The 144,179-nt window shown below is 44.9% G+C and overlaps 2 protein-coding genes, 1 long non-coding RNA gene and 1 pseudogene across 17 annotated transcripts; all 4 read right to left on the bottom strand.

The window, feature by feature from the left end:
- Window positions 1–13,387: 13,387 nt before the first annotated feature.
- LOC122456009 lies at window positions 13,388–41,114 on the bottom strand. Its single transcript, XR_006274606.1, has 3 exons — window positions 39,202–41,114; window positions 16,568–16,666; window positions 13,388–14,946 (listed from the first exon to the last, which is right to left on the bottom strand). It is a non-coding gene; the product is annotated as an uncharacterized LOC122456009 (long non-coding RNA).
- Window positions 41,115–49,280: 8,166 nt separating this feature from the next.
- PPCDC (phosphopantothenoylcysteine decarboxylase) lies at window positions 49,281–105,899 on the bottom strand. 15 transcript variants are annotated; one of them, XM_043493394.1, is made up of 8 exons: window positions 105,773–105,819; window positions 89,031–89,266; window positions 87,213–87,389; window positions 71,510–71,605; window positions 67,956–68,018; window positions 60,788–60,916; window positions 57,539–57,707; window positions 49,281–52,349 (listed from the first exon to the last, which is right to left on the bottom strand). In XM_043493394.1, exons 3-8 carry the CDS (start codon window positions 87,363–87,365, stop codon window positions 52,264–52,266), a joined length of 696 nt encoding a protein of 231 aa, XP_043349329.1. In that variant the 5' UTR covers window positions 87,366–87,389; window positions 89,031–89,266; window positions 105,773–105,819; the 3' UTR covers window positions 49,281–52,263. The 15 variants fall into 15 exon arrangements, with proteins under 15 accessions (XP_043349329.1, XP_043349330.1, XP_043349328.1 ...); XM_043493395.1 differs by lacking the exon at window positions 89,031–89,266 and adding an exon at window positions 104,856–104,889 and having other exon boundaries at window positions 105,773–105,797; XM_043493393.1 differs by lacking the exons at window positions 89,031–89,266; window positions 105,773–105,819 and adding exons at window positions 87,916–88,023; window positions 94,880–94,906.
- Window positions 105,900–109,398: 3,499 nt separating this feature from the next.
- LOC122456010 lies at window positions 109,399–111,024 on the bottom strand (annotated as a pseudogene).
- Window positions 111,025–112,114: 1,090 nt separating this feature from the next.
- On the bottom strand, window positions 112,115–134,230 carry SCAMP5 (secretory carrier membrane protein 5). Its single transcript, XM_038418121.2, has 7 exons — window positions 134,067–134,230; window positions 127,217–127,283; window positions 126,629–126,757; window positions 122,389–122,545; window positions 119,313–119,414; window positions 118,484–118,601; window positions 112,115–117,054 (listed from the first exon to the last, which is right to left on the bottom strand). Exons 2-7 carry the CDS (start codon window positions 127,221–127,223, stop codon window positions 116,860–116,862), a joined length of 708 nt encoding a protein of 235 aa, XP_038274049.1. The 5' UTR covers window positions 127,224–127,283; window positions 134,067–134,230; the 3' UTR covers window positions 112,115–116,859.
- Between the last annotated feature and the right edge of the window lie 9,949 nt (window positions 134,231–144,179).

The raw sequence follows: 144,179 nt of genomic DNA, 5'->3' as shown, positions 1-144,179 counted from the left end.
AGTTGTTTTCCCTTCTGATGAAGCGACCTGAGGGGGGAATTCTTTTGGGAGAACAATGGCATGTTCACAAGGCTGGGTGGTTCGCCAACTCTCCAGGCTTAATTGTCACCATGTCCCTGCCAGACAGCGTGTGTATGTGTAATTACAGGGCTGACACATGACCAGGCTGCAAATAATTCCCTGAAACAGCTGGGAACAATCATTAGCTTCTGAGCCGATGTGAGCCATTCCAAGGCATCTAGTGGCTTCATGGCGCAAGGAGAGTGAGGCAAACATGAGAGTGGTATCCACGGTCCAAAACCCACATCTGGTTTCTGGCCCAAGCAGTGCTGTTATTTTCAAGCACGCAGGGGCAGATCATTAAACTGGCACTTAGAAAAAGATTAGGCCAAATAAGTCCCAACGCCATCACAAACACACTACCCTAGACTGTAAATTAAGACTGGGTGTCTGTCTAGCTCAATTAGAAGTCATAGGCTTGATGCAGAAATTACTGGGTGAGGTTCCCTGACCTGTGTTATGTAGGAGGTCAGACAAATGATCATAATGGTCCCTTCTAAAGTGGACAATAGTTGGCAGGTTCAATGGAGAAGCCAAAGAAAAACCAAATCCTCCCCTCACACCCAAGAGATGGTTCCTTCCAGATCAAGGCTGGAAACTGACGGGTTGTAGGGGGAAGCCTGTATTGCTTCCACCTGAGCTATATTCTCTCTCTGTGGCTGTCAGTCTAGCACCCCTCATTAGCATTAAGAGCTTAAGCTGATGCCCATTGATGTCAGTGGAAAGGCTCCCAGTGATTTCAACAGACATTGGATCTGACACTACATTCACTCAAAAGATGGTCAGTTACTCTATGTGCCAGAACGTAAACCAGGGGACAAACTCATCTCTGGTGTAACTACACTGACTTCAGTGCAGTTACACAAGGGATGAATCTGTCCCATGCACTGGGTTCTAGAAGAAGTTAAAGGTTATTCCCCCAGAGTAGTTCCTTGTCCCATTCGTTATAATTACTCATTTTCCTAGTTGGTCTGACAGAGCCTGACTTTGTCATCAGCTTCACAGGATGTTGCATGAGCTCTCTGCTGGCTCAGGACCCAGTTCAGCAAAGCATGCACTTAATCCCATCCATATTCAGAAAAGCACTTAAGCACATGCTTAAACAAAGCATATACTTAAATCCCATAGAAACGAATGGGTTTATGTCATGTTGTTAGTACCGGTTAGGAAGTATAAACCCTTTTGGTCATTTTCTTTCTGTATATTTGACTCATTTATGTATTAACTATATTCTTTAGAATCTTTATGAAATTAACAAAGAGAATGTTTAAATTCTAAGGCCCAGAATACTAACCTTTAACCGACAAGTAACCCTATTCAGGAATTCTATGTGTTAGACTGTATCTAATAATCCTTGGTGCCTCCATGTCTATAAAATTCCAGATGTTCATGGAAACCATCCCCTTTATATATATAATGTTTCCTATTGGGGAATCAACAGAGAAGAATGAGTATGGAGAAAAGAGGACACACTGAAAGATATTAAATGTAATCAGAGCATATGGTTCTGGGAGAGTACTTTTGACAAAGAGGGGTCTCTGTCTAAAAACCCTATATAATGACAGAAGTTTTGGAACTTAGTTGGGTAATGAAACTGTGCATCCCACCAGTTACTGTGAAGAAGAGAAACAGAGCCAGCTCTTTACCTTACATCCAGGGTGGTAATGTATCTATTCTTTCTGTATTCTGTACAGTGCTGTACTAATCTCTGATTGATAATCCTTGATTAAATAATTCCAGTTGAGCCTGTTATTCAATAATCTTGAATCATCATTCACTTCAGACACACAGCGAGGTGCTTAAATGCTTAGCTGAATAGGGACGGACCACTCAGGCCTTTGTTGCAAGGGGAAGGTGGACTGGCTGGGATGAGTTTCATTTCAAAGAGAAGATTAAAGGGTGACTTGATTACCGTCTATAAGTACCTACATGGGAATGAATATTTAATAATGGTTCTGCAATCTGGCAGAGAAAGGTAGAACACGATCCAATGGCTGGAAGTTAGAGCTAGATAAATTCAGCTTGGAAATAAGGCATACATTTTTAATAGTGAAAGTAATTAACCATTGGAACAACTTATTCAGCTTCATGGTGGATTTTCCATCACTGACAATTTTTAAATCAAGAGTGGATGTTTTTCAAAAAGCTCTGCTCTAGGAAATATTTTGGGCTAAATTATATGCTGTTGTAAATGGGTGAAACTCCATTGAAGTCAATGGAGTGGCACCCATTTACACTCATGGAGAATGTGCCTGCTTACCTCTTGTTATGTATCCTTTCCAAACTCACAGCACTTATTCTGTGAGCATAGAATGATTTTTCTGGAGAATTTACAAGTAAATCCATTAATTAGTTTGAGAGATCATTTTTAATTGGGCCCTTTAAGAAATTTTCTTTATGAATCTAAGGACTCATTAGAAACTTTCTCAGATGTGAACTGGGAGTTCTGAATTTTTAATGGACTGGCTGTAGTGTTTAATCTTTAACAAAGATAGCACTTATTTAGCTGAAACGCCTAGCTCAAAAGCTAACACAAAAACAAGCAAGAGTTTTCAACAAACTGGCTAAAAATCCTTTTCTCTTTTAGTTAGTCAGATTTTCCTGGCTTGGGATCTCTGGTGTCAGAATCTTACCAACTCTCCAGTTGCCCGTAGAGTTTTTCATGAAAAATGGGAGACAAGATCTGAATTTCTGGTTTAAAAAAAGAACAGGAGTTCTTGTGGCACTTAGAGACTTAGCCCTGGTCTACACTAGGAGTTGAGGTCGAATTTAGCAGCGTTAAATCGATTTAACCCTGCACCCATTCACACGATAAAGCCCTTTTTTTCGACTTAAAGGGCTCTTAAAATTGATTTCCTTACTCCACCCCCAACAAGGGGATTAGCACTGAAATCGGTCTTGCTCGGTCAAATTTGGGGTATTGTGGATGCAATTAGATGGTATTGGCCTCCGGGAACTATCCCAGAGTGCTCCATTGTGACCGCTCTGGACAGCACTCTCAACTCAGATGCACTGACCAGGTAGACAGGAAAAGGCCCGTGAACTTTTGAATTTCAATTTCCTGTTTGGCCAGTGTGGCAAGCTGCAGGTGAGTGCAGAGCTCACCAGCAGAGGTGACCATGATGGAGTCCCAGAATTGCAAAAGAGCTCCAGCATGGACCGAACAGGAGGTACGGGATCTGATTGCTGTATGGGGAGAGGAATCCGTGCTATCAGAACTACGTTCCAGTTTTCTAAATGCCAAAACATTTATCAAAATCTCCCAGGGCATGAAGGACAGAGGCCATAACAGGGACCCAAAGCAGTGCCGCGTGAAACTTAAGGAGCTGAGGCAAGCCTACCAGAAAGTCAGAGAGGCAAACGGCCGCTCCGGGTCAGAGCCCCAAACATGCCGCTTCTATTATGAGCTGCATGCCATTTTAGGGGGTTCAGCCACCACTACCCCAGCCATGTTGTTTGACTCCTTCAATGGAGATGGAGGCAACACGGAATCAGGTTTTGGGGACGAGGAAGATGGTGATGATGAAGTTGTAGATAGCTCACAGCAAGCAAGTGGAGAAACCGGTTTTCTCGACCGCCAGGAACTGTTTCTCACCCTGGACCTGGAGCCAGTATCCTCTGAACCCACCCAAGGCTGCCTCCTGGACCCGCCAGGCGGAGAAGGGACCTCTGGTGAATGTACCTTTTAAAATACTATACATGGTTTAAAAGCAAGCATGTTTAATGATTAATTTGCCCTGGCATTTGCGGCTCTCCTGGATGTACTCCCAAAGCCTTTGCAAAAGGTTTCTAGGGAGGGCAATCTTATTCCGTCCACCATGGTAGGACACTTTACCACTCCAGGCCAGTAGCACATACTCGGGAATCATTGTAGAACAAAGCATTGCAGTGTATGTTTGCTGGCATTCAAACAACATCCATTCTTTATCTCTCTGTGTTATCCTCAGGAGCGTGATATCATTCATGGTCACCTGGTTGAAATAGGGTGCTTTTCTTAAGGGGAAATTCAGAGGTGCCCGTTCCTGCTGGGCTGTTTGCCTGTGGCTAAACAGAAATGTTCCCCGCTGTTATCCACGGGGAGGAGGGAGGGGTGAGGGGCTAGCCACGTGATGGGGGGAGGCAAAATGCGACATTGGAATGAAAGCACATGTGCTATGTAAGTAATGTTAATAGCAAGGTTTACCGTGAAAGAGTGTACCCATTGTTCTATAAAATGTGTCTTTTTAAATACCACTGTCCCTTTTTTTTTCTCCACCATGTGTTTCAAGGATCACAGGATCTTCTCCTTCCCAGAGGCTAGTGAAGATTAGAAGGTGAAAAAAACACATTCGTGATGAAATGTTCTCTGAGCTCATGCTGTCCTCCCACACTGACAGAGCACAGACGAATGCATGGAGGCAGACAATGTCAGAGTGCAGCTAAGCACAAAATGACCGGGAGGAGAGGTGGCGGGCTGAGGAGAGTAAGTGGCGGGCTGAATCATAGAATCATAGAATCATAGAATATCAGGGTTGGAAGGGACCCCAGAAGGTCATCTAGTCCAACCCCCTGCTCAAAGCAGGACCAAGTCCCAGTTAAATCATCCTAGCCAGGGCTTTGTCAAGCCTGACCTTAAAAACCTCTAAGGAAGGAGATTCTACCACCTCCCTAGGTAACGCATTCCAGTGTTTCACCACCCTCTTAGTGAAAAAGTTTTTCCTAATATCCAATCTAAACCTCCCCCATTGCAACTTGAGACCATTACTCCTCGTTCTGTCATCTGCTACCATTGAGAACAGTCTAGAGCCATCCTCTTTGAAACCCCCTTTCAGGTAGTTGAAAGCAGCTATCAAATCCCCCCTCATTCTTCTCTTCTGGAGACTAAACAATCCCAGCTCCCTCAGCCTCTCCTCATAAGTCATGTGCTCTAGACCCCTAATCATTTTTGTTGCCCTTCGCTGTACTCTTTCCAATTTATCCACATCCTTCTTGTAGTGTGGGGCCCAAAACTGGACACAGTACTCCAGATGAGGCCTCACCAGTGTCGAATAGAGGGGAACGATCACGTCCCTCGATCTGCTCGCTATGCCCCTACTTATACATCCCAAAATGCCATTGGCCTTCTTGGCAACAAGGGCACACTGCTGACTCATATCCAGCTTCTCGTCCACTGTCACCCCTAGGTCCTTTTCCGCAGAACTGCTGCCGAGCCATTCGGTCCCTAGTCTGTAGCGGTGCATTGAATTCTTCCATCCTAAGTGCAGGACCCTGCACTTATCCTTATTGAACCTCATTAGATTTCTTTTGGCCCAATCTTCCAATTTGAAGAGAGGGCTGAAGCTGAAAGGTGGGGGCAGCATGATGAGAGGAGGCAGGATTCAATGCTGAGGCTACTGGAGGATCAAACTAATACACTCCAGCATATGGTTGAGCTGCAGGAAAGGCAGCAGGAGCACAGACTGCCACTACAGCCCCTGTGTAACCAACCACCTTCCTCCCCAAGTTCCATAGCCTCCTCACTCAGACGCCCAAGAACCGCGGTGTGGGGGCCTCTGGCCACCCAGCCACTCCACCCCAGAGGATTGCCCAAGCAACAGAAGGCTGGCATTCAATAAGTTTTAAAGTTTTAAACTTTTAAAGTGCTGTGTGGCCTTGTCCTTCCCTCCTCCACCACCCCTCCTGGGCTACCTTGGCAGTTATCCCCCTATTTGTATGATGAATTAATAAAGAATGCATGAATGTGAAGCAACAATGACTTTATTGCCTCTGCAAGCAGTGATCGAAGGGAGGAGGGGAGAGTGGTTAGCTTACAGGGAAGTAGAGTGAACCAAGGGGTGGGGGGTTTCATCAAGGAGAAAGAAACAGAACTTTCACACCATAGCCTGGCCAGTCATGAAACTGGTTTTCAAAGCTTCTCTGATGTGCACCGCGCCCTCCTGTGCTCTTCTAACCGCCCTGGAGTCTGGCTGCATGTAACTAGCGGCCAGGCGATTTGCCTCAACCTCCCACCATAAACGTCTCCCCCTTACTCCCACAGATATTGTGGAGCGCACAGCAAGCAGTAATAACAGTGGGAATATTGGTTTTGCTGAGGTCTAACCGACTCAGTAAACTGCGCCAGTGCGCTTTTAAACGTCCAAATGCACATTCTATCACCATTCTGCACTTGCTCAGCCTGTAGCTGAATAGTTCCTGACTACTGTCCAGGCTGCCTGTGTACGGTTTCATGAGCCAGGGCATTAAGGGATAGGCTGGGTCCCCAAGGATAACTATAGGCATTTCAACATCCCCAACGGTTATTTTCTGGTCTGGGAATAAAGTCCCTTCCTGCAGCTTTTGAAACAGACCAGAGTTCCTGAAGATGTGAGCGTCATGTACTTTTCCCGGCCATCTCACGTTGATATTGATGAAATGTCCCTAGTGATCCACCAGTGCTTGCAGCATTATTGAAAAGTATCCCTTGCAGTTTGTGTAGTCGCCGGCTTGGTGCTCCAGTGCCAAGATAGGGATATGGGTTCCGTCTATGTTAGGGAATCCCATTGCAGCAAAGCCATCCACTATGACCTGCACATTTCCCAGGGTCACTACCCTTGATATCAGCAGATCTTTGATTGCGTTGGCTACTTGCATCACAGCAGCCCTCACAGTAGATTTGCCCACTCCAAATTGATTCCTGACTGACCGGTAGCTGTCTGGCATTGCAAGCTTCCACAGGGCTATTGCCACTCACTTCTCAACTGTGAGGGCTGCTCTCATCTTGGTATTCATGCACTTCAGGGCAGGGGAAAGCAAGTCACAAAGTTCCATGAAAGTGCCCTCACGCATGCGAAAGTTTTGCAGCCACTGGGAATCATCCCAGACCTGCAACACTACGCGGTCCCACCAGTCTTTGCTTGTTTCCTGGGCCCAGAATCAGCGTTCCACCGCATGAACCTGCCCCATTAGCACCATGATGCCTGCATTGCCAGGGCCCGTGCTTTGAGAGAAGTCTGTGTCCATGTCCTCATCACTCTTGTCACCGCGCTGACGTCGCCTACTCGGCCGGTTTCGCTTTGCCAGGTTCTGGTGCTGCATATACTGCTAGATAATGCGTGTGGTGTTTAATGTGCTCCTAATTGCCAAAGTGAGCTGAGCGGGTTCAGTGCTCGCTGTGGTATGGTGTCTGCACAGAAAAAAGGCGCAGAATGATTGTCTGCCATTGCTCTGATGGAGGGAGGGGCAACTGACGACATGGCTTACAGGGAATTAAAATCAACAAAGGGGGTGGCTTTATATCAAGGAGAAACAAAAACAACTGTCACACTGAATGGCCCCCTCAAGGATTGAACTTAAACCCCTGGGTTTAGCAGGCCAATGCTCAACCCACTAAGCTATCCCTCCCTCTGGTAGTTCAGGCACGACTTCATGGAGGGAGGGAGGGAGGGGGGAGCAAATGAATAAAAACAAATCTGGTCTATTTCTTGTTTTGATCCACTCCATCTATCTTTTACATCTTTGGCTGGCAGAAGACGGTGCAATAGGACTGCAAGCCATCCTCATCTCCTGCCTGCTCGCCATAAGACGGTACAATAGGACTACCGGCAGGACTAAAGAGAATGACCTGGTCGAGTCACTCCTAATTTAGTCCCTGCACCCATATCTGCCCAGGCGCTCCTGACCGACCTTACCAAGGTGGCCAGGAGCATCTCGGACATGATGAGAATGGTTTTCAGGCCTAAGGTACCATCTGCTGCCACAAGGCAATGGGTTGCTGCTGCTGTGTAGCAATGCAGTACCGTGTCTGCCAGCACCCAGGAGACATACGGTGACAGTGAGCTGAGCAGGATCCATGCTTGCCATGGTATGGCGTCTGCACAGGTAACTCGGAAAAAAGGCGCAAAATGATTGTCTGCCTTTGCTTTCACAGAGGGAGGGAGGGAGGGCTTGATGACATGTACCGAGAACCACCCGCGACAATGTTTTTTGCCCCATCAGGCATTGGGATCTCAACCCAGAATTCCAATGGGTAGCGGAGACTGCGGGAACTGTGGGATAGCTACCCACAGTGCAACACTCCGGAAGTCGATGCTAGCCTCGGTACTGTGGAAGCACTCCGCCGAGTTAATGTACTTAGAGCATTTTGTGTAGGGACACACAATCGACTATATAAAAATGATTTCTAAAAAAACGACTTCTATAAATTCAACCTAATTTTGTAGTGTAGACATACCCTAACAGATTTATTTGAGCATAAGCTTTGGTGGGCTAAAACCCACTTCATCAGATGATAGAATGGACCATATAGTAAGATGATGTATATACATACAGAGAAGATGAAAAGGTGGAAGTTGCCATACCAACTCTAAGAGGCTAATTAATTAAGATGAGCTATTATCAGAAGAAGCTAAAAAGTGATAAAGAAACCCTTCTGGCCTTCTTTAGAGATTAAAAAAGCAATAATAAATAAAATAATAATAATAAATAAATAATAGGTCTGTCAAGCAATTAAAAAAATTAATTGCAATTAATTGCGTTGTTAAACAATAATAGAATACCATTTATTTAAATATTTTTGGATGTCTTCTACATTTTCAAATATATTGATTTCAATTACAACACAGAATACTAAGTGTACAGTGCTCACTTTATATTTATTTTTTATTACAAATATTTGCACTGTAAAAAAATAGTATTTTTCAATTCAACTAATACAAATACTATAGTGCAATCTCTTTATCATGAAAGTTGAACTTACAAATGTAGAATTATGTACAAAAATTACTGCATTCAAAACCAAAACAATGTAAAACTGTAGAGCCTACAAGTCCTCTCAGTCCTACTTCTTGTTCAGCCAATAGCTCAGACAAACAAGTTTTTTTACATTTGCAGGAGATAATGCTGCCCACTTCTTGTTTACAATGTCACCTGAAAGTGAGAACAGGTGTTTGCATGGCATTGTTGTAGCCGACGTCACAAGATATTTATGTGCCAGATGCACTAAAGATTATATGTCCCTTCATGCTTCAATCACCATTCCAGAGGACATGCTGATGACAGGTTCTGCTCAATAATGATCCAAAGCAGTGCAGACTGACGCATGTTCATTTTCATTGTCTGAGTCAGATGCCACCAGCAGAAGGTTGATTTTCTTTTTTGGTGGTTCGGGTTCTGTAGTTTCCTCATCAGAGTGTTGCTCTTTTAAGACTTCTGAAAGCATGCTCTACACCTCGTCCCTCTCAGATTTTGGAAGGCACTTCAGATTCTTAAACCTTGGGTTGAGTACTGTAGCTATCTTTATAAATCTGATATTGGAACCTTCTTTGTGTTTTGTGAAATCTATAGTGAAAGTGTTCTTAAATCAAACAACATATGCTGGGTCATCATGCGAGACTACCATAACACAAAATATATGGTAGAATGTGAGAAAAACCATGGAGCAGGAGACATACAATTCTCCTCCAAGGAGTTCAGTCACTAATTTAATTAATGCATTTTTTTAACAAGCATCATCAACATGGAAACATGTCCTCTGGAATAGTGGCTGAAGCATAAAGAGGCATATGAATGTTTAGCGTATCTGGTGCACAAATACTTTGCAATGCCGGATACAAAAGTGCCATGAGAATGCCTGTTCTCATTGTCAGGTGGTGTTGTAAATAAGAAGCGGGCAGCATTATCTCCCATAAATGTAAACAAACTTGCTTGTCTTAGCGATTGGCTGAACAAGAAGTAAAACTGAGTGGACTTGTTTTACATTGTTTTGTTATGGAGTACAGTTATGTAACAAAAAAAATCTACATTTGTAAGTTTCACTTTCACGATAAAGAGATTGCCCTACAGTACTTGTATGAGGTGAATTGAAAAATACTATTTATTTTGTCTGTCATTTTTACAGTGCAAATATTTATAATCAAAAGTAATATAAAGTGAGCACTGTACACTTTGTATTCTGTGTTGTAATTGAAATCAATATATTTGAAAATGTAGAAAAACATCCAAAAATATTTAATACATTTTAATTGGTATTCTATTGTTGAACAGTGTGATTAAAACTGCAATTAATTGTGATTAATTTTTCTTTAGTTAATCATGGAGATTAATCGATAGCCCTAATAAATAAGTAAAAAGGGACCATACTTAAAAATTCCTGTGCTTTACAGGTCACCATTAAGAAGCAATTGCATGGCATATGCACAGATGCCCTCACACAGGATGAGATCTGCAGAAATAGACATTGGCCCTCATTCTCAGTTACGTTTAGGCCACTTTGACAGTGTAAAGATGGCTTAAATGTGCATAAATAGCCCCCTGAAAATATCCCTAATGCAGGGGACCTCCCCGCTGGGTGTACAGCTGGCGTAAGGGCTCTACATGAGCTCTACTCCTAATCCAGTCCCAAGCATAGACTGCATCAGCAGCCTGGCCAACATACACTGCACTATGGGTATTCTCTGCTTCCCAAGGCATCAGGGGGTCCTGGGAAACAAAGTGTAAATTAGAGCTACTTCTGGGCTGCTCTAACTTACACCTGAGGCAAGGTAGGGCCTTACACAGCCCCAGAATAATACTACCTATACCTCAACCTGTCTCTGCCACAAGGGCAGGGACGGAGTAACTGAGAATTGAGCCCATCTGAGCACAGGGGAAGGCCAAGCTTTAATAAGGCAGCACCACCAAGCAGATCATTCCCCTTTTAAAGTGCAATTACAAGTCCACTGTAAAAGGAGCAGAAGAAAGGTAATTTATGCAAAGCAAATTAGCAGCCAAAAAAAAAATGCAGTGAGCGCAGAAACAAGCAAACAACCAACATCAACAGGTTGGCTTGGCACAAATTTTCTCACAGCGCCAAAAAACAAAAGACCTCAAACTTTCCTCTTCAGAGCGGCATTCTCTGTTCGTAAAATGTTTGGTGATTGCTGAGGTCTGACTCACAAGCAGAGCCTGGCACCTTCTCTTTTATACCGTGCCAAGTGAAGAAAACCCAACATGCCCACTCCACACTCAGGTAAAATGAAGATTTAACCCTGTCCTTAATTAGGAGCAAAACCTAGCCGCTCAGCAAGAAAGGATGTTGCCAGAGAGGCTGCGTGGGGAAGGGAAAGAGAGTTTTCCCACACATCATCAGAGACAGGTGAAGGGTCCAATTGGGAAAGTTTCTAGAATCTGTCAGCAAAAAGGACCAGTGGGAAAGTGAAATAACCAACAACAGGCGTGTGCTTTGGAATTTTTGATGGTTCCAATGAGGTATTGCTTATTATTTAATAGCCTTGCAAGAATATGCTTGGGTAGAACTATCTGGCCAAACAAGCCACAGCCGCATGGAATATCCCAACTCTCCTGCTGGGGCAGCTCAATTCAGCATCTTTAAAAAGCAAGTGCTATTTTCCGCCCCTCCAAGCACCCCCTTCCCCACACCAAATTTGCCTAGAGATTGTCATGCCTGGAACAGCACTGAGGGTCACCTCTGAGTACCTTAACAAAAAACCCGAAAGATAAACCACCAGCGCATGCCCAGATACATCCCAGAGTGGGAAGGAAATGTTCAGTGCCCAACATCACACTCCATACAACAGACTCAGACCACCACCTACAACTGCATTTGAAATAATGCTGGCCCTGGAAGATGCTATTGAACGTATACTGATGGGGAGGAGAATTCCAGAGCCCAGGGGCTTGGCAGAGAAGAGCCTTCCCTTCCTACCCCAGCCAGCCCTCTCAAGGTTTTAGACTGGCCAGGTTAGTGGTGCCAATCTGGTGGTGGAATTCGCTTCCTCATTTCCAGAAGTGGACCATACCCCTCCAAGCCTCTTGCAGGCTCCACATTTAGAGGGAGTAAGATACACCGACATCAACGGCCCAGCCCAGGGCAGGAAAGAATTTGTAGCTAAGGCTGCAGGAAAGGGTCAGAACCAAGAAAACCTGCCCAGACAGTGAAGTGAAAGAAACACAAATAGCCCTCCCACGGTTTCACATCACTGCTTTTAGTAATCACAGCTGTTTTCACTTCTCCCTAGAGACTACTATTGTTCCTCTGAGGGTCAGTTTTGGTTCCTCTTACCTTCCACTGTTCCCTATTTCAAGACTGGCCTAGTCTTCAAACCACCTCAGCTTTTACTTCCAGCTTCTAACCACAGAAATCCCACCAGTTCCCATGTACTGCACTGATCAATCTTTAAGCCCCTGCAAAATCTGCAGAGGGATAGGAAGTCCCAGTGAAAGCATCCCCAGCTGTCAGGTTTTGGCACTGGCCAAGGAATGAATCATCTTGCCCGCAACAACTGGAAATATAGACAAAGATGGGAAGAACCAAGATTCACCGATGCCCCAACTCTCTCGCCCTGAGATGTATGTAATACACCAACTTGAGTCTTATCGGTGAGCATGAGCCCGGCTCAGTACTCCACAGGAAGGTGAACCTCCCCCACAGCTTGCTGTCACTGTGATCTAGGAAAATGCCTTCCTGACCCTAAAGAAAACACAGAGAAATAAAGTGGAAGAGGAGGATGGGAAATCATAACCAAAAATGGTCAGGGGATATCCCCTTGCTACCTTGACATTCTAGGGCAGAAGCTTCCTGGCCTGGAGCAGGACAAAGTGAGGGCACAGGAAAGAAAAGGTTTCTTTAGGATTTCTAGGCCCACAATAACCAGTCCAGGCCAGATTCATTCCTGGTGTAAACTCCACTGATGAGCCCTGAGTTTAGTCCTACAAATAATTCTCTGAATTTCAGATACAGAACACATACTCAGTGAATGCAAGATTCAGCTGGCACTGCAAGTCTGGGAAGTCATTTGACAAATTCGCAAAAAAGAAAAGGAGTACTTGCGGCACCTTAGAGACTAACAAATTTATTTGAGCATAAGCTTTCGTGAGCTACAGCTCACTTCATTGGATGAGCTGTAGCTCACGAAAGCTTATGCTCAAATAAATTTGTTAGTCTCTAAGATGCCACAAGTACTCCTTTTCTTTTTGCGAATACAGACTAACACGGCTGCTACTCTGAAACCTGTTATTTGACAAATTGACATCCTTTATCACATTACTTATCTTTTACCAATATCAATATTGTCTCAAACCAGACATAAATGATGCCAGGCTGTGACTTGTCTGTGCAAGTCCACAAAAGCTCCATATAAGTGAAAGGCATCTTGCGACTTCACCTTCTTTCTTAGAATCACTTCTTCGGCTCCTGACCCAGTTTTTCCACATGTTGGATGAATCAGAGAGATTTTTAAAAGTCACTTAGCCCACTACCGAGATGATAATGCTTTGATGGGCTCCAAACCGATGAGCATGTGTTTCCCACATAGATTCATAGGCTTTTCACAAGGAGAGGAGGAAGCGACTGGAATAGATAAAAACACAGATACATGCGAAACCACTTCAAGGAATTTAACCCTCAAGGTCAGCATCCCTCCTGGTCTGACATGCAGTTTTCCCTTGGCTAGTGTCAGCTTTTCTGGCTAGTGTTGGAAAATCTGACCATGTGATTCAGCTCTGAACCAAGCTGTGCCCAACAAAATCAGTGGAACAAGGCAACTACTTTGTTCTGCTTTCGTTTATTTTAATACCAATAAATGCAAATGATTAAGAAGAATAAATATTAACTTCCACTGAAGTAAGCTTCAGGGTTCATTGACCACAGGGGAAAAGACTGGACCTTCTGCTGAGGGTCAGTGACTACCTAGAGCAGTGATCTCCAAACTGGGGTACGCACACCCTCGAGATGATCCCAGGGGGTGCGTGGCAGCAGGAGCACTGCCAGATGGCACTCTGCCATTTTTTTTCTTCAGCAGCAGCTCTGCATGTCCACGGCTGGTGTTCCCCTCCGGCAGCGCGTCTGTGGCAGGTCTTCCGGTCTTCACCCTGGGGGTGCGCAAGCCAAAAAGTTTGGAGACCACTGATCTAGAGAGACCATAAATCTTGATACTCATCAAAATATAAAGTCAATGGACCAGATCCTGGAGCTTGACCCTTCTGTACACAGTGCTTTCAGGAGAGAGTAGTTAACAGAGGATTTAAACCACCCCAATCCTTAAATTGCCAGTCTGGTCCAAAGGCACATCTTAGAGTACTCTTGGGGCTGCTCTACATTGTGTTGGCTGCCCAAAGTCAATAGGGACAGCTCCAGCAGCCAGGGTTCAGCTGGATGCAATGGCACCCAGCCATGCCACCTATGTCAGGGGGCAGAGAGGGGCGAGGAGTCAGAGCCACTATACCAGCAATAAGCCATCTAGGGACTTCCCCACACTGATGGAATATTCAGGCAGCCAGACCAGACGGCTTCCTGGTACCTTGAGCTTGTGGACTGGTGCAAAGTGGCTGCAGTGGAGGACAGGAACTGACGGAATACATTTTGCTACATACATCCCAGTAGCAATATTTTCAACAGAAACCTCTAAATCTGAGCCCACGATTTTGTGTACATGCAAAAAGCCCATGTTTGCACTAGCAAATTATGTTTTGCTATGCAAATCTGGCAGACTGACAACTACCTTCTAGTGTGTGTGCGAAAATACAAGGTGCTGGCTCGCACAGCTTTGACCCCTCCAATTCAGAAAGCCATTTGAGGCCTCCAGGAAAACATGGCTCTGAACTTCGTTTATCAGAAATCTCTGGATGATAAAGTTCTTGAGCATCAAAATAAAAAAAATTTCACTGTCATTTTAAAGAGTAGAGAAGGCTGAGGTTCAGAAAAAAGCTTTGATGAGGCCATTAGAGAGCAGGAATTTGCATATGACGTCCAATTGTCTTATCAGTGGTGAATAATCATTTTCATTCAGCTGTAAAACAATCGTGATTCATTCGCTGATGAGAAGCAGTGTGGTTGTGCACTGGACTGGGACTCAGGAGACCTGGGTTCTTTCTTACCTCTGCCACTGGCCATTAGGCATCTCCGTTCATCTTTCTGTGCCTCAGTTACCCCATCTGGAAATCAGGGGTAAAATGCTTTGAGATCTACAGATGAGACATGCTAGGTATTATTATTTAAATTTTGCAACCTTATAGGTTAACAAAGCTCCAGCTCTCAGCACCATCAACCCCTGTAGAAATAAATAATTGCAATGACCTGACTTGACACAAGACTGTCATCAGCCAGGCATAAGACACAATTTTCTTTTTAGTGTAACCATGATACAGCAATTACTTCATGTTTATTCAGCACCTTTCACACAAAAGAATTGGACTCCAACATGTTTCTACACTCATATACCAGAGGTTCTCTTTGCTCATTACTGAAATAGAAACCTCCTCTGGGGTGGGATGCAGCTTGTGAGTTACCAGCTCCAGGGACACTGCATAACATTTGTGATGATCCAGTTAAAACAACAGGGAAAATTTAGGACTATTTTGGAGGTAGCATTTTGTCAGAAAACCAAAGAAAAGGTGTCAGAAAACTTTTTATTGAAAGTGTCATGGGATTGTTAGTGCCATCAGAGGCAGTGTTGACTAGCAGTTACAACACCAGACTGGGAACGAGGAATTCCTGGATTCTATTCCTGATATGGCCACCTCTGGGTAGCTTTGAGCAAAATTTTCTGAGGTGCTGAGCATACACAATGCCAAACGAGTCATGGGAACATAGGAATTACCAGAATGGATCAGATTTATCACTCAAGAAAGTCCTGTATTGTGTATCACAATGCTGGCCAGCACTAGAAGCTTCAGAGGAAGGTACACAAATCCCACAACAGGCAAATGTGGGAGAATCTTCCCCGCAAAAGGGCCCATCCCACTCTCTAACTCCATTCCAATACTCTTATTTTATCCTTAATTATTACAACTCTGGATATTCTTGTTGTCCATACAAATGTCTAATCCATCTTTGAAGTTTACCAAGTTCTTGGCCTAAACAACATCCTGTGGCAATGAGTTCCACAGTCTAACAATGCGTTATGTGAAAAGGAATTGCCTTTGATCAGTTTTTAACTTGTCCCCTTTCAATTTAATTGAAGGCAGTGGCTGCTGCAGGTGCTTAGCAGTTGTGAATCAGGCCTTTCTGTCTCAGTTTCCCACCCGTACAATGGGAGCCTGTACAATATTCCCCTATTCCATGAAATAGGTGGGGTGCTATAGGAATTAATGAATTTGTGTTAGTAAAAAAACACTAATTACTCCTTTTAATTAAAGACTGTATGGACGTGAGAGGATATTATTTGCCATCAATGCCACCTAAAGCACGATGCACCTTCCTATTGCTTTCTCCGAGTAATTTTCCTCTTCTAGATGATGTTCACCTGGGGAACCAGAGTGAAGAGCTGCTCAATTCTGTACAGGTGTTTAGTGAGCCAGTAAAACTGAAGAGCAACCTCCGGGCAGGGGTAAAGTTCTCCACCAGTACAGTGAGCATGCTAATATTTTGGATCAAGTTTTCAGAGGAGCTTCAACCTGGTTTCCATTTGTGCTACTTTGCACATGCTACCATATGTATTTTTAAATACCATCACCTGTGCACAGTTGCTCAAAAATGTGTGTCGAAGTGTTCACACACACATACACACAAAATGGAGGCTACATTTGAATATTCATGGGTAAAAGCCACAGTGACTTGTCATATGTGGGTGGGCTGGGAATTTCCTTAGTTCAGCTTCCCTTAGTTAAGCGTCCACTGCAAACCCCACTGGGATATCTTAGACAAAAACCTCTCCTAAACAAACAATAAAACATTTGTCTAAAACCTATTCCACCACTGGACCTCAACCCTGTTCTGAAAGGGCCACCTCTAGGAGTGAAAGGGGAACCTCTAGGAGGATGGAGCTCAGAGTGTGTGGCTCAATTCATCTTTATTATTATTATCACTATTGATTTGTATTGTGGTAGAGCCGAGAAGCCACAGTCATGGATGGGGACCCCATTGTGCTAAGGGCTGTACAAACACCGAATAAAAAGATGATCCATGCCCCCTAAAGCTTACAATCTAAGTAGATATTTGGCTTCTCTGCTGAGCTTTCCAGTGAAGGGACCAATTTTTTTTTTTTAATGAAGCAGAGGAAACAGGCTGAGATCCACCAAGCTCATTTCACACAGACCACTCAACAAAATCCAGATGGTTGCAATTTACAGACACTACTGACCTGGACCAAATTCAAAGAGACTAAAGGCAAAAGGCTCCATATTGCCTGAGCCACCCAATTCCTGGTACGTAGAGTTTTTTAGCCTTTAGATATAATATATATATATCATATATAATATATATATATCATAGCCGTAGCAGGGAAAGGAAAATAAAATAGTGCAAAGCCCACAAACTGCTCCTCAGTACATCTGGGCAAACAGGCCAATGTGATGTTGAAGGCCTGTGCAATATGCAAAGCCCAAAAGCCCAGATGGTGACTCAGCAACATTATCTGCTTGGTCTACCCTTTGATCCCTGGAAAACACACGCTAAACCCACTCACATTTTATAAAGGCTTAGAATAAACAGTAACAAATTTGCAAGGCCAGTTTGCAAATGATTTGTATGTGGTATTGACATTTGCAAACACAGTCTTCACCTTCCTCTGAGCTTTGGACCATGTCTTTCCACAGAGCCTATAAAATCCCCCACCTTCATAGCTCCACAAAAGATCAATCTCTTAGCAGCAACAGGCTGGAGAGGCTAAAATGCCGTGAGAAAGGAAACGGCAAAATTCCCTCCCCTTTTCTTTGAGTGGGGGAGATGTCTTCGGGTTTCTCACCCTCTTTGTCAGTCATTTCTGCTCTGTGTTATTGAGCACCCAGCACCATAAATGTGCATGGTATTTTCTCTATCCAGCCAGGGAAGACCCCACCTTTGTCCAACCCAAGTCTTGCAAAATTCCTCTGCCCATGGGCAAGCATATGCATTCCCATCCAATGTCACCACCATGCTAATTATCAAACCTACACATTAGGCCCTGGTGAATAACCTATTCAAATAATATTCAAATTCTGGGAGTTGCAGAAGTCAGTTGTTATTCAGCCCTTCAAACAACCCAGAGGAATCTTGAAGCCCTTGGCCCCATCAAGCACTCCCCAGGTCTCTCCTTTGTCCCCACAAGAAGAGGAGAGAAGTGGGTACCAGCTCCCTTCAATTCAGGAAGTGAGAACTTGTTCCTCCATCAAGCAAAGAAAAAGGAGAAGCTCCTATCAGGCATCTGGTGTATGTATTCTATGTATCTAATGTCCTGCACAATCATAGAATCATAGAACTGGAAGGGACCTTGAGAGGTCATCTAGACCAATCGCCTGCACTTAAAACAGGACTAAGTATTATCTAGACCATCCCTGACAGGTGTTTGTCCAGCCTGCTCTTAAAAATCCCCAGTGATAGAGATTCCACCATTGCCTAGGCAATTTATTCCAGTGCTTAACCACTCTGACAGTTAGGGAGTTTTTCCTAATGTCCAACCTAAACCACACTTGCTGCAATTTAAGACCATTGCTTCTTGTCCTGTCCTCAGAGGTTAAGAAGAACAATTTTTCTCCCTTCTCCTTGTAACAACCTTTTATGTACTTGAAAACTATTATCATGTCCCCTCTCAGTCTTCTCTTCTCCAGACTAAACAAACCCATTTTTTTCAATCTTCCCTCATAGGTCATGTTTTCTAGACCTTTAATCATTTTTGTTGCTCTTCTCTGGACTTTCTCCAATTTGTCCACATCTTTTCTCAAATGTGGCACCCAGAACTGGACACAATACTCCAGTTGAGGCCTAATCAGCATGGAGTAGAGTGGAAGAATGACTTCTTGTGTTTTGCTTACAATACTTCTGCTAAAACATCCCAGAATGATGTTTGCTTTTTTTGCAGCAGCGTTACACTGTTGACTCATATTTAGCTTGTCATCCACTATGACCCGCAGATCCTTTTCCAAAGTACTCCTTACTAGGCACTCATTTCCCATTTTGTATGTGTGCAACTGATTGTTCCTTCCTAAGTGGAGTACTTTGCATTTGTCCTTATTGAATTTTACCCTATTTGCTTCAGACCATTTCTCCAGTTTGTCCAGATCATTTTGAATTTTAATCCTATCTTCCAAAGCACTTGCAACCCCTCCCAGCGTGGTATTGTTCGCAAACTTTATAAGTGTACTCTCTATGCCATTATCTAAATCATTGATGAAGATATTGAACAGAACTGGACCCAGAACAGATCCCTGCGGGACCCCATTCGTTATGCCCTTCCCACTGATAACTACTCTCTGGGAACGATTTTGCAACCAGTTATGCACCCACCTTATAGTAGGTCCATGTAGGTTGTATTTCCCTAATTTGTTTATGAGAAGGTAATGCGAGACAGTATCAAAAGCCTTACTAAAGTCAAGATATACCACATCTACCACTTCCCCCCATCCACAAGGCTTGTTACCCTGTCAAAGAAAGCTTATTATCTTCTAGGTGTTTGCAAATTGCTTGCTTAATTATTTGCTCCATTATCTTTCCGGGTACAAAAGTTAAGCTGACTGGACTGTAATTCCCCAGGTTGTCCTTATTTCCCTTTTTATAGATTGGCACTATATTTGCTCTTTTCCAGTCTTCTGGAATGTCTCCCATCTTCCATGACTTTTCAAAGATAATCCCTAATGGCTCAGATATCTCCTCAGTCAGCTCCTCAAGTATTCTAGGATGCATTTCATCAGGCCCTGGTGATTTGAAGACATCTAACTTGTCTAAATAATTTTTGACTTGTTCTTTCCCTATTTTAAACTCTGATCCTACCTCATTTTCACTGGCATTCACTATTTTAGATGTCCAGTCGCCACCAACCTTCTTGGTGAAAAATGAAACAAAGTGGCTCCAGTACAGATTAAGGCCTCTAGGCATTACTGTAATACAAATGTAATCATTAACATCTAAAGTAATGCTGCCAATTAGTGCTCCTAAGACAGGACCTTTTGAATTGCCAGAGACTTAGGGAAGGTGTATTCCCACATAATGACAAGGACTTCTCACAGCAACTGCAGGTATCATTTACAACCCACGGCTCATAATTGTCCCTTCTTCAGATACTGGTGTCCTGTTCAGAACAAGTGCCACCTCTCAGCTGACCAGCAGAAGAGGTCCAGGGCCTTGCTCATCAGCCTCCAAGTAAAGGAAAAAATCCCTAATGCAGAATACAGGCATATTCTAAGAGTAATTTGATTTATATCTTCCAGGGATCTCAGCCTGTTGTGTGTCTGAAGTTAATGACGATTCGAGATTGTTCAATAACAGGCTCAATTGGAATTATTTAATCCAAGATTATGAGAAATTAGTACAGTATTGTATAGAATACAGAAACAGACACCCTGGATGTAAAGTAAAGAGCTGGCTCTGTGTCTCTTCTTCACTGTGTAGCCCATGGGGCTAGCCTGCAAGCTTGCTATATTATATACTCGGTTTTCTTTATTGGTTTGATTGATTGTATTATTCTCTTGATTTATGTTTTGTACTGAATAATTCCAGTGCACATTACTTGGCTGTAATGCAAGGAATCTACAGGCCTGTATCCTGTATGATTAGCTAAAGCAAATTAGCATAAGTGTTTGTACCTTTTGGCATAGATAAATGGCCTACTGGTTACGCTTTTATTTTGGGGAACTGAATGGAGAACTGAACAGAGAACTGAATGTGGTTACCAAAATTGTGGAACATAAAGGTACACCGCAGAACATGGAAGTAATGATCTAGGCCAAAGGTAACAATTTCAAGGATGAGATCATCAATAGTAATATGTATGAATATGTCAGAATATGCTACTCTATATAGTAAGTGTACCCGAAGATTTATCTGAGTGAGGAAATAAGATTTGGGCATAGAAGGTTGGGCATTGATATGAATATTCAGGGCAGTGCCAAAACCCTATAAGATCCATCCTGAGCGGTCACTTTGTCTCTTTGTTATCTTCTGTTAAGCTATCAGCTCAGTTTTTGCAATATAGCTTAGCTACTCAACACTCAAACCTGATCTCTACCAGCTGGAGATTGAGGAGCCTGGACCATCAAATTCATTGGGCATGCCAGAGATGAGGCTGGTCCTCTGTCTCCCACTACCAGGTCTCCAAGGAAGGGTGTGAGTATGCTAGTTTAAGTAGCCTTTTAGGAAAGGGATGTTATCACCAAGGACTATAGAACTGTATTACTTCTTTGTGCCTCTGTGGTTTATAGCTTTGATTACTTTCTCATTTATTTTAATAAAGTTCTTGAAATTTTGGTTTTGTCCTAAGTGTGAGCATCCTTGCCACACATCCCAAGGGTCCCTACAAGACATTGAACTCCCTATGTTCTCCAATTCTGTAGCCTGAATTTGGGACAAGAACCTAAGTAACTTCTGGTCAGATCATTGGCGAGCCGTAATAAACTAACCATATAAATTCAGGTCAACAACTGTAACTGGTAGGATGCGCAGTTTCATTCCCTAACTGAGTTCCAAAAGCTCTGTCATATAAGGTTTTTAGACAAAGGCTATGTCTACCCTACAAAACTATGTTGACCTAAGTTATGTCAGCATACAGCCGCCACAGTTATTACATCACTTGTGCATGTGCACACGATGCTCCCTGTGTCAACAGTGCACGTCCTCACCAGAAGTGTTTGTATCAATGCAGAGTGCAGTGCACCATGGGTACCTATCCCACTGTGCAACTCACCACCATCCAGCGCAGGGTGTTTTGGGAAGTTTTTGCAATGCCTCATGGGGCCAAAATGAGTCGCAGGGGTCACTGGGAGCATGGGTTCAATTTCCCATAATGTAATGGTCTCCATCCCATAATTTCATCTGCATCCCATTATATTTTGCACCTCTTTTAAAAATCCCCACAAACCCGCACATCCCTCCTCACTGTCCACCATCTCTGACAAAAGCCTGTACCCTGCACAGCTCAGCACTATTTTCATGAGTTTTGCAAGCACAGACACCCAATCCTGTAATATTTGAAGAGCCACAAGAGGAGCCACAGGGAACATGACAATTCCTTGGAGGCTAAATTGCTTTGGGACATAGAAAGAAACAATTCAAAGTGGTTGGCGGCATTCACGGAGCAGCTGCAGGTGGTGGAGCACCGGTTCTGGGCCTGAGAAACAAGCACTAATGGGTGGGATCGCGTTGCCAAGCAGGTTTCAAATGATGAGCAGTGGCTGCTGAACTTTCGAACATGCAAGGCCATGTTCCTGGATCAGTGTGCCAAACTAGCTCCAGCCCTCCAGCACAGGGACACCAAAATGCCATGCTGACAGTTGAGAAGCGAATGGTGACTGCATGGTGGAAACTTGCAACACCAGAATGCTACGAGTCAGTCAGGAAGCAATTTTGAGTTAGGAAACCTACCACGGGGTGGTTGTCATGCAAGTGTGCAGGGCCATGAATCATCTCCTGCTATGCAGGACTGTGACTTTGACCAATGTGCAGGACACAGTGGATGGTTTGAACACAGGATTGTTCAGAAAGCCGCAAGCCGGGACTGTCTTTCCCAACCAGTGGATTACCACTGGGAATGTTGAAATGCCAATAGTGATCCTGGGAGACCCAGCCTCCCCTTCGCTCCCATGGCTCATAAAGCTCTACTCCAGCCACCTTGTCAGCACCAAGGAGCACTTCAACTACAGGCTCAGCAGGTGCAGAATGACAGTTTAAAGTGCCCTTGGTCATTTAAAGGGTCCCTGGCATTGTCTACTTAGGAGATTGAACCTCAGTGAAAAAAAAAATCCCAAAGGTTATCACTGCCTGCTGTGTCCTGCATAATATCTGTGAAGCAAATGGGGAAAAGTTTCCACTGAAGTGGAAGACAAAGGTGGAGCAGCTGTCTGCTGAATTTGAAGAGCCAGGTACAAGGACTATAAGAAGAGCTCAGCACAGAGCTACACATCTCATGGAGGCTTTGAAAGACCGTTTTAATAGTAAGCCAGTGTAGTGTGTGTTACTGTAGTGTGCTCTACCTGGCCTTGCTCTTTTTCAGCCCAGCATGAATCTTGTAGTGAGTACTGTGTGTATAAGAATATAACATTATCAGTGCACCTGTTAATATCTAAGAATGTTATGGGTGCTGTGACAAAATGAAGTAACAGAAAATTGATGGTTGTCAGACATGATCAGCACCAGCCAACATATGTTGTGAACTAATAAAGATGAATTATGTTCCAAAAAACAGAGTTTTATTCTGTAACATGAACCAGGCAAATAAAAAAAACATTTAGACTTAGCAAAACTTAATAAATTAAGGGAAAGAACAATCATTTCCACTTCAGGTACACATACACCAACCGTGGCTTTCACAGGTCAGTGTATGTACAGCTGTGATTGTTTTTAATGTCCTCTTGAGTGGAGTGGTAGGGGTAATGCAGCAGTCCCTGATGTCATGTAGAATGTTGGGGCTGGGGGGGAGGTAGGAAGATCCCAACATTGAGTTGGCTATGGGCTGCAAAGAGAGAAGAGCATGGAATTCTTGGACCTGCAAGTCCACCAGAGTCTGCCACATCTCTGTTTGCTGCTCGAGAAGCCCCATTATGTCCTGGTGCATCTCCCTCTCCTTTTCCTGCATAGATTCCCAGACCCCTTTCCTCTGCACTTTCTCCTTCTCCAGCTAGTGTGCAAGGGTGATCCTCCTGGCCCTGGTCTCATTTTCTGATGCAGCAGACTTGCAGCTTCTTCTGGAACATGTCATCCCGAGTCCTCTTCTTTCTCCTCCATATAGGGCTCAGGTGTTCTGCAACAATGGCCTTAAGGGTCCCCCCTCCACAATACCAGCAGCTGCAGATATAATACTCAGAGGTACCATGGTCAGTGTGTTCACGACAGAAATCAAAACTGAGGATACTGAGCTCACTCCACTTGATCTCCACAAGTTGTAAGCACTACAGTCTCACTTCTCCTGGGGTTGAATACAGAACGGCACCAGTCACAGCACAACCCTGGTGAGTATGGCTCTCGGGGATGAGGGAAGATAGCTCACAGGCATGAGTGTATGTGTACAGGGCAATAGCATAGGTGCTGACTCCATGGGTGCTCCAGGGCTGGGGAAAAATTGGTCGGTGCTCTGCACTCACTGGCAGCTCCCCGCCCGAGCTCCCCTTTGCCTCCACTCCGCTTCTGCCTCCTCCCCTGAGTGCACCACTTCTCCCCCTAGCTCCCAGCACTTCCTGCCGTGAAACAGCTGTTTCGTGACGGCAAGTGCTGGGAGGGAGGGGGGATGAGGGGGAATGTGGTGCACTCAGGGAAAAGGCAGGGCCGGGGCCAGGATTTGGGGAAGGAGTTCAATGGGGCAGGGAGGGGGCGGAGTTGGGATGGGGACTTTGGGGAAGGGGTTGGAATGGGGGCGGGGCAGTGGCAGGGCAGGGTGGAATCGGGGCTGTGGGGGAGCCGAGCACCCACTGGCACCAGGAAAAGTTGATGCCTAAGTGCAATAGGAAGGAAACTGGGACAGTTTTCCACAGGCAGGGGTGATTTTAGCGCACCTCACTCCTCAAGGTAACAAAGGCAGAGAGAGTGCAGTTGCTGCTTGCGTCCCGATGCCGCCCGAGCCCATATGCTGCTAACCTGTGTACTGCAATGGTGCCTACTCAAGTAATTGCTGAATAGTGTGGGAAAGAGTCCAATTGCAGCAGAAGAAATAAGGCAGCCCTCCCCAGAGTACCTCCATAAAAGTTTCACTGAGATCTCTATAGAGGATTCATTGAACATCCCAGTGCACATAAATTGCTCTCCGTGGCTCCCCCCTCCCACAACTCTAGAGGGGAGTTGTGATGGGGTATTCACCCCATACTTGCCAGGAAAGGATTAATGCCGAGTGAGAAGGGGGCTAATGAACCCAACAGCCACAACTAAGGGGAATCAGGTGGCCAAGCAATCCCCTGACGAGTGAGGAAGCCCAGCAGAGGAGGAACCAGCTGGGCTGGGACTATAAAAACAGGAAATTGGCAGCAGAAGGGGGCTCCTGTGAAAGTCTGCAATCACTCCCTGGGAAAAGAGAGGTGTGTTTAGGCTGGCAAACTCAGAGGGGGGGAAGCCAGAAAGGTAGGACAGAGCTCAGGGAAAAGCAGTAAGGTCTAGAAGGGAACAGACCTTGACTGCTGACTAAAGAGTCTCTGAACTGGAACCTGGAGTAGAGGGCGGGCCCAGGTTCCCCTGCCAGCCACTGAGTGTGCGGCACTACGAGGCAGCCAATGGGAAGATTGCCTAGGATTTGCTGGTGAGAAGACTTTGATATCCCAGAAGGGGAACACACGTAGAGTGATCTGACCAGAGGACTGAGACATGAAGAAGTGGCAGCAGCTCATGGAGTGAGAGATGGGCTGCAAACCCAGAGAGAGAGGTGGAGAGATGGTGTGCAACCATGGGAAGGGCGTCGACCTTGTGAGCTATTCCCCTGAGTGACCAGGAGGAGGCGCCATCCTAGTGGCGAGTGGAGCACACTGTCATAGGAATGGAAAGCAGATATCAACACTATCTCTCTTGGTTGTTTCAGTACTTCTTCTATCACAAGTAAAAGAGAGTAAATCAACAGATGTGTCCTACTACTTTGGGGATTCCATGCCTGTAATTTCACAGCAAACTGCATCCTTACCAGGGATTCCTTCCCCTGCATCAGGGTCACCCATGCTTCACTGTCAGGACTGGCTGGACTGCGCTGGAGTCAAAAACAGGTCCTGGTTCACTGTGCAGCTGGATCCCCTGGTTGCCTGTCCCCCATATTCCTCCTCTTCCTCATCCATCTCCTCCTCCTCACTGTTCACAGTCTGTGACTTGGGCTCCTCCGAAGTATCCACTGGGCTCTTTGTAAAAGAGTCAGGTCTGCAGCTCTGCACCACATTGATTGTTGGCTTCCCTAGCTTTCTGCTGCATCTGCTGCAGTCCCTTTGCTTTCATGTGGCACTGCTGCTGGTCCCTCTTGTAACCCTTTTCCTCAATGCCCCATGCAATCTGCTCATAGATGTCAACATTTCTATGGCTGGATCGGAGCAGTGCCCTGCACAGCCTCTTCTCTCCATAGACCCAGGAGATCCAACACCTCCTGTGTATTCCAAGCAGGAGCACATCCACAGTGTGTAGCCAGCATGGTCAGCTGGGTAGTTGCACACAACAATGGAGAGTTGCTAGGTGTGCTCGCCAAGCCAGGCAACCAGGAAAAGGAATTTCAAATATTCACAGGGCTTTAAAGGAGAGGGTCAGCTTCCTGTCCACCTGGCCAGGAGAGTTCACAATGGGGTGACCAGAGCAGTCACTGTGGGGCATTGTGGGACAGCTCCTGAAGGCCAGCAACAGTCGATGTAAGTAATGCTGTGTTTATACTAACATTGTATTGACCTAAGTACATCAACTCAACGCTGCTTGGGGAGGTAGTGTTATTAAGTTAGCATAGCGGGCAAGTTACATCGACAGGAGTAAAATTTAAGTGTAAACACATCCACAGCTAGGTCAACATAAGCTGCCTTATGTTGACCTAGCCATGCAGTGTAGACCAGGCCAAAGAGGCCCCTCTTTGCCGAGAATACTCTCCCAGAACCATATGTTCTGATGCCATTTCTTATGTTCTGATGGAATTTCCTTTAATATCGTACATTGTTAGTTTACCTGTTTGACGTGTGAAGGTATAATTATTTGCAGTTTAGAGGACCAACAGTTCTTTAAGATCATCTTTCAGTGGGTCCTTCTTCCACACATAATCATTCTTCCCTGTTGATTCCCTAATAGGAAACATCTGCCACAACAGCCCTCATCAATCTCCCAGTTTTATATATGCTTATGTAAGCATTATATATATGTTAAGAGGATGGTTTCCATTAATATCTGGAGTTCAATAGACATGTAGATGTCAAGGATTATTAGATACAGCCTAATGCATAGAATTCCCAAATAGGGTTACTTATAGGTTAAGGACCAATATTCTGGGCCTTAGAATTCAAATATACTCTTTGTTAATATCATAAAGATTCTAAAGAATAGTTAATATAAAAATGAATCAAATATACAAAAAAAAGGACTAAAAGGTTTAATACTAACAAGCATTAAGAAGTCCAACACCACAGTCTGGTTGCCATAGAGCAGTGGTTCTCAACCAGGGGTATGTGTATCCCTGTGGCTATGCAGAGGTCTTCCAGGGGGTACATCAAATCATCTAGGTATTAGCCTAGTTTTACAACAGGCTACATAAAAAGCACTAGCGAAGTCAGTAAAAACTAAAATTTCAGACAGACAATGACTTGTTTATAGTGCTCAATATACTATACACGGAAATGTAATATTTATATTCTAAATTGATTTATTTTATAATTATATGGTAAAATTGAGAAAGTAAACAATTTCAGTAATAGTGTGCTGTGACACTTTTATATTTGTATGTCTGATTTTGTAAGCAAGTAATTTTTAAGTGAGGTATAACTTGGGGGTATGCAAGACAAAGGTTATGTCTACACTATGAAATGAGGTCAATTTTATAGAAGTTGATTTTTAGAAATCGATTTTATACAGTTGATTGCGTATGTCCACACTAAGCACATTCTGTTGGCAGAGTGTGTCCTCACTACCGGGGCTACCGTCGACTTATGGAGCAGTGCACTGTGGGTAGCTATCTCACAGTTCCCGCAGTCTCTGCCGCCCATTGGAATTCTGGGTTAAGCTCCCAATGCCTGATGGGGCAAAAATATTTTTGCGGGTGGTTTTGGGTATATGTCATCAGTCGCCCCTCCCTCTGTGAAAGCAACAGCAGACAATCATTTTTCCATGCAGACGCCATACCATGGCAAGCATTGAGCCCGCTCAGCTCAGCTCACCATCACTGCAACTGTTGTGTCCTGAGTGCTGCTGTCAGCAGAGGTTGCAGTAGGTCTGCTAACTGCCATCATCCACTGCTTCCGCTGCAACTCTAAACTCCTGCTCTCCTGTAGATGCCATATCATGGCAAGGATGGAGCCCACTCAGTTCACCGTCACCGCTGCTGTTGTGAGCATTGTAAACACCTCACACATTATCCTGGAGTATATGCAGAACCTGGCTAAGAGACGCCAGCATGAGAAGGATTTTGATGAGGACATGGACACAGACATTCCTGAAAGCACGGACTGTGGCAATTGGGACATCATGGTGGCAGTGGGGCTGGTTGATACAGTGGAACACTGATTCTGGGCCAGGCAAAAAAAGCACAGACTGGTGGGACTGCATAGTCTTGTAGGTACGGGATGATTCACAGTGGCTGCGAAACTTCCGCATGCATAAGGCCACTAAGTGAGCTGTAGCTCACGAAAGCTTATGCTCTAGTAAATTTGTTAGTCTCTAAGGTGCCACAAGTACTCCTTTTCTTTTTCCTGGAACTGTGTGAGTTGCTTTCCCCCACCCTGAAGTGCAAGAATACCAAGATGAGAGCTGCCCTGACAGTTGAGAAGCGAGTGGCGATACCCTGTGGAAGCTTGCAACACCTAACTGTTACTGGTCAGTTGGGAATCAATTTGGAGTGGGCAAGTCTACTGTGGGGGCTGCGGTGATCCAAGTAGCCAATGCAATCACTGTTATCAAGGGTAGTAACTCTCGGAAATGTGCAGGTCATAGTAGATGGCTTTGTGCAATGCGGTTCCCTAACTGTGATAGGGCGATAAATGGAATGCATATCCCCATCTTGGCACCGGACCACCTTGCCAACCAGCACATAAACCGCAAGGGATACTTCTCAATGGTGCTGCAAGCACTGGTGGATCACAAGGGACGTTTCACCACCATCAATGTGGGATGGGCAGGAAAGGTGCATGACACTCGCATATTTAGGAACTCCAGGCTGTTCGAGCAGCTGCAAGAAGGAACTTACTTCCCAGACCACAAAAGGGGATATTGAAATGCCAATAGTTATCCTTGGGGACCCAGCCTACCCCTTGCTCTCATGGCTCATGAAGCCTTACACAGGCAGCCTGGACAGTAGTAAGGAGCAGTTCAACTATAGGCAGAGCAAGTGCAGAATGGTGGTAGAATGTGCCTTTGGATGTTTAAAAGCTCGCTGGCGCTGTTTGCTAAGTAGGTCAGACCTCAGCGCAACCAACATTCCCATTGTTATTGCTGCTTGCTGTGTGCTCCATAATATCTGTAAGAGTAAGGGGGAGACGTTTATGGTGGGGTGGGAGGTTGAGACAAATTGCCTGGGCATCCGATTTTGAGAAGCCAGACACCAGGGCAATTAGAAGAGCACAGGTAGGCATGCTGCGCGTCAGAGAGGCTTTGAAAACCATTTTCATGACTGGCCAGGCTACGGTGTGACCATTGTGTATGTTTCTCCTTGATGCAAACTCGCCCCCCTTATTGATTTTAATTCCCTGTAACCAAACCACCCTCCCTCCACCCTTTGAAATAAAGTAACTATTGTTTTGAAACCATGCATTCTTTCTTTATTAATTTAAAAAAAAGTCAGATAACTGACAAGATAACAAGCCCAGGTGGGGTGGGGGAGGAGGGAAGGACAAGGCCACATTGCTTTTTGTAGCCACACTACAAATCAAACTGTTTGAATGACAGCCTTCTGTTGCTTGGGCCATCCTCTGGAATGCAGTGGCTGGGTGCCTGGAGCCTCCCCGCCCCCCCGCATTCCTGGGCATCTAGGTGAGGAGGATATGGAACTTGGGGAGGAGGTCAGATGGTTATACAATGGATCGAGTAGGGGAAGCAAGCGTTACTTACTGGGAAAACTGCTTGACAGCCCTGGCTGACCAGGCCCTCTGAGGGAAAAGGGGGACCAGCTTTTCTTTTTGGATTCCTGAGGCTCAACCTGGGTGTTTGGATATACCCACATCCCTTCTCAGGAACTGTTTCTCCCTTACACTGCATGGGGCTGCAGGGTCACTGCCTTTTATGTGCTGTGGAAGTATTCTGCTTTTTACATTTGGAGTCCTTTTCACCTCTAGGGACAGGGGGAGAGTCCCTAAGAGCCACAGTAGGAGGGCTGTGCCCTGAACTCTGAAACTAATCTCCCAGAACACTGTTGTCCAGGGAAGGAGATCCTAGATAAGAAAGGTGTCCATCCTTGCCCCAAGGGTTGTATAACCTATCACAGGTGCCATTCCAAAATAGCTGTTGAATAATAGCTTATTCCTCAATAGCTATTCCAGTCCATTAACTCTTGCAGACAAGCCCTAAGCAAAAGGTTCTCTATCTTATCACTGCTTTATGATTTGTGTTTATACGGCACACCTGCAGTTTGTTCATGCCTGACTCATTGTCTTTGGCAAGAAGTGCCAAGGTTTTAAGTCCTCTGAAGTGTTGCTGTAGTTCCATCAGGTCTCTAACTGTCCAGATAATCATAATAATCTTAATTATTAATAATTATAGTTATTATAATTAAGATAGATCACAATTATCTTCTGTTTTAACTTCATCTTCCAGGTCAGCAAAGCTGCAAGCCTTTCCTAAAGTTCTTGGCTGTGTGGTGAATTTGTCTATGGATTCAGTCTGGTGGTGTGCTAGGTTCCAAAACAGGTATCTGGCACGTGACAGATTTCTCTCTGGAATGAAACATATTGTTAGTGCTTCCCAGCATATCTCAGTCACTTCTTCTAGCACGTTCTCATTCCTTTCATATGCTTTCCAGCAATAGCACACTTTTTACTTTTGTTGACTCTTCACTTGAGATGTCTATATATACCATGCTCAACCATAGAAAGCCACCACTGTCATAAGTCAGGTACAGATATTTATCGCTGCCCATGTAAACTGAGGAAATTAATGATAGTGATTCACTCAGTTTTGCTTAATGCAAAAATGAAAATGAAATCTCCTTCAATATTCTAGCCAAGAGCTCCACCATTTGGGCATTAGTGACCGGTTTTTACAGATCCAACTAGCTGGTGTACTTCTCCCGCCAAACATCAATGCTCACTCCACCACAGTTCAAGTAGTATCCTCCTCCATCTGGTTCAGAAATGCGCCAATTTCAGTTTCCCCAATTCTCATTTACACCGGGTACAGGGTAGGTCCCTATGGGGCCCCATAATACAAGGCCCTTCCCGTCTCACAGACAAGAACAGAGTAACTGAGAAGCAGACCCTCTGCTCCTTTCAAGAGTGTAGAAATAGGATGGACCTTAGCTGGGTGGCAGGTGAATTCCAATATACTTTCCTGAGTCTGGATATGAGCAACTGATGCTCATTTACACTAAGGTCCTGGCAATAAACTGGAGTAAATGTAATTTATGCCCATGTTAAAGCCCCTTTGAAGTGCCAGAGTGGAGTAAAGGGGCCTTAGTATAAATGAGAATGAGGCCTTATTCCCTGTCTGTGCTTGGGGCCAAGAACACCAGACATACATGGATGGGTATTGTGGGCAAGTGCTCTGTCAATTCTCACCTCCGCGAGCCTGCATGGAGATACCTTTCTGTAAAAGCCTTTTCTCCCACCCTTCTCCTTCGAACTATTTCTCATAGAGGAAATATTTTTATGAAAAAAGTGATTTTTGTTTGTAAAAAGCGATTTCAGTAGAAGCACTGTAAGCGGGAAGCCTAGAGGGAAGAGTATCAAAAATACACAACGGTCTCCAACTCAGATTTATGTTATCACAATCTAATGCTCCAGGGCACGAGATTTTTGTTTTGTTTGGACCATAACCACCCTTCTTAAGTGGTTCCCAGACACACCCCAGGAGTGTGATTCCAGCACAACAATACATGCCCTGTCATGCTTTGCTGCTCTAGTGAATCAGAGAAATTTGTTGGAAAAGAATCACTGTAGCCTCATTCAGCCAGGGCAGGATAACTGCTTCTCCTCCTCAATGCGTGCACGTTGTGATATACTCTTGAGGTGAAAGCCTGGCCCCATTTAAATCAATGTCCATACCAAAACTCCCTTCAATAAGGCCAGGGGTTCACCTTTGGTATTTCTTTGTTCATTAAAGGTATCCCAGAATGCATCACTGTGTGTTGTTACCGAGGATAGCATGGGCTGAAATAAGACCTCTGATATCTGGGATGTCACATTGTAATAATAAATAACACTAGTACCTAGCTCTTATATAGCACTTTTTCATCAGGACGTTTCAAAGAACTTTAACAAAGGAGGAAATATCATTACCCCCATTTTACAGATGGAGAAACTGAGGCACACTGTAGGATCTCTTCACTGAAGCAGGAAACACCCAGAGGATTTTGTAGGGAAAAAGAATTAAAAAAAAAAAAAGTCAAATCTGATTTGTGTACTTCATGCTTTCCACAGCATGATTAGTGGGGACAACACATAATTCAACTGCAGAAGTCATGGCTACAGGATGTCATTAAGGACTTAGCAAGACTCAGAAAAGGAACTTGATCTTTTAAATGGGTAAAAAGAATATCCAAAGGTATAATCATTAATGCTAACAAGTTTTGGAAGGAACATAAAACCTCATGCTTCAGGACTTAAGACAACTTTTAAGTGCTAAAGATCAGGGTGAGATCTTCATGGGGAGCAGATTATCCCCACATCTGCCTACTGTGGGGTTGTTAAACCTTCCTCTGAACAGCTGGTGCTGTCCCCTGTCAAAGCCAGGACACTGGACTAGATGGCCTCATAGGTCTGGCAGTTCTTATGCACTTATTCAATACTATTAAGGTTTCTCTTTCTGTATATTTCTACTTAACCATTTTCATGGCATCTGAATGTAGTGGTGCCTGGATGTACTTCAGTTGTCATTTTCATTCTGTGAGTCACCTTTAACTGATGGGGCATTCTTCCCATGTCTCTTCCCGTTTCCATTTCAAGTTATTTTTACCTCCCATCTCTGAGCCGTCCTTATTTACAACTTATTGGCTACTGATCCTTGCAGCCAACATTTGATGTGATTTGATTATGATGTCCTTTAAGATCTTCCAGCCTATTTCCATTCTCATCAATATTAATCATCTACACACACACCCCAACACATCTTGCTCACTAGACAGCTTCATCCTCCAGAATTTGCTTAGCTGAAGACTACCACATTGTAGTGCTGTGCTCAGTCATTCCATTCCTTAGTATTATGAGTGTGAGTAGTTTGTGGCCATTGCCCCAAGCTTCCTTACTGTAGTCTCACAATCAGTTCTTTCCTAATTCTAAGAAGAAAACCAGGATGACTTCTCCTTTGCCAAGATTCTCTACTTTTTGTGAACCATAAAAATGGCCTTTATGTAATGTATACACCTGGGCTGTGATGCTTCTTTGAATGGACTTCATACTCCAGAGCTTTGCAACCCAATCTGACCCAACAGGACCCGAATACAAGTGTCAAACTGAGGTAGGGTCATCTCTACTCACCTCCTCCTGTCGGTGGGGTCAGTGCTGCAGTGGCTGCATGCCCAGCTCCTGCCAGCCACTGCCACCTCACTGCTCCCTGTGCACGCTGCAGAGTGAGCGTGCTGACAAGTCTCATGCCTCTCATGCCACAGCGCACAGTGCAGCAGGGGGCAGTAGTTGGCAGGAGCTGGGCACACAGCTTCCATGCTGACCCTCCAGGCAGGAGTTGGCATGGGGATCAGCAGCAGCAGCTCCTCCCAGGCCAAGCCCCAAGGACGAAGCCGCAGAGCTGACACTGGTTCCAGGAGGAATGTCAGATTTGGATCAAGCAGGATCTAAAAACGACTTGACACTCTTGGGGGAAACAAGGTGGGTGAGGTAATGTCTTTTATTGGACCAACTTCTGTTGGTGAGAGAGACAATATGTGCTAACTAGGGCTGTTGATTAATGACAGTTAACTCACGCAATTAATTCAAAAATATTAATCGCAATTAATCACAGTTTTATTCGCACTGTTAAAACAATTTAAATTTATTAAATATGTTGGATTTTTTTTACATTTTCAAGTATATTGATTTCATTTACAACACAGAATAAAAAGTGTACACTGCTCACTTTATATTATTATTAGGGCTGTCAAGCAATTAAAAAAATTAATCGTGATATTAATCGCAGTTAAACAATAGAATACCATTTATTTAAATATTTTTGGATATTTTCTACACTTCCAAATATACTGATTTGAAATACAACACAGAATACAATGAGTACAGTGCTCACTTTATATTATTGATTACAAATATTTGCACTGTAAAAAACAAAAGAAAAGTATATTTCAATTCACCTAATACAAGTACTGTAGTGCAATCTCTTTATGATGAAAGTTGAACTTAAAAATGTAGATTTTTTTTGTTACATAACTGCACTCAAAAACAAAACAATGCAAAATTTTAGCACCTACAAGTCCACTCAGTCCTACTTTTCATTCAGCCAATCGTTAAGACAAACAAGTTTGTTTACATTTATGAGAGATAATGCTGCCCACTTCTTATTTACAATGTCACCAGAAAGTGAGAACAGGCATTCTCATGGGACTTTTGTAGCCAACTTTGCAAGGTATTTACATGCCAGATATGCTAAACATTCGTATTCCCCTTCGTGCTTCCGCCATCATTCCAGAGGACATGCTTCCATGCTGATGATGCTCGTTACAAAATAATGTGTTAATTAAATTTGTGACTGAACTCCGTGGGGGAGAATTGTATGTCTCCTGCTTTGTTTTACCTGCATTCTGCTGTATATTTCATGTTACAGTAGCTTCGGATGATGATTCAGCACATGTTGTTCATTTTAAGAATACTTTCACTGCAGATTTGGTAAAATGCAATGAAGGTACCAACAGAGCCGTCCCTTGGGTAGGGCGAATTGGGTCGACCACTCTGGGCCCAGTGCTTTCAGGGGCCCTGCAAGCCGGTGCGATTGGCTAGCATGGTTGGTCCCAGAAGACATAGGCGCGGGAACTAGGGCTGGCTTTCAGCACCCCTATTAAAAATGTTCCAGCACCACTGCTGGAAGACAAATCTATCACTTCCGCAGGGCCTACTATCTTGTTGACATTTAGGAGAGACAGCACCCAGCTCAGCCCCCCACATTTTGATGCAGCAAGTCCCTCACCCTGGCCGGAGCCCTGAGCCGCCATGGCGCTATATTGCCAACAATAGCCCGACAGTAGGCGCCGGCAACTGCCAGCAGCAGCAGGCAGCCCACCACCAGGCCAGATGCATCTTACTGGCCCTGCCGCCGATGCAGAGTGGGCCACCAACCTGGCGGGGGCTGATTTGTCCCAGGCCCCGCACCCCCCAAGGGACAGCCCTGGGTACCAGTGTTAGATTCTTGATAGATTCAAGATAGTTGCAGCACTTGACCCAAGGTTTAAGAATCTGAAGTGCCTTCCAAATGTGAGAGGGATGAAGCGTGGAGAGTGCTTTCAGAAGTCTTAAAAGAGCAACACTCTAATGCAGAAGCTACAAAACCCAAACCACAAAAAAAGAAAATCAACCTTCTGCTGGTGGCATTTGACTCAGATGATGAAAATGAACAAGCATTGGTCCGCATGCTTTTGATTATTATTGAGCAGAACCTGTCATCAGCATGTACGCATGTCCTCTGGAATGGTGGTTGAAGCATGAAGGGACATATGAATCTTTAGCGCATCTGGCGTGTAAATATCTTGCTACGCCGGCTACAACAGTGCCATGTGAATGCCTCTTCTCACTTTCAGGTTACATTATGAACAAGAAGCAGGCAGCATTATGTCCTGCAAATATATACATACTTGTTTCTCTGAGTGATTGGCTGAACAAGAAATAGGACTGAGTAGACTTGTAGGCCCTAAAGTTTTACACAGTTTTATTTTTTGAATGCAGTTATTTTTTGTACACAATTCTACATTTGTAAGTTCAGCTTTCATGATAAAGAGATTGCACTACAGTACTTGTATTAGGTGAATTGAAAAATACTATTTCTTTTGATTTTTACAGTGCAAATATTTGTAATAAAAATAAATATAAAGTGAGCACTGTTTACTTTGTATTCTGTGTTGTAACTGAAATCAATATATTTGAAAATGTGGAAAACATCCAAAAATATTTAAATAAATTGTATTCTATTATTGTTTAACAGTGTGATTAATCGCACAATTAATTGTGATTAATTTTTTTAATTGCTTGCAGCCCTAGTGCTAACTACTTATGCTAAACAATCTGATCCACATTGCATTTAGCTGGGAGGCTCAGGGAACCTTTCCCAGATGTGAAGAAGAGCTGTGTGTGGCTCAAAAGCTTCTCTCTCTCACCAACAGAAATTGGTCCAGTAAAAGATCTTACCTTACCCACCTTGCCTCTCTAATATCCTAGGACTGACATGGCTACAACTATACTGCTGTTGACACTCTTGGGTCAGGTTTTCTCCCAGGTATGGTCTAGGTCAGGCTTTAAAATCAGGCCTGAGCAGACCTCTAGTCTGGGTAGTTACAATGCCCCGTGAATAAAACATAGTTCTGAGTGTCTTAAGAGTTGGTCAAGAAATTTCTCATGAGCACTATTAATCTATTAGGTACTTACATTACCACAGTATCTGAGATCCTCACTCTCTTTAATGCATTTATCCCTAGAACACCTGTGTGAAGTAGGGAAGTCTATTATCTTGTTTCTATTGATGAGCAACTGAGCCACAGAGAGACTCAGGGCTTGTCTACATTTGAAACACTACAGCTGCTGTGCTGCCATGGCACCGCTGTAGCACTTTGGTGTAGACACTCATTACAGCAATGGGAGGGGGTCTCTCATTGGCGTACTTAATCCACTTCCCTGAGAGGAAGTAGCTAGGTTGACAAAAGAATTCTTCCACCGACCTAGCACTGTGTAGACTGGGGCTTAGGTCATCTTAACTACTTTGCTCAAGAGTGTGGATTTTGCACACTCAAGTGATGTAGCTGGGTCGACTTAACTTCTGAGCGTAGACCTGGCCTATGTGATTTACCCAAGGTCATCCAGGAAGACTACAGTGGATCAGGTAATTGAAAATAGGTCTCCTGAGGCCCAGGCTAGCGCTTTATCCACTGGACTATCCTCCTCCCAAAACCTACAGCAGACAGTATTGTAACCTGCCTATATGCTTCTCCAAAGAATGTCACCACAACATTTGGCTTAAAATAAGACCCTCAGTTCATTTTTGCAGGATCAGGGCCTCAGCCTGCATGTTTATTCAGACCTAGATTTTTCCATCAATGAGCACAACCCTGGCAGGGACAAGCTGCTCTGTTCACTGCCACCACCCATGATGGCTCCAGACTGGGAAATCAAACCCAGGCCTCAGTACAGAACATTAACATGGAGGAGCATGTCCCCAGGGAGTGCAGTTCCTAATTAAGCTTCATTATTTCTGGAAAGAATTTTTTGTGGGTGATCATTGCATCTGCACATTTTAATTGGGAGTTAGTTGGTTCAAAGCAGAGATATCGCTGTAATTGCTGCTGACTAGTCTGTACAAAGCTTTTTGGTCTCAAGACCCAAGGACTTCCCTTATCAAATAATTCTGTAGCTAAGATGGCTTTTTATCTATAACATAACCGGGGGAAGACCTGTAAAGGACCTGAGAGTGAAAGGATGCTGCAGCTGGAAAGTAATACCACAAAGATGACTGAAAGGAATCATAAATTGCAGATCAGAAGTTAAAATGCAGAATAGAGTACAGAATAGACTAGATTAAGAACCATTTGAGAGAATGAGCATATAAATCCATATAGAATGAGCTCTGAAACCACCACAACGGAACACAGCTGTTAACTTTGCTAGTTTAAACACCCTATGTTAAGGAAGTCAGAGCGTATATGAGACTTCGGCTAATCATCCAGATCTCTTACCATGAAATTGTCCTTCCAATCCTAAATACAGTGCAGCTCTGAGCCAAAGTTTTAGTGATGGTCCAATGTAAGGGGTCCAATGCCAATAGGAACTGGACTAGAAGCTAGTACAGACTCCCCTACTTTCTGATGAGCTGAGAAGGCAAATCATACACCAAATCCATCACAAACATGAACAAACCTGAAAAGCACAAGTTCTTTTAACAGATGCAGGGCTTTAACCTGGAAAGAACATAACACTGACCCTTGAGAAGGAAGGATGATTCAGAGGATCCACTCTGCTCCCAGATCCATGCATTCCTACAACTACAATACCCACCTGCTGAAGTGAAGAAACAGATTGACAGAGCCAGAAGAGTACCCAGAAGTCACCTACTACAGGACAGGCCCAACAAAGAAAATAACAGAACGCCACTAGCCATCACCTTCAGCCCCCAACTAAAACCTCTCCAACGCATCATCAAGGATCTACAACCTATCCTGAAGGATGACCCATCACTCTCACAGATCTTGGGAGACAGGCCAGTCCTTGCTTACAGACAGCCCCCCAATCTGAAACAAATACTCACCAGCAACCACACACCACACAACAGAACTACTAACCCAGGAACCTATCCTTGCAACAAAGCCCGTTGCCAACTCTGTCCACATATCTATTCAGGGGATACCATCATAGGGCCTAATCACATCAGCCACACTATCAGAGGCTCGTTCACCTGCGCATCTACCAATGTGATATATGCCATCATGTGCCAGCAATGCCCCTCTGCCATGTACATTGGCCAAACTGGACAGTCTCTACATAAAAGAATGAATGGACACAAATCAGACGTCAAGAATTATAACATTCAAAAACCAGCTGGAGAACACTTCAATCTCTCTGGTCACTCGATTACAGACCTAAGAGTGGCTATCCTTCAACAAAAAAGCTTCAAAAACAGACTCCAACGAGAGACTGCTGAATTGGAATTAATTTGCAAACTGGATACAATTAACTTAGGCTTGAATAGAGACTGGGAATGGATGAGTCATTACACAAAGTAAAACTATTTCCCCATGGTATTTCTCCCCCCCACCCCACCCCCCACTGTTCCTCTGATATTCTTGTTAACTGCTGGAATTAGCCTACCTTGCTTGTCACCATGAAAGGTTTTCCTCCTTTCCCCCCCCTGCTGCTGGTGATGGCTTATCTTAAGTGATCACTCTCCTTACAGTGTGTATGATAAACCCATTGTTTCATGTTCTCTGTGTGTGTGTATATAAATCTCTCCTCTGTTTTTTCCACCAAATGCATCCGATGAAGTGAGCTGTAGCTCACGAAAGCTTATGCTCTAATAAATTTGTTAGTCTCTAAGGTGCCACAAGTACTCCTTTTCTTTTTGTATCACTCTGCATCTCTTTTCTGTGGAACCTCCGACAAATGAGTCTCTGTAAGCAACATCTAATGGGGAAGAAGTATAACTAGCCTTTTATGCACGAGTCTGACAATCTCAACTAAGAGTTTGGCTAATAGTTAATGTGAATGGCTGAATTTAAGGACCAAGTGAAAATCTGCTGAATCCTGTGTTCCAGCATGAAACTGTAATTTGATAGTATAGCATGACATGATCCTCACCTGTGTCAGAGACTTCACAGCTGACCATCACTAGAGTCAATGGAAAACCACAGCAGGGAGAAGGAAATGGGACACAGCACGATGGACTACTTTGGCTTTCCCAGGCCAATAGACAGGGCACACTGCTCTGATCAGTTTCCATCAGCTTCTAAAACAAAGAAGGTAAGTGCTATGAAAGGGCACAAAAGGGTGGGATTCAGGAGACCTGAGTTATTGTCTCAGCTCTACCACTGGCCTAATGGGTGACCTTGGGCAAGTCACGTTCCTTTGCTGTGCCTCAGTTTCCCCCACCCTTTGTCTTCTCTACATTCTAAGCTCTCTGAGGCAGGGGTTGGCTCTTACTATGTGTGGGCACAGTACCTACCACAATGGGGCCCTGATCTTGGTTGCATCTTCTGGGCACTACAGGAATAAAAACAATAGCTACGGGTGGAGCTTGAGTCTAGTTTTGTACCCAAGTTATCCACCCACGAGGCCTGGGCACTGGAAAGATCTCTGCTGAGTCTTCAGGAATGAGGAGCAGGCTGTGCAGCTGCACAGAGCCCCCTTTGGCAGGAGGTGGACTGAAGCTTGTAGTCAAAGTGGTCCAGGCAGTCAGTCAAGCAGCATCGTTTCTGTTAGGCTGAGAAACTGGGGATGCGTGTCAGTGTATGCTTGGTATAATCTTGTTTACCTACAAAGAATGTACCCACAGGCCTGTCTCCCTGAACACAGCAGAAACAAGCAACCGTAGGCAGTTTCCCTGCTGGAAATCCCCAAGTTAGCCTCTCCAGCAAAGTCTGTGCCCAAGAAGCTATGTCCCTCTGCTTCCTCTCACGGTCACATTCTCACTCCTTTACCTGGCTTTCTTCAACACACACAGTTTACAGCTGATCTCTTAGACCATGTCTACTATGCAGATCTAGATCAGTATAACTCCATCACAAAGGGGTGTGAAAAATCCCTCCCTCCCACCATGGACAGCGCTGTAGCTACTGCCTCTCAGGAGGTCGATTAACTACCCTGAAGGGAGAAGCTCTCCCATCGGTGTCGTAGCATCTTCACTAAAGCGCCACAGCAGCAAAGCTGCACTATGCTGTAGGTGAGGACAAGCCTGTTGCCCCTGCATTTTCCCTGTTAATCTACTGGGTAGATTCAGGGCCAGCCATGCAGCCATTGCTTTGTTTACTACACAAAGCAGCTTGATTGCTCCTTCTGTGGAGCATATAAGGGCTTGTCTACACTGGCAATTAACAGCGCTGCAACTTTCTCTCAGGGGGCTGAAAAAACACCCCCCTGAGTGCAGCAAGTCTCAGGGCTATAAGGCACCAGTGTAAACAGTGCCCCAGCGCTGGGAGCTTTGCCCCTCGTGGAGATGGTTTTTTTCCCAGTGCTGCGCCTCAACCACACAAGGCACGTTAAGAGTGCTTGGTACACACAAAGGTTTTAACAAGGTCTGTGATTGTGTTTCAGACCTGATGGCAGCCATTAACGCTTTTCAGCACAACAATATTACCATTTATATTGTGGCAGCAGCCAAAGGCTCCATGCAGAACAGGGCCCCATTTGTGTGCTAGGTGTTGTACACAACACTGTAAAAAACAGTCTGAAGGGTCATGTGCTCATCTTCTAAGGATGAAGGGACAGAGAGAATCCTTCCAACCAAGGGTATGTCTATACTTGCAGAGTTTTTGCGCTGTAAGTTTCACTGGTGACAGGGAACCGGTGAAAGAAAAGTGCTGGTTTGTGTACTCACTTAATTCCTCAGGCGACAGAGAATGTTTACATTAGCAGCACTTCCTTCGCGGATGAGAGCAGCGCTCTAGGGCAGCTATCCCACAGTGCAGCTCTCTCCAGTTTGACGATGGGTCTTGTGGGAAGGGGGTTGATTGCGGGGCATTCTGGGTCCCTGCACAACCTCCTCTCCCCAAACATGGATAAGCTCCAGTAGCTTGGCATTGCTCCAGGGGAGCAGGGGACTGTTGGCTCTGTGGAGCAGGCATTGTCACCTGGCCAGATAAGTGAGCACTTGCCAAGAAAACGGGAGTTTCAAAATTCCCGGGGCTTTACAGGGGGAGGGGTGGATATCTGTTTACCTGGCATCAGAGCAGCAGAGCTGCTGGCTAGAGTGGTCACCTAGGCTCTGTGGGAGATCCTGCTAGGACTAAAAGCTGTATAAACAGGAAGAATCAGTAGCGTAGCTAGTGAGGGAGCAGGGCAGCGGCTGCTCTCGCACAGAGCGAAAATGGCGCCTTTTCAATTTTTACTCACCTGGCAGCGCTCTGGGTCTTCGGCGGCACTTTGGCGGCAGGTCCTTCACTCGCTCCAGCCTTAGGCGGCATTTCGGCGGTAGGGGGTCCTTCAGTGCTGCTGAAGACCCGGAGCACCGCCAGACCCGCTGTCGAAGACCCGGAGCACCGCTGGGCGAGTACAAGCGGGTGGCACCTTTTTTTTTTTTTTTTTATGTCCGCTCCCCCGTCCTCTCCAACTGGCTATGCCACTGGGAAGAATGTGTCGTCACTTGCATATCACCGCAAAAGCATCACTGGTACGAACTATATGCCTCTCATGCAAGTGGTTTGCTTTTTGTGGTGAAACATCTGAGTTTCACTGCAAAATGTCATTGGAGAGTGTAGATGCTCCCATGGTTTCTGCACAAAAAAAGGGACTTTTTCAGCTTTAAATGGCAAATGTAGACATGCCCCAAGGCAGGGTGAGAGAATATCCCTGCTCTGCAAAACAAGAGAGAAAAAGGGATTTGAGAACTTTAAAATGTTTTCAGAGGCGCTTTTTACTTTAGGGCCTGGTCTACACTACAAAGTTAGTTCCATGTAAGTCACTTTGCATTGATCTATTTGTGCATGTGTCTATGCACAAATTTGTTTCAGGCTGATGTAACTGCCCCATTAGGGCAATGCAACCACCTCCCCAAATGGCGTAGAGCCATGGTTGACCTACTGAGGATGACAGTGCAAGCACAGACAATGCATGACCTGTGTCAACCCTCACAATCCTGCAGCAGCTGTCCCACAATGCCCCATTCTCTGATCACCATTGTAAATTCAACTGCCCAGGAGTCAGAGGCCAGAAGCAACCCTCTCCCCACATTTTGGCATGCCTTTTCCTGACTGCCCTCCTTGGCAGCACACCTAGCAGTTCTCTCTTGTGGTATGGCAACCATGCCAGCACCACTAGACACACTCCTGCCTGGAGTTAACAGGAACCATTAGAGCTCCTAGATCGGCTGGGAGAAGAAGCTGCGCAAGCACAACTACAGCCCAGCTGTGGAAAAATGGACACCTACCAGCAGATTGCATGGAAATACAGGCAAAGAGGTATGACTGGGATGAGCAGCAGTGTCATGTGAAAGTCCAGGAACTTCACCAGGGATACCACAAGGCAGGGAGCGCAACAGTAGATCTGGTGCTGAGCCATAGACCTGCTGCTTCTACAAGGAACTGTATGCCATATATGGCAGAGCCTCCACCAGCACCCCACATACCCCTGTGGATGCTTCAGAGAAGCCTGAGATAGAGACCCCTGTTGTGAACTGTGAGGGAAGGGGAGGGAAACACTGCAGGGGACTCTAGCCATGCTGCGTGTCAGGATCTGTTTGAGTCTCTGCCACAGTCTAGCCAGTCCCGCCAGGCAAGCACAGATCAGCCTGATGAAAGGGAAGAGAACTCGGGATTGCGCATACATTTTTCCTTAGAGCATTGAAATTTAAAGATGGTGCCTGGCCCATCCCCAAGTTAACAAGACAAAGGTATCAACTTTTCTTTGTTTTATTTGTACAAGAAGAGGTGGAGGTACAACCAAGAAAGGTAGAGTTGGCACCTGCTTTCCTTTCCCCTGCTGGGTTAGGCAGTGTGGTGTCCATCTGGACCACTTTTTATATGCATAAAAATGTACCTTTTATCCTCCTGAAAGATCACCATGAAAGGAGATACTGTGCAATCTGCTCCCAAAAGTTTCTAGGAATGGCTGACTTATTTCTTCCTCCACTTTCCCACACCACTTTGTGATGAGTTTGGTTGGTGACATTGCAGTAAACAGGCTAGTGGCATATGGGCCCGGGCAGCTTCAGGATGCCAGCAGCTGTGTTCTCTGTACCTTTGTTATCCCTCGTAGTGAGATATCAGCTAAAATCACTACCTTCTGTTGAAACTAGTGCCAATCATCAGTGTCATTGGTTTATGCTTAGATCCATGGAATAGAGATGAAAATTTTATAGCTTTGTGCAACAGAAAATCACTCACTATATGACTGGGGTCGAGAGTCGTGCTGTGCTGAGGTGCTCCAAGGCTGGTGTCAATAAGCAAGCCGTATTAACATTGTTGATGGGAATAAGGAGAAGGAGTTTTGAAAGTTTTCTTTCCCTTTCCATTGTGACTGTAAATCACAGTATCTGTCTGTTTTTATGAGGAGCTTCTGGTGTCATGACCTTCAGGGTGCCCCCTCCACACCCGCAGAAAGCCTAACCTGTTGAGAAAGGAGAAGACGACTAAGGACGTGTTTGCAAGGTCCTGCAAGCCAAGCCAGACTGTGACCAATGGATTTGGAGGGCCCATATGACCAACAGCATGTAGAAAGACACAGAAGATAGGAAAAAAGCCCAGGCGTTCCATCAGGAAAAGGAGAGGGAAATGCACCAGGACATAATGGGTCTTCTCAAGTAGCAAACCCAAATGCTTCAGATCCTGGTTGATTTACCGGTCCAAAAATCCAGAACTCTACACTCTTTGCAGTTCTTGAAGAATGCCTAAACCCTCTGAACATACTATGTGGCATAATGGGGTGCACCAGTACCCATACCACTCCACACTGGAAGACAGCAAGGAAAACCACAGCTTCATATAACACTGGCCTGTGACAACGGACTACATTTGTGCATTCAAATGGATATAAATGTTTCCTTCCTTTCTCATTTTAAATTTGCACCTCATTAAGTTATGTTAAAAATTCATAGAACATTGCCTGTGGATTTTTTTGCACATTATTTCCTGCAGTATTTTTTGCTTCCAATTTAAGTTCTATTTTTGGAGGATCAAATTACCTTTATTAGTTCCAACAAATATTGCAGAATGGTGTTCAAAGGAAACAGTACTTGTAAATGTACACCAAGCATCACAGAATTCACTGCTTTTGAAAACACCCAGCCATATTTATAAATGTACAGCAAGCACCACACAATTCATAGCTTAAGGGCATCACATTATTGATAGCTTAAGGAAGACAGAGTCATATTTATAAACGTACAGCAAGCACTACCCAATCCTAAGCAGAAACCAAAACTCGAGCAGAAAACACTACTGGGGCTGACTGTTAAAGTGCTCTTTCAGAGTCTCCCTCAAACACATAGATTCACGTTGGGGTCCTGTAATAGCCCTTGTGTCCGGGTGTTCAAAGTCAGCAGACAGCCACTCCATCTCTACCCATCATGTTGGAGGCAGCTTTTCCTCCTTTGCCTCACAGATATTATGCAGGACACAACAGGCAGCTATAGCCATTGGGACATTTTTCTCACTGACATCCAATGTAGTGAGTAAACAATGCCAGTGTCCCATCAGTCTACCAAAAGCACATTCAGCGGTCATTCTGCACCTGCTAAGCTGGTAGCTGAATCTTTCCTTGGTGCTGTAGAGGTGGTCAGTGTATGGAGTCAGGAGAGCAAGGGGTAGGCTGGGTCCCCCAGAATCACTATTGGCAGCCGCATTTCAATATTGCCAATGGGCACCCACCAGTTGGGAAAGAATGTCCCAGCTTGCAGCTTTCTGAACATCCTGTGTTCTTAAAGATGTGAGTATCATGCACCTTCCCTGACCAGCCCACATTGATATTGGTGAAGCATTCCAGTGATCCACCAATGCTTGCATAACCATAGAAAAGTAACCTTTTCCATTGAGTACTCTGGGGCAAGGAGGGTTGATGCCAAAATAGGGACTCCCCCCCTCCCCTGCAGTTTGGGAACCCCATTGCTGCAAACTCATCCACTATTTCTTGCACATTGCCAAGAGTCACAGTCCTGTGTAGCAGAAGACAGCTAATGGCCCTACACATTTGCATGACAACGGTCCCAACTGTGGATTTTCCAACTTCAAAATGATTTCCCACTGACCAGTAGCATTTTGACATTGTGAGCTTTCAGAGTGCAACCGCCACTCACTTCTTCACTGTCAATGCAGCTCTCGTTCTGGTGAACATGCACTGGAGGGAGCTCAGCCCACAAATCCAGGAACTTGGGCATTCGCATCCAAAAGTTTTGCAGCCACTGCTCATCATCCAAACCTTCATTATGATGTAATCCCACCAGTCAATGTTCATTTCTTGGGCACAGAAGCAGTGCTCCACCATTTGCAGCTGCTCTGTGACCACCAACAATCTTGAATTATTTTTCGCTATGTCCTTCAGCAAACCATCTTCAAAGAAATCGTATCCTCTGTTGTTGTGGTACTTCCTGTGGGTCTGCCAATACAGGAGAATCACTTCTCACATTTGGTCATCTTTACACAATTCCATCACTATAAACTTGCTATCACTCTGTGATCTTCCCCGTACTGTCCTACGGTTTCTTTAAATGACCCTTCATCTTTGTCACAGGCATGGTCGCCATTGCATCCCTTCTTGGTCAACTGTGGCAATGGAGGCACTCCTTGCCTCTGTTCCCTCTTCTGGAGTGGGTTTCCTTGGCTTTTCCTGCATGAGTTGGTCACTCCCATTCCCTCTGGCCAAAGTACTAAACAAATTTAAACCCTTCCAGTGTATTTAAGTAACTGGTCAGACCCTAAGCTGGCTTCTCTCAGCTGGCCTCTTCAAAGGCCCTCGCTTTGGGTTCATCTGGGCCGGCAGCAAAGTCTTTAAAAATCAAGCAGGAACTCAATGGAGTCACAGTCTTCTTTTCAGGGTAGCGGATCCTAGGACTTCTCCCATCCCGGGAGCCCCTCAAAAGAATTAAAACTACAAACAAAATCAAATATTATTAAAGCATCTTCTGTCCCCCTCTGAGCTTGAGCGTCTCGCCCTTCTCAGGCTCCTCTACAGCTCTCCATCGCTCTTCAGCAACAGCAGTCCACAGGACTGCCTGCCTGGAGCCTTACCCTTGGTTCAGGGCCCACCAAGGAGCTAGCTCCACTCCTATAGTTCTCCCCTCCAATTCATCTTAACTGCTGTCCTCTACAACCAGTCTCCAACTGCTTGTCTTTCCTCCTTTTAAATCCAACATGCAGTGCAGGTGTAATGGGGCAGGGCTAGCTGAACAGGGCAGCTGGCCAAGACCTCTTGGCCCTTATGGGGGCAGACTGCCTTGTTACAATCCCCTTTATAAAATATAATTTAAGATCTCAGTTCCAGCATTACCCCCCTTTGATTTCAATGATCCTATGTCATTTATAGGGCTATATTGGGACACTGTTCTTGAATCTTCTATCTAAACCATTCTATAGGATGAGCGTTTTGTTTTTTGCCACTCTACCACAATGATGGATCATTGTAAAATAAACAATGGCCAAGAAGAAGCAGTAAGCAAAAAGAATTTTACTTCTATGTGTGGCCGCATTGTAATATAACAGTTCTTTGGGATGTTACATCTGGCCATAAGGGTTGGATGTTGCCATTTCTCAAAATTCAGTGCAGTCCAGATACGTTCAAGTACATTGCTGGTTAATTACATTCAGCTTTGCCTTTGTCAGATATCAGAGTAGCAGCCGTGTTAGCCTGTATTCGCAAAAAGAAAAGGAGTACTTGTGGCACCTTAGAGACTAACAAATTTATTTGAGAATAAGCTTCCGTGAGCTACAGCTCACTTCATCGGATGCTCACAAAAGCTTATGCTCAAATAAATTTGTTAGTCTCTAAGGTGACACAAGTACTCCTTTTCTTTTTGTCAGATAGGTTACAGCTAAAGACTATATGTTTATGGATAGGTGTTATTCTTAATCATCACCAATAATCTATCACCATTAGTGCTTCTTCCTAAGGTCGCAGCCCACTCAAAGCTGCAGGGAAAGCCTTTGCGCATCCCCTGTGATGTTGAGATCTTTCTGTCTCTTGCTGAGGTTCCTGCTGCTGAACTCTGCAAAATCTGCTCTCTTCAAAAAGAAAAGCACCTCACTTCCTGTTGCAAAGAGCTTTCGAAGATGTAAGCCACACCACTTCCCTGGCTTGCAGAAAGGCATCTCCAGCCTACCAGCTGCAAAAGTGTGAACCCCACCACTCATCTCAAACAGGAGCCAATGCACACAAACTTCTGGAGTCAGGGCTTTTAAAAAAGATATTTCACAGCATTTACTACAATAACAAGCACCCTATAAATACCTATAAAAGATAGCAGAGGAAAAATATTTAGGATCATATTCATCCCTGGTAACTCTACCAGATACCATGGTGATGGATGGACAGGTAGATCAATCTTATGTATGTATATAAATGATCTGCAAAGGACAAAGAATTGGGTTTGTGATTTTTTTTTAATTGTTCATGTTGTAATAAAAGAAAGTGTGAATATGGGAGATTTATTTTTGACTTGCTTGTTTTTTCACTTTAGTACTAACAGAAATATCACATTGGGTATTCTCTGAGGTTTGCTGGAGGTCTCTTTGGAGGTTTTAGGCCTTGCTAGAGTAGGCTTTAGAAGGCATTTGCTAAAATGTGCTAACAGCCTCATATTGACAAAGTAGTGCACCTGTGGGCTTGTTCTCACTGGAAAGTTATTTCAAGTTATAACTTCAGTGTTGTCCCTAGCTTGTATCCGGTCCACACATGAAAACCCTTCATTCTCTCGTTGTTGGGCTGACCAGAGGAAGGGTAGAGCCTGAGATGGCACAATTTTTAGGCTCCTAACATCACCACTCGGTAGCGTGGACACAAGCTAGCTCCATTTGATTGCCTCCAAAGCATTCCCACAATTTCTTCCATGCGCCCAGAAAGAAAAGAAAAGTTCTCCCACAATGTACTAGGAAAGAACACACAAAGCAGCAGACGCAGCTTAGTGCAGCACAAAGAAGCACAGAATGTGCACCCAGAAATCTTAATACCCCATACAAGTGACTGCAGTACCAGTGTGGATACAGCAACTCCTGTGTGGTCAGGTCACTCTTAGGCCAGATCAGCACTAAAAAGTGAGGTCTACCAAGCTACGTCGCTCATGGGTGTGAAAATTCCACATCCTGAGCAACGTAGTTAAGCTGACCTAAGTCCCTATGTAGACCTAGCTAGCTACCGCTTCTTGGGGAGTGGACTACCTATGCCAACAGGAGAACCCTTCCCGTCAGTGGAGTAGTGTCCATACTGAAGCACTGCAGCTGTGCTGCTGTAGCATTTCAAGTGTAGACAAGCCCATAGCCTCACTCAAGCTAGGCTAACTCTAGAGAAGTAATTCAAGTATAGATAACTCAAGTTAACCCTGCAGTGAAGACACACCCTTTAACATGAATTAAACTGGATGAGTTTCTAGGCTTTAACTCAGCCAGTATAACTAACATGTGTCAAAGGCACAATGCCTTGTTTGAACTAGTCTGTTCAGATGTTAGCTAGCCTTCCAAATCCTACTCTAGATAAAGGCCTTAGATATGGATCCTGAGTTTTCTCAGCCCTTAAAAGCAGGGGGTATGGGCACTGAGTCTTTAACAAAAAGACTTTACTTCCAATTACTTTTTCAGGCATTTGAGTTAAACATGTGCTGCTCCCCCACCCCCTCCAAAAAAAGAAAAAAAAAGAATTCTAAACAAAATGGGAACAAACAATGTCAGGGTTCCACTTGCATGCCATCTGTGATGTAACAATCATACTAATTCTCCAGTCATCTCATGGAGATTTTCAAGAAAAATAGGGCAGATAAGGCCAGAATTTATAATGTCAAAAAACCAAAACAAACCACCTGCCCCCAAACATTTCAGGTCCGCTGTACATCTGAAAGCAGGAAAAAAAAAAAAAGGGCAAAAGTCCAGTTTTCCTTCTTCTCTGTTTCAAAGATCACCTTTGAGATATCCCTCATTTGATGCCTAATATACTGTTACCCCTTTTAGACCCAAGTGGTTAGCCAAAATTCAGGTCCTGCAGGCTATTTCAGTTGGTAGGGAAAAATTGATGATACAGCAGGAGTCTTTGGTGCAACTCTGTTTATTTACAAAGTATGTATGAAGTCCTGTTTGTCTGAGCACAGCAAGAATCAAACAGCAAGACAGAGTTTCTTTGATCACAGCTTCAAGCCCCTTTCTAGCCAGAACTCAGCCCAAAAGCGCACTCTTAGTTTTTTCCTCAGATCTACGCTGCTTCTGTTGTTGTGTCTGATGCTTCCTTGTTGCCTTCTCTGGTCTTTCAGCCTCTCTTCCGCAGACAAAAGTTCACAAAACAATACCCAGCAAAACCCGCTGCCCCCATGTGCACGGTAGTTACATGTTCCTGTGTTTTGGATGGAGGCTGCTATTGTTTCAGCTATGTGGTTCCATACAGGAGTTGAACTGTGTCTTACATTTATCTCAAATGAAGAGTAGCTGTTACACCCACTGGTTTCAACAAAGTTTTAACTAACCCATGCTGACACCATGACCCATATCCAATAAAAGGTACTCTGAGGAGTGTCCACTCAGGTTTCCAAGCAGTGATCATGCAAAGGATCACACAATGGCACACTAATGTCTGATATTGTACCAAAGGTAAAACAGAGTGGGGTCCTTTAAGAAAAAGCTCCATCCTTTATTTTTCAGGCAGTTCTCTCTTACTTCCTTAAGTGGTCATCTCAGTGTCTGCTCATATTTCCTCATGCTATGGATCATGTTCTACTTTAATGTATATCTATACAACTTCATTGATATAATCTCCACTGAATTCTCTCTCTTGGCTCTGAAATTATAAAATTCCTTCTATTCAAAGATCCGCAAGTGCTTTACAATTATGTGAGCCTCACAAGATAGTTTTGTGTTATTTCCAGTTTTGTTTTTTTTAAACAGATGAGGAAACTGCAGCACAAAGAAGGTTAGTAACTTTTCCAATCCCACAGAGCAAATCAGTGGCGCAACCAGGAATAGAACCCAAGAGTCCCAATTCCCATTCCGTTGTAACCACCAGCAGAACACATTCTCTCTTCAAAGGTTTTGTAGTCACTCAGTGAGGGCCTGATCCAAGTCCAGTGAAGTCAACAGAAGTCTTTTCTAGTGATGTCAATGGGCTTTGGATCAGACCCTGTGTCAGCACCACAAAGCTATTCTAATACACTAATAGTACGAGACTTTTCCCACAAACATGGGGAAACCTCACAAGTCAGTCACCCTCACAATATAGCACTGCTAGAGGTAGGTCACTGCTGGAGGCCAGAGAGAGGACTAGAAGCCACCGGGCCACCGCTATAAAATGAGGATTCTTACTGCTACTGTGGAACAGTATCACCCAGCCGAACATCCCTGCTACTCTTAAGGCTGTGACATTAGACTCCCTTCTGCCCTTATTCCCAGCAATTCTGGGCCCCCATGGGGCCCACTCTACATCAGTAAAGAAGCCGAAGTGGGAAAGTTCAGAAGCCTTTTTATTTGTGTAGCATCGATAAGGAAACTAAACACTCCATGATAACCTTTCGTGCTAAGGAGCTCAAAGGTTGCCTAATATGTAGGTTCTGTACAGAAGGCCTTATATTTGATTGTGACTAGTTAAAAATAAACTCTAGGATCTGTAAACAAACGCTGTGGTCTTCTGACTGCAGCACCCTCCCCAGTCCACTCCCGTCCCCTTCAGGTAGAAGGATTGCATTTCAAAGGAGGAGGAGGAACTGTGGGGCCCTCTCAGGTCTAGCCACTGGTGTCCATGGTCAGATTTCCTAACTTCCTCACATTACGCAGTTAATTTTCAATTTCAAAACGAGCATTAAAGTCTCTTGGGAACAGCTTCCCCAGGCTTTCCAGAGTGGCCAAACATGTTGATTCTAAGACGTGCAGCACCCTGCCAGGCAGAGCAAAAGTTCATTTTGGTTTACATTTGATGACTGCATCTCCACACATCAATGGATACAAAAGGGCAAAGGTCAATACAAGGCCTTATGTGCTCTCTTTCAATGTATTTTTTTCTCCTGTGATGTTAAAAAACAACTACATTCAAGTAATTTAGAAAGTGCACATCAGGCACCAAAAACATGCAAAGATTGAGTCAAACGGCATTCAAATGTAAAATTGTAGCCTTTTCCCATTATAGTTTCTTGGGGAAATATCAATAATATAGGGCTTCCTGCTGGAAAGGTGAAGACTAGAGCAGCTGCTATAGGAGCTTTCCAAAACCAGTGCTCTTACAACATTCACTACAGTGACACTTAGTGGGAGGCTGGGAGCATTCCCATAATAAATATTTTTACACTAGTGGTTGGCAACCTGAGGCCCGTCAGGGAAATCTGCTGGCGGACAGCGAGATAGTTTGTTTACATTGACTGTCCGCAGGCACAGCTGCCCGCAGCTCCCAGTGGCCGTGGTTCACCGTTCCCAGCCAATGGGAGCTGCAGAAGCGGTGGGCGGTACGGTTCACAGCCACCACTTCCCGCAGCTCCCATTGGCCGGGAACGGTGAACCGCAGCCACTGGGAGCTGCAGGCAGCCGTGCCTGCAGACGATTGATGTAAACAAACTGTCTCACAGCCCGCCAGCGGATTACCCTGACGGGTCATGTGTGGCCCACAGGCTGCAGCTTGCTCACCACTGTTTTACACCATTCTCTTCTCTGAATCCTCTTGATGCTGGACATAGAGCAACTAAGAAATTCTCTTTTCAATGTTTCAAAAACTATTCCATATAAAATATTCAGGATCAAGAGGCCTAGTATGATATAAGTCCCTCTCTATACAGATGTTTGTATGTGAACTGTGTATAAGGTATGGCAGAGGGCCCTCACACAATCATATATAAAAACTTGACTTCCGTTTTGGAAGGTCTCTAATGATAGTAAGAGGTTTTAATGTAAGAGCAGCTGATGGCACTGTAAACCAAACATCTTATTCTTTCAGTTGATGGCAATGTTCTTGGAGGCACATGCCATTTCAGCTCCCCATTGCTTTCATCCTCACACTGAAAAACTGTCACGGAGGGGTGCAAACGTAATTTACATCAAGGAATCATTTCTGGGTCGGCAAGTCCCGCTCTGAAAGGATCACCTTCACCTTCTCCACAATGGTCCATACTTCCGCCATGGCACCTCGACCTGGAAAGCAAGGTCACACACACAGTAAAACTCAGGTCCCAAGGAGGCTGCAGAACTGCTAAGCATTGACAAACCACAAGCCTGCTGAAATTTGGCCTTGTTCCTTCCCATACACACAATGTGTGCATTTGTGCATTTTGTGCCAGTGCATTTTCTAACCAGTGCATTGCAGCGAGTTACACAAGATATGCTGGCAAGACAGAACAAGGTTAGTGTGAAGATTAGCTCCCACCATAAATGCCGACTTCTGCTCACACCGGTGGGTGCTCGACACCCCCCCCGCCGCCTGCCTCCCCCATTCCAACCCCTTTCCCAAAGTCCCTGCCCCAACTGCACCCCCTCCCTGCCCCTATTCCCACTCCTTCCCCAAATCCCTGCCCCGGCCCAACCTCTTCCCTGCCTCCTTCCCTGAGCACATCATATTCCCGCTCCTCCTGGAGCTTGGCGGCAAGTGCTGGGAGGTAGGTGGAGTTGGGACACGGCGTGCTCAGGGGACGACACAGAGGAGGAGGTGAGGTGGAGCGGGGAGGGGAGCTTGGCTGCAGGTGGGTGCAGAGCACCCACTAATTTTTCCCTGTGGGTGCTCCAGCCCTGGAGCACCCACGGCATCGGGGCCTATGGCTCCCATTGCCAAACTCCAAGGGGCCAGACACTGCCACAAACTATGGGTCCTCATGAGTGGCCCACCTGATTCCCATAGTGACCTGAATATCAGAAAGCAACTGTGTTCCATATGGGCAGGTGAAAAATACCCATGAACTAGCTACAGAGCCTCATTGATTCTCCGGGGTCTATGTGGACTGTGTGTCCTGGTTAAATGCCAATTAGTCGATTAAAAAAGTTGAGTGTAAATGACCAAAACAAATTAATGTGAGAATTATTTTCATTTAACTTCTCATTTTGAAACCCAAAAACTTTATTTTTGTGTGAAATTTATGCAAAATGGCCATTTTTTTCTATGTCAAAACCATGAACACTTTGTATTTTTGTATGCTTTCAATACACAATGAAATTAAGACTATTTTCAAGTGAAAATTGTCCTAACTTTGCTTTGGCTTGCATCCTGAACTAATTCTTGGAAATGTAAGAACAAGAACAAAATGTAAAAACTCTTCCTTTGGGATTACTTGCCAGATGTACACTAAATCTTTCAGTGGAGATGCTGCTTTCACTCCTGAAATCTTTTTTCATAGATTCATAAATTTTCAGGTCTGAAGGGATCATTAGATAATCTAGTCTGACCTCCTGTCAAACATGGGTCATAGAATTTCATCCAGCTACTCCTGAATTTAGAGCAATAATTTGTGTTCGACTAAAGCATATCTTCCAGAAAGGCATCCAGTCTTCATGTGAAGACTTCAAATGTGGAGAATCCACCACTTTCCTTAGTAATTTGTTCCAAAGGTTAATCACTTTCACTGTTAAAAAAAAGTGCCTTATTTCTAATTTAAAATTTAATTACCTAATTTCTAGTTAGTTACCTAGTTCCTAATTAGAAATTAGTTACCTTAGACTCGTTTTAGGAAGGCCCCATAATTGTCAGCACCTGTTGGTGAATGATGTTTTTGAAAGAACAAAGGAACTATTTTCCTAAAAAGCTGAAAGAACCTTCATTCTACACTAGGATTTTTCAGACTCATAATTCCCAACAAGTGAACTCCTGCTGGTGGATTGCATTGTAGATAAGGAATAGGCAGGCTTGTGTGTTAATCTCCACGCTGTCTAACCCTGGACAGGTGGATCAGCACCCAACAGATATGGACAAGAGACATCCTCTTGGATTTCCTCCTTACCAGAGGCAACATGTGGGAGGACGACACATGGGGTCATGTGCCCCCCCCCCAGATTTCTGCCTTCCATTTCCAGCCAGACATCCACCAGCACTGGGGGGCTTGCAGGGCAGAGCCATCACAGTCCAGAGGGCTCAGCAGGAGCAGCTGAGTCCTGGGGCTCTCCATGGAGGGACCATCCAGCTGGGCAGCACACTGGAACTGGGAAAGGCCACTAGAGCAGATGGTGGCAGCAGGCAGAGCAGGGTCATTGCTGGTGCCTGGCAGCAGGAAGCTGGGCTGGGGGGCCCAACAGATCTATTCCCACCTTTCCAGAACCAGCTGCAGGTGCTGGGCACTGCAGGGGCTTCAGCGGCCACGAAGTCCAGCCAGAGGTGGCTCAGCAAGGGAGGATGTCCCTGCAGGAGGTGCAGCGCCACATGTGGCTGCTGCTTAGGGCACAAAACCTATTGGGACAGAGCAGCCCCATGCTCCCTGGGGCCAGGGCCCGGGCCTGACAGAGCTGAAAAGAGGGCTCTAAGCCCCTGCCCACGGGGCTGCCAGGGAGCCTGCAAGTCCAGGGCAGGAACAGGCTGGAAATCACTCCCCAGACCCCACTCCAGCGTTTATCTGAGGGGCAGAGGCGCTCCCCCATGCCAGCGCTGCACAGGGCTCTGGACAGCTTTGGTACATGCATGGCGCGTCTCCTCCTGGACCACGCCCTGTGTGCAAGGGTCTTGGGCTTTCCCAGAGTGCTGTCCTGGCCAGAGGCAGAGGGGAAGGAAGGAATCCTCCGGGAAGGCTGCAGGTGCTCTGAGTGCTCTCACCAGGGTCTGGTTCTCCACACAGCTGCTGGGAGCGGGATACACCCTGCTGGCAATTTATGGAGAAGCAGCGGGGTTGGGGGCGGGAACAGCAAGAGGGAGAGCTGCACGAGGAGGCAGAAGGAGGAGAGCATGCAAAGGGGACATGGGTGGGAAGCAGAGCCAACATATGGGGCAGTCAGGTCCCCCCTGAAACCTTTAAATTGTGCCTTCCACTATCAACAGTTACATGTCACCTCTGCTCCTTACCGTTCTGCATAAGAGCCATTAATCTTTATGATCCATAAATAACATTTCCAAGACCTGCCTGTGTTTTCCCAACTACTTCCATTTCACCTTTGGCAAGTCACATCCGGACTTTTTAGCTGTGCAAACCTTGGTAAGCAGTGTGTCCTGAACCCACAAATTATTCATACAGGATGAAATCCACCCCGACACAAAACCTACGCACCTCTGAGAGAGAATCACAAACAAAATAAGAAAACAAATAAGATAATCATGAAACAGAAGAGAAACATTCTTCAGTTTAACCACGATGAAAAGCTTAGCTAGGTAGGCTCTACTATTAGCTCATGACACAGAATACTGGTTAAGCAGGATGAAAAGCGTAAGGATTAGGAAGTACTTCGCCTGAGTCAGCTGCTGTAGGCCAGTCTGCCTTACTGTCCCAGAAAGATTAAGCAATACAATGATAAAAACACTTGAGCTCATCTGAGTATTGTTTATATTACAGCATCCATTGAGAGAGCTGAATCTGTTGGGAATTACAGATCAAAAAATCCGAGTGTAGACACTGTTAGAGACTTCTTGAGTCTAATAGGGGAGAGAAATTACAAGGGAAAGTAATTCAAGCAAAGACTGTGTGCCAACGCCCTTGCTAATACTGAGGTTTTGCCCCGATTCCAGCCACCAGTGGCCTGTCATCAGTGTAACTGCACCAACACAAACCTGTAGAGTACAAAGGCAAAACACTGACTGGTGCAAATTGCAGCTTTCTTTTTCTGCTCTATGGGTTTGAACCTTGCTGGCATTAACAGGTGGGATCAGAGCAAACTTCAGTGTGGACAAGACCCAAAAACCACAACTGTTTCTGGAGATGGAGGTGACAGATGGGCATAAGATATTAGTAGTGAGGGATACACAGGAAGGATGGTCCAGTGGCTAGGATGCTCGTTTGGGTGATCTGGCTTCAATTCCCTCCTCTGCCACAGACTTCCTATGTGACCTTGGGTAAGTCACAGATCCTTTCTGTGCCTCAGTTCCCCACCGGTACAGTACAGATAATGACACTGTCCTACCTCACAGGGATGTGTGAGGATAAATACATAAAAGATTGTGAGGTGCTCAGATACCACAGTAATGGGGGATCTTAGTTAAATAGATAAAGGAAAAGACAAAAAAGGAAAGGCATGTTGATCCAGATGGCTTTTTGCCAAATTCTATTGTGTGGTTTGACCTCATTTGAGTGTTTCCATTTACAGTAATCATGGACATGTGAGAAATTTGATGTGATGAGCTGTAAGAACCCTAGCAGAACAGTTATGGCCCGGTATCTTTTTACTGATTTAAATAACTTACAAATCTGTTTATCCAACCATAAATGTATATTGGTATTGAGTTCCAAAAGGCCTCTCTTTTAGAGATGCACATTATTTACCTGAGAGATCAGGAGGTGTGAAAGCCAACCCCTACTCAGCAACCATAAAGACTATTTTTAAACGTGTCTTATTTTCCAGGCAGATTTCTATGCACTGTGTCAATGCACACCATAGAGCTTGGTATCAAACTATAAAGCAAAATTATTAATATATTAACACAGATGTGCTTGTTCAAACATGATTCTATACATGGTGCTACAGCTCATTTATTGTTATAAATAACTTGATTACACATTCGTAAAACATGCCAAAGAAACAGCTTTTCTTCTCTATCCATATATGGCCCTCATTACTATAGTATCTGAGTGCCTCCATTTTTTAATGTATCTATCCCTCACAACTCCCCTGTGAGACAGGGAAGTGCTATTGTCCTCTGTTATCCCCTCTGGGGCACAGAGAGACTAGACCAATTCACACAGAAAACCTGTGGCAGAGCAGAGAATTGAATCTGGGTCTCTCAAGTCCCAGGATAGCATGCTAACCAATGGCCCATCCTTCCTCTCTCTCATGCTTTTACCATGAATTACCAGTTGGCAACATTTATTTTTCAAATCTTAGATTGATTTGAGTTATTGAAGCTAAGCTAAACTAAATCCCTAACCCCAAATTCCTACTTCTGATTCTGCTTTGGATTCCTAACATCTCACAGTGTCTGTATGAATTTTGAAAATTGGCAAGAAAAGAAGTATTTTCTTCACGGCTGAAAATTGGCAAGAAAAGAAATATTTTCTTCACGGCTGGTCTGAGACCCAATTTCAACACATTTCTGTATACTTTGGCAATGGAGGGTTACAGCACACACCGTACTTGTTCACCTCAGCCTAACACACTGAAGTTCACAGGATGAGAAGATTGTCTCACCATCAGCGTAACATTTCCATGATCACCATGAGAGAAAGCACATAGGAAAGTAGCCAGAGGCCATGCTAAAGACTGACCTTCATCCCCACACACCAGCCTCTTCACCACACAAGGGATCTCCATGTAGCCAAAGTCCTTTAGTTGCTCCACCTGCTGAGCTGTAATAGGATGCTCCCACATGGCTGTGTTCATAGCAGGGCAGAACAGCAGGGGTTTTGTCATATCCCACGCACGGATGACACAGGTCTGGGGGAAAAAAAAGACAACAAGAAATCCAACCCTAGCATGTTTGTTGCCTTTCCTATTTGCATCTCCTATCATGCTGCTGCAGAAGCCCTTTGCCAAGCCGAAGACCATTAGGGCTGTGGTACCCAAACTTTGCCCGGCCACGCTGGAAACTTGTCAGCAGCTTCCCGACTTGCAACAAATAGGCACTAAATGACACCAGATTGCAGCAGCCTCATTTCTAATAGGGAAAAGGGGGCAGGGCTACAAAGAGTGCAGGTCCCAGAACAACATGCTTCATCTTTTCTTGAGTCAAGTGAGCAGCTCACTCAGATCCAGCTGGAACACTACAGTTGGCACAAGCCAGCAATCTCTTTGGGCTGCACCTCCACAATACAGCTGAGGGTGGCCACAAACCATACTGTAGAACTCTCTAGACCATATTTGAGGGAAGCCAGGTGTACAGTCATTTTGCCTAAGTGCCGTGTCAACTGGATATGTCACTTTTGCAATCAAAAGAAGTATCCCATCTTCCATGGATGTAACTAGCATCAAGTAGAAGAAACATGGCTGGCCTATTTCAAAACATGCTCTCAACTTCCCAGCCATCAAACAGCTCCTACATATTACAAGGGATCACATCAGAATCTACAGTGACAGAGTTTGTAGGTCATTAATAGAGGGCACAGTCAGTTCTCTCTCTGGCTTCTTGAACCAGCAAGATATTATCATGGCAGATAGGGTTTGCTACAGCATCCAAAAGACAAAAGGACAAGAGGAAGTTGCTCACCTTGTGCAGTAACGATGGTTCTTCGACATGTCTCCCCCTAGGCGTTCTCCACTGTAGGTGTATCTGCACCCTTGCTCCTCTAATTGGAGATTTTAGATAGCACTGTCCATTCAGCCCACACATGTGCTCTCCCTCCCTTGTGGTCTGCCTAGAGGCTATCTAGTACTGCACAGGCAAACCCCCCTCAGGTCCTCCTCTATCACAAATCCCCTTATGGAGAACGCTAGAGGGAAGGAGGGCGGGTTGTGGAGCACCAATTTGGGGATACATCTCAAAGAACCATTGTTACCACACAAAGTGAGTAACTTCCTCTTCTTTTTCTCGTAGTGCCCCTAGGGGTGCTCCACTGCAAGTGACTTTACAGCAGTACCCCCATGGAGGGCCGAGGCTTCGGAGTGGAGTCTGTTACTACAGAGAGTACTGTGGAGTCGAAGATGGCATCGGAAGCCGAATCTCCAGTGATAGCACAATATTCTGCAGAAGTGTGGGCAGAGGCCCAAGTCACTGCTCTGCAGATTTCCGATATAGGGACATCATTAAGGAATGCGACCAAGGTAGAAATTCACCTTGCAGAGCGCGTACAGACTCCAGATGGAGGAAACAGGGTGTGCCCTTGATAACAGTAATTAATGCAACTAGAGACCCATTTGGGTAGTCTTTGAGTCAATACTAATGATGCAGATAAGGAAGAGACAACTGCTCACTCCGTTTGACGCCAAAGACGGTTGAGAAGGAACTGAGCGGGGTTCGCCCGCACAGTGTTAGACAGCCTCGAGGAAGACCATGAGGGAGGGAGAACGCATGTATGGGCTGAACAGACACCGCTACCTAAAATCGCTCATTAGAGGCGCAGGGGCACAGATACGCTTATAGTGGAGCACTCATCGGGACACTACTCAAAGAACAACTTGCATTTGTCCTTGGAATAGTATCTCGACTGTAGTCATCTTGTGTTCAGTAAACTTTTTATCTGTTGTTTTGTACTGTATGATGTGAACTTTCTCCAGTACAGGCAAAATCTAATTCTGTTAGGTCTGATCCCCCTCCAAGCTTCCAAAGGAAACCATAAATGGCCTGTTTTGTACATCTATGCTATTTTATTTCCCTCCCAAAAAAGGCTAGGAGTTGTAGAGTTGTAATCTTGTGTATCACTGACCAATGGGATCGGTCTCCTGGGCCTTGTCATGCTCCTTCTTCTAAGCGAGACATTCTACATGCTCACACAGATGAAGCCTGTCACTCCAGCTGTATTTTACTCATTTACAGGCACTGTGGTTTTCCTTAGCACTGGGGTTCAGCCACTCAGAGTTTCTTGACCTGAATGGCACCTGTCCATACAAATTTCCTTTTGAGATTTTGTGTGCCTATATCCCTAGTTCCATTCACCCTCCACTCATTTTTGAGGGGCACTGAACTGGTTACACCAGCACTGCATGTGCAGATTTGCATTCTCTTTAAAGATTCCTTAGGTGTCTAAAATTCTGTGACCTTCCCTATCTAATGAGCACCTCTCTCTGGTCCCAAAGCACTTGGGTGTACAGGGGATCTCTTGGGTAGTCTGTCTTACTCAAATCCAGGAGCTGACTCCCTTCTTCTACCCATCCCAAGTCATCCCAAGCTACTTGAGGTATCAGAAAACAGCACTGCCCAAAAAAAGACCCCGTGTCTGAAACTGGAAGTGGCTGAAATGTGAGAGTGTGGGTGGGTGGATGTCCACGTTATGTTTTTAGGTGAGGGAGTGAGGATTAGCAGGAAGTAAACAAACTTATCTGATCTCACAGGTGTCTTTCCAGACTGCATCTAAAACACAGAAAGGAAGGGGAACTGGAGACTGAGAAAGTGTGTGTGAGAGAGAGAGAGAGAGAGAGAGAGAGAGAGACGAAGAGGATATAAGGCGCAGGAGAGGAAGAAGAATCATGCATCAGGCAAAGGAGGAGGAGGAGGAAATATAGGGAAAGGGATGGCGGGTGAACACCATGAGAGAAGGGTCAGGGAGACGAAGAAGGATGTGGAGAGGAAGAGAGAGAGAGGTATAAAGAGGGAGGTATTGAAAAGAGCAGGCATTATTAATTATTATTATTAATAGTAGTATTTTAATGTCTAAAAGCCCTAGTGATGGATCCAGGCCCCATTTCTCTAGGCACTGTACAAACACAGAATAATATGGTCCCTGCCCCAAAGAGCTTGCATGAAAAGGAAAACAGAATAGAGGCACAGTGGAAGAAATAGAGGGATGAGGAAATAGAGCATGAGAGATGTCCTCAGCCAGTATTCAGGGCAGCTAATGGTCCAGATGTGGACATTAACTCACCAGTAAGTTGTCACAGATGCCATTCGCTATTTTTGCCAGTGTATTTGCATCAAGAGGAGCCACTAGCATCAGGTCGGCCCAGCGCCTCAGGTCGATGTGGAGGATTGGGTCCGTACGCCCTTTCCACAGCTGCAGAAAACAGAGGAGGCTGGATCACTGAACCCTTCTGAGACAGTCACTCATACACAGAGTGCTTGGCACTGTACCAACCCCACATGCATAAATGCCATGTCAAACCACGGGGAAAGAGTAACATCCACATGGAGCAAAGCCCAATCACAATGGGGCTCTGAGACAGCAGTGCTGCTGCTGCTTCTTCATATTTCTCCCTTCTCTTGCTTTACGCTTCCTATAGTTACTATTTATATTGTGGCAGCACCTAGAAACTCCAATCAAAGATCAGAGTCTCATTGTGCTAGGCACCGTACAGACAAACATCAAGGAAATTGAGTGCTCCCTGGAGCAGTCTATCTACATGTCAGACATCTACATCACCCTGCATGCCAGCACAGGCTTCCCCATCACATTCACCTCAGAGCATCTGTGACTCTCAGGAACAGCTAGAAAAGCTTCCTGAAAATTTTACCCTGGTGACTAGGCTGCATTGAACAACCCCGGCCAAAACCCCATAGAATAGACCAGCTGGGGCCAGCTAGGCCTTCCTTGCTCCAACCTTTGTAACTCTGATCATTCTAGTTTACCCAGAAGGTTTATGCTGCCCTGGAAATTGTGTGTGACAGACATGGCGATTTCCTGCAATATCCTGGGCAAACCTTGCTGAATTAAGTTAAACCCTACTGAATTAAGTTTAAGTATCTTTGGAGCCTGTCATATTAAAAATGCAATATGTATGTATTATTGTGGGATTGTATGCATCTTCACTAGGGTGGAGACTTGTAAACCTTGGGAAGTGTTGTGAACTTCAAAGGACTATTTTAAACAAAGTTAAGAAGGGGTTCCTAGGAAGTATCTGGGGGAAGGTGTATAGGTCACAGTTCAGTGCAACTGCCCCTGTATTCCCCCTCTATGATCCAGCAAAAGAAACCCACTCTCAGGCTTCCAGATCCCCAGCCACGACCTCTCTTGGTTGGAGACACATGTCTCTCTGCCTCCTGACTGGGGTTTTTCCAGACTGCACAACTCTCTGCCTACCCTGTGAGTTCCCCAGCAAGTCAGACTGCCTAAGCTAGCCTGCTTTGCCTTTGCCTCAGAAGCAATAAACAGTGTAATTGCCGATAGGTATAAATTACAAAACAGCTTGTCCTAAGCAAGTACATTTATACTTAAGGTGAAAGCACTATATTAAAAAAGTTAAAGAAACTACACATATGCTGCATACTAATCAGCTTACCGGAGATCACCTCAATTCCAACAAGGGCTCTGACATGTTGTTGGTCCTTCAAACTCCACCATGGTGGTTTTCTGTGGTCATAAGTTCATATCGGCTGTTAGCTCAGAACAAGCACAGCCTGAATCTGAGAGTCACCCCTTTACATAGTTTGGGTCTTTGATCTGTAGAGACCGTGAATACTAAGTAGCCAGACAGTGGTCTCTTCCTCAGGATGAAGCTTCAAAAGGCTGGGTCTTTGTAGAGCCAGAAGTGGTCATTTGCATTTACCAATCTGCAGGTATTTCCTAGAACCCCACTTATATTTGTTTGTCTGGCACATTGCTTAAAATATTCCTCTGAAGCTCATAACATTTCCCAAGGTTTACACTGGCCATGTCTCCCCCAAAAGAAGTTACATACAATCCCACAAAAAGAAAAGGAGTACTTGTGGCACCATAGAGACTAACAAATTTATTTGAGCATAAGCTTTCGTGAGCTACAGCTCACTTCATCGAAAGCTTATGCTCAAATAAATTTGTTAGTCTCTAAGGTGCCACAAGTACTCCTTTTCTTTTTGTGAATACAGACTAACACGGCTGCTATTCTGAAACCTATACAATCCCACAATAAAACAAACTTCACATTTAAAATACAATAGACTGCAAACATACTTAAACTTAATTCAAAAAGATTTACCTTAATCCAATCAGGTTTGTCCTGGATATTGCAGGAAATTGCTATATCTGTCACACTCTGACCTCTATTGAGCATTTGAGCTGGTAAAATGTCAAGAGAAGCAGCAAATGAGATGATGTGTCTTACCTCCAGAGGCCAGGCACAACCACAGGCCAGTGAGAGGTGTGCATCAGGGCCACAAACTGCTCACTCTATGAGTCACACACAACCACAACAAAGAGGCAGCATCCGGAATAACTAGTGCTCCCCACCCTTCCCAAAGTAGTGCTCTTCACTCTTTTTTAGTTTTTAAGTACATTAAAGAGTCTCGCTTTCTTTTTAAAAATAACTTTTTGTATTTAACTCTTTTGGAGCCACGCAGGGCCATTCCTAGCCATTCTGGGGCCCAACACAGCCTCCCCAAGGAGAATGTGGGGCCCCAGGCCTCTGCGGGGGGGCTGGCTTGGGGGGCAGGAAGGAACCGCCCCCCAGCACTCACCGGCGGCGTGGCTGGGGCCAGGTTGCTGTACTTCCCGCTGCTGGTGAGTGCAGGCCCGACCCTGCTGCAGTCCTCAGGGGCTGGGGTGGAGCAGCGGTGGGGCGGAAGGCTTTGGGGAAGGGGTGGAGTGGGGGGCGGGGCTGGGACAGAGCAGGGTGAGAAAAGGCAGGGGCCATGGGGAAGAGGCGGCGCCCTACGTGCCTGGTGCCCTACGGAGCTGCATACTTTGCATATGGGCAGGAATGGCCCTGGAGCCACGTATAATGCAAGCAGGAGCTGTGCAGCTCTGTCAATGCACCTCAATCCTGACCTGCAACACCCCTTACTCAGCTCTGCCAATGCATCTTAATCCTGATCTGCAGCATTCCCTGGTATTTCAGTACTGCAAGCCCATACGGCACAGCCAATGCACCTCAATTCTGACCTGCAGCCCCCCTGCTATTCCAGACCTGAGCCCCAACAGAGCTCTGCCAATGAACCACAATGATCTCTGAAATGACTGGAAAGCTTTCTGTTCTTTCCCACTAACATGCCTTTTTATGAAGGAAAGCAACATATGCGTGTGGGTGCAAAAACGGAGGACTGCTTACATGGTGATGAGCAGGTCTTCTTGTATTCACTCAAGGTGGGAGAACTGCAAAGCTGAGAGAAGGAGATTCAGAGAATAGAATGTGGGTATTTATTCAACCACCCCTTTGCAGTTAGGGTACCTCAAAGCGCTTTAGAAAGCACTGGACAAACAGCAGCCATTCTGCACTTGGCAACAACTCACACACTGTCTGGAACAGGAGAAGCTGGTTGCCAGACTACGGGTAAGTTAGGAAGTTTGAATAGCCAGAGTATCCCTTACTCTGACTGAAAAGTGCTCTGGGAACTTTAGCTCGCAGAGATAAGCCAAAGAGATTTTGGGGTATGTCTACACTGGCAGTTATATCACCAGCAGTTACAGCGCCACTCAGAGAGTGCTGAAGGGAAACCGCTGTTGTGTGTTCACATTATCAGCTGCCTGTGCAATAGCGTGTTCACACTTGGGGCACTTGCAGCAGTATTCAGAGCGGTGCACTCTGGGCAGCTGTCCCACAGAGCATCTCTTCCTCTTCTGCCACTAAGAGTTGTGGTAAGATAGATGGAGTCGCAGAGCATCCTGGGTCCTGTTCCAATGCCCCAGGATGCATTGCTTTGCATCGCATCAATCCCTGTGCTTCTGTCTGCATTTGGCGCCATCTTTCAACCATTTGTGTACTGCATGCTCTGCCTCTTCTGTCTGCAGGAATGGATCACACATTGTTGAACAGTATACTGCTCGCTCTCACTAACACCTCATGAGTGGCAGTGGAGTTATTCCTTAAACTACAAAGGCAAGAGGAGTTTGACATTGATCTCGCCACGTGTAGTAGCTACGACACAAGATTGCTTGAGGCATTCATGGAGGTGCTGACCACAGTGGAATGCCGCTTCTGGGCTCAGGAAACAAGCACTGAATGGTGGGATCACATTGTCATGCACATCTGGGATGACGAGCAGTGGCTGCAGAACTTTTTGATGAGGAAAGCTACATTCATGGGACTCTGTGATGAGCTCCCCCCAGCCCTGTGGTACAAGGACACAAGAATGAGAGCTGCCCTGCTGCTGGAGAAGCGTGTGGCAATTGCACTGTAGAAGCTGGCTACTCCACTCTGCTACCGATTGGTCGCTAACTAGTTCGGAGTGGGAAAGTCGACCGTTGGACTCGTGTTGATGGAAATGTGCAGGGCCGTTAATCGCATCCTGCTCTGAAAGACGGTGACTCTGGGCAACGTGCGTGACATTGTGGATGGCTTTCCACAAATGGGTTTCCCTAACTGTGGAGGGGTGATAGATGGCATGCATATTCCAATTCTGGCACCAAATCACCTAGCCACTGAGTACATTAATCAGAAGGGGTATTTCTCAATGCTTCTCCAGGCACTTGTGGATCATGGTGGGCATTTCACAGAGATTAACGCAGGCTGGTCCGGAAAGGTGCATGACACATGCATCTTTCGGAACACTGGCCTGTTCAGAAAGCTACAAGCAGGGACTTTCTTCCCGAACCAGAAGATCACCATAGGGGAAGTCGAAATGCTCACTTGACCCTGGGAGACCCTGCCTACCCCTTAATGCCATGGCTTATGAAGCCATACACGGGGCACCTTGACAGCAACAAGGAGCGGTTCAACAACAGGCTGAGCAAAGGCAGAATGATTGTTGAGCGTGCTTTTGGCTGTCTAACGGCCCTCTGGCGCTGCCTACATGGCATGATGACAATATTCCTACTCTTATAGCCGCAGGCTGTATGCTCCATATTTGTGAAGGGAAGGATGAAAGCTTCACTCAGGGATGGACCGCTGAGGCGAAGCGCCTGGAGGCTGAATTTGAACAGCCAGAGACCAGGGCTATTAGAGGGCCACAACATGGGGCCATAAGGATCAGGGATGCCTTGAGGCAGCAATTTGAAGCTGATATCCACTAATATTTGTTGCTATGCTCAGGAGTGCAGTGCTCGTAATGACAGGAGATGATTGTGACTGGTGCAGACAGTGCACTATGAAGGTTTAAGAAAATTGCCTGTTGCTTTGCAGGGCTCTGTTTGCTTTCACAATTAATGGAATAAAGATTGCTTTCAAACCAAAACAAATCTTTCATTAAAAAAGAACAACTGGAGGACAGAGACAAACAAAAAACACATCAGCACTGTGGGGGATGGGGGAAGGGAGGGTTCCAGGAGGAGGTGGGGTCCCGGGATGGTTAAAGATTTGTGTATGTCCAGGTATCATATGCAACTTTGCCCTTTGGAGTACAGTGCAGTGGGTACTGTACTTCAGCAGGGCTAAACTGCAGAGGGATGGTGTTGAGTGCAGTGGGTACTGGGAAGCCGCAGGGCTGGACTCTGTCAGGGCAGGAGTGGAATGCAGCGAATACAGACTGGAGCCAGGAGGTTGATAAGAGTGTGTTGGTGGTGTCTGGGGGGCGCATGGGAAAGAGTTTTGTGACAGTGACTGCAGGGGAGGGAGGGCATGGAGTTGCTTGGTTTGTAGTGCTAGTAGCGCCTGGAGCACGTGCGCTTGGCACTCCATAACTTTAACAGCCACTCCGTGGCTTTATTCTGGCATGCCATGTTCTCCTTTTGGTCCCTCTTCTCACTGTCCCACCACTCCTTCAATTCTTGTTTTTCGGCTGCAGAGGGCATCGTGACATCACGCAGAAAGTCCTCTTTAATTCTTTGTGGCCGCCTTCTAATTCTGCGCAGCCGTTCAGCCAGCGATAACAAAGAGGGAGGCTGGGCTCCCAAGGTCCTATCTGTAAAGCCAAACTGCAACATTTTACAGAAGCAGTATTTTTTGCAACACACAAAACACTGATTCAGTGATTTAAAACACAGCCACTATTCACATACCTGTCACTAACTGGCTAACCCCAGGCAAACACACATGAGCCACAAGACCCCCCAAAATGGTGAGTAACCGCAGGGGCAGGGGAAATCAGTGTTCCAAGACCAAACTGTATACTGGGCAACTGGCTTTTGGGGAGAGCTACTGTAGGGGGTGGCCTTATAATCAATACTGTCCCCACATTTTCCACAGGCTGTGTTCATTATGGAAGATATCTCGCTGCTGAGGGTGAGCAGGGAATCAAGGGAGGGTCTTCTCCAAGACTGCAGCTTCTGCCCTGGCCCTTATGCAGCTCACCTGTGTGCAGCAATGGTCCCCCCCAGTGACGGCAGAGTGGCGCAGAAAAGTTACCCTTAATGGGGTGTGGCAAATTCCCAGTACGATTATGATCGGTCCCGCGCTTCCTCTTCTTGGGCGGGGGGGGGGGAGGTGTTCAGGGCGCAGTTTCCTGCCCCTGAACTAGGGTATCTACTGTCTCACTAGTAACCCTGAGAAGGGTAGTGGAGAGGGAGGGACCCGGGCCCAACCTCTACTCCGGGTCCCAGCCCAGGGGCCCTAGGGATAGTGGTAAACCACTTGAACTAGTGCTTCCTTCCCCTGGGCTACTTCCCTCTCCTGCTCTTCAGCTTGTGGGGCTTCCTGCCCTCTCTCTCTCTGCACAAGCCGGGTGTCTCTTTACCTAGGGTCTTGGTCTTCTAGCCAGCCATGGCACTTCTCCAAACTCTCCTCTACTTCAACTCGTCCAAACTGCACTCTGTTCCAACTCCTTCAAACTGCTCTCTGCTCCAACTCCAAACCACTCTGCTCCAATTCCTTCCCCTGGCCGATTGAAGCAGGGGGTTTTACCAGGTGACTAGCTTCAGGTGCTCTAATTGGCTTCAGGTGCTTTTAATTAATCTATAGAAACCTTTCTTCTCTCTACAGGGAATAAGGCTTCTCCTCATCCTGGGACTTGCATATAGCTCCTATATCACTCTCCTGCTGCCTTCTGGCCATGCTGTATCACAGGGGCAAGAAACAAAGCAGCTCTGCCAAAGAACCTGTAGCAGAGGATTGCCCAGTATCTCCATGAGAGTTTTGTGGAGCTCTCCGAGACAGATTCCCGTGAAGTGTAGGAGTCAATCAACACCCTGTTCTGACATTCAGACTAGGCATGTGGTGGTACGTGCATCATACAGACACAAGCCTGCTTTCTGCAACCCTCCTGCCTGCAACAACTCGCTTCAGCGATTCCCAAAAATCAAAGCCATTTACCAGGAGCCTCCTCTCCAGTTTGCACTTCACCAAGCTCCGACAGCTGTGACTGGCTAGCCTCCGCTGGGGTAGAGAAGTGCTCCTGGCTATATGCATCTCTGACCTCCGAGTTGTCCTCCGCCTCTGGGTCCCCCTGGCCCACCCCACATCCTCATCCAAGATTTCTTCCTCCTGGCTCGGTCCGCTCTCGACTAGCACACAAGCCACTGAAGTCTCCACAGTAGTCTTCACAGTGGAGGTGGGGTTGCCATCAAACATTGTGTCCAGTTCTTTATAGAAACGGCAGCTCATTGGTGCAGCACCGGAGCAGCGGTTTGTCTCCTGCACCTTGTGGTAGGTGTTCCGCAGCTCATTCACTTTGACCCTGCACTGCACTGTGTCCCGATCATGGCCCCTTCTGTCAAGCATTGTGAATCTGTCCATGGGTATCACAATTCCTACGGCTGGCGCGCAGCTGGGACTGGACAGCCTCTTCTCCCCAAATGCAGATGAGACCCAGGTACACCCCGAGGGGAAGTTAGGAAGTGGCCCAGGGACAGACAACCTAGTCTGGCTGCGTTGTTGCCGTAGACCCAGTCAGCGTGTTGTGGTCAGGATCGCTGCTGACCCAGTGGCAGACCCCTCTACTGCTGTTAGGGCCCTGGGCAGGACGCAGTGGAGTGGGTAGGCCTACATCCCCTCTGCCACCCCAACCCCTGGGGTGGCAGTCTCCCCTCTCTAGGCTAAAAGGCCAGTGCTTGTTCGGCATCCGCCAGAGCTAGGATGCCCGAACCCCTTGCTAAATTGACCCTGAATGCAGGTCCGAGCTATAGACTTTCATTGTCTTGCCCTAAGGGCCTGGCCTTCCTACCTGTGTTTCGTTACTGGGCCCTTACCACAAGCCTGAGTTATAGACTCGAGCGGTAGACTGTTGGTCACCCCGCTAATGCCCCATAGTAGGCAACGAACAGACACGTGGTAAGGTAGAGTGGCCTCCCATGGACCCAGATGGGGAGGAGCCCCTGCTGCTAATCCACTACAGGCACAGAAAGGTAAAGTGAGTCAACCAAGGTCACAAGAATGAGTCAGGGGCAGAGCCAGGAATAGAACTCAGGTCTCCATCTCACAGCCCTAATCATAAGATGATAAAGAATGGTACAGAGCAATTCATTCATGCAGCACTAACTGCTGCCTCTGGCTGCCAGAAATATAATCTGGAACTATTTTTCACCACACAAGCCATCTGTTTTGATTGGTTGGATTTTATGTTATGATCCAGGATTAAGAAGAAAGGCAGTTCAGAGCCATAGTCTTCAATCAGGAATCCTAACTAGTATTAAATTACAGGAGGAAAATGAATGGGAGGGAACCATCCAAAACAGCAAAACACTAAAGTTCTGAATGAGTTAGGACTCTGCAATGAAACTGGGCACAGATGAACTTTTTCTCCTGGTGCCCAGGCATCAGATCTGATGCTGGGAATCTAGAACTTCTATTACACTCCATATGATAAATAATAAGCCTGGGAAATTCAGTGGTGCCGGAGCTTATTGAGTCATATGCTGAAGGTAGATTTTAAACAGGGCTGGATAATTGTATTACTATTAATAATGTCTGTAGATTTGCAGGCTAAGATAATGCTAGGGATAATCAAGCTGCTGCCCTCTAAGTTGGGCGAGGCATAATGATTGCATAACATCTGCACCTACCAGGGGTGGCAGGTTTGTAGAAATTTTGGTGGTGCCCAGAACGCCCTCCCCCCCCAAGCTCCACCCTCCCCCACCTGCCTAAGGCTCTGGGAGGGAGTTTGGGTGGGGGGAGGAGGTCTGGGGTGCAGGCCCTGGGCTGCGGCAGGGGATTGGGGTGCAGGAGGGGTGCAGGATCTGGGAGGGATTTTGGGTGCAGAAGGGGTGAGAAGTTGGGCTCTGGGAGGGAGTTTGGGTGGGGGAGGGGGTCTGGGTTGCAGGCTCTGGGATGGAGTTTGGGTGCTGGATGCAGGGGATGAGAGAGCAGGAGGGAGTGAGGGGTGCAGGCTCTGGGAAGGAGTTTGGGGGCAGGCTCCAGGCTAGGGCAGGGGATGAGGGGTGCAGGAGGAGATGGGGGTGTAGGCTCTGGGGGTGACGTGCAGGGGGTGAGGGGTGCAGGCTCCTGGATGGGGTGGGGGAGTGCAGAGCTTACCTGGGGCTCCTAGGCAGGGTGGGCTGGAGGTCCCATGTGCTGCTATCCCCAGGAACTGCCCCCACACCTTCCTATTGGCCGCAGGATTCATTGGGGTGGGAGCAGCGCGCATAGACACAGACCACCCCCTGCCAACGGGCTGCAGGGAGGGGCCAGCAGCCATGTAGAGCGAGCAGGCAGGAAGCTGCTCAGTTCCGCTGCGCTGTCAGTGGTAGATGGGGGCCCCGGGCCATTTTATATCACCTGGGAGACGTGCGGGGGGGAGTGCCCTGGGACAGGCCAAGGGAGAGACTTGGCCTCAAACATTGCTGGAGCCAGGCCAGGAATATTCCTGGTGCCCAGGCACCACTGGCCCATAGAACTCACTGCCCATGGCACCCACAGCTCTTCAGTGGCTTCCTACTCGCTTCCGGCTGCTATTCAGGGAGATGGGAATAGCTCTTAAGTCCTGAGTGGTCAGAGACCACCTCTTACCCTATACTCCCTCCCTTGTCCATCTGTGTGTCATGTGATTCTCAAGGCATAGTGAGGGCAACCTTTGTTTTAATACTTGGTTTCTAGTGTTGTTGAGACCATGTGATTTGGGAATTGTGCTACAGTCCTAGGTCATCACAAACAAAAAATGTGACAACATATAGATGTTCCCTAACCATGCCAGAAAATTGCACTAGCACAACTGGATCTATAGTGTAGAGGGAATGTGTCCAAGAGACCCAGATACAGGAAGTGACCAGTGCTTACCTAGACCCAGCAGTCTTAGAAGCACATGGGATCCAGTGCTTGGGCCTTCTCACAACATACTGGTGTCTGTCCAGAGAGGGGGACTGGGCCAGATTGTGGCACTACCCATTAACAATCTTTCCTTTCTTCCACACTTAGCCTTTCCTGTTTATTTACACTGTAAGCTCTAGGACAGAGCCGGTCTATTATGTGTTTGTACAGTGCCTACCACAGTGAGGTCATGATATTGGTTGGGACCACTAAACACTACTGTAATAACAAAATAATAAAATGTTGAGGGCAACATCAATACCATCCAGAGAGGACAACATCATATTATTTGCATGTTTTTAATACTTTGTACTTGGATTCAAAAGCTCTGTAAAAGTGAATGAAATCAGTCCATCAGCCTCATGCTGAAAAACTGATCACTTGTAGGGGACCAGGAAGGAATTCTTTGACTACCTCAAATCCAGCATCTGCACAACTGACCAAGTGCATTATGGAGGGAGAGGGTTTTGCCTTGCTCTGAAGTATCAGCTATTGGCCATTTCTGGAAGATTAGGTCAACTGAATGAACAAACAAATCCTACATAAAAACTGAAGCTGGCATGGGACTTAAGTGTCCCCTGAAACCATGGAGAATGGATCAGATGGGGTAGGAGAGGGATACTGACCTGCCATTCATCAGTGTCACTGTAGAGGGTTACGGGAATCTCCTGGGGGTTGTAGAAATGTTTTGCCCTCTCGGTTGTTACCACACGCACTTTCAGCTAATGAGAGAAAAGGAGGAGGAGACTCAAACAATCAGTTTATAACATAAAAGCCCTGAGGCAGGCAAGGGAAGGAGGACTTGGGTGGCAAAGAGTTTTATATCAGGCCTTCACACCAAGATTTCACCCTACAATTCATATTTGCATAACCACTTCCAGTCACTGCTGAAAGGTCAGGCACCAACAGGTGCAATGCAAGCCAGATACTCATTTCTGTTCTTCACATGAGCAGGCTGGGCCTTAGTCATTTGGTTCCTCGCATATGCAAATAACCAACCAGCGGTTGGGCCAGTGAAGATGACCGAAACAGATAGAAGAGAGGCGTGGTTTAGAAAAGAGGGCTGCCAGGAAAAACAAAGCTCCCTACAAGATCCTTGTTTGATCATGAGATGTGTAAAAGGTCATGAAAGTGCCTGGCTATGGAAGGCCCTCTTAACCATGGTACCTCATGGCCATGGACAAGAAAACACCATAATAAAACTTTTTGTTTCCCAGGGCTATTTCTGCCTGGTAGGATTTTTGTTCATCTGTCTATGTCTAACTACACCTGCTGCATTTGCAATCAAACTGCATGTAAACAGTCTGTCTACCATGGGAGATTATGGGTGTAACTCAATGGTTTTAACTGCAAGGAGGCCTTTCTCAAATTCTCTGGCTGTTGTCCTAGCACCAATGAGGATGTACACTTACTACTTATTATGGAGTGTGTGATGCTGGCATACCAGGTGCCAGCTTATGCCAAGGTCCCCATGCCTCAACTGAATACTTACAAATACATGGCTGAAATCAGTCAGGCTCAACTGTGTGTCAGTATTGTTAAAATAGGTATTAGAATAAGAATGCATTTAGTGTTTAGATTTTATGGAATGCTTGTAAGTTGCTGCATGCATTAAACTCACATATCTGTATCCCATATCATAAGATAATATTTGGGAGAATATTTGAGTGTTTTCACTGTAAGCCTCTGTGTAAATCACCAGACACACTAACTCATGTAAAGTGAAAAGAAAAGGAGTACTTGTGGCACCTTAGAGACTAACAAATTTATTAGAGCTAAGCTTTCGTGAGCTGTAAATTTGTTAGTCTCTAAGGTGCCACAAGTACTCCTTTTCTTTTTGCGAATACAGACTAACACGGCTGCTACTCTGAAACCTGTCATGTAAAGTGCTTATCTCCAACAGAAAGTGGCTAACAAGGAAGGCTCACCAACAGCAGATGGAATAGAGTGGAACATTGAAGAGGACAAAAAACTTTGTTCTTCACTGACGATGGCCAGTACATGCTAGCACTTCCTGCCATTATTTCCACCAGTGGTGGGAGAATTTGAAAAAAACAAAAAACAAAAAAAAAAACCCTCTGTGTAGGCATATCCATAGTAATATACTTGATTATTGGCTTTCTAGGTGTACTCATAATGCTAGCTGCTATACACCTCTGTTGTGAGCAAAAGCTAGTGACAATCTCCAACAGCAGCAGTTGAGGCTTAGGAACTGGGTAACCTATCTCCCAAACAGTGACTGTTTTATAGCCTGTTTTATCTTTTATTGTTGGTTTTATCTTCCTAGGCTCATCTACCTCCACCCTTGTAGGATGACCTGGGGCAGTGGAAAATTCCAGCTCCAAAACTTCAGGGTCTTTGATCACTTTTGCTGTTTATTTCAGAATCTAAGGAGGGCTGGTCTACATAGAGAAATTTATCTGTATATACTACATAGGTATATTTATAGTGGTACAGGTGTAGCAGTACATCACAGTGGGTTGACATTCTTATTCTGGACTAAAACTGCTTTTTTCCAGTTTAGTTTACATTGCTTTGAAAGTGGCAATGTCAAAGCATAGTGGGGACACGTACCTATGAACTGCAATCTAACAACAAAGCAGCTAGTTGGAGTCAGCCAGCACTATCTGAGTGCATGTCTTTCAGCTCTCCCTCCTGCAGGCTGGGTTCTGTGGTTACTTCTGTAAAGGGAAATGATGTCTTACTAATCTATTAGAGTTCTTTGAAGTGGTCAACAAACATGTGGACAAGGGGGATCCAGTACTTAGATTTCCAAAAAGCCTTTGACAAGGTCCCTCATCAAAGGCTCTTATGTAAATTAAGTTGTCATGGGATAAGCGGGAAGATCCTTTCATGGATTGAGAACTGGTTAAAAGTCAGGGAACAAAGGGTAGAAATAAATGGTAAACTTTCAGAATGGAGAGGGGTAACTAGTGGTGTTTTTCCCAAGGGTCAGTCCTAGGACCAATCCTATTCAACTTATTCATAAATGATCTGGAGAAAGGGGTAAACAGTGAGGTGGCAAAGTTTGTGGACGATACTGAACTGCTCAAGATAGTTAAGACCAAAGCAGACTGTGAAAAACCTCAAAAAGATCTCACAAAACTAAGTGATTGGGCAACAAAATGGCAAATGAAATTTAATTGGATAAATGTAAAGTAATGCGCATTGGAAAAAATAACCCCAACTATATATACAATATGATGGGAGATAATTTAGCTACAACTAATCAGCAAAGATATCTTGGAATCATCATGGATAGTTCTCTGAAGACATCCATGCAGCGTGCAGCAGCAGTCAAAAAAGTGAACAGGACTTTAGGAATCATTAAAAAAGGGATAGAGAATAAGATGGAGAATATCTTATTGCCCTTATATAAATCCATGGTACACCCACATCTTGAATACTGTGTACAGATGTGGTCTTCTCATCTCAAAAAAGATATACTGGCATTAGAAAAGGTTCAGAGAAGGGCAACTAAAACAATTAGCAAAAAAGAAAAGGAATACTTGTGGCACCTTAGAGACTAACAAATTTATTTGAGCATAAGCTTTCGTGAGCTACAGCTCACTTCATCAGATGCATCCGATGAAGTGAGCTGTAGCTCACGAAAGCTTATGCTCAACTAAATTTGTTAGTCTCTAAGGTGCCACAAGTACTCCTTTTCTTTTTTGCGAATACAGACTAACACGGCTGCTACTCTGAAACCTAAAACAATTAGGAGTTTGGAACAGGTCTCAGATGAGGAGAGATTAAAGAGACTAGGACTTTTCATCTTGGAAAAGAGGAGACTAAGGGGGGATATGAGAGAGGTATCTAAAATCATGAGTGGTGTGGAGAAAGTGAATAAGGAAAAGTTATTTACTTGTTTCCATAATATAAGAACTAGGGGCCACCAAAAGAAATTAATGGGCAGCAGGTTTAAAACAAATAAAAGGAAGTTCTTCACTCAGCACACAGTCAATCTGTGGAACTCCTTGCCTAAGGAAGTTGTGAAGGCTAGGACTATAACAGGGTTTAAAAGAGAACTAGATAAATTCATGGAGGTTAAGTCCATTAATAGCTATTAGCCAGGATGGGTAAGGAATGGTGTCCCTAGCCTCTGTTTGTCAGAGGCATAGGCATGGACTCCGCGGGTGCTCCAGGGCTGGAGCAACCACGGAAAAAAAATTGTGGGTGCTCTGCACCCACCGGGATAATCAGTTGTGGCAGCTGCAAATCAGCTGTCGCGCATGCAGCGCTCCATGAACCTTTGGCTGGTGGCTGGATTAGCTGTTTCTAACCAATCAACTGTAGCGCGCAGCCGCCTATCAGCCATTTTGTCAGGGAGCCAGCAGATGAGCAGCGTGTGGCTACAATTTCTAACCCGGCTCCCATGGCAGGTAAAAGTGGTCCATTTCCAGGACAGAGCAGGCTTTTACTCCTCCCTGAGCAAGAAGCTGATACGGCTACCCGGAGGAGCTGGATCAGCATCTCCTCTCCACCTTGGTTCTGGGCTGTGGGAAATGTAAATTCCCCATTGTGTGGGCTACTGCTGCCCCGAGGCTGGAAGCAGCAGAGCTGTCTGGATTGCTCTGTGCGCCGCACCCCTTCGCACACAGAGGGAGTCTTTAATGATTTTCTCAAATGCCCCCTCAGGCTGAGTGGCTGAGAGCCTGTGCAAGTTAGAAATCCTCCCCACAGCTAGCAGCAGTGCAAGTAGCCCCTGGGCCAGAGGTGCACTCAAAGCACTTCATGTGGGTAAATAGCTCGCACCCAGCTGATAGGATGAGACCCTGGAGAGAGCAGTTTCTGGCTAGCCTTGGCCAAGAAATGGACCTGGTGAGTGCTGATCTTAAGTCTCTCCCACAAAGTTGATTGGTTTTATTTTCAGTGTCACAGTCAGTGCTTCCCTGAGACGTTTCAGTTGCTCTTGATGGAGATCAGGGGAAGTGTTATTGTAATTACTCTGCTTCTCAATCTTTTTTCTTGAAACAGTCAATGGATCCTGGGGACTTTTGTTAATTTAAAAAAAAAAAAAAAAAAACCAACCCACCCTCCCGGAGTGCTCTTAATTCTACCTGGTTGTTACAGCCTTAGAACAGGTCTCTTGAGTAACTTCCTTAATATTTGAGTATGCCCTTGAAAATGACATTGTTTAGAAGAAAAAGGAAAAGAGGACTTGTGGCACCCTAGAGACTAAAAATTTATTTGTTAGTCTCTAAGGTGCCACAAGTCCTCCTTTTCTTTTTGCAGATACAGACTAACACAGCTGCTACTCTGAAACCTATTGTTTAAAGGGCAAATTTTCTTAACATTTAAGACGTATAGTGTCATATTATATTTTCACTAAGACACAGTTAAGAATCATCCAGTTCAGTCACTGTAGATACATACTCAGGGTTTCTTATTACATTGTAAAACTGAACTGTTTCCAGAGCTAAAACAGGCTTTTAGATCAGTCATTTGTTAATGCAAGTTCAATTTTTAAATTTGTTTTTATGTTTTGAATCTTTATACCTTTAATATCTTGAACTGGAGTGTGTCTTCATTTGTGCTGGAGAAAGATCAACTGCATTGTATAAATAAATTACAATGTTTTTAAGACTTTATTTCTAATTGCCGAGTAACTTAATAAGAAAAGAAAGAACACTGCCATTGGAAAAAGACGATAACATTTGTATCTATTGGAAATACACCCTCAGGCATCTTAGAAAGGAAGTATTTCTTCCCACAATACATAGTCAACCCGTGGAACTCATTGTCAGGGGATACTGTGAATGTCAAAACCTTGATACCTCCATTGCCCCCATCATCACACAGGCATAAATGGATTTAGCCTAAGAGGCAGGGCATTAGTCCCATTTGAACGGGGGGATCTAGGGCACCAAGAGATGAAGTGACTTTCCTGAGACTAAGCAGGGAGTCTGTAGCAGAGGAGAGTAGCAAACTCAGAAAACCTGAGCTCCAGGCCTGTGCTTTAACCAGTAGGCAACCTTTCCTACCCTGAGGAGGGGAACCTCCTGTGTCACTTTGAGTGAACGGGTGGAGACAGGTGCTAGACTGAACCACCTGGAGGGGGGAAGCAGAGAGAGGCAGCATGGGGATGGGGCCTTGGGCACAGAGGGGTGAAGCCTCAGGGAAGGGGCAGGGCCAGGTGGGGCACCCACTGGAAAAACGAAAAGTCAGCACTTATGGTCAGAGGGTGGAGATGGATGGCAGGAGACAGATCACTTGATCATTACCTGTTAGGTTCATTCCCTCTGGGGCACCTGGCATTGGCCACTGTCAGCAGAGAGGATACTGGGCTAGATGGACCTTTGGTCTGACCCAGTATGGCTGTTCTTATGTTCTTGTTCTTCACATCAGGGCACTTTCCAGTTATTCTGCATCATACCCTGAGACATTATGCTCTTTCTGCAATGTTTGCTCATTTTCCATAGCTTTCATTTGAAATCACACACATTTCTGGCCCTTTCCAGTGTCAAAATCATTTTCAGAGCAACAACCAGAGTTTCTCCATTAACCTCACTTTGCACAAAACTGTTTCCAGCCAAGCAGCAGCAGCAAAGGTGCTAACTGCACTGCTATCCTATTTGCCTCAATGAGGTGTTTACCTCAGAGCCTACACAGACTATTTAAATGCTGATTTTATATAGCAACTGCATTCTTTAGGCTTGTCTACAAGGTGTGTCAATGTGCACGGAGGGGTGTAAATTGTAGAACATTCTAAAATGTTGTGCTGAAACTGCCCCATGTAGACCCTGCTGACACACTCTGAAAGGTACTTAGCGTCTGTTGATATAGTCCCATTCTATGTTAAAATGCACTAGGAATCTTTTGAAGCATGCTAGCGTAACTGTGGCCAGATCTATACTATAGACTTTAGCCAGAATACTAATATTGGATGTGACTTTTAATGACATTTCTATATTAATAAAAGCCTTAGCTTAACCACAAAACATTGGGTTCAATGCAGGAATCACTGGGTGCAATTCTTCTTGTTCAGTAACTGGTATAGACTATACCAGCAAAAGCACTGTTTTGCTGCTATAAGCTGCAACTACACTAAGGCTATGTCTACATTGCACTTTCGGCGGTAAAACTTTTGTCAGTAAAGGGTGTGAAAAAACCACACCCCTGACCAACAAAAGTTTTACTGACAATGCCCCTTCGCTTGGGCCAAAACTTTGAAAAGTCTCAATTCTGCCTTCTTCCTGTTCTACTCCTCTCATGGTACTGCTCTGCTACCGACCCAAATAAAGGAGAACGAACAACTTAAAATGCCTTGTTCAAAAATTTTAATAACACTTAACTTTCACAAAAAGAAAAGGAGTACTTGTGGCACCTTAGAGACTAACAAATTTATTTGAGCATAAGCTTTTGTGAGCTACAGCTCACTTCACTGGATGCATGCAGTGGAAAATACAGTGGGGATATTTTATATACATAGAGAACATGAAACAATGGTTGTTACCATAAACACTGTAACAAGAGTGATCACATAAGGTGAGCTATTACCAGCAGGAGAGGAAAAAAAAAACCCACAAACTTTTGTGGTGATAATCAAGGGGGGCCATTTCCAGTAGTTGACAAGAACATGTGAGGAACAGTGTGTGTGTGTGGGGGGGGGGAATAAACATGGAGAAATAGTTTTACTTTGTGTAATGACACATCCACTCCCAGTCTTTATTCAAGCCTAAGTTAATGGTGTCCAGTTTGCAAATTAATTCCAATTCAGCAGTCTCTCGTTGGAGTCTGTTTCTGAAGTTTTTTTGTTGAAAAATTGCCATGTCTGTAATCGAGAGATTGAAGTGTTCTCCGACTGGTTTTTGAATGTTACAATTCTTGACGTCTGATTTATGTCCATTTATTCTTTTACGTAGAGACTGTCCGGTCTGGCCAATGTACATGGCAGAGGGGCATTGCTGGCACATGATGGCATATATCACATTGGCAGATGTGCAGGTGAATGAGCCTCTGATAGTGTGGCTAATGTGATTAGGCCCTATGATGGTGTCCCAAGTGAGCTGTAGCTCACGAAAGCTTATGCTCTAATAAATTTGTTAGTCTCTAAGGTGCCACAAGTACTCCTTTTCTTTTTGCGAATATAGACTAACACGGCTGCTACTCTGAAACCTGAATAGATATGTGGACACAGTTGGCAACAGACTTTGTTGCAAGGATAGGTTCCTGGGTTAGTGTTTTTGTTGTGTGGTTGCTGGTGAGTATTTGCTTCAGGTTGGGGTGCTGTCTGTAAGCAAGGACTGGCCTGTCTCCCAAGATCTGTGAGAGTGATGGGTCGTCCTTCAGGACTTTAACTTTCAAATGCCTGGACAGCAAATGTAACTTTTCTTGTCTGCATAGTAAACACTGGTATTTTTATCTGTTTGAATAATCAAAGTGGTTCTTTCCGTGCCTTCTTGGTTGCAAAGATTTGAACTTCTTCCTGAAAGTCCACAGTCTGGGCCAGCTCATGCTCTATTGAGATGAAGGGGGCCGCCAAAAAAAAAGTCTTTACACCTCACAGGAAGGTGAATGGCACCTCCTACATGTGGAGAGATTAATGGATATTGATGTCAACACAAGTGCTACATTTGGGGGGAGGGATAGCTCAGTGGTTTGAGCATTGGCCTGCTAAACCCAGGGTTGAGAGTTCAATCCTTGAGGGGGCCATCTGGGGCAAAAATTGGGGATTGGTCCTGCTTTGAGCAGGGGGTTGGACTAGATGACCTCCTGAGGTCCCTTCCAACCCTGATATTCTATAAGATGACTGCAAGGCCAACCAACCTCTTCTGTGTCATTGTGGAGCGTAGATGTGTTTTTATTAACTTCAGCTTGGAGAAGCTGCATTCTCCACTGGCAACTGTTACAGGAAGTGTTAGAAGTATGCGCAGAGCAACAAAAGCATTTGGAAAGAGTGTGGTCATCTTATTTGGGCACATATATTCCAGAACAGCCTTTGGAGTTAATCCTGCTGAAATGTATCTTGAAAGGGCTTTCAGTTCATCACCTAAATCACTTGCATCAATATCACACGTCATCATGTGTTAACACTGTCTCTAGTGCCCTTCACTGCTGGTGTAGGTCTTCTTCAGATACAGGGAGGAGTTTTAGAATATCATACAACATCCCAAATATACTGCTGTGTTCCTTGAGCTGCATGAAACGTTCTTCAACTGACTGTATTGCACAATCTAGCACCTGGTAAAAGAATTCAACTTTGAATTGTTGTTTGGGGTCGTTTATGGGATTATCCCGTGCCTCGTAATCAAAATGTCTTCTTCTTTGGTGACTCTTGTATTCTTGAATGGGTGGGAAAATAGCTTCAGCGTGAAGTTCCTCTGCCAACTTCTCTGAACTCTTCAGAACGTTATGAAATCCCTCATCTGACCAGTAAGACTGTAAGTATGACTTTGCTTTGTCCAGTTGTTCCATTGCTCTAAATATATCAAGGTCAACACCTTGGAGTCTCTTGCTTACAACATTTATTTCAAACAGTATGTCATGCCACAACACTAAGCCACACAGAAATTTGAAGTTATGTACGTTTCTGGTGATTCCATTTCCCTCTGCCACTGTTCTTCCACAAACAGTTCCTGTCATAGCATTTTCCTCCATAATGGCAACTATGGCATCATCTTTCTTCCCAATTCGGTGTTTGATAGGTTTTATCACCTCCATTTGACTTTCCCATTGTGTGGCACTCAGTGGTTTCAGTGTCAGAGAGGATGTTCCCAGATGTTGCTTCAAAATCTGCCATTGATGAGTTGATGCAGAGAAAAATACACAGATACTTTGAATTACATTAAAAAATTCAGCAGCCTCACTAGAAGCTGATGCTGCATCACTGACCACCAAGTTCAATGAATGAGAACTGCATGGGACAAAAAAAAGCTCGAGAGTTTAACTCTCAGATCTGTGTCTGCACTCCTCTGTTCTCTTCTCTCATGTTGGCACCATTATCGTAGCCCGGACTTCTCATGTCAGCTATCGCAATTCCCGTATCTTCCAGCTTTTTAAGAAGCACAATTGTCATACCAGCTCCTGTAGTATCATCAATGTCAATAAATTCTAGAAAATGCTCTCCGACAGTCACCATTGCAGGGACATTTTCACTAGGTTCTGTTGTTGTTACAAAATGCACTATTAAAGTCATTTGTTCCGTACGGCTGATGTCAGGGGTGCAGTCCAGAATAACAGAGTAATATCTTGCTGACTTCAAATCTGCCACAATCTTCTGTTTGACTTTTGTTGCCAGTAACTGTATGATCTCATTTTGAATTGTTTTTCCAAGGTAGTGGTGTGTGTACATTTCTTGGGTGGTGACTCTTCTTAGATGCTCCTGGAATACAGCATCAAACTCAGCCATCAGCTCCACAATTTTAAGGATGTTTCCATTGTTTGGCACATACAGCTGATCTAAAGTGCCACTCAGTGCTGGGTTTTGGGTAGCAAGCATTCTCACAATGGCAATGAGCCTTTTCAGAACCTTTTGCCAGTAAAGAGACTCTGATGCAATCTTCTCTTGATGCTGATCATCTATTATGGCCTTTAACTTTAGTCTCATCTCAAGCTCTTTCCACCTATGGAATGCTCTCTGGTGATTTGCTGACTTCTAATGGCATGCCAGATTTCTAGCCAGATTCTTCCAGTCCTTTGTTCCTGTAGAGCCCAATGTGGCTGGAACATTAGACTGGAAGAGTTTGCAACAAAAACAGTATGCTGCATTCTGAGTTTTTGAGTACATAAGCCATGGCCTCTCCACTTTGTCACCATTGGGGATTTCATCCCAGTAATGTGTTGGATAGAAACTTCTATTTTCATTGTCTTTGGGGAACATGAAGTTTTTCACTTGCTGTGGCCCATCCAGTACAAGGAAGTCCCTCAGGCTACTGCTCAAGTGGGTCCACAGTCCTAGATCATCTAGACTTAAGGAACTAAACAGCAGCTGTTTCTTGTGCCTCCACCACACTCTTCTCTGATCTACACTTTTCTTCAGGAATGTGAATGGTTACATCCATTTGAGATGGAGATATGGATGCTGCAGTAGCTGCCAGGTCACCTGCAGTCTGACTAACTGGAAGATCAGGCATCTCCTCACTACTCACATCCTCACTGAGGCCGGAAGGCTCACCATGAACATTTGTGTCTATGTATCTCAGGAGAGCTCCTTCCTGCTTAGACAGAAAAGCTTCCTTTGCTTGCTTTCTTTTTCTGAATGCTGCCCCAGAGGAGTGTTTTCTTCTTTCACTCATGACTGCTGTTCTGTGCCAGCTATAGTGGCTCTCAACTCTCAGTTGAAGGGGACAAATAAACAGGCTGGTAGCAGGACCTGAGTGAAGGAAGATATCTGCATCTTAAGGGCCTAACTGGCTCCTACTACTTCAGTTGACTGCCTGTTCTCCACAAGTGAGTTCAGGGAAGCAGCAGGAAACAGAAAGCTCCCTGAGAAGCTGGTGTTAATCAGTCCAGGCTCCTGGGGTGCTAGAGAGGTACATCAGAGGCTCCACCTCCTCCTCTCTCTCCCTGCAGCTTCTGCTGCTTTCGGTTATTCCCTCTCACCTTTTCTCCTGCCTGCCTGTTATGTCTCTTGTACCCTCCTTTCTCCAGCACAGCACTCCACCGTCTCTGTGCATCTAGAGCAGAGAGAATACATATGCACCGGCAGCAGACACAATTTTCTACACTCTGGCTCCTAGTGGCGTCCCCCCACAGTCTGGCACCTGAGGCAGCCACCTGAGTTCATCTCATGGTTAGGCCATCCCTGCACTCTCTCAACGACAAAGCTACCGCCCCTCGTTGGAGGTGGTTTTATTTTATCGGCAGGAGAGGTTTTTTTTCTGGCTAACAAAGAGTGGCTACACTGCACATCTTCCAGCAGCACTGCTGTAGCGGTACACCTGTGTCACTCTAAGGTGCACAATGTAGACATAGCCTTAGAGGGCGGTATAGCTATAACTAAACTTTCTAGTGTACACAAAGCCTACACTGGTTAGGGGTGTGATATATTTATTATTATTATTGCCAATGTAGTTATACCAGTAAAAGCTCTAGTGTATATATGCAGTTATACCGATATAAAGGTGCCTTACAGCAATATAGCTTATTTCAGTTCCTGAATGAAAATAAGCTATATTGATATAAGAATTTTCATACTGATATAATTGTGTACACAACAGGAGTTTTTTGCTGCTTTAACTATACCGGTACAGGTAAGGCAGCAAACCTTTCTAGTGCAGACAAGCCCTTCAAAACAAACACATAGCTGCAGCCAAGGCACTTTTAAAAACCACTCTCTTTCTGCCATTTCTTTCACAGATTTTAAGGCCAAAAGGGACCATTCTGATCATCTAATTTGACCTCCTGTATAGCACAGGCCAGAGAAGTGAACCCAGTGATTCCTGCATTGAACCCAATATTTTGTGGTTAAGCTAGAGTACATCTTTTCAAAAGACATTCACTCATGATTTTAAAACTCCAAGTGATGGAGAATGTAACACATTCCTGGGTAAGCTGTTCCAGTGATTAACTATTCCCACTGTTAAATTCTTTTCTGCAGGGATGGCTTCGTTGCTTACTTATTCTAAGTGGGACTTTCATGTCCCTCTACCTAAGTTGGAAAGAGATCAGTATTCTTTCCTTTCTATGTATCTGTAACAGCCTCTGTTTCCCTTTATAACAGTTGTGTTGCTTGATTTTAGGGGATTAATATTATTATTTATACAAGTTAAAAGGCTTGCCAATTGATCTGACCAGAAGATATGGTTCTTGTCCCGAAATCAGGCTACACAGTCTTGCAAGGACCCTCGGGATGTATGACAAAGACACGTGTGCTGAGAATACAATACAGCCGTAGATACTTTTACTGACATAAGTGGAAAAGTAATCAAATGGAAAGTAATCAACCAGAATTAAAAAGGAAATAGTACTGTTCTAGAGATACATGTGGTATCCTTTACTATAAAACTTCCTAAATTAACATACTCTCATCCTTCCTCTTACCTGGTGGTAAGAGACAAAGGACCAGCCTCATCTCTGGCATGCCAAAAGAGTAGGTCCAGATTCCTCAATGTTTGAGTGGAAGGTGAAAAATTTAGGAGGAGCTAGAAAGCTATAAAACCAGAAAACTAAGCCAAAAAAGACCCAAGAAAAAACTAACCTAACCCTAATCATGGTGGTTTGCCCTCTTGTGTACCCAACCTTCCATCTCCAATTTCCTCACCCACATCAAATTGGGGTGTTCATTCTCACATCTGTTATTCCTGGCCTGAATCAGTTTGGTGGTTATTTCCATGTTCTTTGTGGTATACCTGTTAAGTTTATAGAGCACAGTCGCTTAGCAACTTCTCTTTGCCAAAGGTCACAAACATATGTACGAAGAAAGAAAAGGAGTACTTGTGGCACCTTAGAGACTAACAACAAAGTGAGCTGTAGCTCACGAAAGCTTATGCTCAAATAGATTTGTTCATCTCTAAGGTGCCACAAGTACTCCCTTTCTTTTTGTGAATACAGACTAACACAGCTGCTACTCTGAAACCAAACGTATGTACACTAACTTGCTTTAGCTCATCATATAGGATGTGGCCTGTAAGTTTCTTGCATTACTGCCAAAAAATACTCTAATACAAAGCTATAAATCTATTATCAACAAACCCATAAGAAAGGATATAAGCAAGCAAGCAAGCAGGCTAGCCCTATGCACTACAAAAGACATTCAATCATGATTTAAAAACTCCAAATGATAGAGAATTTAACACATTTCTGGGTAAGCTGTTCCACTAATTAATTATTCTCATTGTTAAATTCTTTTCTGCAGGGATGGGCTTCTTGCTTACTCATCCTAAGCAGGACTTTCATGTCCCTCCACCTAAATTGGAAAGAGATCAGTATTTTTTCTTTTCTATACACCAGTAACAGCCTCGGTTTGCCTCTATAACAGCTAAAATAGAAAATGAGTATGTGACTCCTCTGTTTAACTGCTGATACAAGCTGATATACACATCACCTGGTAAAAGAAGTGTGCTGGAGTCACAAGGTGTGTGTTTTACATGAGGAGACTCGGCAAATATCCAGAGGCTAGTGGATCATCATCCAGGGCTAAGCTTGGATCTCCTGCTTTGCTGTCTCTACACAGAAACCACTAGCCAATGCTCTGCCAGCCTGATTTTTGCCCACGTTTACATGTTTGTGCCATTTTAAAGAGTCAAGAAAGCGGTGATTTGACTTATATTAGTAACCCTGAGCAAATACATAAGTGATCATCAGAATTTTCCACTGGCCTAGATAAAACAGCACTTTTTTCTACTTCAACAGCCATTATGGTTATGAAGAAAACTTTTAAAATGTTAACTGATGCACTGTTAATTTCCTGAGTCTGCAGGAGCCTAATCTGATGGCAATGAGATGTATTAACTACCTCATTCATCTCAACGAGTGGTTGAATCTGAAACCTAATGATTACGGCATTGATATTTAAATTGTCATCTATTTCACTGATGATCATTTAAGCAGAAACTTCAATCTAACATGCTTATTCTACAACCCTAAACCTCTCAGCACATTTCCTAATGATCCAAAAACTTCAGCTGTTTTCTACCCAAGTTCATCTGACAACTTTCATAAGATGGTTCTCTGTTGTCAGCGCAAAAATCTGCAGCAAGTTAAAACTGAGGGCCTGATTTAAAGTAATTGGAAAGACTCCCATTGACTTCATTTGGCTTTGGCTCAATTGTACAGACAGTAGAAAATAAATAACCAGGGTTCCTACACTGAATGGATTCTTTATATTTCATTCAATGAAAACCTCTATTTTTAAATTTAAATGAAGCTGCCACAAAATCTGCCGACTCCTGCACAGGAGGATCACAGAATCCAGAAGCCTTGCTATCAAATTTGGATCCAGCTTGCTGCAAAGTTTATGATCAAAATATTCACAAAGAAGGGATGTGCTTTGATCTAGACTCCTTCAGAATGGGTAGTTTTCTCTCTTCCTGTCACCTATAGAGTGGAGGGAGGTCCTTTGGATACCAGTACAGGATGGGGGGGGAGAGAGAGAGATAGTATGCTGCGGGCTCTATCATTCAGGCATCTCCTGTTGCTAAGATGGAAATCCAGAAAGCTGGGGATGAGTGCTGGGGGAATGGACGATCCCTGCATAACCTACATTCCATACACGCAGCAACACATGACCTGAGATTCTGACATGACCTCTTCCTATCTCTGCATCACTTTCTTCTGTCCATTCCCACCGCAACCCCTCCCAATCTGGTCTGGAACCTTAAGTCTCTTTTAGTTACTGGAACTGAAAAGCTTAACTAAGGCCCCCAACATGCCAGCTGAACTTTCTTTCTAACAGCTGACAAGATACAGCACTGTTACCCTGAAGCTCTGTGTACCTTCAACAGCCTTTCCAGATTTGCTATTACCACCACCAATCAATTTCACAATTACATTTCCAATATATCATCTCCTGTGTCCAAATCTCATGGGGTACCTTGAGCTCTGGAGTGAAGGAATCCCAAATATACGAATTTTCCAAAGGGTATTAAACCAGGCCATCTAGCAATCCAAGCAATATAAATGGATTATGTATTTGGCCTATGTTTAAGAAAGAAGGTGCCACAAATTCTCTCTCTCTTTTTTAAATGAACCATGATAATTGGGTTGGTTCCAAAATGTGAGAGCATTCTGAATTTTCCTTTTACTTTAGCAAAAGCTATTACATTTCCCTTTTTTTGGAACGTAAGTCTATTCACTTGTGGCTAATACTGCCATCTGCTGGAAAAATTGGTTACTGTAGGCAATAATTTTTTTTTTTTTAATGTGCATACAGATGTTTCTATATTTTTTAAGCTTGTCCTCTTCCATCTTATACTAGCATCCAACTTTTAAGTTCTATGTCTCAGTTACTGAGACTATTTATAGTGCATGATCTGAACTACAAATTTGGAGTTTTAGAGAGCATATGGCACTTTTTACTATATGTATCTCTTAAATTCAGGTCTGACGACTTTACTGACTTCTAAGTTTTGACATCACTGAGCCCTGCAAAGCCCACATAATGATGAGACACAAAGCTGGTTTCCATCATGTATTGCGTGATATCAACAAAATGGTCAGGTAAGCTCTTACTGTGAGAATTTGAGAGTTTTTTTTTTATTACTGATCACGGGAAAAGAGACAGAAAAATGCCGAGCCTGATTTTCAGACCCCAGGACTGGTGTCCAGAATCAGCTTTAAAATTCTAACTGACCCAATCTGATCTCCACTAAGAGAGAATAAAAAGGAAACAGGAAGATACCATTTTTACAGTTTCTCTTCTAACTCACTGGAGCATAAGTTACTTACCCCAGGAATCTCCAGCAATTCTGAGATAAGAATAGGCAACTTCAGGGCAGCCACACTTCCAGTAACACCCACCAGGACATTGTACTTCTTTTGTGGTGTGGGCAAGCTGTTTTGTGGGGAAGGCTGTGGCTCTGTAAGGGTTAAGGGCTCCATTATGCACCTTGGCGACAATCAAATCTATAAACAAGGAGAAACAGACTTTACCAGCCCTCCTTCAAACTCAGAGCTGGATTTACCCAATGATAGATGTGCAGAGAAATTGCTGATTTGCTTCCCTACACAGAATATCAGTAAGTGGCCTCAAAACACTCTTCAGTTCAGAACAATATAAACTGATTCATGAAGTGTCACACTTCTTTCAGTAATCAGGTGGGAAGGTCGCCGTAACATTCTGCTTCTCAGCAGTTACCTATTATTTTAAAGGTCACATCAGGGTTAACTGTGAAATTAACTTAACAATTTAAAAAATATTAGGTATTATGGCTCAAAGCACTCAATGTGCATTCACCAGAAGGGACTGCTTGTGATCAAGGGTTATGTGAATGATGGCTGCCATTTTGGAGGCCACCAGAAATAGATCCAGAGCTAAATGGATATGTTGCTACAGCATGAGCTAAAGAGTCAGGTTCTGTAGTGTGGGGATGTAACAGACTCGCATGCTCTGTGGATTGGGCATGGAGGGACACATGTAACACACACTCACCAGTGGGGTACATTTGCAACATGCAAATCCTCAGAGTCGGCAACTCTGATCTACGTCTCATTGAGCTAAATGGGATCCATCGGGAATAGCCCAATTGGTGAAAGTGAGCTAGCAAAAGTATTTACAGGATACCAGGATGTAAAACTGGTGGTCTTGAGGTAACGTTTCAAAATCTTCAGAGGAATCCCATATTATTGTCTATTAACAGAGAGGCACAATGGAAGGGATCCCTTCCAGTGTTATTAAGGGAAGCAAAATTATCAACATTATTGAAAAGTGGAAGGATCCTAGTAGATCCTAAATCAGGTCACCCAGTTTTAGGCTCGATCCTGCGAAGTGATAAGCAATCTGACCCTGATCCAGAAAAACCCTTAACCACTTGCTTAACTTTAAGTACATGAGTAGTCTGTGGCCCCCATGGCTTGGGATCAGTATACTCAGTACCTTGCAGAATCTTCACCATTAAATAACAAGTTTTTAGCTAAAAGACTTGAAAATAGACAGCTTATATTCATGCTTCAGGACCTGTCAGGCTTTGTTCTGAAAGGTCAACAGAAATGAATGTAAAGAGGCTACTTCACTTGTACAAATTGGTATAGGATTTAGAATCTGCTGTTAATATGGAAAAGGCACGTGACTCAGTTGAGTTGGATACCTTCGTTCTCTACTAGGAGTAAAGAAAAACGGTTACTTACCTCTCGTAACTGTTTTTCTTTGAATGATTGTTCATGAGCATTTCAATAGGTGTGTGCGCGCGCCGCATGCAACATCACCAGAAGCTTTTCCCTAGCAGTACCCGTCGGGTTGGCTGTGGAGACCCCTAGAAAGGCGCCTTCATGGAGGTGTATATATGTCCCTGCCTACCCGCCGCCTGCTCAGCTCCTTCTTGCCGGAATACTCCGACAGTGGGGAGGCAGGCAGGATTTGGAATGTACGAGCAACACATCTCAAAGAACAACAGTTATGAGAGGTAAGTAACCATTTTTTCTTCTTTGAGCAATTGCTCATGTGCATTCCAATAGGTGACTTCCAAGCAGTTACCCTGGGGGAGGGGTCAGAGTTCACCTAACTGCCGAGTGCAGGATTGCCCTGCCAAACCCGCCATCATCCCTCGCCTGCTGCGTAATGGCGTAGTGGGAAGTGAAGGTGTGGACTGAAGACCAGGTTGCCACTTTGCAAATGTCCTGGATAGGCAGCTGCACCAGGAAAGCTGCGAACGCCGCCTGTGCTCTGGTAGAGTGCGCCGTAATCAGTGGGGCTGGAACTTTAGCTAGGTCATAGCAAGTCCTGATGCAGGACATGATCCATGACGAGATGTGCTGTGATGAGATCAGGAGCCCCCTCATTCTTTCTGCAATAGCAATAAAGAGCTCTGCTGACTTACGAAATGGCTTTGTGTGTTCAATGTAAAATGCTAAGGCCTATCTAATGTCCAAGGAATGGAACATGCGCTCCCTGTGAGTGGCTTGGGGTTTAGGGAAGAACATAATTTTACCTATGTCCTGATTCACATGAAACTGGGAGACAACCTTAGGCAGGAATGCAGGTTGGGGACATAGCTGCACCTTGTCTTTATAAAATACCGTGTACGAAGATTCAGAGGTCAGTGCCCCGAGTCTGGATACCCTCCTAGTGGAGGTTATAGCCACCAGGAAAACCACCTTCCAGGAAAGGTAGGAGAGAGGGCAGGTAGCCGTAGGCTCAAAGGGGGGGGTCCCCCATCAGTGAGGACAGGACCAGGTTGAAGTCCCGCGGAGGGCAGGCCGACGTACTGGACGATAAAGTCTATCAAGGCTCTTAAGAAACCTGCTCACCATGGGATTACCAAACACTGAACCCCCCGCCGTTCCCAGGTGGAAGGCCGAAATGGCCACGAGGTGTACCCTTAGGAATGATATTGCTAACCCTTGGTGCTTGAGATCTAAGAGATAGTCCAAAATAAGGGAAATTGGGGCCGATTGCGGCTCAGTTCCCCTTTGTCGAGACCAAATGGAGAAACGCTTCCACTTAGCCAGGTACGTGGCTCGAGTACAGGGTTTCCTACTCCCCAGCAGGACCTCCCTAACCGAGCGTGAGCACTGAAGCTCAAGAGGGTTCAGCCATGGAGCTTCCACGCCATGAGATGGAGTGACTCCAGGTTGGGGTACTGTAGACAGCCGTGGTCCTGTGAGATTAGGGTTGGACAGAGAGGGAGCACTACTGGTCTGATCACTGAGAGGTTCAGTAACATGGTGAACCAGTGGTGGCGGGGTCACGCTGGCACTATGAGAATTAAGAAAGCCCTCTCCTGATGAGTCTTGAGGCGCACCCTGTGTATGGGGGGAATGGCGGGAATGCGTACAGCAGGTGACCCCGTCCATGACGGTGAAAGGCATCTGCGGTGGAGTCTGGGCTGTGGTTGAGGAAGGAGCAGAATCTCTGGCACTTCCTGTTGCTCCACGTTGCTAACAGGTCCATGTGGGGAGAGCCCCATCTCTTGAAAATTGAGTGAGCGATGTCCGGTCTGAGGGACCACTCGTGTCCATGGAATGAGCGACTGAGGCGGTCTGCCAACTCGTTCTACACCCCCAGAAGGTGCGACGCCTGCAGGTGTATGGAGTGGGTGATACAAAAGTCCCATAGCGTGAGGGCTTCTCGACAGAGGGGAGAAGAACGAGCACCACCCTGTTTGTTTATATAGAACATCGCTGCAGTATTGTGCGTATCGGTGCTCACGGACATGCCCTGCAGACAGGTCTGAAACGTTTGGCATGTCAGGCAAACTGCCCTCAGCTCCCTCACGTTGATGTGCAGCAAGAGCTCTGCATGGGACCAGAGGCCCTGGGTTCTGATATTGCCCAGATGCGCTCCCCAACCAAGCACCGAGGTGTCTGTGATGAGGAAAAGCATGGGTTGGGGTTTTGCAAAGGGTACTCCCGCACAAACCAGCTGTGGTTGCAGCCACCATTGGAGAGAGTGGAGAATTTGAGGCGGGAGGGTCACGATTGAGTCCAGTGGGTCCCTGCCCAGTCTATGCACCTGCGCTAACCATGTCTGGAGGGGCCGGAGGCACAGCCTGGCATGCTGTATCATGTACGTGCAGGCCACCATATGCCCCAGTAGTCTCAGACAATTCCTGGCTGTAGTTGTGAGGAAGTGGAGGAGGGTCTGGATAATGTCCGTGAGTGCTTTGAAACGCAGTTCCGGAAGGAACGCCTTCGCGCACGTGGAATCCAAGAGAGTGCCGATGAACTCTACTGTTTGTGTGGGGGATCAATGTGGACTTGGGCTCATTCAATACAAGTCCCAACCTGTGAAACATAGCCCGGGCCAGGGATACGTGTTCCATCACATGTGTTTGGGACTCGGCCTTGATGAGCCAGTCGTCCAAATACGGGAACACCTGCACCTGCGGAGGAAGGCTGCTACTACCACCATACACTTGGTGAACACCCGGGGAGCCACTGAAACGCCAAATGGGAGCACCCTGAACTGGTAGTGCTGGCCACTGACCATGAATCTGAGAAAACGTCTGTGGGCTGGAATAATAGCAATGTAAAAATACGCGTCCTTCAAGTCAAGGGCGGCATATCAGTCTCCCAGATCCAGGGAGGGAATGATGGAGGCCAGAGAGACCATGCAAAACTTCACCTTTTTTATGTATGTGTTGAGGTCTCATAGGTCCAGGATAGGCCGAAGACCACCCTTGGCCTTGGGGGATGAGGAAATAGCAGGAGTAGAACCCCTTGCCCCTGAATTCCTGAGGAACCTCCTCTATTGCCTCTAGAGCTAGGAGCAATTGTACCTCTTGTAAAAGGAGTTGCTCATGAGAGGGGTCCCTGAAGAGGGATGGGGAAGGGGGGTGGGAGGGCAGGAGGGAACAGAATTGGATAGAATATCCCGCCCCACCATGCTGAGGACCCAGCGGTCTGACGTGATCCAAGACCAAGCACGGTAGAAGCGGGAAAGTCAATTCCCAAAGCGGGGGGAAGGATCCAAGACGACGACTGGTGCGCCACCCTCGTGCGCATCTTTAAAAGTTGCATTTGGGGTCGGGCAGCTGTTTGGTTGAACCCTGGCCTTGGTCAGAGGAGGATTGCGGTGGGCGCCTCCTGTTATTTCTGCCCCTCCTCCTAGGTGGATCCCACCTAGGGGTCCCCGGGTAAAAACGGGACAGGGGCTGAGGTCTAAAGGGCTTTCTCTGAGGCGCTGGGGTGTCTAGCCCCAGAGACTTCAGAGTTGCCCGTGAGTGCTTCAGGCTATGAAGATGCATGTCCGTATTTTGAGCAAACAGGCCCGCACAGTCAAAGGGGAGGTCCTGAATTGTATTTTGGACCTCAGGTGGGATCCCTGAAACCTGAAGCCACACACTGCGCCTCATAGCCATGGCAGTGGCCATGGTTCTAGCTGCAGAGTCCGCTGCATCCAGGGCTGCCTGGAGGGCCATCCTAGAGACCACTCTACCCTCTCAAGGAATGCACAGAACTCCCTACAAGAATCAGCAGGAATTAACTCTTGGAATTTAGCCAATGAGCTCCAGGAATTGAAAACGTATCGGCTAAGCACCGCCTGCTGATTCGCTACCTGAAGCTGGAACCCCCAGTCTAATAGACTTTACGGCAAAAGAGATCCAGCTTCTTGGCGTCACGTGACTTAGGTGCGGGGCCTGGTAGACTCTGCTGTTCTTTGTAGTTTGCCACATCAACCACCAGAGTCCCCGGTTGGGGGTGGGTAAACAAGAGCTCATAGCCCTTTTGTGGCACAAAGTAGCATCCCTCGACCTCTTTAGCCGTTGATGGTATAGAGGCCAGGGTTTGCCAGAGCACCTTTGTGGTGTTCTGAATTGTCCTTATGAGGGGCAAAGCTACTCTGAAAGGACCCTCGGGGGTGAGGATGTCCACCATCGGATCTGAGTCCTCCATAACCTCAACCTCCAGGCAGAGGAGGTTAACTGCTACCCTCCTAAGCAGGTCCTGGGGGCCTTTGGTATTCATTGGTATCCTTTGGGCCTTTGGTATCCTCATCCAGCGAAGAGAAGGAAGCGGTTCCCGGGACAGGTTCTTTCTGCCCCTCGGGTTCTCTGGAGGCCGGGTCAGATGCCTCAGAGCACCCTGCGACCGGAGGTTCAGGTGCCACCGATGTCGGTGGAGAAGGGGGCGTGCTTGACTGTGGCCACTCAACAGCCCTGTCTCGTAAGGGATCCTCGGGGCCCTAGGGGTGTGGCGTTCCACCGACATCGCTGATGGAGAGGCATGGGGGAGGCCGATACCACCGATACCGGCCTAGATCCCCGACCTTGAGCCTGGTTGATGACCCAGGGGGTCCAAAAAGGCCATTGCACTGGGCCCTATCACTGGGGTGGCCAAGTGGCGACTGGTGTTGGTTGTTCCGCCGACCTATGGTGCCGGGATCAGTGCTGCGTCGGGACACAGACAATTCCATGTCTGACTCTGACGAGTATTCTGTACCCAACCACAGGGAAGCAGAGCCCAACGGTGCCGGGGAGCAGTATCGGGGAGACGGAGATTGGCGCCGCAACATCATGAGCCTCCCCCGATGATGAATCCACGGTGTCTGCACCGCCGACAGTACCATCGGTGTCGTGACTGGTGTCATAATTGCCCGATGTGCCAGGCAAAAGGCCACAGTTGGTGCCGTTGCCCATGCTACTGGCGGTGCCTGAGTTTGCAGGGCAGGTACTGCACCGTCATATCAATGAGGTCTTGAGGCGCCCCTTATGTGTCCGGAGTAGAGGGGAGGTCAAGCTCTTCCTCCAAATCGTTGCGGGTAGGAGAATCCATTCTTGCCGCAGTCAATAGCGCCGGTTCTTGGGGACCAGATTGAGGGTGTCCCACCAGAGGACACACCCCACTGGAATCCCCCCTTGGCTTCCTGACAGGGGAACGTCCCCATCTAGTTTCTTTTTCTTATGCAGCACTCCCTTGAGACTGTGAACAGTACCACCGTGAGGCACTGGCCTTGCGGGCTGGGGAGCGGTGCAGGTGCTCCCTGGCGGAGTCCTTCCTTGGTGCTGGGACATCCCACACCGAGCCAGTGCGCTGTGCACAGAGGGTGCCAGTGTCGGCTCAGGCTGTGGCTGAAGGGCCGACTCCATCAAGAGGAGCTTCAGGCTATAGTCCTGCTCCCTCTTAGTCCTGGGTCTGAAGCTCCTGCAAATAGGGCACTTATCCGTCTGATGGCCCTCCCCGAGGCACTTGAGACAGGCAGCATGCGGATCACTTGTTGACATAGGTTTTGCATACCTCTCGCACACTTTAAACCCCTGCAACCAAGGCATGCCCCGGCACCGGAGAGAGTAGAACGGGGGGGGGGAACCCCCGAAGTAAGATAATCTAATCTACAACTATTAACAACTAACGAACAACTATTTACACTAGAAACAAGGGAACCACTAAGTAAGGCACTTGCAAAGCAAGAGACTAAGCTGTTCCAACAACCGTCATGGGCGGTAAGAAGAAACTGAGCAGGCAGTGGGTCGGCAGGGACATATATACACTGCCATGAAGGTGCCACTCTAAGGGACTCCATAGCCAACACGACGGGTACCGCTAGGGAAAAGCTTCTGGTGATCGTGCACACGACGCACGCATACACCTATTGAAATGCACATGAGCAATCACTCAAAGAAGAATGCATGTGGCTGTTTTTTAATAAATCAGTCACACGTATGCAACTTGGATCTCATACAAGAGTTATCAGCATCATCACTTGCTTCATAGGAGCACCAAGAACCCAGTCAGGGATTAGACCCCCTGATGTCATAGGTGGGCAAAACAGACCAACAAAGTGGAGGATGAGACAGCCATGAAGCAAACACAGTTTAGCAGAAAAGCAGAAGTCACATCTTGCCACTTGCCTAACCAATGCCAGCCAAGAGTGTTAATATCTTGTGCAACACAGCAGAAGCAGATTAGAGTTACCACAAGCAATTACACTTCCTGAAATAACTGATGTATGAACTTACGTTTAAGGCACAAGACTAGGATTCAAGTTTGAGTCACTGCCCAATTCTGTAACAGAGAACATGTATGACATTCAGCAAGACACTTAGTCTCCCTGTACTTCTGATCTATAAAATGGGGAGAATAATATTTGCTTTCTCCCACCCTTTGTCTGGTTTGGTCTACACTTAAAATTTTAGGTTGACATAGACACATTACTGAGAGGTGTGAAACTATGCCAACCTAAACCCCACCCAGGTTCAGCTAAGCCAACAGAAAAATGCTTCCATCAACCTAGCTACCATCTCTTGGAGAGGTGGTGTTCCTTGTTCGATGAAAAAAACCCTTCCATTAGCATAAATTGCGTTTACATTACAGGGTTATGATATCATAGCTACAGCGCCATAGCAATGCCACTATGCTGTAGACATAGCCTCTCTCTCAATAAGTGTTTGTACAGCGCTTAACACAATAGGTCTGTGATCTCTGCTGGAGCTTCTAGGCAATATTGTAATATAAATAGTAATAATAATGACTTTTTCAGGATTCTGAATCACTTGGGAGATACCCATTAAATAATAAAGATTACTTAAAACACCTCTCTTTAAAATGAACTTCAGATAAATTTGGGCATATGGGTGATGGGTCTCTAACAATAAGCAAGATATGGTAGCAAGTAATTTGAATAAATTACCCACAAAAACAAAGGGAACATTTATGTTTATAGAAAGATCTAATATCCTAAAAATGAACACGCTCCTGAAATTTTTATATGTTTTCCATTGTTTGCCTATGAACTTATGACATTTTTCCAAAATACTTGATTATTTATAATTTAATGAAAAACAAAATCACCCAGAGCAAATTTAACCCCTGATCCTGCAGTTCACTGCACAGAAACTAAGGCCATCACACATGAATCACTCATCATAACAAATTTTTAACTTTGGCATGAGGTTTTAACACATTGGAAAATTAAAACTCATTTTCATTATGGCCAGTATACATATATATACACTGAAGTCAATGGAAATCTGCTCAGATCGCAGTGATCCATCCACACATCATAAGTTGAAGGATCAGAGCCTTACTTTGTTAATGCTGTCCTAAAATACAAAGGATATATAGGTAACCCACCCTCCCAAATATTGCTCAAAGGTTCAGTTTTTTTTGTCTTTGGGACAGGGACATTCAACTTACGTACTGGTTAAGGTAACTCAGGATACTGTAACATCTTATAATATTTTATCTATATTCAATTTAAATGAAATTAAGGCCATCACAAATGATTCAGTCAGAACGGGGGGGGGTTTTTTGGCATAACTCCCATAAATAATAACTCTAAATCACCAACCTATCCCTGTTCTAAACTTTGCAAAAGAAAATGACACAATTAGGTTAATGAATATCATTTTGAAAGATTAATGAAAAAAATTAAAAGTGGGATATTCCAGCTAGTTATTTCTTCTGATTCTTTATTTAACTGGAGCTTTGGGAAATTAACTGGAAGAGCCTTAAATGAATATTTTGTAAAGTAAAATGATTAAAATACAAGCAAGAACTAAATGACTGATAATCACAGGGATACTTTTGAAAGATTGCTAGAGAGGTGAAATACAGAATTAACTACAATTAATTAACTAAACTCATTTGGGGAAGACTGAGGTATAAACAAATGTGCAGGAATGAGCATTACATATAGGATGTTATTTAATTTTCAAGACATATATAACACTCAAACAAATGAATATCTGTAATCTAGGCATTTATACCACCCTAAACATTTTTAAATAAATATATAAAGCTAGTGGTGGAAGCTGGGGGACGTGATATACAACTTCCCAGACTAAATGTAAAATAAATGTTAGGGATTTCTGGTTCTGATCCAAAGTCAACTGAAGTCAATGGGAATCTTTCCATCGAATTTAGATAAGACCCTTTATGCATGTGGTTTGGAAATGTAGAAGATTGCAAAGCTTTGGTTACAATTATATACAAGATTTGCTGGATGTGTTTGGTTTATTTAGTCCAAATGTTTGAATTATATATTATTTTCAAAATGCTCAAAGTGCTAAGCCCCTATTATACGTGGAGTTGGTAGTGACATCATAGTTAAGGTTACCAAACCTCTTCCACTTTAATGTACTGTTTTCAAGTCTTTATAACCTTGCCAGTCTTCAATCATTTGGGCTGAAATGCTTGGTCTTTGCCTCAGGCTGATTTTTGTTTAATAAAAAAACAAAACTGTTCTTCAGAATAAGGTCAGAGTTTTACATATACTCAGAACATCTTAGAGAGGCTTGCTGCTAAAATCTCTGAAGATTTAGTCTGCATTTAGCATGCTCCCTAGCCGCACAGACCCTGAGCTCCTGAGAGAACACTGCAACAGCAAAAGCTGCTGTCCCTTTGGCCTATGGGAAGGCATGCTGAACTGAGAGCCAGAAGGGCCCATGAGTTCTTGTCTCAGCTCTTCCATCAATTGGTGTTGATAATTCCACATTCTTCACAGCCATTATTATTGAGCAAGGCCTGATTCCCCTAATTTAGAAGGCAGATAAGTACAACTCCCCCCATTTTACAGATGGGGAAAATGAGAGGTTGCATAAGGCCACTTCAGGAAGAGCTGGGAATAAAACCCTTGTCCAGATCCTCAAAGATATTTAGGCGCCTAACTCCATTTGGAGGTGCATTTTAGAGACACAATACAGTCCCATGTGTCTCTAACATCTGACCAACATCTCAGTTAGCCATGTTACTTTCAGAATAAATGTGCCACTCTATGTGGTTGGCTGTGCTTTCTGTAACCATTAGACCTCTCTCATCTCCACAGACAAGAATGAAATCCAACAATATCGATGTCGTCAGATGCCACCGATGTGGTGCTCTGCTCTACGCAATGTTGATAAGAGTCAGCTGCGTGCATGTGTTCCCTCTGTGTGCTGCCCTGACTCTGCAGATCACTGACACAGCAGGCCTCGAGAGAACCCCCAATGACCACAGACTCTGATAAGGTACGAAGGCACCCGGCCAGGTTTATTGCCAAATGAAGCACAGTAATAGTTTCCCATAGACTCTACAGGACATGCTCGAATATGTGCCCCCTGACAATCGACTGGCTCAGTCAGTGGTGGGACTTTCCACTGCCCCCTAGGCCAGACAAAGACATCCACTCAGGGATGTATTATTATACACAGGTACAAACAAGTTACTCATCACTCCTGATGCACTGAGGTACAACCCCTCTATGCATTAGGGTGCTGCCTCTCTCCTGGTACATGTTGGTTCAAACAAACAACTCTATCCATCATATTATCCTTTTGACCCTGTCTTTAGGATGGGTCAGCCTGTTACTCATCATCTCTGTGGAATGTGTTCATACCAGAATGTTCAGGTGCCATCCTGGCATGTTCATCCTATTAGTACTTGATACCTTTTAGAAATGTGTATACGTGCAATTAGCAGCCTTCTTCTTGCCAACTTCTGTGAGCAGGGCCTGCCTCTGGCTCACAGCTTAACTTTGCTTTATGTTAGAAAAGTCTTGACCATTACTTTAGTTAAGGCCTCAGGCATTACACTGGGTCTCTGATACAAGGGTTTATGTTTCAGAGTCTCATCTTACTACATTCCCCCACTGTTTGTCTTTTTCATGGGGTGGATATTTACCCATCGTCCCAGAAAAGCATAATGCATGGACTAAAGATAACCCAGTGGGCTAAACACTTATGTGGTTACCTTATTTTACCATCCATACACTCATGCCCCACCTGTCTTTAGTCTGCACATTCCCTCATACGACTGATCAACAGATTTTATTTTCCAATTGATGATAGTCCCTTACAGTGGGCCTGGGAATGTCAGGCCCAAGACCATGACTGAGGAATGTAGTATTAAGGGGGCACATATTCATAGTATGTCCTGTAGAGTCTGCGGGACACTATTATTGTGCTTCATTCGGCAATAAACCTGGCTGGATGCCATCGTACCTTATCAGAGTCTGTGGTCATTGTGGGTTCTCCCGGGGTCTGCTGTGTCAGTGATCTGCAGAGCTGGGGCAGTACACAGAGGGAACACATGCACGCAGTCGACTGTTGTCATAATTGAACAGAGCAGAACACCACACCGGTGGCATCTGATAACATTGGTGACCCCAACCACTGATCTGGTGAGTAAGCGAGCTGTCCACTGTAGGAATTGCTATCTAACATGACAGAAAACCACAAGCTAGGGAACCCCCTTAACCCCTCCCTGCAAATCCCCATAGAGTTTAAAAAATATAAAGGGGAAGAAACATGTAATGTAATTTGTACGGCTAGGGCAGAGACTGTAGCCTTAAAATGTAAAATATTGCAAACTATAACGATGGCTGTTAATGGTTAAAACTGCATGCCACAAAATTGGCAGGGCAAATAACAGTAACAAAGAAAGAGTTAAAAGAATCAAAAGAAGCTACACAGCCCTGGAATGCTCCCACCCCTCCTTGCAGGGTGGCAAGCAGTCCAGAGACAACCAGCATTGGAACAGAATAAAACACTGAAAACAGTTGCAATGACCCTACAAAAAATACACGTGCCTTCCCTGTTATAAATATTGGTGGTAAACAGCAGACTTCAGATAGCTACCCTGTGCCTGAAGAATGGGGACAGAAGTGGAAAAAGGTGTCCCTAGTAAAATTAAAAGATGAAACGGGGTCCACGGCTGTGCAACCACTACCTTATGGTAAAAGCCAGGTTCTGGTAAAATCTAAACCGGGACCTAGACTGGTGCCTGTAAGAACGGGACAAGTAAATGAACAGATGGAAAAAGCAGCACACAGTACTTTCACTGAACTGGTAAATCAAATGAAGGAAAAAATGGAACAGTTCACAGAGCACATTAGAAGACAGGAGCTGCGAATCAAACGCAGGGGAGTGAATAAAAAGGAATTTCAAAGTCAAAAACTACAATTGAACAGGTTAACACCTAAAATTGATGCATTAACAAATGGAGTTACCCAAAAACAGTTTCAGAGTAGCAGCCGTGATAGTCTGTATCCGCAAAAAGAAAAGGAGTACTTGTGGCACCTTAGAGACTAACAAATTTATTCAAGCATAAGCTTTCATGAGCTACAGCTCACTTCATCGGATGCATGCAGTTTGCATCCGATGAAGTGAGCTGTAGCTCAAGAAAGCTTATGCTCAAATAAATTTGTTAGTCTCTAAGGTGCCACAAGTACCCCTTTTCTTTTTCCAAAAACAGTTAACTGCAGGGGAAAAAGGGCACTTCTGCAATCTGTTTGGCATGCAGACAAAAACAGACACTGGGGGAACAAATTCAGGTTTTACAAGAGCAGATAATTACCTCCACTCTCATCTCAGAGCCAGGATAAAAACCCAGGGTCTGGTTTCCCAACTGCTTTTACCCACAGAACCACACTCTGCACTCAGCTAAAAATATAACCCCCTTTCTCAAATATTTTTACATACCAGTATGTTTTCTTTTATATCCTTTATCAATTTGCTAAGCTTGCTGCTGCTGCCTGTACCTTAAGAGTTAATGTCTCTTGGCTCAAGTCTCACTACCTTCACCCCGCCCGCCCCCGCTCTTTTCCTGCCTCTTCTCACTTTTAACTTTTAAAACAGAGAAAAAGTCGAAGTTAGTTTTTACAAAAACCTCAAAAAGATAAAGCAATTGAAAACAGAACAAAAACAAGAAACAAAAAGAAAACAAGGTAAAAAATTTACTTTAAATAAATCCAGTAAATTAATTATTTTAACCCTTCAGGAATGCAACAGCTAGAATTATTCCTAACTTTCTTGAAGATATGGTTGCCAAGCAACAGAAATGCACACTCTGCTTCTAAACCTAATCACTCACTAATATTTGAAACATGGGCTTTTCATATTTCCATATAGCAGAGTTTTAAAATAATGTTAAATACAAAGTAATTCAAAATTTCTTGTTACCAAATTAATATAATAAATTTGGCAAATAATATATTTGTAATCAATTGTTGTTAAAAGTTCTAAATAAGGTAATAACTTGTTTATGCAAATGTTTAACCCTTTTTATTTTTGTTTACCTTATTTTATATAGTTATTAATAGAATTCTGTCACCATTTCTTTTTAATTGTAAGTTTGTCCTGTATGTCATCTGTGTTGTTTGTTGTGTGTGTCATGTGACTGCTTTTTATTATTTTTATTTTGTTGTAACAAAAGTCAATGTTATACCCTTTTAAAAATATATGTATATGTGGTGCTGCACTATTTTAAGATCATGGTTGGGGTATAATCATAGTATTATTAATACCAATTTTTTTGTGCAAAGTTCAAAAACATTTCAGTTATAAATATATGTACTTATATTTCTGCCTCAACAAATAATGCAATTGCAAACAAAAAAGAATTCTTTTATTAATCACAGTTTTGTTTTGTTTTTTAATTTTTTTTTATTATTCAAAGAAAAAATGTAAGGGGAAACCTCAACATTAGGTAAAGATAATATTAACAAAAATGTCAATTTCTTGTTTGGGTTTTTATAAACTTGTTTGCACTTTTAAATATAGTTATTAGAATATGATAGCAAAAACATTTATAAATAACAATTTATGCATAAAGCTAGCCAAACAATTTCAATAGGTTTCCACTTTTGGCTCCCAAACACAACAAAGCATTATGAAAGTTTAATACCGTCAAAGTATTTGCATGGACCTGTATTTAAAATTTATTTTGGTTTAATTTTATAGTTGGTTTGATTTTATACACTTTTGTTATGTTATGTTAATGGGAAGCAGTAGTTGTTAAAGTTTGTGCTTCTAAACAGTTAACAAGAGTGAAATTGGTATATCAAGCAAATTAACTCCAAAAAGCATGGTAAAAATTATGTTATTGACTCTTTTGCTAACAGAATGTTCAGCAGGGAAAAAAAAGCAATGCACCTCTCACAGAGGATTGTCACCGTTTATTTTAGCAGTTAAGCATTTAGTATAAAATATTAGTAATGCACCTCAAATTAAAATGAATGTCTATACAATTGCAAAAGTATAGCTTGTGTTATAAAAGACTCCGTCCCTATTACCTTGTAAATAAACTAAGTTAAACTTTGTATTAAGTTTGGGTTACTGAAAATAAAATACAAAAAAAGAAAAAACAAACAAAAAATTTTACTATGTTAACTAACAAAAGTTGTTAGAGCTTACCAGAGAGTGATGACCAGCAGTAAGGGTAACCCATAACATGAATGCCCAGTACTGGGTAGTAACTAATTACAAGACATTTATATATAAAGACCTCATTTGTAGTGTCACTACTCCAAATTTCTGTTTTACTTCTCATATACATAATACTGTGGAACACACTATAACAATGCCTATCTCGGTATTTCAAAACACTCAGCCTACTACTAATGATGATACAGGTGATAACTGCAATTGCCCTAATAGGAGTTTGTTTCTATCTGTGGCACCAAAGTAAAAGGGCCAGAGTAGAACACCAGATTGGAAAAACATGGTTATGCTTGCATATAAGGTGGTGTCATATGTACACATACATACTATACATATATACCCATATACGCTACAAATATATATGCCGTATCCATATTATTCATATATATTAATTATTTGGGAGTGCCTCTAAGGCTCAGTTATAATACCACATTCCTCAGTCATGGTCCCGGACCTAACATTTCCAGGCCCACCGTAAGAGACTATCATCAACTGGAAAATAAAATCTGTTGATGAGTCATATGAGGGAATGTACAGACTAAAGACAGATGGGGCATTAGTGTATGGATGGTAAAACAAGGTAACCACATAACAGTGTTTAGCCCACTGGGTTATCTTTAGTCCATGCATTATGCTTTTCTGGGACAATGGGTAAACATCCTCCCCATTAAAAGACAAACAGTGGGGGAATATAGTAAGATGAGGCCCTGAAACATAAACCCTTGGTATCATGAGTATGAGGCCTGAACTAAAGTAATGGTCAAGACTTTTCTAACATAAAGCAAAGTTAAGCTATGAGCCAGAGGCAGGCCCCACTCACAGAAGTTGGCAAGAAGGAAGCTGCTTATTGCATGTATACATGTGCCAGGATGGCACCAGAATATCCTGGTAAGACCACATTCCACGGAGATAATGAGGAACAGACTGACCTATCCTGAAGACAGGGTCAAAAGATAATATGATGGACAGAGTTGTTTGTTCAAACCAACACGTACTAGGAGAGAAACAGCACCGTAACATGTAGAGGGCTTGTACCTCAATGCATCTGGAGTGATGCGTAACTTGTTTGAACCTGTGTATAATAATGCATCCCTGAGTGGAGATCTTTGTCTGGCCTAGGGGACAGTGGTAAGTCCCACCACTGACTGAGCCGTCCATTGTCAGGGGGCACATATTCGAGTATGTCCTGTAGAGTCTATGGGAAACTATTACTGTGCTTCATTTGGCAATAAACCTGGCCGGGTGCCTTCGTACCTTATCAGAGTCTGCGGTCATTGGGGGTTCTCTCGGGGCCTGCTGTGTCAGCAATCTGCAGAGTCGGGGCAGCACACAGAGGGAACACACGCACGCAGCTGATTGTTATCAACATTGAACAGAGCAGAGCAACACACCAGTGGCATCTGACAACAATCAACTCCCAACATTCCACTGCTATTTAGCAAATAACTGTGAGAGACACTGGAAAAAAATGTCATATTCCCCTCTAGTGGTAGGTTCACATAGGGGATAGCAGCCTACTAATGCTATCTGGTAACCCTTTAGTTCAAGCAGTAGAGTCTGTGCTGCGGATCTAAAAATCTTGGGTTTAACCCATGCTGATGCCCTATGCAGATGAGGGACTCAATATGGTTCCATACAATGGAATTTTAGGGGAAGGACAGTGTTATACCTAGGAAATTATAGATTTAAAAAAAAAACTACCTTAAAGAATATTAAAATCACAAATTCAATCAGTCAAAGGTTAGAAAATGCTAAGAAACAAGAACAGGAACAGACAAATTGCTAAACAAATACCTATGTGAAAAATGCATTAAAGAAATAACAATATTGTACAAGAAGGCCCTAATCCTGCAATGAGCTCCATGGAAGACTGAACCCATGCAGTGACCCAGTGACTTTAGTAGCACTCCACATGGGTGTAGAGGTTGGCCTATGCAGAGCTCATTGCAGGATCAGCACATAAGTTTCCACAACAATACAGCATGTAATAGGATTTTCTGCAATGTTTGGGACCATCATGTTATTATACTACAGCATTTTTATTTTTTAAGGATGGGAAGATCTTCAAAGAAAAGTAGAGAAATAAAATATGAAAGTGAAGCAGAACTGGGTCCAAACATAGTGCCCTTTGAAGTTATTTTTATTAGATGTCAGTAGCTGTTTAAGAAATTACAAGCACAAATTATTTTCCTTTGTATCCCCTCCATGTTATTAAACTACCAGTTACAGAACAACAGTGTTCATGTTACTGATGAATCCTCTTCTATCTGGTTTCATCTACCCTTTCTTCTCAATAGGGCTGAATTCATCAGTAAAATTTGCCACAGCAGAACTTAAAACAATCTCTCTTTATATCCATATTTAGAAATGTAAAAACATTGGTCCAAATTCTGCTTTCACTTTCATCAATACCACCCCATACACATGAACAGAATTACATTGGTGTAACAGAAGACTTTTTTCAATAAATCTTTGCAAGTCCTCTTAAAATGTGTCCATTCATTGGTTTATCCATGTGGTATGTTCACTGCAAACACATTACAGTCACATGTGCAACAGAAAGAAAATGGAGAAAACAGTAGAGTGCCTACTTAGACAAGAAAAATCATAGCAGATCTTTATATTGTGTGGAAAAGGGCAGCATGTGTTTATTATAGTTAGATATTACTTGTATTCTAATAAGGTCAGACTAGATGATCATAATGGTCCCTTCTGACCTTAAAGTCTATGATTCTAAGCGTCCACAACGTTCTCCTCAAACAACACAGGAAAGTATAGACCAGGGATAGGCACTCAAACTGCCTGGGTCCTGGCCACTGGTCCGGAGGGCTCTGCATTTTAATTTAATTTTAAATGAAGCTTCTTAAACATTTTAAAAAACCTTATTTTCTATACATACAACAATAATTTAGTTATATATATATATACACACACGTATAGAAAGAGATCTTTAAAAACGTTGACATGTATTACTGGCACGCAAAACCTTAAATTAGAGTGAATAAATGAAGACCCGGCACACCACTTCTGAAAGGTTGCCGACCCCTGGAATACACGGTACCCTGAAGAACTTGCAGTCTAATAGTATGCTGCTTCAGCTGTTCTTTGTACGTTTCATGGACACCTGTAGCGCTCACACTACGTCCCTTTAACACAGCTTCTTACCAGGAGATCACGCCTGACCATTCAGGGTCCCGCACATCACTGATGACTGCTGCTGGTAGGACACCAATGGGCAGCAGCCAGCAAAACACAGGGCTCCGCTTTTAGCCCCGCACCCCTCCAAAGAGTGTGCTGGGGTGCGCATGTGGCGAGGAAGGGGTTCACCCCCTTCCCCCCGCGTGCCCACAAAGGGGGAGACGTATGGAAACGCGCAGGCGCTAAGGAGGGATGTTTTGATATCACCTACTAGATCATGGCAGAAGTGGGGGAAGGCAGCAGTGAACGCGGGGGAGGGGCCATCATCCCGCAGGGTGCTGCGCGAGCGTGGAGGGCGGACACGTCGCTGCCCCCCCCCCCCGCTTTACACGGCAGAGGCGGCGAATGTCCCTGAGCCCCCCTTCCCCACACCCTCCTGTAACCATGGCACCAGCCAGCACCTCCAACCCCCCGAGTTACTGGGGCACTGCCGGTCCGGCCTGCCCTGCTCAGCCAGACAGGCCCACCGACAGCTAAGGCCGCGGGCAGCCTCCCCCGGCACCTCGCTCCGCTCACCCTTGCGGCGGCGCTCGACCCCGCCCTGCCGGAAGTGCTGCCTGCACTGGCAGCGGCCGCGCGAGCAGAGCATGGTGGGAGATGTAGTTCTCTCCTCAGCCTGAGGCGTCCCCGTTCCCGCCCTGAGCCCCTGACCGCGCCATACCCCAGGTCGCTGAGTCCTTCCGCGGAGGGCCGGGGCTGTATGACACGCGGGAGGCCTTTGCGCCCCCAGGGCAGTGACGTCACGGGGTCCCGCGTGACATCACCAGGGTGACACGACGAGAAAGCAAAGTGGCTCTTGCCCCCCTACCTCCACGCTCCACCCTCGGCTCCGCCCCTCCCCCTGGCCACACACAGGAGCGCCCGGCGCTGGGCTCCCGCTGTGTGCACGCGCGCTGGCTGTGACGTGACGGCATCCCTGTCCCCCGCCCCCATCCCTGCTCGTCTGCCGGTGGCAGCCCGCTGGGTCCTGGGCCGCTCCCTGCTGCGCCTCCAGGGCCCGGGGCGGGGGCCAGAGACAGCTGCATCGCCCCAGGTGCACACCATGGGCCCCAGCTCCGGGGCCCGCGAAATGCTGCCTAGGAGGGCTCAGCCCTGCCCCAACCCCTGCGGCAGAGAACTAAGGGGGCCAACGCAGCTCCAGGAGTGGCCGGGAGGCTCCAGGAATTAAAGATTCATGTGATGAACGCTCAGCCGTATGGGCAACTGAAACTGACACGCCTGCAGAGAACTGCCCTGGGCCTCGGAATTGGGGGTGCCTCTGGCAGGTGCGGGCCCGCAGCCTCAGCCCGAGGGCAGATTGCAGCAGCCTGGTGCATGGAAGCACCAGAGGGCTCCCCTTAGGCCTGCAGGGTCTCATCCCCCCTGAAAATGGTAGGGAGTGAGCCCCTCTTTTTCCTAAAGGGGGAATTACTCAATGGAGCAGTGTTGGGTGCTCTGCTGCTAGGGCAGCTTCAGTTTCTGTCACAGATCTGAGCTTGGCCTCCAAGAGTCCTTCCCCACAGAGCCCGGCTGCTAAGGGCTCCCTCTGCTCCAGCAGGCTTGGAGGCAATGGGGACAGGCGGCTGAGGGGTGATAAGTACAGAGTAGTTAGCAGTGCCCAGGAAGACTGGGCAGGGAGGCAGTAGGCAAGGTGACTCACCCCAGGCCACTGGGAAATCAGTGCTTCCTCCAGACCCAATCTGTTGATGAGCAGGGCAGTCTGGCCCCTCCCTGCCAGGAATATTTTTTGAAAGTGGCTCCCGCATAAGAAGTGGGGTCTTCAGCACTGAAGGACTCCCCGAAGACCCAGAGTGCCACCCCGTGAGTAAAAAGGCACCAAGTAATTAAAAAGGCACCACTTCTGCTCCGTGGGGGAGGCCCGCTGCCCTGCTCCCCCCAGCTACGCTACTGGGTGTAGGGTAGAAGTGGTCCCCAATCAAAGTCCTGGACCTCAGCACCCTTAAACTTTGGATCCAGATCCAAACATCTCCACTTCCCCTGGCAAGTGAATGGGGGGAAAATCACCCTGGCCGCAACCAAAGTAATTGAACAAAGTAATTGTTCCTACGCAGTCCCCAGTGCACAGGGCAAGAATGAGGCCCACCTGTGCATTTCACAGCACATTACAAAGCAGCCCACAGTTATTCCAGTGTTACTGACATCTTTTCAGGATCAGAAACAAGCACCATTAGCTTCCCCAGGTGTAACAGGCACAGCCAGATTCCTGCCACCTCTTCTTCACAAGGACTGTAATCATATGCATTTGAACAGTGCCCAATGCAATCCTGGGCCTGATCCTGACAGACCTGTGGGTACTAACACAATTCTAATAATGGAAATATGCCCACTTTGTCTATATACAGGAACTGTTACCATGATATTGAAAGATTCAGTTCACATTCCCAAGCCCACCGTGAACTACCACATATGAGAGGCCCGTCTGTGAGCAGCAATCCCACACCAAGGTACACTGCGTTATTGCTGGACATTCATCTTTCACACCAACAGACAGATGGTCCTCAGTGTCTGCTCCTCCAGGAAGCTGTTCCTTTGTCCTGGAGCAGACAGACAGCAGAAACAGTGACCCACCAGCTCTGAAGTTGGAAAAATTCAGACAGAACATTAACAACAACACAGTAGCTCCTCATTCTCTGCTTCCCAATCAGCCCAAATGCATCCAGCTCACCCTAAAAGTAGTATAATAAATAATTTATAATAAAGATATAAAAATAGGGTTCAGAATACCCTGAAAGGAATAATGTAATTAAAAATAACTAATAAGCATTAAGGCTAAGAATAAAGAGCAAATGCTAATTACGATCCATGGTAAATGTTAATAATAATGAATATTGAATGATAATAGTAAATAGTCAATTCTAATATTAATGTTCATAACAAAAATAAATAGTGAATGCTAATAATAATAAAACACAGACTTGAATCCTATGGACTGTTAATAGAAATCAGGGCAGCCTTGCAGGTAGTTTCTGTCCTGGAGGTGTCAAGGCTCTGTGTTCCTGTGTGGGGATGGGGACATGGGCCGCAGGCAGCTCTTAGCAGGACTGAAGAAGATAGAAAGCTAAATCAAGACCATCTCCCACTTGGGGCTTGCACATTGGCTTCAAAGGGACAGGAAAATCTCTCACCCCAGTAACAGGCTTCTTTGCATACTGGATCCTCGAGAAGAGATGGCCCCATATTCTTAATGGGATCAGTTGATCATGACTCGGGTCTAAAGTGATCCACCCCACTTCTCATGGGTGCATCATAAGCTCCACCTCACCTAGGCATATGTGGCTCTGCTAGGGGCCAGATCCCAGTCTGAGGGGCCAGTGATCCAGCCTGCGACAACCATTTCAGGGAAGGAGGCCTGAAAGTCTTTAATCCACCTCTCCCAGGACTGTAAGTGTGAGACATCTGTCACCGCCCCTCCACCATCCTGGGAGAAGCAGCTAGCTCCTCTCCATGCTCCTCAGGAATTTGTGCTGGGCCCACCCACCAATCCTGCTTCTACAATGGAGTTCAGGCAAGTAATAGGCCACTTCTCCCCCAATCCCTCAGCACCTTTTGGGGGTGGTCATCCCATTCTACAGCAGTGGATCCACCTGGCACAGCCCCTGCAGCCCCCCACTGCCTCTTGCCCTGGCCTTGGCACTAGGATAGCCCCAGAGGCTTTGTGCAGAGCCAGTTTTAGGGATGGTCAGTCAGGGTGGTTGCCTGGGCATCAACTTCCGGAGGGTGAAACATTAGTCGTCCATTTTTTTGGTTTGGGTTTTTTTTTGCTTGGTCACTCGGGCACCTCCCTGGGTGGCAAAACACCTAAGGCTGGCCCTCCTGGCCCCATAGTGAAGGCTTAGATGATGGGTGTCCTGAAGGGACCAGTCATTCCAGTGATCAGCAGGAGAAGGCACTGCAGACAATCCCCCCAGCCAGGGAACCCCACAGGAGAGAGAGGCAAGAAACAACAAGTGAAAATTGTGAAAATGTTAGGCTCAAACTGGTCCAAGGCAAGTGAGTCAGCTCTTATCACTGCAAGACCTAATCCCGTTGCTTAGGCCAGTATTAACTGGGAGAGATACAAGGCAGCATGTCTAACTAGTGGTGGAGGAAGAGGGAGTGCTTCAGGTGGCTGTCAAGAGAACTCTAGGATGGATGGGTATTGAAGAGTAGTAGAAGGAGTCCCATCCAGTCCCTCTCAACCAGAAAGATGGAAGCTACAAAATGAGTTCTCCATGGCGATCGTTATTGGAAGGTAAAGTGGGAGATCCTGAGGGATGCAGAAATCCTGGTACAGGCCTATGCATTCCTGAAGTCAACTCTAAAGTGCTAGCAATTGCCAGGCACTGTTGACTGTTCCAGACTCAGCATGGCTTTTCACAGACATTTGTTATAGGTGGATGCTTTAATTCAGCTGATGACCACAGTTCTTATGCAGGTGGTGGTGAGAAAACAGATGCCTACATATTGACACTGGGGCCTCACGGGATGGAGGGAGATCCTGTCTCTTTCCCAGTGTTTTGTGTGTGTTTGTTCATTTATTTACTGTGGGATCGATGCATGAGAGAGTCGGAAGTAGGATTCATTACGGGACACTGAGAATGGGAGCTGCAGTATCTGACATCCCTAAAAAAATCATTAAACTCAAGACTCAACTCCTACCCGAGTATTGCAGGAACCCACTTTGGCACATCAAGGCTAAACCTCATGCTTCTGCAGTCGTTAATAGTTTCCTAGTTGCCAAAAGGTGGTGGGTGTAAGCTTTAAAGCTCTCTCACCTCGGATATGCCAGGCTAACTGGATGTCCATGGGCATGATAGTGACTCTCTTGGCATGAGAATATCACACAGGTTGGTGTCCTCAAAAAGCCCCACCAAGTAGGCTTCGATGGCCTTCTACATGGCCATAACGGCCGAGCTCTGGAAGTGCAAGTCAGTCTTGAAGTCCTGGACGATTTCATGGACTAGGCACTGGAAGGGCAACTTGCAGATGAGCAGTTCAGTGGATTTCTGGTAGCAGTGGATCTCTTACAGGGCGACAGTACTGGGTGGGTAATGATGCGGCTTCTTCACTCCTCCAGTGGCAGGAGCGCTCTTCCAGGCAGCTTTAGTGGCCAATTGCTTACAGGGGGCTTTGCCACCGGTGGATTTACGGGTGGTCTGCTTGGTCCTGGCCATTCTCAGCAACCCTCAATCACAACTCTGCGGTCATAGCAGGCACTGGCTGTGCACTCAGTTGGAAAGGAGATAGAACTAGGCCCAGCAGACAGTGATGTGGGATTGCTGTGAGGAAGTGAATGATATTGGGTGGGCAGCAGCCACTAAGATAAAACCGATGGAGGACATTTTTTATCCTAGCTGTCAGTGATGTTGTGAGGGACTAGTAGCACTTGCACTAGTAGCAAGACAAAAAAAAGACTTATGCTAGTGTCTCAGGAGGCAATAAGTACAAGTAGAAAACAGCAAAATTCAGAGTGAGTTGATGTATTATATATTCTCTACTACACAATCAATATATAAAACTCTCAGCTAGCTGGTTACAGCTGGCCTTCAAAACCCAGAGACAATATTACACAGGAAAAAGCAGGAGCAAGAAGAGTGGGTTGCTCAAATTGTGAGCTATTAGAAAATAGGAACATAGGAATTGCCATATTGGATCAGACCAGTGGTCCATCTAGTCTAATATCCTATCTCCAACACTGGCCAGAGCCAGATGATGGCATAAGAATCATAGACTTTAAGGCCATAAGGGTCCATGATGATCATCTAGTCTGACTTCCTGCACATTGCAGGCCTCAGAACCTCACCCACCCACTCCTGTAATAGACCCCTAACCTCTGGCTGAGTTACTGAAGTTCTCTAATCATGATCTGAAGACTTTCAAGTTACAGAGAATCCACCATTTACACTAGTTTAAACCTGCAAGTGACCCATGCCCCATGCTGCAGAGGAAGGTGAAAACCCCCCAGGGTCTCTGCCAGTCTGACCTGGGGGAAAAGGTCTTTCCAACCCCAAATATGGCAACTGGTTATACCCTGAGCATGCAGGCAAGACCCAGCAGAGAGACCCATGGGAAAGAATTCTCTGTAGTAACTCAGAGCCACTCTGTAGTAATTCTAGTGTCCCATCCCCAGCCATTGGACATATTTGCTGGTAACCATAGCAAATCAACTACATACCATTGTAGGCAGTCTCATCATACCATCTGCTCCATAAACTATCAAGCTCAGTCTTGAAGCCAGTTAGGTTTTTTTGTCCGCACTGCTCCCCTTGTGAGGCTGTTCCAGAACTTCACTCATCTCTGATGGTTAGAAACCTTCATCTAGTTTCAAGCCTAAATTTGTTGATAGACAATTTATATCCATGTGGGGTAGATGAGCTCCAACAGTTAGAGACTGCCTTAAGCATGAGATTTAATCTCTCCTTAGCTCTTGACACTCCACAATTTTATGCATCTCCATTGCAAATTTAAAAGCAAAATGTTTATGAGGCAATGGTGATGTGATACAGACCCTTTGAGGGCTAGGTCACTGGTCTCAACTGGAATGACACTGGCAGTAACCAAATGTCATCACCTGCAGATGGATGATTTTTGTCATTGCAAAAGTTCTTTGTGGTTTCCTTCCAGTTCCTAATGTGTAGGTACCCCCTTTACATGTCAACCCCATATCTGGCAGGCCATTGGACTGCTATTAACAGACAGTGAACATCATTGAGATGGCCTCTCTAAACTAAGCGTAGGAAAGCTTGCACTGCTGTTTCCTGTGCTGTAACTGTCCTCTGGATAAAGACGAGACTTCAGTCTTAAGGAATGTCAAGCCACACTTTTTACCCACACAAAACTGACTTATAAAGAGCAACAAACGACATTTTCACACCTTGCTTTAGAGAATTTTTGTTTATTGTTATTCTCCAGAATGACACTGGATTTATCAGGACAGACACGGAATGACTCAGGGAAACAGCAGCTTTCTGAATAGTCACAAATGGTCCAAATATTTAACCACCCATCCAATTTGTTTTACATTTTAAAAAAAAATCCTGACTGTTGATACATTGAAAGGATAATATGGCACCATCACTACACTGAACTATGCTGAAACACACACTGGTCATAGAGGTTTTTCCGTTCTCTACTATCCAGTTGAACTCCAACTAGAACCTGTCATGCCAGAGCATTCTGTTTGTTACAGAAGCAAAACCCACCATGATTCAGTGCAAATTTCCCACAGAACCTTCTCAGAAAGCACATTATTAGATCCCAGACCACTTCGCCTTAAGACTATTTATGTCACAGACTAGGCCGTGCTCACAACCACCACTTGCCTCCATCAACAAATTAAAAGTTACGTATGGTGTGCAATGTTCCAACTAGAGACAGGACTGAGCTAGAATCATACATACATCCAGGAGTTTTGGGAGATGCTAGGTTGGATCTGAATACACAGATGTACACCCACCCCTCTAATTCTGGATCAGGGTTGAATCCAAAGAGCAATGGGACTTTTTATTCTCCAGGATCTTGTTTGGCTTGGTGTACTCCAAAGATGATGGAATTCTCCTGAGAGAAGATTGCTGGATTTCAGCCTTCAACCTTCACCTGACACAGATCCAAGCACCGACCCTCCTCAGCCCATCTCTAGTTCAAACACTCAGCCTGATTCTTATCCAGCGCCCAAAGGGCTTTCTCTTAAGATTTGTTCTCATGCTGTTAAGGAGAACTATGTCCCTTTTCTCATTCTATGCCTGGCACTTTACTCCCAGGCTGTGACGTTTATTATTTTATCTTTGTGTTACAAAGGTGGGCCTGAGTCAGTTCCGTAAATGGAGATGGCATATGGTTTTTTAGTATAGTTAATCGTAGAATACCTGCTTCAATACAGCAGCATGTCCTTAATTCTGACCAGCTGAAACTCCAAACTAGTTTAGCAAATTCTTTCCAGCCAGAATTAGGAATAAAGCTCCATTTTAACAGAGTGAGGAAATAGCTATAATAAATTAGCTTGTGAGTGTCTCAATTCAGTGAAATACTTTTTATAGTGCCACAGCGCTGATCTGTGCACTTAAGAGTGTTGGCTTCTGAAAGTTGTTTCCAGGGCACGAGGATGAAGAGGACCAGAAATATTAATGAACATACCTCATCATTTAAAGAATTTGTGCAGTTTGCTGAAGTAGATTTTCAAGTCCTCAGAAAATTATTCTATTTACTCCAACAAGGATTCCATTTATTGTTGTGTTTTAATATGACTTTGAGGCTAGCAAGAAATTTGCTGCTGGGAGGGGGAAATATAAGAGAAAGGGAAAGGAATAGAGCTGTGAGAAGATAAGAGCAGAGCACCAGGCATCAGTGAGCTTTCAAAGCACCAATCTACACTGCAGTCTAATCCATACAGGATTAGCCAGTTTTTATTAGATCTACACAAGAGGCGAGTGGATTACTCCAGGTAGCCAATGAGCAGATGGTGGAGATCAGCTGTGGGATGAGTGTTGGAGAGCAAAGAAATATTTTCTATATAATACAGTCTTTAGAGCAATGATAGGTCTCTGGAAAGACCTATGTTAAGTAGTAGGGGCTTTATACTAGAGTTAAAATCTTAGCATACATAATTTAGTGCATAATAAGGTTGGACACAACACACTCATGAGGCATAGACAAATGGACAGTGCTCACAGATTCTAATGTTTTGTTTTTCATTTAGTAGATACAGTTGGAAAGAAGATCGTGTGATTTCCTTAACAATATTCATATTTTTAATAGGCATGAAACACTCCCAGTTGTGTGGTCAAGGAATCTAAATGCCACTGTTTGCAAGATAACAAAATGCTTGTGCCTCTCAGAATGGAAGCTGGGCCTACGATGCATCACTATGGCTTAAGATTTTGTCATAGTAAAATTATGAGTAATTCACAGCACAATCACAGTAAAAAACTGATCATTTCACACTATGGTCATAGCAACTTTGTGGACCCTGCTGCTGTTTGCTTTGATATAGTCCTCTTTGGAACAGGTCTAGATCAAAGCTAACGAACTGTTAATCCGTGGCAACAAGGTCCACATAAATGGTAAAATTCACAGTTCTGTGCCATTGATGATCACTGAGACAATCATCTTTATAGCCCCGCCTTTCGGAATTGGCTGGACACATGTAGAACATAAAACTCAAGACAGAGTGAGGAATCTCCAGACAAAAAGATAGAGAATGGGGGTTGCAGATTGGTGTGGAATTTAACTGTGTGAATACTTTATAGCCAATGAACTGTTGCTATTTTGAAGTAACACCCCCCTCACCCTACCTGCCAGCCAAAAAGCTACATTGGCATCCAATTTGCCATTGGAAATGCTGACTCCACCAATGGGCCAGAGCAGATTAGATTCTCACCAATATGAGATTACACTGTAAATCCTTTGATTTCATTGGAGTTTCTCCAGAGTTAGAGCAGTATCTAAACTCTTGGCAGCACTTGACTAGCAGTCACAGGTTAAGTACAAACAATAATTAAATCAAGGTACCGTATTCTGCACAGCTTCTGTCATCGGTGGCAGCCATGCTGATGCATTCAGTGTCATTTTACTGAGGATCAGTCACATTCATAGATTTTGGGCATGTAATAGAGAGGAGGGTTGGCTAAAGCTGTATGTATTACTGCGTGTTTTAATAGGATGTCTTTCTTACTACGAATATAGAAGGCAAAATAATTACCATTAATTTCTACATTCTCAACCAGGGGACTAACAGACCACAAGGTTTGGTAGAATACATTTTAGACTAGCTATAATTAATTGCACAATATTTAAAATCTGATTAAGTATATAATAGGCTCAGTGAAGGCTTCCTTTCCTCCATAAGATATATACATTTATCATACCTTTATTTCACAGCCTTCTCAAAAGACAACTGGCTGCTGCAGAATTATTTAAGTTGCATCCTTAAAAAGGACACTTCTTTATTCTTGGTTGGCTTTGCTGGAAAAAAATCATTCATATCGGCATAATTCTTGAATATATATTTCATATACAGACATTATTAGACAGCTAAGAAATGGGATTTTGATGGCCTGAGAAGCAGGGCAACTAGAAAACAAATCAACTGTGGAATGTTGAGTTACTAAATTACAGGACCACCGCTTGCCTGCTGCTACAGGTTTAAGACTTTGGGGAGCATTGATCAGGGAAGAAAGGAGATACTTGATCAAAGGGGCCTGATTAGATTAAATGTGAACTAATTTCCGATTATGGTTTGGTGAAAATCTGGCCTCCCTAATTAAAGTGCTTTCAAAGTCTAAAATGTCTCTCTAAAAATAAGCATATTTCACCCCTATTCCTTCCCAGTAACATCCATTGCCTCGGAGTCAAAATATTTTTCTTTTAACCACCGGGGCTGTAAATTCCACTCAGGATCTGAAATTGAAGTTGTTGTTTTCTTCTGCATTTTATATCAGCAAATGTGGCAGTGCAAATTTAGTTGACCACTGCACCGACAACGTGCAAGACGTCTGAATCCAACTTGCTCTCCCCTAGCTGCATGGGGTTTTCAGGGCTAACAGGAGCAAACGCTTCTTAGACATTAAAGTTGGGATTAGCAAGCAAGCCTGATCGCAATGAATTTCACGGGAAGTTGGGCACTTCACTTCCTCAGGCTCTGGTTTTCAAAGGAGCCTAAAACCAGCAGATGACTTGATAATTTGTAGGGCCAAATCCTGGTCACACTACTTACATAAGCAATACCATTGAAGCAATGTTTCTAGTAACAAGATTTGGCCCTTACTATGTCAAAGAGTAGATCTGTTGAAAAACACTGCGCCAATTTTACAATCACTTTTCCCACCTGAACACCTTAAAAATATAGGGCTTGGAGTGTGGAACTCAGACCAGAGCTTTTGGAATGTACCAAAGTTTCACACTAAAGGGAAGGTCCACTATAATTCAAACAGGGCAAATTCCCAACACTGCCTTGGGGCCCTTGCTGTACAGTTACACACCAATACTGTCTTCCTCACAATACATCGAAGAATAAATGATTACACCACCATGTGTTAGGAGAACCTGTTGTCTCTGAACCTAGGAGGGACGATATGGACCGGGGGCCCCTCCTGGCTTCAGAGAATTTAAGTGCTAAATCAGCTAGTAACTTGCTACAATAAAAAGAATTCCTGGGAGTGGCTGAACTGGTACCAGTCCTCCCTAGAGATAGCCACTACTAGCCACACATTAGCAACTGGAAGTATTAGCCACTGGAACTCCCAAGTTATTAGGGATCTTCAGTTTTGCTCTTGACATTTTGGTGAGCTTGTTGGGTTTTTTTTTTTTTTTTTTGCTGATGTTATTACATACATCTATCACCACAGTAATTTAAAAATCACCACCGTACACTACTTCACAGGGGAACACAAGCACACAGTTACTACCGCACAGCACAAGTGTCCTGCAGGTCAACTCACAGCTTCTTCAAAATGAGAAAAGAGAATCAGAAAAAAGAAAACAAAAAAAATAACCCTGTTCTAGAGTAAAGGGAAAAAATCAAGTATCTTACACTTCCCTTATTGAAATGCTTACACAGAACTGGCTCAGCAGTATTCTCCCTCTCCTCTCCCCCCCTCGCCTCCCCACCTCAGAACAGAGTCTTCTGCTCACATCTCATTGGAATAGGTGTAGTTAGGAGTGGCAGAATATTGTGTTTCGTGCTGCATCGTGGCCCCTTGTGCAGCTCCAACTGCCGCGTTGTGCGCTGCCTGTTGTACATGCGGGTTTTTCCAAGCTCCCGTGGTCCACTCTTCCTGTGCTTTGCTGAAACTCCCTCCGCTGCCCCGGTAAAATTTATGCACCTGTGTAGGGCAGGGGTAGAGAGAAAAGAGATCACTGATTCACAGAGGCGAGCCCCCACTATTTTTTTTAATTGTCTGGCTCACCTGACAGAACCTAACGCAAAGCATCCAATCCCGAGAGGTGCTGAGCACTTGCAGCTCCCATTGACTTCATGGGCAGTTGCAGGTGCTCAACCCTTCAGGATCAGGACCGAAACTGACAGATGTTGGAACGACAGCCCTGGAGACGGGGATGCTCCACGCAACAGCCCTGGCAGTGCAACTCTTCTCACCAAAGAGGCTCAACCCTGACCTAATGGGACCCACTCTGATGGGTGAAAGCAGTTCGTCCTCCATCTCCATTTAGTTTTTGCGCTCTACATAGACAGCCAACAAGAGAAGCAAATTGACCCATTGGGATGGTAGTTCATGATGTGGGTGACTGTTCACTGGAAACCATAATGAGACGATCAACTCAACGCACATATGCAACCAATCAATCACCTGAAGGTAACTACGTTTGGTCACTATAGATTGGAACAGACAACCTACCCTATTACAAGTCTTCCCCAGAGTCATTCAGTCCCCTCTATATCTATATCCCTGAGGCAGGAAACAGGATAGAAGGAAAGTTGCATTTCATCAGACAATTTTCACAAACACCTACCTCATTTTCTAACCTCAAGAGCCCCTGCCCATCTTTCTAGCCTCAGAAAACTCATGTTTGTGCTTTGGGGGATTAGAGAAGTCGTAATTAAGACTGAGCAACCCACACATCAAAGACAGGAAAAAAAAATAACGTGAAGGCTTTAAAGATCTCGTTCCTAGCTCTAAAACAAAGATCACCATCAAGGAACCAATCACAGGGCAGTGGACCTCTGTAAGTGAGAACGAAGTTCAGGAACAGGAGAAACGGAAAATTTGGGGCTTTAATGAAGACTTGAGTTTGGGTTATTTTAGATTCTTGCTAAACTTTTTAAAAATGCTAAAAATTTCTTACCAAACCTAAGAATTTCCCAAGGGAGCCCAAGCTATGCAAGCAATCAACATTCCTATTTAAGTTATTCTTGCCCAGCTTCTAGGACAAGCTGAGCAATAAGAGTTCTTGTCTGTTTTTTTTTTTTTTTTTAAATTCAGCAGCCCACAACCTGCATTTTGCCAGAGCCTAAGGGAACTCAAACATCAGGGATCAAGTCCTGTCCTAGATCTGACAGCACTAGATTTGGAGAGGCTCTAAGTTTGGCAAAAACAGTTGTTTCAGCCCTAAATGCTACAGTGGCACTAGAAATTGTGAAAAAAGGGTTGCTCCTAACAGACCAAAGGATGGAAAGTACCCAGTGGAGCTCTCTCTAGAAACACCATGAAGCAATGAACATCCCAGCTTGACCTCCTCCCCAGAAGGCCACCCAGAAAATGTCACAATTTCGGGTCTCTAATCCAGCACTCATACCATACTGAGGGCAATGAAGGAGAAGACTGCCACGACTGTAAACATGATGGTGGGGATAAGCATCACCACAGCTGCACCCACACTGGTCCCAAAGAAGGATATTGCTGCGATCCAGCCACTGCAGGGAGATGAAAAAGGGCTCTGGTTAAACATTGGCATTGTTGCAGCCATGCATATCCAGTAGCTATGTTTTTTCCCCCATTGGCTTTGTATGCTGCAAGTGGCAAACCTCACTCTAAAATGATTCTTCTCCCAAACTCTTCAGTATCTTGGATGACCCTTTCCCTGGCTGACAAAAGATAATGCTAAGCCATTCCTGAAACCAGCAAGCACTTAAAGGGCCACCCCAAAGCCTCCTAAAAGAACTAGGTAAGTTCATGGAGGGTAGGTCCATCACTGGCAATTAACCGGGATGGGCAGGGATAGTGTCCCTAGTCTCCGTTTGTCAGAAGCCGGGAATGGGCAACAGGGGATGGATCACTTGATGTAACCTGTTCTGTTTATTGCCTCTGGGGCACCTGGCATTGGCCACTGTCAGAAGACAGGATACTGGGCTAGGTGGACATTTGGTCTGACCCAGTATGGTCATTCTTATGTTCTTTTTATGTTCTACCTCCTTTTTCAGCCACATCACATCCTTCATCTCCCTTCTCCTCCCACTCCACTAATGCACTTCTTCCCTACTCCCACTTCTACCCACTCGATGTCCTGAACTAGCTGAGCCAGGGGACTCTGGAATGTTTTTGTTCCTCCATCCTAACAGGAGTCAGGTGTGCCTAGCACCTGAAGAGAAGAAAGGTTGAATGTGACAGATTCCTGTCTTCCTTACCAGACTCCCCAGCCAGGGATCCCCACCGCCTGGATAATGCTGATCACCAGCTGGGCCACGAAGGTGAAGAAGAAAGCCATGAAGCTGAAAGAACTGTCTGTCCTATAAGAGAAACACCTTATCGCCATCCTCCTCCTCACTGCTACCCGTGTCTCAATCGCTATTCCAGCTCCACTCCAAATGGCAGCAAGGAAGCACTCGTCACCCTGAACACCCAGTATCTCTGCCACCAGCTCAGCTAAACAATACCTTTTAGTCCAGCAGAGATTTTTTTTGCCATGATGTGGTGGATGAGAATGGGGACGGATGGTCCAGTGTGAACAAGAGCTGCCCTCAAAGAATAGTCAGGATAGTGACACCACAGCATAAGGAAGGAGAAAGGAAAATGTGAGGGGCTCAAGCTGGGCAAACGGGCTTCTCTGGCCTTTAAGTTATGGCAGCAGGTAAATGGTAGGTCAGGTAGAGGGAATCTGAAAGGTGGTAAGAGTTTCACATTCAGCCAAGTGAAGCAGTCTGTGCTAACTCAGAGGTCAGCGCTTCCCCAAGGCTCTATGGGTACATCTACACAGGGATAAAAAACCCGTGACTGGCCTGACTCGGGCTTGCAGGGCTCCTGGGCTGAAAAATCTGCTGTGTAGGCATTCGGGCTCAGGCTGGAGCCAAAGCTCTGGGACCCTGTGAGGGGTGAATAGTCCAGCTGGGGCCCTAACATCCACACAGCAATTTTAAACCCCTGAGCTCCATGAGCCTGAATCAGTTGACTGGCCCTGCTGCAGCCACGCTCAGGTCTTTTATCCCTGTGTAGACTTACCTATTTAGCTACTTACATAGCCCTAATTACCATATTATTAGAGCACCTCATAATTAGCAGATTTTATCCTCAACACCCCTGTGAAGCAGTGAAGTATTATCCCCATTTTGCAGCTAGGAAATGGACAAAGTCACACCAGTCTGTGTCTGACTGGGGAATTGAACCCAGCTCTCCTGAGTCCATGTGCAGTGCCCTATCCACTGGACCATCCTTCCTCCTCGCAACCAGGGTGGACAAAAAAAATCAATGATTTAAAAAAATAAATAAAATAAGTTTTTTTATTTTGTTATTTAAATTAAAAATAAACCTGTTTAAAATGAAATTGGCTAAGGACTAAATTATAAGCTCTTAAAACATTTAAATAAAAAATAACTAAGCTAAATCCATAAGCCTGTATCAAAAACTGAGTTAAAAGCTGTTTTTCTGTATTAAGAAAGAATCAGGGGGATATCATCTAGCTTTTGAGGTCAAGCTTTATAAATATGGCACAATAGGTCATGTATTGTATTAAGGGCTTGTTTTGTTTAATAAAGTAATTTAATATGCAGTTCTGAGTGTTAAATTCAATTCCAGTTACCATCACAATGCAGTTTGACACAAATCAAGAGCAAAAAGTAAATTATCTGGCAAATATGCAATATACCATTCACCATTTTCTAAGATACTAAAATGTACAATCAATAAGAATCTGAAAATATTAAGCTATATAACTGCTTAAATACACGTATATAGTTATAGCATACCCTCCTAGGTAGCAAAAAAGATGTACCAAAATTAATGTAAAGGTTCTATTTAGTCACAAGTGAACATGCTTTAATGGTTATACCAACCAATGAGAATGCACCTCTCTTTAGAAAATGACTGAAGTACAAATGGAAAAGTTGATTAAAATGATTAACTCAGTGCTTTCCACTTGGTGATTTAAAATTGCATTGATTTAAATCAGTCCACCCTGCTCTCAAGTAGGGAACTAATGAAGCATTCAGCAAGCTGCAGAGGACTGGTAGAATGGTGTACTTTACATTTGGTGATGCATGGATTGCTCTAATCTGCACACATAACCAATACAAATACATGCTATCCACCCCCAAAAGGTTTGTAAAAGGAGCCTCTAGTAGGAAGAAAATATTCATCACCAAAAAAGTCAGATCTCCCCTGCAAGCTGGGGCTGCAGAGAACTGAGTTTCTGGAGCTAGTGTGTTGTCTAGGACAAAGAAAGGTCCACAGAGCCACATTTCTTGAGCTAAAGGGACAGTCAGATACCCAACAACTAGTGTAAACTGCCATAGCTCCATTGACTTCAATGGACCTTTGCAGCTTTAAACCAGCTGAGGATCTGTCTTCAGGTTTCCCGAGAATGAATCGAGCATCAGGAAAAAGGAATTTGTAAGAACCTCAACTTCCAATATCTCTTCCCTCAGGCTTTTGCACCGTGGCCCAATGAGACCTGAAAGTCAAAGCATGAACCTTAGAATTAAAGGCCCTGATTCAGCAAAATACACAAGCATGTTCCTACTTTGTTAACTTCACCGGAACAAATCACATGCCTAAAATTAAGCGGGAGCTTAAGTACATTGCTAAATCAGAGTCAGAGGAGGAGCTGTTTAGCTGCTCCCTCCTCTTTCACTCGGGACTGAAGAACCCTTTGGTTATTGACTCAATGCAGAGGATCCTAGAGTCAGAGAAGCGTGCTGTAAACGCTAGGATTGCTGGTACCCTGTAGTTCTTAGCTGGAACCAGGGGGCTGTGATGTTAGGAAGAAGCACTTGCAACTCATCTAAATATTGACCTATCTTCCCATCTCCAGCTCTAGTATCGGAGAAGGGCTGTCAGAGTTTCTCTGATCCCCAAGACATTTCTCTTTAGGAGCCTCCACATTCTGCAGCAAAAGCACAAAGTCTGTTAACTTGGACAGAAACAGAGCTGGAATGTATCCATTCATTATGCACTTTACCTGTGGACTCTGGTTCAAGTTACCATGTGGTAGAACATGGCATTCAAAGTTTTCTGTTCACATATACATCCCAATCTCCCATGACTCACTGTCAAGAACTCCACTCAGAGGGAAAATATATATTTGATATATTAGTCTTTATGGAGAGCTGAGATCTTAATCCTGAAATCCAAGTTTTCAAGGTAGGAAAGTAAAGTTAAAGATAGGAAGAGAAGGATTCCCAAATAGAGGTGACGCAGTCTAAGCATTGGTTATTCATGAGAAGAAAGGAGAAAGACAGTGAGAAGCTGTGCCCAGCTGTGACCACTTACTTGAAGGCTTTGTAAATAGGTCTAAACCAGCAGACATAGGAGCAGGGTGTAAAGAGCAGGAGCCAGAGAATTGCCAGTCCAAAATTAACAGCTGCACCGCCTCCAATCAGCCATGCGAGGCAGCCAATCAGATTCACTGCCAAGGTGATGCTGTTCACTGCAAACATATACACACAGACACACAGAGGGAGCAAAGTAGCACACTGCAAGAAAGTAAGATGTGACTGAAGGGGCCATTCAGATGGCTACATCCATGGGGTTCAGAAATGTTCAGGCAGGTTTAATCAAAGGGTGGGGTTTTGTCTTCAGTTTTATTATTCTTCTCCCATCTATAATTTTCACAGTTAGTCTTTCTACACCCACCAGGCTCCCTGGAGCAATGGTTCCAAGCTAGCTGGAGCAAGCTGGCACCTATGAACCATGGCCAATTGTGGGTCCCCTGCATACGTCACCCATTACAGGAGGTAAAAATTTGGGGGTGGCGGAAAAGTACAATCATCTACGAGTTGGAGTAACTGAAACACAATTAATTTCTCTCTTGCCACCAAAGGATGATAATGAGAGAAGTAAAGGAAGCTCCTCACTTGCCACCAGCAACAGCTTCACTAAAGAGTGCGCTGCCAGGCGAGTTGGACCAAGTAGCCAAGCTGCCTTTCCCAGGACAAATCTGCTTGAGCCATTGGACACCGACTGACTGATTCTGAGAACTGAAGTTACAAGTTCCTGGCTGGTCTATGGCATGTCCAGATCAGTTCAACAGGAAAAATATTTCTCCAATAAGATACTAGGACGCTAAGTGATACAAGCCGACTACAATGAAAGGAAGCCTACCAGAGACTAGACAATGCAGAGGAGAATCTGTCATCTGCATTCCTGTGCCTCAGAACTTCAGGATGAATCTTTGTTCCAACCAAAATTAATGCCCTCCCACCAACCAATGTAATGGAGCAGCTAGCTGGGATGCTTCGCTGTACAAGATGAAAATGTTCAGCCAACCCAGTGATCTGACTGGCAGGACATCCACATGTGCATTACATCATGCAGCACTCAAGGACATCCCCTCACTGTCTGAGCCCCTCCCCAGCGTTTTTTTTTTTTCTTCCAGGGGATGGTTTGGACTCCTTTCTGACACGTCTTCTCCCCAGGGGACAGGCTCACCTAAAGGGTCTCCTTGGACAGCACGTTAATAGAAAATCTCAACAAGTTCAACAGAGATGTGGTGTTTGTGCTTTTGCTTTTCAAGGCTTGAGAACAAAAAGGGGCCTAATAAATACAAGTGTAATGAGTGCAGCCCAATCAGGGATGGGGCATCAAAGTGACTGCACATCTCCCTCCCGGCATCCAGCAAAATACATTTAACAGAATAATTTGTCAGTGTCACTACAACAGCCTCCCTGAATGAGGAAGGGGAAAGCCAACACAGCTCCAGACACCTAGCAGGACACAGAACCAAAGCTGAAAACTGAGCTAGGCAGCAGGGTGGGAAGTCCATTGGAGGAGATAGATGTACGAGTTAAAAGCACAAACACCCAGTCCCTTTGGTGCTGATTCAGCTCCTTCTAACCTGCACTTGGAGCACACACCACTCCCCAGGGAAGGTTGCTTCAGTGCAACACTCCATTTTGCTTTCAATGTTCAGAGAGAACACCTGATAAGGAACAGAGGTCATCTTAAATGCAGAGGGTGCCCGGCGCCCACTCCCACAGACCCTGTATGTGTCATCCAATCACCCAGTAGTATCCCCCCCACAAAGAGGAGGATGGAAATGTTCATTAACAGCTCCTCCTCTCCCTGCTTCCATCCCACCCCATCTCAGAACTTCCACCTAAAAAAAATCATCTGCACTGTTCTGGTTTACATAGCAGCAAACTCAACTGTAAAGCTTCAGAAACAGCATGGGTGTGGGAAGGGAAGGACACAGATGGAACAATCTTTGATCTCATTTAAAAAAGAGTAGTGACTTCAGTCACTAGGACTATCACTGCTACCCAGAAGTCCTCAATTTAGGCACAGGTCAGGTGGAGTAGCCATGCAAGCTTCTCCACCAGGAGTGCTGTAACCTCAACCTGGAGGGATTTCCTCTGGGAACAAGTTTAGTTTCCAAGGGCCATTCAATCCTTGGCTTCTCCACTGGGCTAGCCAATAAAGGGGCCAAATCATGCCAAATGCAGAGGTGGTTTCTCAGAAGTGGATTTCTGATTAAACATTTCTTGCGTACCCCAATTTGCTTGGACAGTTGTGACACTGACTCTCAGCACTGGCCAGGTTTCCTAAGCTCCACATCAGGCTTCAGAAGGGGGAAAAAAAACACCTGAAGGAAGAGCAGCCCAAAGGGGGTGTAAAACCTATTCTCTTCCCCTCATAGGGAAGCCTGCCACTCTGTCTGCTTTACTTGTCCACAGGTCAAACTAGTAGATGGTCCCTATCCAAGGGAAATCGATTCCAGCTGCCAGCTAGTTGCATCAGTGGCATTAGGAACTACCCAAGGGACCACAGCTTGGTGGAGAGCACATCACACAGCAGCTGCAGAAGGGGCAGGTGAGGTTTGGCTCCGAGGAAGGCCTCAAGCACCTGCACCTTGAGGAGCAGGGTACTGCAGAGGTTACACTTTTTGGCTGGATGAAAGAGACCGCACTCTGCAGCAGTGGCCCCACACGCACTAATTTAAAGTGGCATTTCAGCTTCAGAGGTAGCCATGCTGCTTTGGGCTGGATGTGGAATTTGCAAACTGGGAAATGGGGGAGTAGTGACCTAAAACACCAGGCTGGAGGACAGCTCCATGGCTTCCACCTCAATTTGGCTCAAATTCCTGACTCAGGAGGGCCCTGGCAGGAGTCTAGGTAGTGAAAAAAAAAAAAAAAAAAAAAAAGAGGCTCTCCATTTGCAGAAACCTTGCATGGGTTTTTTGGCAGAGAAGGGAGCATCCAAGCACAGATATCACTGCAATATAAAACTCAGAAGTGTACTGGCATTTCCCAAGTGATGAGCTCTCTGGCTGAGGGAGCCTGACAAGGAGAAAATCAGAGCAGTAAATCCTTCAGCAAAGAGAAACTCATTGGCTGATCTGTTCCACCTCAGGGCAGGCTCTGTGAGGGAGCAGAGTTCTTGAGCGGTCTCTGGTTTGTGACATGCACGTGATCACCTAGAGCAGGGGCAGGCAAACCTTTTGGCCTGAGGGCCACATCAGGTTTCCGAAATTGCATGGAGGGCCGGTTAGGGGAGGCTGTGCCCGCTCCCATCCAACCCCACCCTGCTTCTCGCCCCCTGATGGCTCCACCGGGACTCCGGCCCCTCCAACCCCCTTTGTCCCCTGATGGCCCCCCGGGATTCCTGCCCCATCCACACACACCCCCCTCTCTCTGTCCCCTGACCAACCCCGTAACCCCTGCCCCTGACTGCCCCCGGCCACCCCATCCAACCCCTCCTCTCCTTCCTGACTGCCCCCCTGGGACACCTGCCCCATCCAAACACCCCTGTTCGCAACCCCTTCCCTCTGACTGCCCTGACCCCTATCCACACCCCCACCACCCCCCCAAACTCCCCTGCCCTCTATCCAATCCCCTCCCTGACCGCGCTGCCCAGAGCGCCAGGACAGGCAGCCACACTGCCTGGCTGGAGCCAGCCAAGCCACCGCGCAGCACAGAGCTGCTGCTAGAGCACTGCGCCGGCAGTGCAGTGAACTGAGGCTGCGGGGCAGGGGGAACAGCAGGGGAGGAGTTGGGGGCTAGCCTCCCAGGCCAGGCGCTCAGGGGCCGAGCAGGAGGGTCCCGCAGGCCGGATGTGGCCCGTGAGCGTACTTTACCCACCTCTGACCTAGAAGGTTGGGGAGGACACCCTGAGACGAGTTCTATGACTCCAGCAGAGTCTATGGTGCCAGTAGAGTTAAAGCTAGAGATGAGCTCAAGCCTTTCAGAAAATCAGATCCCAATTGGAACCCAACCTCTTTATAATGTCCCAGCCCAGAACCCCACTCCCCAGATATGGAGAAGCTGAGATTTGGAGCTGAATGTCAGGACCCAGATCCCATCACTAGTTTAAACCTCTTTGAAAATATGCAAGAGGCAAAAAGTCCCTAGGCTCTAGGGCAGGATGATGTTTCCCTTAGCGCCACTCTGTTCTCTAGAAGTGTTAGTGTAAAGAAGAGCATTCAGAGAAGCAGGCATGAGCATTTCTCTCTCTCAACGCATCTGATCCCTTCCCCTCCTGCAGACACAGGGTGCTTGCCCCAGGGATGACTCACACATCCAGAGGTAGTAAAGGCGCTTGGCCATGGTGCGATGCTGTGGTGGAATGTCATCATCAAAATCCTGGTAGAAACATGGCTTCAAGGGGATGAATCTTGGGAGCGGAGGAAAATTGTTCACCTTTTCTATGACAAGAGATAAAATATGCATCACTGAACAGAACCCAAAGCAAGTCTCCGTTCCTCCAAACTGATCTGATATTGCTGATTGGTTAAAGTGCTGATCCAACCTGAGCAGCGACTTTGAAAATGGCCTGGGGGATTATGTGTTTGTGTCTCACCAATTTCCAGATTAGATTTGCTCAGTTTGTAAGTAAAAAAAAGTAAAGAAAAGTAAAAAAAGATGATTTCCCCTCATTGCCAGCCTTGCAACTCAGCCTGGGCTCTGACAGTCCAGCTGGGCTCTTTCTTTCCACACACAATCACCAGGAATAAAGATCGTGCAGACCAAATTATACCCTTTGTGACACATAAGCCCACTGAAGGTAAACTTGGTTGCAAAGGCCAATATGTTACCTTCATTAAAGCACTAAGCCCTTTAATAGAAAAAACAGTTCTACAAGAGCCAGCAGAGATTTTCCTTACCTGCCATGGTGTCTGTCCGTCTCTACTCCGCAGCTAAGTTAGAGAACAGCTCGCACCTCTGCCAAAACTGGAAGAAATCAAAAGACAGTAACAACATTAACAGACACAGAAAACAACAGGAAATAATGTTTCCTCTACATTCAGCCACCTCCCAGGATTTACTCTGTTACCGGAAGTTCAAATGTCCTAACACCATAATCCTTCCCCACACCCCACTGATTCAAGCCTGGGGAAATTCATGTTGTCTCTTGGCATTTCTCCAATATATATCCTTCCCAAACTAAGGGAGTAAATTGAATCCTCTCCTCCTCCTCCTCTCCCCCTCCAAAAACCGCAACAATAACAAAACAGGTGGCTTCGCTGCAACATTCCCTGGGATGATCCTTAGACAGAAAGATCCCTTCAATCAACATGAAAATCACCCCTGGTACAGCAAATCACCCCTTTACAGAAATAACTGGCTTCCAAGGACAGTGCTATAATAAGGCATGGTTGAATTTCCCATTGTTTATGATAATGATATATATATTTTATTTAATTTTTCCTGGGAATTTATCTGTTTCTTATTACAACAGCAAAAACAGGTGCAAAAAACTCTTAATTTTTCTAGGCAAATATCGGGGTTTATTTTGGTCAGTGGAAGGACGGGGGGAAGTATTCAGTAGATTAATGCTTTGATTAACAGAATTCAATGTGGTTTGCTGCAGAACTAAAACAGAACTCAAAACAGAATACCACCTCTGAGTTTAAGAAAACAATACATCTCTAATCTCCAACAAACAGTTTACTGTTGCAGACTTAGAACTATTAGCCTATAAATATTTATATTAATAATTGGGCTACACCATTTGAGGCACATGCACTCAACTTCATCCTTTTCTCCAGTTTTTTTTTTTTTAAACTTTCAAATATTTCCTTGTGTTCTGAAATGTATTCTGATACAGATTTTTGTTTTCTTCCCATTTTAGCGTGTCAGATCTTTACACCGTTATCTGCTAACAGCTTAAAAATGTGTATGTGGTGGGCGTAAGATTCATCAGTATGTTCAGGTGAGCATGCACTTCAGAGCTTGTGTGCATGCCTGTTTGTTTATTGTGTTTATCTTCAAGACTAACACATAGCCTTGCTTCAACAGGCAGCTTTGCATATACACACAGACTAATACATTATCATAATACATACATCTCGTTCATATATCATAATACATACATCTCATTCAATATATTGTGTGTTTTACTAAAAAAAAAAGTTATTTTTTATATATTTGAATGATCCAAAAGTAGGGGTGAAAATCGAAAATACTTTCTGTAAAACTTGGGATTTTTTAGGGTAAAAAATGAGTTAAACTGAAAATGAAGGGGCTTATATATTAGACACACATCTCTACAGTATTTATGCATATACCCAGATCTATTCTATCGTTCACCCTTGGGAAAGCCATTAGAGTAGCCCACTGTCTACAAAGGCCTAAAACACGTGTTCCAACTAAAGTACTGGCTGCAGCCAGAAGAGTAAAAGAAGATTCAGCAATGTGGGGCAGGGAGAGGCTTAGGCTGGTCTACACTAGCCCGGTAAATCGATCTAACTTATGCAACTTCAGTTATGTGAATAACGTAACTGAAGTCAACGTACTTAGATCCATTTATCGCAGTGGCTTTACTGCACTGTGTCAACGGGAAAGCATCTCCTATTGACTTCCCTTATGCTTCTCAGGGAGGTAGAATACACAAATTGATGGGAGAGTGCTTTCCCATCAATTTAGCGTGTCTTCACCAGACTTCATCAATTGCAGCAGTGTCCATCTACTGATAAGTGTAGACGCTCTTAGCGTCATGCTCCTACTCAAGTGGCCTACATCCTCCTGTAGTCTATTCCAAGGAGAGACAATCAGGCTGGAGAGCAGGACAGAGATACATTCAAAACACTGAGGCTATCACTCTCTAATCCATGGAAGGGAGTAGTTCAGTGAAGCACCAGGGAGCACATTGTTCAGTGTTTGCTAGAAGCTGGGAATAGGTGACAGGGGATGGATCACTTGATGTGCTGTTCATTCCCTCAGGGGCACCTGGCATTGGCCACTGTCAGAACACAGGATACTGGGCTAGACGGATCTTTGGTCTGACCTAGTGTGGCCATTATTATAGCTCTCTGGGAACAACCAGCTCAGCTCTTGTAGCTTGTCCTGGAGTCACCAGGCAATGCTCTGGAACTACTCCATATGAAGCCAATCAGGACTCTGGGGGAGCATAGTGTCTCCAGGACAAGAAGCTTACACAGCTTCGATCTTCCTGAGTCTGACCTCGGAGCATTCAGCATCCCCTTCCACACCTTGCGCTTCCCACAGCAAGTCTGCACAGGCGGGGCTCCTGGGGAAGCCAGTGGGTCCTGCACCCCAATTCCGCAGTCAGACGTGATTCTCAGCCAGCCAGTAAAACAGAAGGTTTATTAGACGACAGGAACACAGTCCAAAACAGAGCTTGTAGGTACAGGAAACAGGAACCTTAAGTCAGTTCCATCTTGGGGCCAAGGAGGCCAGAGCCCCATCTGGGCCCCCCTCCATTTCCCCAGTCAGCTCCAAACTGAAACTCTCCAGCCCCTCCTCTGGCCTTTGTCTCTTTCCCGGGCCAGGAGGCCACCTGATCTCTTTGTTCTCCAACACCTTCAGTTGGCACCTTGCAGGGGAGGGGCCCAGGCCATCAGTTGCCAGGAGACAGGGTGTTGGCCATTCTCTGTGCAGACAGCATCACACTGTCCCTCTAAGGCTCTGCAACAATCACACAGCTTATCCCACCACCAAGATACTTAAGAACTGCATAGGGGAAACCGAGGCACCCACACAATATTCAGAGAAAACATTTTGAACATTCCCACTTCATCACATCACTACACAACAATCACAAGTTTGGGTTTGTATTTTCCTAGAGACGGGTAAGAATCAAAGCCCAGACTGTGAGTAGTTTGAAATCCTGATCCAGGAACATGCTGTGGCATAGGATATCACCAGAATAAGACAATGAGCAGTGGAAAGCAACACAAAGTTGTATCATCCTCAACTTACTTGCATTCAGAAATTAAAGTGCTTGGGAACGTTTTTACTTTAGAAAGTGCACCAAGTACAGATCTGGGCACATGCAGAGTTTAAAAAAAAATACACTGTAAAATAAATGAATAAATCTCAAATGCTTTACACTAGGCCCTGAAGGTCAGCATACTTGGGCTTGGTTAGAGCAACTGGGGAAGTAGGTGGGGAAGGAGGAAAAGGAATGAGAATTCTAGAGTCAAGGGCCATCCACTTAGAACACCATGTCCCCAGGTACTTAAAGGTATGGGCTGATTGCTCAAGGACCCATAGTGACCTCAGCTACTACTGCTGTGCATAGGGAAGGAGAGAGTCTCTCAGGAAATTAGATTGATAGAGCTACAGGCACACATAGGGCATTAGAAATTAGTATCAGCACCATGAACTGCACCCAGAAGGCAGAGCATTTGTCAGAACTCTGGTTTAACATACACACCAAGGTTGCCAAATAGGTCAGTCGCCACATGGAGCATGTGTCTGCTGAAGTTGTAGAGCTCTGAACTAATTGCATCACAGCTCAAATGGTCTAGCTCTCACAACGTCCTCATATGTACACTGAGAAAGAAATGAGTGCATACAGACCCTTGACCGCACTTAAGCCTGCACATGAGCCCACAAGACAGGTAAGCCATTGCTTCAAAACACCTTCTGGGATCCTTCCAGAGAGGAAAGCTGGAAGCACTCAAGAGCGGTACTATCCACCCAATCATGGCTTTCAGGCAGCTAAACAAAACCTCACAGATGATGGTACCAAAGGCTGCAGGCAGATCTAAAAGAAGTAGGATAAACACCTGTCCTTTGTCCATCATTAGGCAGAGTTTGCTCACCAACTAGGCTGCAGTAGTGTCAATTGCATGTCACACTACCCAACCCAAAAGCCAGATTGAAAGGGATCAAGGAAATTTAAGGGACTCCAGGTGATACCAAAGCTGCACTAGCAAGATTCTTAATTGTAGCAGAGGCCTAACCACCATTCACTCGAGTTAAACTGACACGTTGCCCTCTCACAGGGAGGCATTATTCTCAATAACAGACCTGGTACCTGTTTAATTTCACTAACAATGAGGGACATATGTTCATCTTGTAGGTCTCTGTCTGAAGCTCTCCCAGTGTATCTCCCTGGTGAGCTTCAAAGTGATAGTGCTTAGATACTATAAAAAAAACCAACATAAATAGATATGTATAAATAGCACCTTATTATTAAGTCCTTGTACCAATGGCAAGCTGGAACTAAATTTTGCAGCAAAACAGCTTCAATAACATTTGTAAAAAGTGAGGTTTCATTGAATTAAGTATGGAAATAAGTCAGTTCCACAGCTCCCGTGTTATTTGGATAAGAAGCTCAATTGGATACCATCTCCACGTTTTCAATTTTTACCATGCTGTAGATTTTGGGAGAAGAGTAGACAGAAGAAGAGATGGATTGACAACATAAAAGAGTGGACAGGAATGGACTCCGCGGAGACTCAAGCACTGACACACAATCGTCGGAGGTGGAGACAATTGGTTGATTGCTCATCAGTGATGGTGTACCAACGACCAATGCGGTTATGGCAGTGATGATGAGATTTTTGCATAGAAAACAGAAGAGCATCACAGAATGTGCCAGGGGAAAGTGAGGTCCTGATAGTTGGTGCTTTTGGCACCCAGGAGGATGCAGAAGAAGGTTTGGCATTGGGGATAACACACACTGCTTTGGCATTTCTGCCAAGATGAGTAGCTGAGGCCTCTGACTGCATGTGCCCAAAACACAAGACACACTGGGCCTGATTTTTAAAATAGATGAGCACACACAGCTCCACTTGCGACAATGGGAGTTGGCGCTACTCAGCAATTCCAAAAGATCAGCCCCAAGAGTGCCCAAGTTAAGTGCCCCATCACTGATGCACAGAAAATTAGCAAACATTTACAAAAACCCTAGCACACAAATCTGTAAAGCCCCTTTAGTGATCAAACCCAAGTATGGGGCTTAAACTGATGCAAAACACTTTCACATAAACAAAGTCACCCAACACAACCATCCAAACCCAGCCTATTGTCCCCTTCACCTGCACATCTAGTACAGCTATTAAGTTCATGCTCAGACAGTCAGCTTGCTGAATATTCCAGTCCCTCTGTTATTACTTGTGGTAAAAGTGCAAGTGCAGATGAAACAGGGTCATTTTTACCAACGGGGCCTATCTAGCCCTCCATTCGCACAGACAAGGCCCATTAGGTTAACTAAGAGTGATGAAAAGTTAAACAAATACACAACACATATTTGGGACAATATCCTAGGCCTCCTGGAGCCAATAGATGTTTTGCAATTGACTTTAATTGGACCACCATTTGGCCTTCATAAAAAAAGTAGTGGACATTTTCTCTTTATGAAGTGAAATTCCCACTACTGCCTGCAGATCAGTTGCATGTGGGCTCCACATTCTCAACATCCGGGCCCGGTTTTTCTGTATAGCCAATACTATACACAAAAAAGCAATCTCTGAATCTATCCTAAACATTTATCTGACATGATTAACACCTCCAGTTCCCTAAAACGTGATATACTGCGTGGTAATAGGGTTTATACTAATTCACACTTTCCCCTTGATAGAGAAACACATACAAGTGAGAAAAAGGACCATAAAAATAAGCAGGTACAATATCTTCTCCCACAACCCTGCCATTCATCTTCAGGGGGGACTGTGCGGGAGATTTCCCTGGAATATTCAACTCCTCTCTCTCCTGCAATAGGGAGGCTGTGGTGAAAGTCACTGGGATATTAACCCACCTCCCACATGCAGTAGGCATAGAGTCCCAGTGTATTTCAACCAGGGAGTGTTAATTCACCCGCCTACCACTTTAGGAAGGAATTTTCTCTTGCATTGTAATTGGAGCTGGGATCAAGAAACAAGACTCACATCTGGTTAGCCAGTGCCCCAGCATACTAAGGCATTCAGATCTAGAGTTTTGGTTCAGCGCATTATAAAGCTAGGGACCCTGGACAAAATTCAAATCCAAGTTCTAATTTCAAAACACCACACAACATCAGGGAAGTAGGTTTCCTCTGTTGGGCCCATCTTTCATTGCAATACACATGACAGTTACTTACTGCATGTTAATAAACAAGCCAGTTGTGCATTCCACTGATTATGTCACTGTGCAGAAGGCAATCAGGCCTTCCAAAAAAAAAATCCATGCACACTCAGTGAGAGAGCTATTAAGTGGTGGAAGGCCCCTTGGCATGTGCACACCCACCCACAGAGGGAGACAGAAGGCCCCTTTGCATACACACACCTGCAAGGGTATTTTTGTTCATTTGCATGTATGTGCACTTGCACACACGCACAAGAGGAGTGGTGGGTGGCCCCTTTGCATGCAGGCACACACAAGGAAGCGAGACCCCGCTGAACGCACGCACGCACACACACAGGGGAGACGGACAGTGCACACATACACAGGGGGGTGGGCGGCATATTGGCAGTCACGCTCCCGCACGGACTGGGGGCTGCACGGCCTCTTCTGGGTGCCTGCATGCAGATGGGCTGGGGGGGCCACGAGACCCCCACTGGGCACGGCCGCGCACCCATGGGTGTTCGGGGGGGGCGCAAGGCCCTTTGGCACTGGCGCGGACCGACCGTTAGGGGGGTGCAGGGCGCCTTGGCACGCGCCTACTGGCAGCGGGACAGGGGCAGCCCCAGCCCGGCCGAGCCCCGCAATGCTCGGCCAGCGGGGCTGGAGCCGCCGGGGCCCGGCTGACGTCACGGCGAGGCTGACAGGGCCCGCAGGACTCACCTCCTTGCAGCGCCCGTGCAGTGCAGAGCGTCAGGCCCCGCAGCGCTTCCCCGTCCCGGGCAGGAAGCTCCGGTTCCGCGCCCCTCAGCCGCCGCCGCCGCCGCTGCCGCCTCCTGCCGCAGCGACCGCGGCTCGCGCCTGGCTCCGCCCACACACGCCGCCACGGGCGGGGCCCGAAACTCTCGCGAGAGCCAGAGCAGCCTGGCGGCCGCTGTCCAACGTGCTGGAGCCGGGGGCGGTGCGAAGTGCGACCCCACAGCCCGGGCTGGCTCCAGCGGCGCCCAGCGCGAGGGGCAGGGGACACAGGGGGGACCAGGCTCTAATCTCTGAGGCGGAGGGTCCCCCAGGCGCTAGGGCACAGGGGTACCGGGCTCTGAGGGGGGCAGGAGGGACCAAGCTCTGAGGGGGGTGGGGTGCCCCAGGCTCTATGGGGGCAGGAGGGACCAGGCTCTGAGGGGAGGCCCAGGCTCTGAGGGTGCAGAGGGTACTCGACTCTGAGGGGGGGCAGAGGTGACCAGGCTCTGAGGAGGGTGGGGTGCCCCAGGCTCCAGGGGGGAGAGGGTACTGGGCTCTGAGGGGGGCAGGAGGGACCAGGGTCTTAGCAGCATGGGGTGCCCCAGGCCATTGGAGTGCCCCAGGCCGTGAGAGGGGCAGGAGGGCCAAGCTGTGAGTGGAGCAGGGGGGCCCTGGCCCTAAGTGGGGCAGGGAGCACAGAAGGGCCCACTGGTCTAGGGGTTTCAGGCTTTAAGATAGGCAGGGCAGGCTGGAGGCCCCAAAATTATACCTCTACAGGATTCTCCAGTATCTTTCAATCTGTTTAGTTTATCAAAAGGAAGACCGAGAGATTACTTGATTATAAGGTATAAATACATTCATGGGGACTGTGAAGCTTAATTCTATCACATTTATAAATGGTTTTTAACATTTTCAGATGGAAGGTGCCATAGAAAATCAATGTATTATTATTAATAATAATACAAGAAAGATCAAAATTATTGAAATATGTATTTAGAGTCCTCAAACATCACAGCAACATCAATGTAACATGTAGTGCTTGCACCATTCATGTTGATTGCTGTTGCATTATTTTTTTTTGTAATTGTGATTTGGTGTTTAATCAAACAGAGATAAACAGCTCAGAAAATAGGAACTATAACAACTCACACATATTCAGTGACTTTATGGAATGCTTCCATTGGAAGTATGCAGCAGCATAATAGTTAACTCACTTCTTCTGACAGCAGTGCAATTCCTAGGCAGAGATAAAAATAGTAGGCATGACACACAAAGTAGTCATTTTTCAGAGTGGTAGCCATGTTAGTCTGTATCAGCAGAAAGAACAAGGACCACTTGTGACACCTTAGAGACTAACAAATTTATTTGAGCATAAGCTTTCGTGGGCTAAAGCCCACTTCATCAGATGCATGTAGTGGAAAATACAATAGATAGATAGATAGATAGATTAGATAGATACACACAGAGAACATGAAAAAATGGGGGTTGCCATACCAGCTCTAACTAGACCAATCGATTAAGGTGGGCTATTATCAGCAGGAGAAAAAAAACTTTTGTAGTGATAATCAGGATGGCCCATTTCCAACAGTTGACAAGAAGGTGTGAGTAACAGTAGGGGGAAAATTAGCATGGGGAAATAGTTTTTACTTTGTGTAATGACGCATCCACTCCCAATCTTTATTCAAGCCTAATTTAATGATGTCCAGTTTGCAGATTAATTCCAGTTCTGCTGTTTCTCGTTGGAGTCTGTTTTGAAGTTTTTTTGTTGAATAATTGTGACTTTTAGGTCTGTAGTTGAGTGTCCAGGGAGGTTGAAGTATTCTCTGACTGGTTTTTGAATGTTATAATTCTTGACGTCTGATTTGTGTCCATTTATTCTTTTGCATAGAGACTGTCTGGTTTGGCCAATGTACATGGCAGAGGGGCATTGCTGGCACATGATGGCATATATCACATTGATAGATGTGCAGGTGAACGAGTCTCTGATGGTGTGGCTGATGTGATTAGGTCCTATGATGGTGTCCCTTGAATAGATATGTGGACAGAGTTGGCAACGGGCTTTGTTGCAAGGATAGGTTCCTGGGTTACTGTTTTTGTTGTGTGGTGTGTGATTGCTCATGCATATTTGCTTCAGATTGGGGGGCTGTCTGTAAGCGAGGACTGGCCTGTCTCCCAAGATCTGTGAGAGTAAGGGATCGTCCTTCAGGATAGGTTGTAGATCCTTGATGATGCACTGGAGAGGTTTTAGTTGGGGGCTGACAGTGATGGCTAGTGGAGTTCTGTTACTTTCTTTGTTGGGCCTGTCCTGTAGTAGGTGTCTTCTGGGTATTCTTCTGGCTCTGTCAATTTGTTTCTTCACTTCAGCAGGTGAGTATTGTAGTTGTAAGAATGCTTGATAGAGATCTTGTAGGTGTTTGTCTCTGTCTGAGGGGTTGGAGCAAATGCGGTTGTATCGTAGTGCTTGGCTGTAGACAATGGATCATGTGGTGTGGTCTGGATGAAAGCTGGAGGCATGTAGGTAAGTATAGCAGTCAGTAGATTTCCGGTATAGGGTGGTGTTTATGTGACCATCACTTATTAGCACTGTAGTGTCCAGAAAGTGGATCGCTTGTGTGGACTGGTCCAGGCTGAGGTTGATGGTAGGATGGAAATTGTTGAAATCATGGTGGAATTCCTCAAGGGATTCTTTTCCATGGGTCCAGATGATGAAGATGTCATCAATGTAACTCATGTAGAGTAGGGGCATTAGGGGACGAGAGCTGAAGAAGCGTTGTTCTAAGTCAGCCATAAAAATGTTGGCATACTGTGGGATCATGCAGGTACCCATCACAGTGCCGCTGACTTGAAGGTATACATTGTCCCCAAATGTGAAATAGTTGTGGGTGAGGACAAAGTAACAAAGTTCAGTCACGAGGTAGTCATTGTGATAATCTGCACAGATCATTCCTCCCTTCTTATTGCTTGTTTTTTTAGCAGAACACAGTGAAGATAACCTATTGAAGAAATAAACATAGTCAACAAGGACTTTACAGTTGGATAATAGCACACCATGGGAGACACATCTCCACCAGTACAGGCAACGGTGCATACTGCCTACCATCTTACTCAAGATAGGTCAGGTGAGATCAGTTTAGTGAGAAACTGTGAAAGAAAAACCAGGATGCCACAAGAAGTTGTGCTGGTGATTCAGGATATGGTGCTCTTCCTTCTGAATCAGTACCAAAATAATACCCTAGCCTCATGTTATGAGCCACAGTGCTGTTGATTTTTCTTCCTTTCAGATGATATATAGAAAAGAATACCTGACCATTTGTGGTCATTAAAGATCCCATTGCACTTTTTGCAAATCCAGTGTTAATCTCTATCCTGGCCAGATTCCAGCCTGGGTCTGTTATTTGTTGTTGTTGTTGTTATTATTTCTAGATGTTTCAATCAGGATTGGTGTCCCATTGTTCAAAGTGCTATACACATATATAATGAAAACATGTTCCCTGTCCTAAAGAATTACAATCTAATTATATGACAAAAGGCAACAGGTGGATACAACAAAGAGAGGGGTGGAGTGGGGTTGGAGCACAAGGTAACAGTGACCTCTTCAGCTGAATACAGGATTCCCCTTCATTTTACAATTCACTGTTGATCTCAGTTACACTAATGTTAATATGGAGTAATTTCAGTGCAGTTACCATGGCTTTACACTACTGGAACAGAGAAAGCTCTTGCTTCACCTAATCGAAAAAGATAAGCCATTTGCAGCTCTGCTTCTGAGAGTTCTGGAGGCTCTGTGTTTGTGTTCTGATCATTGTAGGATAGGGGGTATAGCAGTCATCACTGGATGAAATCCTGCCTATTGAAATCAATGTGATTTTGACCACTGACTTTGGTGGAGTTAGACTTTCACTTGTGTCTTGTTGGAACTATTTGGTCTATTACAGGGTTGGTCTGATGATGAAATTGAGAGGAGGATTTGGCTCATATTTGTCCTTTTAACAGGCCAAGTTCTCAAAAGCAAAATAAATTAAATTCGTGGTAGAAATATTTTCAAATGACAAAAAATAAGGCAACAAGAAATCATAAAAATGCTAATCCCAGTGACAGCTTTACTTCTGGCCAGCATCCTCCACAGAATAACTAGGTCTGAGTCTAGGAAGAAATCATCTTGTTCATCTCAAGAAAAATCCCAATCAGTTTAGCTCGGTGTCTTTCCCATGATCTTTCCTTCTGTTGAATTTCCAGTTGCTTCGCTCTCATAGCTTGTTTAACTAGATTTAGAAGGAATCTTTTCAGTTATTGATTCCTCTCTGTTCAAATCTGGGATTCAAGATACTTGGGCAGCCAAGTAAAAGTTTGAATTCCATCCAATCCATTTAAAAGTATGTTGTAATAGACATGAATGATACTGCAAACTAAGGTCAGAATTAACTGCAGTAGTCTACCCACTTTTGGTGCCTTTAATCTTGTGCTCTATATTTTTATTAAATGCTTAGGGTCAAATTATGACCGTTCCAGAGGTATGAACTAGGGTATAGAGAGGATGCAAAGAGCATAAAGGTGAATTCAGAAATATATGGAATATAGCATGGCATTAGAATAGAGATGTATCTATCTAATGTATCTAGTGTTTATTATACACCAATGTCTGTGGTATGAGTGCTACCAGATCATCAAATCTTACAAACAGGCCACAGACTCATGAGTCAAGATAGGAGTCCAGTTTGCAGTCTTGAAGGTGAGGAGGAGGAGCTTGAATGTGATGCAGAAAAAAAAGAGTGAAAATAAAAGGAGAACTTGTGGCACCTTAGAGACTAACAAATTTATTTGAGCATAAGCTTTCGTGAGCTACAGCTCACTTCATCAGATGCATTCAGTGGAAAATACAGTGAATGCATCCAATGAAGTGAGCTGTAGCTCACGAAAGCTTATGCTCAAATAAATTTGTTAGTCTCTAAGGTGCCACAAGTACTCCTGTTCTTTTTGCAAATACAGACTAACACGACTGCTACTCTGAAACCAGAAAAAAGAGTGGAAAGCCAATGAAAGGATTTGAGGGGGAGGGAAGAGGAGTTTGGCTTGATTGACACTGCAGGAAAAATGATAACTTTAGCGTCAGTGTTTTGGATTGATTGGAGTTGGGAAAGGTGAAATGCAGAGAGGCTAGGAAGAAGATTGCAGCAGTTGATGCAAAAGAAGCCCAAGGTTTTATTAGCAGAGATGGAAAAGAAAAGACAGACAGCTTATGCACTACTGACTTTGTCTCCCAGAAGTGCTGGGATTCTTGGGCAACAGCTGCAAGATGGCCTCAAAAGGGCACACCATGCCCACGCAGCAGGTCATAAGTGAAAGCTCTTCAGTAATACAGACTCTGAGTTTGGCTGTCTCATCATAGTTCCAGTGGACAAGCGGGCACATCACAAAACCACCAGCACAACTGGTACAGATTGGGGTCCACGTTTTCAGTCTCAGCAGTGCAGCCAAGGATTCTCTGAGGCATGGTGGCTGAGCTCTCCTCTCAGCCCTAGAGATGAACCCTTCAGGGGTATGTGCATACATGAATGGAGGGAGTAATCTTGCACTGACACTAACAATGGTATAGCCATTCTGTACATATTATTATTTATTATTATTTATATTGCAGTAGCACATAGAAGCCCCAGTTACAGAATAGGATCCTATTGTGCCAGATGTTGTATGAACACGGGACAAAAAAGATGCTTCCTGCCTCAAAAAGCTGACAATCTAAACAGAGACCTTCAGCCTCCAGCCCTGTTCAATAAAGCCCTGTTCATCTGATGAAGTGAGCTGTGGCTTACGAAAGCTTATGCTCAAATAAATTTGTTAGTCTCTAAGGTGCCACAAGTACTCCTTTTCTTTTTGCGGATACAGACTAACACGGCTGCTACTCTAAAGATACACAGTTTTTCAGTAGATAAAAAGAAACTGCTCAAGAGAGCCAGAAATGTATGTCTTCCAAGACCAGAATATAATCAAGAGAGAGACAGATGGATCCACCTCTCAAAATATTGCAGACTGAGACAAGGAAGGGTGTAATGTAGCAAAATGTCTGTTTTAATGCTCCCCATAAATGTCAGGTTTCAGAGTAGCAGCCGTGTTAGTCTGTATTCACAAAAAGAAAAGGAGTACTTGTGGCACCTTAGAGACTAACAAATTTATTAGAGCATAAACTTTTGTGAGCTACAGCTCACTTCATCGGATGCATTTGGTGGAAAAAACAGAGTAAAAACACAAAGTAAAACTATTTCCCCATGGTATTTCTCACCCCCACCCCACCCCCCACCGTTCCTCTGATATTCTTGTTAATTGCTGGAATTAGCCTACCTTGCTTGTCACCATGAAAGGTTTTCCTCCTTTCCCCCCCCTGCTGCTGGTGATGGCTTATCTTAAGTGATCACTCTCCTTACAGTGTGTATGATAAACCCATTGTTTCATGTTCTCTGTGTGTGTGTATATAAATCTCTCCTCTGTTTTTTCCACCAAATGCATCCGATGAAGTGAGCTGTAGCTCACGAAAGCTTATGCTCTAATAAATTTGTTAGTCTCTAAGGTGCCACAAGTACTCCTTTTCTTTTTCCATAAATGTCAGTCAGTGATAATATGCAAACAGCACTAAATAATAATAGCCATTAATATTGTTGTTTGATGTTAATTAACTTCCATACTTCTCATCCTTTGCGATACCACAACCCCCCTTTTCCTATTGGGAACACCCTGAGAGCCCCTCCCATTTAGCAATATGGGAAAATCAGTTGGGTTGCAATTCACAGTTTGAGAAAACAATTAATTAATATGTTGTATTTGCATAGTTCCTTTCATCCAAGGATCCCGCCTGGGACAAAAATCATTATTTTGTAGTGAAGATGGGTAAAGGATCATTATTTTCATTTTGCAGATGGGGAAACCAAGGAACAGAGAGAATAACTAAACTGCCCAAAGTCACATAGTGACTCAATGGCAAAGCAGAGGACCAGTCATCTAACCACTAGATACACTGCCTTTAACTTTAACAACTCAAGTTCTAAAGGCCTGGTCCAATGCGCATTAAAGTCAATGGAAGTCTAATAATTTTGAATCTGGTCCCACATACAGAAAAATGAAAGAGAGAGACAGAAACATTTTTTTAAAAACCCAAGAACATATTATTTTAAATCATCTATTGAAAACCATGATACCTTGCATGAGGACTCTAGCTTAGTGAGTAGTTAATGCAATATGAAGTGTTGTTGCTATGTTGGTCCCAGGATATTAAAGAGAGAAGGTGAGTGAAGTAATATCTTTTATTGGACCAACTTCTGGTGGTGAGAGAAACTACAGAAGTTTGTCCAATAAAAGATATTATATTACTCACTTTGTCTCTCTAGTTAATGTAATGTCTTACTTAGACCTCAAGGCGGTGCTCTGACACTTTCTGCACACCATACTTTGTGTTCTCTCCTGTGAATACAAGTTAGAATATCTATATATACTCTGTTTAAAATGAAAGGCATTTGCAAACATGAAAGATCCTCACATTCTTTGAAATCCTAGTAAAATGAAACAGTGATACAGGACTCACACACTAGAGTAAGGCCTTGTGGCATACACAAATGACTGGATGTTTCCATCTTCTGGAAGGGAGTTAACCATCATAAGTGTATACAAAACTCATCTGTTGATTTTACCTGATCACAGAGTATCATCTTAAAGATCCATTTGTTAGTTCACACACCTAGGAAACAGCTCCTGCTCCCTCTCTTCTTCATTTCCTGTCTCTCTATCTGTGATTTCCTCTCTGTCTTTCTCTGCTACTTATTCTTTTTCTACCTGTCTCTCTGCCTCCATCCCTCTCTCCACACTTCCATCCATCTGTCCATCTGTTTCTGCCCGATACACTGATCGTTTCTCAGGTCCTCCATTTAGAGTTTTAATATAGCCATTTCTGCAAAGCTATTTCCCGCAAATTTCCATCTGTTGACAGGTTTTATAGAAAAAGATGTTCTGAAAGCTGATGGATATTAGTTCACAACAGCTGGGCCAAGGAATGATGTTCCCTTCCATTTTAGGTAAATTCCTTTCCTTATCTACCTCGAGTGAATTTAGTTCTGGCACTGAACTGGCACCCTTGAAAACTTCAGCTCTGGTACATTGTGGGCAGCAGCAGTGCATGCTTTCTTCACATTGCCTTGTTAATATGCACCCAAACTGGTCTCTGTTGGCAGAGGCCAGTGACTGAATGGGCCCATGGAGATTGAATTACCTTCTCACCCCTAGAAGTTGAGACACATTGATATAGCCACATGGGAAGCTTGTCTTGATGCTGCTAGTGGTGCACAGAGCTTGTCCTGGGATTTCAATCCAGCACTTCACAGCAGATTGATATTAAAAATCATCTTTATGTTGATGACTTGAAAATCTTGCATTCCACCACTAAACTGTCTCCTTCCATCCATTCCGATGTGCCTCTTGGATGCTTTGTCATCATCTTAAATTGAACATGGCTAAAATGGAACTCTTTTTCTTCTCTTCCAAACCTTCTCCTCTTTTCCTCTTCTCTTCATCTGTTGACACCATCATTCACTCCATCATTCAAACCCTCAATCTTGGAGTTTCAGAGTAGCAGCCGTGTTAGTCTGTATTCGCAAAAAGAAAAGGAGTACTTGTGGCACCTTAGAGACTAACAAATTTATTTGAGCATAAGCTTTTGTGAGCTACAGCTCACTTCATGCATCCGATGAAGTGAGCTGTAGCTCACGAAAGCTTATGCTCAAATAAATTTGTTAGTCTCTAAGGTGCCACAAGTACTCCTTTTCTTTTTGCGAATCTTGGAGTTGTTTTTGACTCCCACCATTTATTTTGCCCCACACAGCCAAATCATATTCCAATCCTGCCACATCTTCCTTTCTCAGCATCTTCAAGATCCATCCTTTCCTTTTCCTGCCATCACTATTGCCAAATCTTTAAGGCCATGTCTACACTATCACTTTTGTCACTATAACTTATGTCGCTCAGGGATGTGAAAAAACATAAGTTACACCAACAGAAGAACCGATGAGTTTCTCCTGCAGACATAGCCTCCACTGCTTGTGGAGGTGGTTTTATTATGCCAACAAGAGAGTTCTCTCCTATCGACATAGACCAGCTACACAAGCGATCTTACAGCGGAGCAGCTGCATCGGTACAGTTGTGCTGCTATAAGCTCTCTAATGTAGACATGGCCTAAGGGCTTGTCTACACATACAGCACTGCAGCTGCACCACTTTATTGAAGACACTACTATGCCGACAAGAGAGCTTCTCCCAATGGCGTAGTTAATCCACCTCTCTGAGAGGCGGTAGCTATGTCAGTGGGAGAAGCTCTCCCATTGACATTGCGCTGTCTTCAGTATTAAGGCAATATAACTATGTTGCTCAGAGGTGTGGACTATTCACACCCCTGGGCAACGTAGTTATATCGATAAAGGTCTGTAGTGTAGACCTGGCCTTAGAGTTGGCCCTCACCACTTCTGCTGTGCACATGCCTCAGCCTTGCCTGCCTATTTATCAGCTTCTCATACAGTTACCTCTGCATCTTCTTCCATATGTCCTCCGAGCATGGTTCAACTTCCACAAGTTCACCCTCAAGGCAATACTCTGTTTGCACATAATCACCTTTTAAAGACTCTCTTCTGCTATGCTGCCTATAGTGAACCAAGTTGACATATATATAAATTGTATATAATTTGCATTTTATTCCCATTCCCTTCCCCCTAATTTCTGTCTGTTTGTCCCTAAGTTGTGAGAGTGCCTCCAGGACTTTTCTTCCTGAGTGTTTAGAAAGCTCCCAGCAGATAAGAGATAGTACTGTAAATTATTATTGGTATATAATTAGGCTCCGCAGAATTAAATTTTTTTTTGTAATTTTGATGGATAATATCAATGTTGATTTTTAAGCATTTTTTAAAATGTTTATCTATTTACATTTTCAGTTTCACAGTGGGGCTCCAGGAGGCTCCCTGCACATCCGAGGGGCCCCAAGATACCAGATCCCTATGGGTGCTAAGTGAAGGGAAGGCTGCACTAGCTGGGCAAAGCAGAGACCACTCCCATCCCCACAGTGTCCTTGCCC

Source organism: Dermochelys coriacea, chromosome 10 (genome assembly GCF_009764565.3).
Source record: "Dermochelys coriacea isolate rDerCor1 chromosome 10, rDerCor1.pri.v4, whole genome shotgun sequence".
NCBI lineage: Eukaryota > Metazoa > Chordata > Testudines > Dermochelyidae > Dermochelys > Dermochelys coriacea.
This window is presented reverse-complemented; position numbering and strand designations above follow the sequence as displayed.

Coding starts and splice junctions, on each gene's coding strand:
- SCAMP5 (XM_038418121.2), bottom strand. Junction 119,415..122,388: donor CCTATTTACAAAGCCTTCAA/GTAAGTGGTCAC, acceptor TTTCTCTTATAG/GACAGACAGTTCTTTCAGCT. Junction 118,602..119,312: donor ATCCCTGGCTGGGGAGTCTG/GTAAGGAAGACA, acceptor ATCTCCCTGCAG/TGGCTGGATCGCAGCAATAT.
- PPCDC (XM_043493392.1), bottom strand. CDS start 87,365: ATGGAGCCCTTAACCCTTACAGAGCCACAGCCTTCCCCACAAAACAGC. Junction 68,019..71,509: donor GTGACACTGATGAATGGCAG/GTCAGTATCCCT, acceptor TCTCTACCCCAG/CGGAGGCTAGCCAGTCACAG. Junction 57,708..60,787: donor GCATCTGTGACAACTTACTG/GTGAGTTAATGT, acceptor TTTTTCCCCCAG/ACCTGTGTCATCCGTGCGTG.